General features: G+C 41.7%; 22 protein-coding genes across 22 annotated transcripts in view; 12 read left to right on the forward strand and 10 right to left on the reverse strand.

Moving 5' to 3' along the window:
- Nucleotides 1–748, reverse strand: part of HO133_003963 (uncharacterized protein) — a gene marked incomplete at both ends in the record, with an annotated part of 961 nt that extends 213 nt beyond the window's left edge. Inside the window, 2 exons of the mRNA XM_037294883.1 lie at nucleotides 1–393; nucleotides 491–748. The exon at nucleotides 1–393 is cut by the window's left edge and continues 213 nt beyond it. Of these exons, the coding sequence (XP_037148930.1) occupies nucleotides 1–393; nucleotides 491–748 (651 nt within the window). The remainder of the gene's footprint in view (nucleotides 394–490) is intronic.
- A 2520-nt stretch (nucleotides 749–3268) lies between these two features.
- On the forward strand, nucleotides 3269–4873 carry HO133_003964 (uncharacterized protein; the record flags this gene model as incomplete). Its single annotated transcript, XM_037294884.1, has 2 exons — nucleotides 3269–3605; nucleotides 3660–4873. The coding sequence occupies 2 exons, from the start codon at nucleotides 3269–3271 to the stop codon at nucleotides 4871–4873; spliced, it is 1551 nt and encodes a 516-aa protein (XP_037148931.1).
- A 1938-nt stretch (nucleotides 4874–6811) lies between these two features.
- HO133_003965 (uncharacterized protein) lies at nucleotides 6812–8516 on the forward strand (the record flags this gene model as incomplete). Its single annotated transcript, XM_037294885.1, has 2 exons — nucleotides 6812–7118; nucleotides 7168–8516. 2 exons carry the CDS (start codon nucleotides 6812–6814, stop codon nucleotides 8514–8516), a joined length of 1656 nt encoding a protein of 551 aa, XP_037148932.1.
- A 2106-nt stretch (nucleotides 8517–10622) lies between these two features.
- Nucleotides 10623–12641, forward strand: HO133_003966 (uncharacterized protein; the record flags this gene model as incomplete). The annotated part of the gene is made up of 2 exons (XM_037294886.1): nucleotides 10623–10846; nucleotides 11108–12641. The coding sequence occupies 2 exons, from the start codon at nucleotides 10623–10625 to the stop codon at nucleotides 12639–12641; spliced, it is 1758 nt and encodes a 585-aa protein (XP_037148933.1).
- Nucleotides 12642–32287: 19646 nt separating this feature from the next.
- On the forward strand, nucleotides 32288–33810 carry HO133_003967 (uncharacterized protein; the record flags this gene model as incomplete). The annotated part of the gene is made up of 2 exons (XM_037294887.1): nucleotides 32288–32576; nucleotides 32627–33810. 2 exons carry the CDS (start codon nucleotides 32288–32290, stop codon nucleotides 33808–33810), a joined length of 1473 nt encoding a protein of 490 aa, XP_037148934.1.
- Nucleotides 33811–39084: 5274 nt separating this feature from the next.
- HO133_003968 (uncharacterized protein) lies at nucleotides 39085–40371 on the forward strand (the record flags this gene model as incomplete). The annotated part of the gene is made up of 1 exon (XM_037294888.1): nucleotides 39085–40371. The coding sequence occupies one exon, from the start codon at nucleotides 39085–39087 to the stop codon at nucleotides 40369–40371; it is 1287 nt and encodes a 428-aa protein (XP_037148935.1).
- Nucleotides 40372–43152: 2781 nt separating this feature from the next.
- HO133_003969 (uncharacterized protein) lies at nucleotides 43153–45508 on the forward strand (the record flags this gene model as incomplete). Its single annotated transcript, XM_037294889.1, has 4 exons — nucleotides 43153–43582; nucleotides 43639–45283; nucleotides 45349–45371; nucleotides 45444–45508. 4 exons carry the CDS (start codon nucleotides 43153–43155, stop codon nucleotides 45506–45508), a joined length of 2163 nt encoding a protein of 720 aa, XP_037148936.1.
- Nucleotides 45509–45883: 375 nt separating this feature from the next.
- HO133_003970 (uncharacterized protein) lies at nucleotides 45884–46445 on the reverse strand (the record flags this gene model as incomplete). Its single annotated transcript, XM_037294890.1, has 2 exons — nucleotides 45884–46032; nucleotides 46226–46445. The coding sequence occupies 2 exons, from the start codon at nucleotides 46443–46445 to the stop codon at nucleotides 45884–45886; spliced, it is 369 nt and encodes a 122-aa protein (XP_037148937.1).
- Nucleotides 46446–48294: 1849 nt separating this feature from the next.
- HO133_003971 (uncharacterized protein) lies at nucleotides 48295–48839 on the reverse strand (the record flags this gene model as incomplete). The annotated part of the gene is made up of 2 exons (XM_037294891.1): nucleotides 48295–48395; nucleotides 48455–48839. 2 exons carry the CDS (start codon nucleotides 48837–48839, stop codon nucleotides 48295–48297), a joined length of 486 nt encoding a protein of 161 aa, XP_037148938.1.
- A 10492-nt stretch (nucleotides 48840–59331) lies between these two features.
- On the forward strand, nucleotides 59332–59820 carry HO133_003973 (uncharacterized protein; the record flags this gene model as incomplete). The annotated part of the gene is made up of 2 exons (XM_037294892.1): nucleotides 59332–59446; nucleotides 59561–59820. The coding sequence occupies 2 exons, from the start codon at nucleotides 59332–59334 to the stop codon at nucleotides 59818–59820; spliced, it is 375 nt and encodes a 124-aa protein (XP_037148939.1).
- Nucleotides 59821–60487: 667 nt separating this feature from the next.
- Nucleotides 60488–61447, reverse strand: HO133_003974 (uncharacterized protein; the record flags this gene model as incomplete). The annotated part of the gene is made up of 2 exons (XM_037294893.1): nucleotides 60488–61204; nucleotides 61265–61447. The coding sequence occupies 2 exons, from the start codon at nucleotides 61445–61447 to the stop codon at nucleotides 60488–60490; spliced, it is 900 nt and encodes a 299-aa protein (XP_037148940.1).
- Nucleotides 61448–64037: 2590 nt separating this feature from the next.
- Nucleotides 64038–65470, forward strand: HO133_003975 (uncharacterized protein; the record flags this gene model as incomplete). The annotated part of the gene is made up of 7 exons (XM_037294894.1): nucleotides 64038–64236; nucleotides 64286–64305; nucleotides 64357–64393; nucleotides 64441–64511; nucleotides 64572–64945; nucleotides 65007–65102; nucleotides 65152–65470. The coding sequence occupies 7 exons, from the start codon at nucleotides 64038–64040 to the stop codon at nucleotides 65468–65470; spliced, it is 1116 nt and encodes a 371-aa protein (XP_037148941.1).
- Nucleotides 65471–68939: 3469 nt separating this feature from the next.
- Nucleotides 68940–69671, reverse strand: HO133_003976 (uncharacterized protein; the record flags this gene model as incomplete). The annotated part of the gene is given in 3 exon segments (XM_037294895.1): nucleotides 68940–69115; nucleotides 69221–69228; nucleotides 69241–69671. 3 exon segments carry the CDS (start codon nucleotides 69669–69671, stop codon nucleotides 68940–68942), a joined length of 615 nt encoding a protein of 204 aa, XP_037148942.1.
- Nucleotides 69672–70689: 1018 nt separating this feature from the next.
- HO133_003977 (uncharacterized protein) lies at nucleotides 70690–72404 on the forward strand (the record flags this gene model as incomplete). Its single annotated transcript, XM_037294896.1, has 5 exons — nucleotides 70690–71125; nucleotides 71215–71477; nucleotides 71528–71580; nucleotides 71634–72323; nucleotides 72374–72404. 5 exons carry the CDS (start codon nucleotides 70690–70692, stop codon nucleotides 72402–72404), a joined length of 1473 nt encoding a protein of 490 aa, XP_037148943.1.
- A 629-nt stretch (nucleotides 72405–73033) lies between these two features.
- On the forward strand, nucleotides 73034–73834 carry HO133_003978 (uncharacterized protein; the record flags this gene model as incomplete). The annotated part of the gene is made up of 1 exon (XM_037294897.1): nucleotides 73034–73834. One exon carries the CDS (start codon nucleotides 73034–73036, stop codon nucleotides 73832–73834), a length of 801 nt encoding a protein of 266 aa, XP_037148944.1.
- A 635-nt stretch (nucleotides 73835–74469) lies between these two features.
- HO133_003979 (uncharacterized protein) lies at nucleotides 74470–75294 on the reverse strand (the record flags this gene model as incomplete). Its single annotated transcript, XM_037294898.1, has 2 exons — nucleotides 74470–74778; nucleotides 74845–75294. 2 exons carry the CDS (start codon nucleotides 75292–75294, stop codon nucleotides 74470–74472), a joined length of 759 nt encoding a protein of 252 aa, XP_037148945.1.
- A 4922-nt stretch (nucleotides 75295–80216) lies between these two features.
- On the reverse strand, nucleotides 80217–81682 carry HO133_003980 (uncharacterized protein; the record flags this gene model as incomplete). Its single annotated transcript, XM_037294899.1, has 3 exons — nucleotides 80217–81308; nucleotides 81360–81534; nucleotides 81639–81682. The coding sequence occupies 3 exons, from the start codon at nucleotides 81680–81682 to the stop codon at nucleotides 80217–80219; spliced, it is 1311 nt and encodes a 436-aa protein (XP_037148946.1).
- Nucleotides 81683–98626: 16944 nt separating this feature from the next.
- Nucleotides 98627–103384, reverse strand: HO133_003981 (uncharacterized protein; the record flags this gene model as incomplete). The annotated part of the gene is made up of 1 exon (XM_037294900.1): nucleotides 98627–103384. One exon carries the CDS (start codon nucleotides 103382–103384, stop codon nucleotides 98627–98629), a length of 4758 nt encoding a protein of 1585 aa, XP_037148947.1.
- Nucleotides 103385–104291: 907 nt separating this feature from the next.
- Nucleotides 104292–105668, forward strand: HO133_003982 (uncharacterized protein; the record flags this gene model as incomplete). Its single annotated transcript, XM_037294901.1, has 5 exons — nucleotides 104292–104406; nucleotides 104542–104660; nucleotides 104711–105417; nucleotides 105482–105538; nucleotides 105587–105668. 5 exons carry the CDS (start codon nucleotides 104292–104294, stop codon nucleotides 105666–105668), a joined length of 1080 nt encoding a protein of 359 aa, XP_037148948.1.
- A 1027-nt stretch (nucleotides 105669–106695) lies between these two features.
- On the forward strand, nucleotides 106696–108987 carry HO133_003983 (uncharacterized protein; the record flags this gene model as incomplete). The annotated part of the gene is made up of 4 exons (XM_037294902.1): nucleotides 106696–107146; nucleotides 107200–107284; nucleotides 107344–108217; nucleotides 108526–108987. The coding sequence occupies 4 exons, from the start codon at nucleotides 106696–106698 to the stop codon at nucleotides 108985–108987; spliced, it is 1872 nt and encodes a 623-aa protein (XP_037148949.1).
- Nucleotides 108988–111601: 2614 nt separating this feature from the next.
- HO133_003984 (uncharacterized protein) lies at nucleotides 111602–112089 on the reverse strand (the record flags this gene model as incomplete). Its single annotated transcript, XM_037294903.1, is given in 2 exon segments — nucleotides 111602–111653; nucleotides 111665–112089. 2 exon segments carry the CDS (start codon nucleotides 112087–112089, stop codon nucleotides 111602–111604), a joined length of 477 nt encoding a protein of 158 aa, XP_037148950.1.
- Nucleotides 112090–112273: 184 nt separating this feature from the next.
- HO133_003985 (uncharacterized protein) lies at nucleotides 112274–112852 on the reverse strand (the record flags this gene model as incomplete). The annotated part of the gene is made up of 2 exons (XM_037294904.1): nucleotides 112274–112782; nucleotides 112828–112852. 2 exons carry the CDS (start codon nucleotides 112850–112852, stop codon nucleotides 112274–112276), a joined length of 534 nt encoding a protein of 177 aa, XP_037148951.1.
- Between the last annotated feature and the right edge of the window lie 2149 nt (nucleotides 112853–115001).

Below are 115001 nucleotides of genomic sequence, written 5' to 3' on the forward strand. Positions count from 1 at the left end.
GCCCGCGTCCTGCAGCTTGGCGGCTTTGTCCTCCTGGCGCGTGGTGGCGATGACGGTGCATGGGTGGTCGGTGGCGAGGAGGATGGCCCAGAGGCTCAGGCTGCTGGTGCCGCCGTGCACCAGGAGGGTCGATCCCCGGTTCGGCTCCGCGGCGTCGAAGAGGGAGCCCCATGCCGTCCACATGCTCGTGAAGATGCCGCCGAGGACGTCCCAGGGCAGGGAGGTGGGCGGGATGGGGAAGCGGCGCCGCGAGTGGCAGAGGGTGTACTGGGCGTAGGCGCCGTCGTGGGCTTTGCCGCCGCCGTAGACCCAGCCGGCGACGGGGTCGCCGGGGTGGAAGGGGGTGGAGGCGCCGGCGGTTTCGACGGTGCCGACGGATTTTTCGCCTAGGATCTTGGGGGATGGTGGGTTAGTGAGATGGCTCGGGTAGGGATCGTTTGGAGCCGGGAAGGGGGGGTGGGTTGAAGGTGTGAGGAGCATACTGCTCTACCTTTGGCGGATCCTCATGGTATTCCGATGTGGATATACCGAATTCTGCCGGGGCGGGCGCATCACCGTTACGTCCGCGTAGCTCGGCTCTGTTGAGGCCGGCGGCTCTGACGCGCACGAGGACCCAGTCCCCGGATGGCAGGGTGGGCTTAGGGTAGGCCTGGTCGATGGTGAAGCATGCGGAGGGGGGATGAGCGCCGAGGGATGTGAGGACCGCGGCGGTCATGGTGCCGGAGGGTTTGTTGGACCAGGATGGCATGGTGAGAGTGATTGCTTGATGGTGAGGAGCCTTCTGGAGGGTCGGGCTCGGATACGGCTCACGGGTTTGGGGTTTGCGATATCAACAGTTAGGTATGTTGGTGGGGTGTCCCTCCTATTCTGCGGAAGCTGCGGTCTTCCATTGCGAATGAAGTATTCGAAAAAAACAAGTAGCTCGAACTTAGCAACAGCAGAAAAGTGAGTAAGCTGTTGAAGGTCGGAAGGGTTCCAGTCGAAAGCATATGATGTCATTAGCCGATGATGTTGGGGTTACTCGAACTCACCCAAGAGTATAAAATAACGTCCTATCACGAATCCTTAGATTCCAGGCTTGACGATCAGATGTCGCGTACAAAGGTACTCGGAATATCCAATCGATCATCTTTGCCAGCAAAATAATCTTGCCAGAATGGTTCATGCTTGAGGTTTGCACCTGTGGGCATTGTACCAATTGACTCGAAGCCTCAACAATCTGCCAAATGTAAGCAGAGCTTGACGGAAGCTCATTGGTTCATCCCTAAGGCATCTGCTGCTGCCAGCCTGCCACAAGTACCGACTTTCACTGCGGAATGTCTGTGGCATCTGTTCCAAGGGAAGCCGAATAATCTGCTTTGCGCTTTATTACTTTCCCCCAATTTCCCCCAATTTCCCCTTACCAACGCACGGCTGGGGAACAGAGAGGATCCTGATGTGGACAATAATGGAGAAATGCGAGGCCAAGATCCTGTCAGCCTACACCCGTCGACGGCATCATTACCGAAGGCATCCGCGTTACCAACCCCAACTTTTCACCGGTTCACCGCTGAGACGGCTGAGACGGCTGAGACGGCTGAGACGGTAGTGAGCGTAAAGAGTCATCAGTCGGTTTTGCTTTGTCTTACCAAAGCCTAAAAATCACAGGGCAGTCAGTTTTGGGGGCGAGATCGGCCTCGGAAGGCATAGTTGCCGCCTGTCAATCATAGGTCATAATCGGAAATGTGCCAGGGTTGAGGGGACGGCTATTGCTACCCTCGAGCCACCTGGACCTACCCTTTACAGTCACCCTCCGTCGCCAAACCTATCTGGCTCAGCCACAGATGTTGCAAAAAGATTAACATCGGCAAAGCATGCGAAAGGTCTTGAAATTATTGGCTCCATTCTCCGGGTAGCCTCCTGATACGGAGTACCCAGAGAAAGAGAGTTTCGGCCGTGACCTGTAGGTACTAGGATCGTCATCCTGAAGCAGCGGCATCACAGACGACGTGGTCGATCCTCACGTGGCCTTTCAGGTGCGAATCCACACCACCTCCATTTCGGACCAGTGTTTAACGGGCTTATTCGTCACTCTCTGTCTTTGTTAATAATCCCATCTTCTTGTTCTTACACTTATATAGCCGTACTCTTTCAGTCGAAAATGCTTTGATCGCGATGACTTGATTCAACAAATGCGCTTTAACCTAGACGTACCTGAGAGCATGGGAGAAGAAAAAGAAGGGAAAGGGGGTGCTTAGACGAAGGACATGCCAAGATAGCAAACGGCGTGAAGCTTCAAGTGGGTAGAGCGGGGCAAATGGGGAGCTGCTTAGCTGCTTTGCTCTTACTCTTGACCCATCTACTCATCTTTCGCCTTCATATGCATGACGCAGGCTGCAGATCTCTGGCCAGCATCCGATTGCCATCCCACTAATTCAATATTCATCCGAAGGCTGGCGGGAAATCTACAAATATGTCAGGGATCTCTAGATTAACAGGGATCTCCATCCTGCGCAATCAATCCATCCCTTTCACCCCGGACGTGGTGCATACTTATCAATCGATTATCTGGCACTGGCCACTCACGATACGCCACGCTTAGCGATCCTGCGAATGGTTGGGATCTAGCAACAACTGGTCTCTCCTTTGGAGATTAACAGCGGGCCCTCCCGCCCGCATGTTATTCCTTCTCAGCCTTGCCCTTGCCACATGTATTTCCTGACTTATACGACTCAGTCAGTTGTGGCCATGAAACATCAACTTTTTCAAGAATCAGTCGTCGCTGACAATCTATGAAGCCCGTCGAAGTGAGATTAAAAGCAAGCATATTGAAGCGCATTCAAGCGAGCTGTGACCATTCCGAATCTGAGGCTAGGTTAATGGTACATGCGAAGAATCTTGATCTGCATGCTCCAACGTAAGCAGCCATTTCTCATCCAAACAGTGCTGGGCAAGAAGTAATGATGAGTGAGGTGCGAGCGCACGGAAAATAGGATAGCAAGTAGTAGACGCAGCCAGACACGGCCATGGCCGTCACTGAGGCTTCAGATATTCTCAGCGCCCATCATCAAATAACAAGCACTGGTAGTTGTCCTTTGTTGCGTCTGCTGCAAATACCAGATTCCATTCTCAAAGTATTCCTCGGCTATCTTTTCTTCCAGACATCAATCAGTCCAGTTCCTCTCTCATCTTGCCTTTAAGGCGAGAGCGACAGACACCATCAGCACCCTTTCCGGAGCTCGATCCGGACTCCCCAACACGGTTAGAGACATCCAGCCAAGCCCGCACAATGAATAATTATGCATGCATTAATTCTGATATCGCGGCACAAAGTTGTGCCAAGCAAATCGAGCTCGAATCTAGTGCGGCGGGACCCTCTTATTCGTCATTCAATGCCTCTAGCGTGCAACAGCGGCAGAACGCAGCTTCAACATTGACAGACTTCAACAACAATGAAGTCCTCCTATTGCTCATGTTTGCTCGATCCACTCGCCATATCGAGCCTATTCTGGAGCCGGGTCCCGGAGAGAGGCACCTTTCTCCCTTGCAGGTCCTTGCGCTATCTACCTTGAAAGACTGCCCAGACGGTAGGATCTTGGATTGGCTAGAGCTAGCCCGTCTACACTGTTAGTAGATAAGCTATCATATGTAAAGGTGGAGGAAAAGCTGACAGCCTTTAGTAGGTCATGGTCCAACCTCTCCAACCCTTGAGTCTGGGTCTGGTTCTGACACCCTGCTTCCATCCCTCCGCGCGCAGCCGAAACAGTCTGTAGCCGAGCTCACGTTAGGGACGGAGGCAACTGCGACGGGTCCATCACAACTAATCCCCAAGCTTTGGGGATCGCAGTCTGTTACCGACCACTTTCCCAGACACGACTTCAGCAGGTCTTCCAAGTCGACTAGGTCGAAAAAGACTGACAACCACTACTGGTGCACAGTATGTGAAGAATTGAAGTCTTACAAAGACAGTGGAAGTTGGAAGAAACACGAGAAGGAACACGAGACAATATTCATTTGCGGTCTGGATGATGCCGCAGAAAGTAGCAGGGCAGGCCAATGTCACGCCTCGAACGGGTTCACCTGCAAGAGAAGGGACATCATGGTCAATCATTTGAACAAGTTGCATGGAATAATGGACGCACATCGAGGCCGTGAGCTCGCAGATCAATGGCGACACACCGTGGGGAAGCGAGCATGGTCTTGTGGTTTCTGCATTGCCATATTCTCAACCTTTCAAGATCGTCTCAAGCACATTGATATCAAGCATTTCAGAGAGCATCAAAGCATCCACGAATGGGACTTGAACAAGGTGATCTTGGGCCTTTTGCAACAGCCGAAGATGGAAAACGCCTGGAAGACGAGAACAGCGTTACTGACTCCTTGGGCGCACCCGGAAAACTTTGCTTGGAATAAGGCAGTCGCAAAAGATTTGCGAGCAGAGCTGGAGAGGGGCCCCTCGGATGACCATCATGCAAATACCCTTGCGGACGCAGTCTATTCCGCAAGCGAATCCAATGGAGGATCTTGGTCTCAGAGCGGCACGACCCACGCCATCCCCCATTCGGATGCAATGGAACAGTTGAGTCTCTTGTCATCACCAAACCCCTATCAGGCGACCTCAGCTCTAACGTCCGATTCTGGATTGTACCATCGCCCGAGTTCAGCGACCATGGATTCTACTGCCCATCTCATGCCGAGCGATCCTTCATACGTTGGAGCTCCGACGAGCACTTCTCCCCTCGGCAACACGCTAGAGCCGGCGATGCCATCCTTGAACCACTCTCAAAGTTGGACTTCTGCCTCAGAAACCGAAACCTTCTTCAACGGCTATGAGCCGTCAGGAAGCTACGGTGGTCAAGACGCGCCTTATTTGACACCAGATTGGTACGGTTAATAATGTATGTAACGAAATAATGAGCAGGACACGAACACATGGAGTGAATGTTTCGATCACTGCATTGGAGTTGATGCCAAATTTGCGCGTTTTCAGAATCCTTCTGAACTCTTCTGAACCCCCAGGCTAACATCGGAGCAAGCACTATGTTAGAAGGGGCCGTGCGTGACCGCTGTTTTCTTCAATTATTGGGTACTATACCGAAACCAATTAGTAAGACCAGTCAAGCGGAGTATTTGTCAAAGCTATTTCTCCTAGTCAGCACTGCATTTTACCGTCTTTTCCGGAACGCCATCACAAATCCGAATCTCTCCAATGGCGCCCGTGCCTACCAGGTTCCGAGCTAGGACTCCATCCTGGTCCGCTACCAGATGGGTTGCGTTTGGACAGTAGGCAGCGGTTTATTGACCCTTTTAGTATTCTGTCTGTCATGTTATCCCTGTACGACATCTCCGTTGTGTGCTCCCGTCGAAGACTCCACGAGCATGCTTCTGCTACCCGGTCGCGCGCCCTCCCCAGTCTTTATCTTCCACGTCAGGACTACCCTGGTCTACCTGGACAACAGAGCGCTGGATTGATTTCCTCGCGTTGCCTAAACCGCTCTTCGACTTATCTTCCCAGTACAGCTGTCATCCTAGCCTCCTGTGCCCTCGCTGTGCACTGCGTGAAGTGCCCATACAGATCAGATCAGCTCGGCTCAGCCAAGCTAGATGCAGATTTCTTCCTCGATATGTCCAATTCCCAGGCAATGGCTTCGATTCAGGAGCGTCTGCCCGGATACACAGCTCTCAAGCGCCAAAAGCTGGGCACTGAGGTAGCAAAGCGCACGTGAATTGCTGCCTGGCTCGTACTGGCATCCTCTGCCGTTGCATTTACATACTGAGACTAATTTCGGCGCGGAAAAAATGTTTTTCCGACCCACCACTACCACCAACCCTTCCGAATAGAGTCTGAGTACTGAGACTACATTGCATTCGTGTCTGGAAAGGATGACGCACTGAAGGCCTCGACTACACTCTAGGCCCAAATTTAGGGTGCTTACCCGCCCGAGGGGTTCGCTACCTCACTTAGCTCCCCTGAGCTGTTGGGGCCGAGGAAGACAATCGCGGAAAGCATCAGCTTTCCTCATTTGTCTCTGTTAACGTGAAGCTGCAACAGTAGTTGCGAACGGGCATATAAGCTCTTGTATGTATAGCGGCGATGAAGGCTGAGTTAGAATGGAATTACGTTTCGATTCTACGGATGTGTGACCTTAAGATACCTGGGGTAAGCGAGAGTACTGATGTGCTGGTTCATGCGAGAGAAGGAATGTTGCAGGCATGATGCAGGAAGGCCTGATGCCAGGGTTGAAATGGATGGACCAATCGCTCCGACCGATCTACGAGCCTGCCGACATCGCCATGAATTACTCGTACTATCCAGAAGTGAGTAACCTCGCTTAATAGCGCCGGGAGAGTTGACCAATCAAACTACGATTTTCGCGGTGAACTAAGTAGTTTGATTGGTCAACTCTCCCTCCGCTATTAAGCGAGGCTACTCACTTCTGGATAGTACGAGTATCTTAATCTGAGAAAGGTGTAGTCGCCTTGCCATTCATAATTTCCAACAACAACGATAATCGGCTCAGCATCTGTGGGAGCAAAGCTGTAGAGATCATGCTGACTTGAAACTTTGTACCCCAAAATTCTGTTGCAAGAAGCTATCGTCGCAATGGTATGAGAGCTGGTTGTGTCCTCTACGAAAGAGCGAATTGAAGAAGCACGCTAGTATTCTGGGGTGGCAATACCGTGAATTCCGCTCGGCGGTCCACCACTCTCACAACGTATTCGGGTCGGCCAGGTTGGCCAAGCAGGTCAGTCAGATCAATCAGACGAACAGCGACATATAGTTGTAAATTTCACACCTCTCGCCCTTTGTTCTTTCGTGCTCTTAATAATAATGGGTTTTGACGATTTGCAGAGGCCCGTTTCAGGCTTAGCTCATGCGCTAGACAGACCTTCCCCGTCATTGGCGCAGAATTCCGCAACCACTCGTCTGGAGCCGCAGAAGGCCATCACGATTTTACTCGATCAGCATGACAAAATCATTTTCGCGTACCTCAGACTTGCGCGGTCTCTCAGTCCAAGCCTCCACTATTTTCCTGGCCATGGCTCACTCTCAAGCGACCAAGTCCTGGCTGTCGGGGCACTGAGAGACTATGCCGATGATAAAATCAGGACCTGGTTGGAACAAGCTCGCAAGCTTTGTGAGGACTTACGATATTTGTTGGGTTTCAAAGAGCTGACGCTGACTAGCAAGCGATACTGAACAACGCAATTGCCCGCGGGGCATTATCGGCCAAGAATCTGGCTTCGCATACTCGTACCTCCCCTCCTCGGGGCATTTGCAGGGAACTGCGCACGCTCCCGGCGGTAGCGCATCTGTCCGCGCGCCGCCCAATGGCGTTCAGATTGAAGGCTCCCATCAAATCACCCCGAATACTTCCGACCTTCACCAGCACCAGACGTTTGACAAGACCGATACTTCACGCAAAGCAACAAAGGCAGTCAATCTCTATTGGTGCACTATCTGCGAAGTCCGGCGCCCCTACAAGAATCTCTCGGATTGGAAGAAACACGAGAAGGAGCATGTGGATACATATGTCTGTATGCTTGGGGCCCCATTAGAAAAGACTGAGGGCGGCACCAAATGTATCCTTTGCGGACTATCGAACCCAAGCGAAAAGCATCTTGGCGCGCACAAGATCCAGATATGTGGACAGGGAGTCCCAGGCTCGTTCTCCTGTAAGAGAAGGGCTGACATGGTCGAACATTTGAAGAAATGTCACGACGTTCAGGGGAAGGTTCAAGGTAGAGCCATAGCGGATAAGTGGAAAGAAACCACCAAGAAGCAAGCGTGGTCGTGTGGTTTCTGTGGTTACCTGGTCCACACCTTTGGAGATCGTCTCAAGCATATCGCAACGCATTTCGAGCGCGGTCAAGTACTTGATGAGTGGGACACTACCAAAGTAATAGAAGGCTTGTTGTTACAACCAAGAATGGCGAGTGCCTGGAAAACTCAACTAGATTCCCCACTGGGCTGGGAGTCTTCAAAAATCATCTGGGAAAGGCATGTTGTGAAAGGTTTGCAGCACGATCTCGAGATAGGGCCATCCGATCCAAAGCATGCGGCAGCTCTCGCGAAAGCAGCGTACAACGCGCGCCAGTCCAATTGGCATTTGCTCAACGACTACAAGCCGCTTGGCTTTGCACCGATTGATGGAGCAATAGGATCGAGTGCTATTGTGCCGACAAGCGGCTATAGTTCCATCACGGAAGGAGCATATGAGCCGAGCTCGGAACACGACCAGTTTCAGTTTGTAGCACCCGCCGACACCCTTCATCATGGTGTCTCGGCATTGGGCGGGGTTCCGACGGCCACCTACGACTACGGTACCTTCCAAGCTTCCTCTTCGGACGATGGCAGTAGCTTAATGCAAGATCCTTGGCTATCGGATCCTTTCCAGAAAAGTTCATCTGCAGCAGACCAATACACCGGCCTCAATGTGCATCAAGAGCAAAGCAGCATCACCAGCGGGATGCATATCTGGCCGACACCAGCAGTGTCCAGCGACGACCCAGGTACTGATGATATGTTTGCGTAGAGTACGTGGCAATTAGCGTGTGATACGAGTTGAGGGACTCTATGACTGATGAAGTTCTACATATGGGATGGGAAAGTCTCATCAGTACCTTAGTGTACACATGCAGTGCCAAGACGCGCTAGTGCTAGTGCCTCGGCAAGACCGTAACCCTCCGCCCGTACCTGAAAGAAGACGCTTGAGAAATAGTAAACATGGATCCACACGATTCTCATTGTGAGTGTCAGCCAGCGGGAAACTGCACGAAGCCTTGATTAGTCTGTGATAGGTAGGTCTACTATGAAGGCTCCTCGACGTTTGAATGAGCCACTGTGATATTTCTGGCTTTTGCATCTCGGGAAAGCTACTACTTGTATTCATGATGCCAGCATTGCGTTCCTCAGCCCGGTAGGCCCTGCGTGGGTTTTTGGCTGGGGATTTGATAACGCATCTCCCAATCACGCTGTGCCGAAGAAAATAAAAAGCACCGCGACACCATTATACCAGCGCCATTAGGAATCGAACCTAATTCGAACTAAATACCTCTAACAACACGACCACAACCAACAGACGTCCGCCCCGGACGTTAAGTGAATCAACGAATATTTCGCTTTGCAAATCAATGCATCGCACGGAATTCGAATTGATGGCTGTTCCCAGTTAAAAATTTTAAAATCTGAGGCTAATGGCGTTGCCAGAAAATAAAAAGTACCGTACCACCATTGTACCAGCGCCATTAGGAATCGAACCTAATACGAACTAAATACCTCTAACAACAGCCGAGCGCTCGTCTTCGGCGGCGGAGATATTCCGCGCTGCTAGACTAGGGTACGCTCTGCCACGAGGATGTCATGGTTTTAGCCACACGCTCGGCATGCGAGTGGGGGGTTTTGAAAGCTACCGCAGATAAGGAAGAGATTTCTGCTTGACTTCCCATGGATTTGGTTATTGGAATTTAGAGGACATGCGCATGCTGGGCTAATGCGCTCGCTAGCTATCGCGCACGAATGACACGACTCGGGGGCATGCACAGGTGGGATGATTCCTTGACCAGTCGCCTATTCTTCCCTCAATAACCCCACTCCTTCATTCACAACTCTGTGTCCCGTCGCTTTCCACTTTCCTCCGCCACATCGGGATATCATGTCACCAATATTCACAACAAGCGCTCCATCCACTGGATCAATGTCCACCCATCTACTCTCTTCCCCTTCAGTCTCGACCGTCGGATCTGCAGCGCCATTTCCCACTTTGGATGGCCTGGGTGGAAGGTGCAGCGAGTGCTCGGACCCAGGTGGTTTCCGGTTCCCTGGGTGCGGGAAATTGGGTGCAGCACTGTTCGCGTTCGGGAAGAAGAATCATGTGGACTGTGGAACAGACGTTGATCCATTAAAGTCTATTCACTCTGCTGGGCTCGCTGATCCGTGGTAATGGGTGAGCCCAGCCTCGGGGATAGAACGGGTATCTCCCGTGGCCGCCGGCAAAACCACTGCTAGGCGGCCCAGGAATCCAGGATCCAGGGGTCTGGTGGGGTCGTGCGCCACACCCGTTTAGCAGGCCACATTTACACAACTTAATTCATGCTCCAGGCACCTCGGCTTCAAAATCATCTTAGTCTCGTCACACTGTTGATTATAATAATTTGAGAGAAGGACGATACTGTGATGTGTGACGAAATCGTCTCCTGCGTGCGCCACAAGTGTCATGTAATCTCCGACTCGGCCCATATGTGGGGGGGCAAGCCTCCCCATGGTGCCCCCAATAATTTATTGGCGATGCCCTTCTTTTTGCAGCCTTGTCGTCCCTAATCAGATGAACCTAAAGTAAGATATAATTAAGGACTCCGCTGACCCTTGCTTAGCGCCTGCCAATGATCATCGGCTAACATATGGCTAATCTTTCCCATCTTGAATTTCGCCCGCCCAGAAATCAGGAAAAAAGTTGGGTCAAGACAGTTCCGTTGCGTCTTTCAACTCGTCTCTCATTCAACCAGCTTCAATCCGTCCTAGATGGCGGTTGAGAAGGCGAGTCACTCTTCATTCTTGTGGGACCTCACAGCGAGCAGTGATGCCTCACCCTTTCTACCTGGATAATTATTAGACTTGTACACACATTCGTCCTTCGCTACCGATGTCGTCGACTCAGCATTCCTTCCAGGACTGGAACTATCCATCGAGCTTCCGGGATATTGACTCAAAGAGCTCTGAGCACTTCAAAGAATCCCAATCACAAGAGAAACAAGCCATTGCTGCTTCCGTCGATGAGCTTGACGAGTCAACCTACCGCTCACCACTGCAGCTATCGGCTATCGAGACTCTAAAGTATTTCGAGGATAGCAAGGTCTTGGACTTGCTGTCCGCCATTCGTCTGATACGCCATGTTCATAACCCATGTCTTGAAGGCCTTTCTGGAGAACAACTTGACGCACTTTCACATCTGAAACTTTGTCCTGATAGTCTTGTCTTACTGTGGTTGAGATACTCTCGAGGTCGGGAGCAACCACCATCCTGAAACCCATAGAACTGACTCTGATACACAGTGGTAGGAGCGAGAAGTCAATCTCGGAACCCGCACATCAGCGGTCTTCCCACACCTCAAAGTGCTGTGACACGTAGCTCAAAAAATGCGTTACGGCGACCACTAAGGACGACTACGAGACCATCTTCTGCATTTTCCGGTTATTTACCAGCCTACGGCGGCCAGAACTCTCATATCACGTCGACAAACTCCCTCGGTTCACATCGCTTCGTGAAAAATAACCCACGACAAGTCTTCACTCAAGAAGCTCGTCCATCACGTGTCACAAATCCACAACCTTGGAGGTGCGTAAATATGTTCTGCGATACACACCGGAACCTTCAGGTCTATACCACTTGTGATGGGTGGAAGAGACACATGAAAGAACATGAGACAGACTGGCCTTGCATGCCGTACGGGCCGTTTGAAACTGCAGGAACTGGGCTGATCTGTGCGCTTTGTGGTTCAATGAACCCCAGCGAAAGCCACATGGCTGACCACTCCATTGGTGAATGTGGGGACACATCCGCTAAGCGTCGCGGCGTTTCAAGAAGGGCCAACCTCGAAGGGCATCTGCTGCGATCTCATGGAGTCTCTGACAATCGTACTCGCGGTCTTGCTGATAAATGGAAAAGAACACTCCGTAAGAAACATTATGCATGTGGATTCTGCGTCTGTATCTTCTCTACAATCCTCGAACAGTTGAACCATATCGATATGGATCATTTCAGGAAAGGTCAACTGATAAATGAGTGGAGTGCCACCAATGTGATTCGAGGCCTCTTGCTTTCACCGACGGTAGCCAGCTCATTCCAACATCTACTTATCTCAGACCATTTTGCAAGTGACCGAGATCTTCATTGGGATAGGGATATGATCGAAGACTTACAACGAAGACTGGAGATGGCAGAGGATGCGGCAGAGACCCTTGCGTTTGCTGCATACAGGATGCTTGCATTCAATTTGAGCCGGCAGAACTCCAACGGGCAGTATCCCCAAATGATCCTCTCGGGTCTAAATTTCATCGGCCAAGGCGAGGGGTCAATGGGTTTTTTCGCTGATCCAGCCGAGAGCCTGGAAATGAACAGTAAGCATCAGCTCGTGGAAGTTGCGCAAGGCTCGGAACATCCCTGGTCTTTGGATGGAAACCACATCGCAGCCCTTAGTACTAGCTGTTTGAGGCCGACATATGGGCTGGCATTGGAACGAAGTGATGCACCAGAAGCACAAATTAGCATGGAGTATCAAGGCGCCTACCCTTTAGCGCCGGGAGGGTTCCCAACCGTCAGCGCTAGCAGTGCGACACGGTCGCAACCCGTTTGTTCACAAATCCAGATCCAATCAGCATCCAGCCTTACCGACTTTACCTCCCCGTCGGGATACGACAGCTCTGGCACAAGTACGCACTGGCAAGCCGCTCCATCGATCACACCTAGCCCCTTGCAATCCGCAGGCGCCGCAGATATGCTTGGAGAGCAGTCCAGGACATACCACGGACCTACCCGCAACACCAAGACGGCTGGGACCCTGCCTTCTGATCTCGACGGTCGTGCACAGTCGTCCAGCTGGGAAGGAGGCTTGTTTTTCTTCGACACTTGCGATCCTAGAGATTTGGTCAAGAACTCGAGATAGCGCCTCTTCCAATGCATTTGACATTTTTGGTGGATACAACCTGCAGGATATAGATGGGTGCGGGCCCGGGAGGACGCAAATAGGAAATGGGGCGTGGGACAGGGGGGGGAAACTCATGACTAGTACTGGAATCAAGGGGTTCGGGATACGGTAGGAACGGTACGACAGGTAAACGAAGTGCTTTAGGTGTATACGACTCCGGTTGTGAATTTAGCGAGCGAGCGACTGAGGTTCATTTTTTTCTCTTCCTGTCTGTACAAGTGCTTTTACTACGATATTCGCCGCCGTTTCCCTTACCCTGATGCCTCTTGACGGGGAGACCCTCGACTCTACATATCTCTACCATTACATCAATACCGCAATGTCCTCGGCCACCGCATCACATAAACTCACCCCCGCTCGCGCCTTTCCGATGCGATACAAAATCGGATCGGATGAACGGCTGGCCACCGGATTCCGCCCCGTACCCACTAGTCCTCAATCCCACTGTTGGAAACCGTGGTGACGTGCGATGGGAGAGAAGCGAAGCGACAGTACACGGTTCGAGCGTTTCGTTTTCAAGGTAAGCATAGGGAGGTTAACGGACGAAAGCGTTATTAATTACCATGTTGGACCACACTCGTTTAACCCCTTTCCCCAGTCTGGTCCCACTTCTTTTCCAAAGGCTAAATCGCACATCGCGAACCCGCTCTAACTTCTTCAAGAGTGCTTCGGAGGCAATGTTGACCCTTTCAAAAATGATATCGTAAGACATCCTTGCGATGTTGCGCATTCCTTACCGCTTTTTGCGTTGGTCATAGTCTAGCGGCGAGTGACGTGCGCGGGTCGGCTCTAGGTCTGGAACGTAGAAGCCGGATCGCGCACGTTTCGTCAAGACGAATTGTCACGGTATGGTTTCTTTCCGTACGGAGTGAGGTACTGAGATGGGCGAATTGGATATCTTTGACTCTTCCAGACATCTCGGGCTGTGATCCGTGGGACTGGGGGGGTCGACCCGGTATCCCCAACATCTACGGTTGCGCGAATACCATCCAATCGCTTTCCATCGGCCCGAATACGATCCAGTGGACAAACATCCTCGGGCGCTGTGATGATCGGAATCTGCCCTGTGTTTTCAGACCTGGTGAGTGGAAGCAGGCCAATCGTCACGGGTTCCCTGGGTCTGATGCTAAAAGGAAATCCACTGGGTACCTTCCTGCCAGATTCAATTCCGAGATCTCCGGTCCCTCGGCGAAATACGACTGGATCAGGCCGATCTTGTTCGCGGGGGACGGTATCGGAGAAATGGCCAAACCAAATCATGAGCGAGTGTGTGCGTGGCAAGGGAGAAGGCGGGTTCGTGATTAGAGTTTTGTCCAATCCGACCGACTATGTCAACGATCCCAGATGCCAATTATGGAGATTCTTGTAAGTTTGGAGGAAATCATGCTCCTCTAAAGAAGGCGAGGGGTGGGGGGGAGAGGGAACTGCATTGATGAATACTTTGTGCAGCGTTGAGCACTTCTTACTTCAGCTTGGAAATGGGGCTCAACACGGATTCGCTTGAAGCCTTCAACTGCGGCGATAATGATTGGCGTGTCGGGTCGTGGTTCGGGATAACTTAGAAGCTGCCATTCAGCGTCTGCCCGTCGGTAGCCCCGGCGAGCGCTACTCGAGGCGCGTCTCGGGGTCATGGATGACACTGTTGGCCAGATGGACTGTTCTAAACAAGGACCCACTTTAACCTACATCGACTGCTGGAATGTCGATCCCGCCGCTCTGTCTCCGTTCACGGAGAACACAACGGCCTCTTCCGACGGGACGTTGACGTCGGAGAATTCCTCATCTGCTACGAGGCCGGTGTTGACGATTTTATCGGCAAGCGGCACGGTTGATCAGCGTGTTGACCTGAGCCGATGCCAGGAGGGGGATTTTAGGTGGAAGATTTGTGGGCCGTTGGGATTCACGCACTCGTGAGGAAGGAAAGGGTCGAATCACCTCGGCTGGACTTGGTTGCGTGCAGCGTTCACATTGTGAGAAAGGCGATGGAAGACTAAAGCGATCGCGGCCGAGGGAAGTGGTCGCTAGGCAAACATGTTTGGTCGTCGCTTCGCTATCCGATAACCGCCCGAAGGCAACAAATGCGATTTCTACCACTATTATCAATACTATCACTCCATAACTACTATATAATCTATACTCAATAATCTAGATCTATTCTATAGACTTTATTTAATCCTTTCTATTATAGAATTATTCTATATAATTCCCTTTATAATATAAAGAGACTTTATATATAGCGTATCCCCCTTTAATCTTTAATACTTCTCTATTATTATTACTAATATCTCTACTAAAATATCTCTTCTAAATATTAAAATAATATATAAGATATTATTAAATAGTATTTAAATCTTATTAGTTATAATTATTTTATAATAATTTTAATAGAGTAATAATTAAAGTAGAAGGCGGCCGAAATTAAATATCTTCTTTATCTTTTTTAATTAATTCTATTATTATTAGCTCGAGAAACTTCTAATACTTTTAATAAAATATTTCTATTAATTTATAGAGTTTAAAAATATTTAAAAGATTTCTATTTAAATATTAATAAAGTAGAGATATTTAATTTTAATTATAAATTTATTAAAAAGAATATATAATTATTAAAATATTAAATCGATTAATTTTTTTTATATATTTATTATAGTAATAGAAAAGTTTAAAAATTAAAAATTTCTTCTCTTATATATTCTAATTATTCTCTTTAAAAGTAGATAGAATTATATAATTATTTATATTAGTCTTATTAGAATATTTTCTCTTTTTAGAGATAGAGTTATTAATTTCTCTTATATTATATATAATAATTAGAGCTAAAATAAGATTATTATCTTATTAAATTACTATTAATATATTATTCTAAACTACTATAGCGAAAACTTTATATAAAATATCTCTTATAAAGATTTATTTTATCTTTATAAGTAATTTTAGAAGATTTAATTAATTTAATTAATTTAACTTTATAATTTTATATATCGTAATTTCTCTATTTTTTAGAGCTATAGCTAGCTTAGATTTAATAAAATAATTATTTATAAAGAGAATAGAGTTATAGAATAATATATTAATAATTAATTTAAATATTATAACTAATATATCTCTAAGATTCTTAATTTTTAATCTACTTTTAAGACTTTATATAGAAGAATATTAGATATAATTATAGAGATAGTCTTTATCGCTAATTACGAAAAGCTTATATTTCTTCTTAATTAGTTTATCTAAAGTTATTATAAAATAATATATATATCTTATCTTTTTAATTATATATTTATTAATTATAATATAAAAACTTAGAATATAAAGCTTCTTTTAATTACTTCGTATTTTACTTATAAATAGCTAAAGCTTTTTATATTATATAGATTATTTATATCTATCTATTTTAATAATTCTAGAGTTCTCTTTAATAAGATTTAAGTAATAAATAAATTTTCGAAGAAGAATATAGCGATTTCGAGTTATATTTCTAATAATTAATAAAGTTATTAAAGTAATTCTATTAGTTCTTTAATAATTATAAATAATAGAAAAATAAAAGATTTCTATATAGATTATAATAGCGATAAAGATTTTTAGCTTCGAAATATTAATAAGCTTTTAGATAAAATCTAAAATACTCTATAAAGAGATATATAAATTAATATTTCTATAAAGTATATTCTAAATAATAGTACTTTATATAAGACTAAATATTATATATAAAGTAATTTCTATATCGCTTAAAAGATAATTAATAATTATATAATTTTTAATTTTTATTAGCTAATACTCTAATAATAAAAATATACTTTAAAAAAGAATATTACGCTATTTAAATCTCTTCTTTCTTATATTAATTTAAATATCTCTTTTTTAATATTTTATAATCTAATTTAATTCTTTTTTATTAAGAGTAGGTAGAGTAGTAATTTTAGCTATATTGAACTTGATATGGTGGAGTTATTATGAAGAATAAAAAAAGTCGCGTGGTTAAGACGCGGAGAAAAACCACGCTAATTTGTTGCCTCGGTCTGGGCGGTTATCGGCGGTAGGATCGAGCGCATTGTCTTGAGTTCGGCAGAAGTGCCAAGTTAATGCCTCGGAAGTTCAGAAAAAGATGCCCATGCCAGGCGGCGACGTCTCGACTGACGTAGGCATAGTTCTCTAAAGTCTTCTTTCAAAAACGACGATCAGTGAAACGCACTGCTCCTCTAAGGCAACAGGCTAAACTTCGCATAACAGCTGCGACGGCACGCGCAACGTACCGGGCCGCCGCAACCCGGCTGGTCGCTGATCCAATTTTACATTGCGAAGCCGATCCAGGTCCCGAAAGGTGAACGCTGACGCTCGATCCAAAGGAGATTCTGTCGTCACGTCCTCACAGGCGCGCCGGATCATGCGCCTCACGCTCGGTGGCTTTGATCTCGGATCGCGGGTCAGCAAGGATCGGAAAGGTCTCCGCGATTGTTCTGGCAGTGGTAAGGCGATGGGGCTTCTTTCGACCCTTGGGTCGGGGCGCGTGATGCGCGTCCTGAGGGATCGAGGATGGGTCATGGTTGCGCTTTGGAAGGGGAGAAGCTTTGCGGAAAGCGGGATCAGTCGTTGTGGAGTGGAGAGGCCGGTTTGTTGTATGCCACTTCTACCGCATCGTGTACCTCCGGCAAGAACCTTCGGATGATTAGATGTCATCATTTTTACCTGGAAGATGTGTTCGGCATAAACTTTACCACACATGAGAGTGTGTGGCGTCGTTCGAAAGCGCGCGTAGTTGATATTACAACGCTGGAGATCTACTTTGGTACATGGAAGTACGTGGCGGTGAGGGATTGGAAATGGTATACACTCAATGATCTCATATCAATGTAGAATGATTATTCATTGTTATATTCTATAAAGAAGTATATAGGAAGGATAGAGGTGACTATCTATCTATGATATGAAGCCACACTAAGGCTATTTACCATCATAAGGCGTAATCATAATATCTCTTTAGAACTTAGTAGTATGTGAATATACTGGCCTTCTATTAACTAATTCCAATACTCCCACACAGTTTAAATAATAGACTAGAAATACTATTAGTTCTAATATTTTTATATAGTTCGAATTTAAACTATTCTCTATCCACTCTTCTTAAGTTTAATTTAATTTATGAATATAGTAAACTTATTATTAATAAGGGCCTTAATAAGTCTATTTATAGCTATATTATTTATAAGAACTTATTTAAATATAACTACCCTTATTTCTACTTAATTTCGTATAAAATATTATTAGATATTAATATACTTTATATATAAGTAAAAGCGAGAATCTTTTATTAATACTATAGTTTTCTAATTATCTATTTTAATTAGTATTAGTCTATTAGATAATTTAAAATTAATATCTAATTCGCTTAAAAGTCTAATTAATTATATAGCTTTCTTTACTATCTAGATTTAAGCTATATACTTAATCTTATAAGATAATAATATAATAAACTATTATCGTTTAGACGTTTAATTAATTATCTTATCGTAGAATAAGAATATATAGACTTTAAGAGATTAATGAATCTCTTAATCTAAGACTTAATTAGTATTTATATAATCTTTTAATATATTAATCATCTTATATATAATATTATAAGTTAGTATTTCCTTTAAATAACGAATAACTCATTTAACGATTATAATATATTTCGAATTTAAGTTATAATTATATCGTAAAAAAATTATAATAGTAAAATAGATATTTAGATAAGTCTAAATTATAGAGTATATTATCGATCTTATTATTAATTAATACTTCTAAATAACTTCTAATTTAATCTTATCGACTAGTTTCTCTTATAGTTAAGTATTTACTACTATTAGTATAGAAATAGATATATAATTAGTCATATTAAATCGTGATAGTATTTTTCTTAAATACGTCGTTTACGTAATTTAAACGATTCTCTCCCTTCGATTTCTCTAGATTTCTATACTTAAATAATATAAGTATAGCCCGAGATCGATTATAGCGAATTATTTATAAAGATCTCGTTTAAATTTTAATATTAGTTTTAATCCTTTTAAATTATAAATCTAAATATTATCTATATATACGCTAATAATAAATCGTATTTTCTTATTAATAAAGAGTAAGTAATTAGATTTAATTAATTTAAATTTTTTAAATATAAGAAAGTCTTATAGAGTAAAGTACTATTTTTATAATAATTATTTTAAATTATATAGTGCTCTAAGTAGTAGATATATCTTATTATCTTTCTTCTCATATTCTTTAGATTATTCTATATAGATAATTTTCTTTAATAATATATTAAGAAATATAATAATAATATTTATTTACTTATAGTCTAAATTATAGTATATTATAATTATAAATAATATCTTAAATAATATAAATTTAATAACTAAGATAAAGATTTAATTATAATTAACGTTATAAATTTATTTAAAATCTCGAATTATTTAGCGTATTTTATAGAGAATAAAGCTATTAAATTTCTTCTTTATCTTATAAATCTATCTATTAATAAAGATTAATATATTTTTTATTCTCGAAATAAGCTTCTAAATATTTATTATAATAAAGAAATTTATTTACTTATCTATAGTCTTCTTCTATTATTTAATATAAAGATTAGTTATTATCTAATTATAAATTAATAACTTAAAATCATTAATCTTCGCAGTAATCTAATAATATCTTATATTAATTATTTACTAAATAGTAGTAGCGAGATTAAAGATAAAATCGAAATTATAATAATCTAGATTCTTATAATTTAATATAACTTATTTATAATATAGACGTTTTAATTTAAAAGTTTTATTATACTTAATATAAATAATAGCCCTCTAGGCTCACATTTTAATATTACTTTATTTATTATTTAGAAGAACTTTCTAAAAAGATATAAGAGTTCGTTTTAGTTAAGAATTATATATTATATCGAAATATAAATCTAGATAAATAATAGAATTACCTCGAGATATCTCTTTAATATCATCATTATTAAATTCTTCTAATTTTATATTACTATCTTCTATATCTTCGACTTCTTCGATTTCTTCAATATTTTTATTAAAAAGAATATTTCTAATTTTATCTATATTAATAGAGCCTATATCGATATAAACGACGATCTTAAATATATATTAATATATTATAGAGTTACTCTCTATATTAAATATATCTATTATATTATTATTAATAGCCTCGGCTAACTAATAATTAATATCTAAGATCGTAATAATTATTATTTATAATTCGTTAAAATCGATATAGAAGAATTATTTCACTTATCGAGTAGTTAAATTTTATATCTAAAAGATATTTATACCTTCGTAATTAATTAAATAGCACTTCTTACTATATTTATTAAGCTTCTTATACTTTTTCTTAAATATATATACTTAAATAATATAGTTAATAATCTTTATATAATTAAGATATAATTATTCGTTTATTTATATTTTATATAATATTATATTCTAAAGACGAGTAGTAAGATTTTTATTCTTTTAATATACTTTAATATAAAATAGTTCTAATTATAAATAGCGAGATAACTTTAAATTAAAAAGTATAGCCCTTACTTTATTTATAATAATCCGATTTTATATCTCGCTAAGTTTATTTTATTTAGGCGTATAAGATATAATAGACTTTTATATAATTTCGAAGTTCTTAAAATATTCTTTAAACTTATTATTAATAAATTTAATATTATTATCTAAATAAACTATCTTAATCTTATAATTAAATTTATTTTCTATCTAAATTTTCCAATTATAAAATAACTTAAAGATTTTATTTTTATACTTATATATAAAGTATTAAATTTAGAGAGTCGCTTAGTTAATTAAAAGTATATAGTACTTAATCTCATTAATAAATAATACGTTAAAAGATCCTTCTAAGTCTATATAGATCTTATCGAGTTTTTTAAATATCTCGTATTATACTCTTTTTAAAATCTTTCATATAGATTTAGTCTTAAAATAGACCTTATATATTAATCTAACTCGAGATTTTTAAATTAATATAATACTCTTACTTATATTAATTAATCTCTTAAAATCCGCCTTATTTAGATATTCTATTCGATAGTATTATAGCTCGATAGCTTTTTTATTAAATATTAGACTTATTATTAAGACTCTTATATTCTTCTAAATAAGTATTAAAACCTTAACTATAGACTATAAGATATTAAGAATATAGATATTATTTACCTTCGGAGCGCTATTAATAAGCTTGCTATCTTAGAGAATATAATAGTTATTATTAAGAAAGATAATTTCTAATCCTTTTCGTATAGCCTAATTAATCGAAAATAGTTTATATATAAGATTTGAAATATATAAGACTTTACTAACTTTTACGATATTACTAAATTTATTCGATAATAGCTATTTTATTTCGACTATATCGCGATCTTACGTTTAAATAATAGTTTTATTAATTATTATAATATCTATACAATATAGCTAATAATTAATAAACTTATTCTTATTAAAGAATATATAGTTAGTATAATCTAAGTTTATTATTTATTCGTATATAGTAGTAGATTAATTATTTATATATACTATATAGAAGAGAAAGTAAGTTAAGAATTCGTGTAATAATTCGTTAATTATTTCGTTCTCTAGAGAATTGAATAGAGAGTTAAGAATATTTTTAGCCTTCTAACTTATTTTATTACTTAATTTTAAGTTAGCGTTAAGCTAAGATATTAATTAATTTCCTATATTCTCTTATAATTCTTATAATTTAGCTATTTCGATTAAGAGATAATCGAGAGACTTAATTTCGAGCTCTTTATTTATCACTCCTTTATCTAATTTAAATGTTAAGCTATTAACTAGATAACTTTAATACTCTTCATCTTTTATAATATCTTTACCATCGATTATAATATAGGCTATTACTAAAATATAAGTGTAATTTTAATTTATAAAATCGTTCAGCCTATTAATAATATTAGTTATATTCGCTTTAAACTTAAAGTTCAAATTATTATTACTATTATTATTATTATTTCGAAATCGATTAAATATCTTTTCATTATAAAGAGTCTAGTAGCTATATAATTAATATCTCTTCTTACTCTTATTTAATAATAGTAAGTACTTTAAATACTTAGATATATTATCTAATCCCTTATAGTAGATATTATTTAAATTATTTAATAAGAAATTAAAGTTATAATTATTATTTTTATTATTATTTTCACCTCGGCCTTATTCTAAAGTATTATCCCTATATTCTAAATTATTATTACCTCTAAAGATCTTCTTATTCTTCTATTCCTTATAATATTTCTTTATAATAATAGTCATAGCTTATTTCTTATTATCTCGCTTAAGAAGATAATCTTCTTTATAAAGAAGTGTAATAATTTTATTAAAGTCTAATATATTATTAAGTTATATAATAAGACGATATACAAAGTCCTTATACTTTTTATTTAAATTATTTAATAATAGAATAATAAGAATCTATCTATTAATTAAAGCTCTTATACGCTTAAGATCCTTAGATTTTATATATATATTAATAATATAGATCTTAATCGAGTTATTATTATTAGCTATAATAATATTCTATAATTTCTATAATTTAATAAAGCGAAGAACGAATTTAAAGTCGATATAGTCGATTTGGAGTCTAATTTATCTTATTATAATTACCTCCTCATCTTCTATTACTTTAATTGATTTGTCCTCATATATCGAGTAAATAAGTTTTAATGCTTAGTTATTAAGATTTTTTTAAACCTTTATCTTAATATTATAAATTAAAATCTGCTAGTTAATAAGCTCTAGCACAATAGTTCTTATATAATAGATTCTATTAGCTAGTATATTTATAATAGTAATTTCCTCTAATAAATCGTCTAAAAATAATGCTAAATTTTATTTCACTACGTTTTATAGATCGTAATACTTTAAGATACTCTTTATCTTCTTTAATTAAGGCTAATAGTTTTCTTACTCTTTAAGCTTTAAAAAATTTTAGATCTAAGTTAATATAGCTATATATATATTAAACGCCTATATAGTTATCTTATATAGCTATCTATTAAAGAAAGAATAAAAGAGTAAATAGAAAAATATATAATAAGAATATAGGAATGTTTGTTTAATTCTTATAACACTAAATTATTAAATAGGTAAGTATTTCTAGTTAATAGTGTAGAGACCACGATAGCGAAAATCCGAGCTTATAATCTATTAAAAATAATATATACTTAATAATCTCATATTAATATAAAATAGTTATTTATTATTATATTCTATAAAGAAGTATATAGAAAGAATAAAGATCATTATCTATCTATGATATAAAGCTACGCTAAGGCTATTTACTATCATAAGGCGTAGTCATAATATCTATTTAAAACTTAGTAGTGTATGAATATACTAGCCTCCTATTGACTAATTCCAACATGAGGGGACTCAGAGGACTAGGTGAGAAAAATTTGGTGTTCGGTGGTCGGCCCTGCACACGAATCCTTACCGAATCATATCCCTACACCAAATCACATTAAGAAGTAGGAGATAATTCGATAACTTGCCTTTACTTAAGGTATGATTTAATAAAGATTTATACTTACTATAGTAATTTACTTAAATAATCTACTTATAAATATAACTAGATATCTATTAGAAGTTATTTCTTTAAAACTCTTACGAAATTTTAAATAGAGGTATCTATAGCGTAAAGTATAAATATTCTTAAATATAGCTTTATTAATTTTACTATTAAATCTATATATAAATATATCTATATCTTTTTAATTTTATATTACTATATAACTCTAAAACTCTAATCTAAGATTAAGTTTAATATTAATTTCATTTAGTATTTTAATATAATAGATATCTTCTTACTACGAGTTACGTTTATTTATATATTTATATAAAGTCTATATTAAATATCTAATAATACTTCGCTTTAAGTCGATTCTTTAATATACTCGCTATTATCGAATATCTTTTAATAAAATCTATATTTAAATCGATACTATAATATAAGTATTTTTATAAACTCTATAAGTATACGATAATAATATCTAAGAGAGAATTATCTATAAGAGTATAACGTATAAACTTAATACTACTTAGAAAGAGATAATAAATTATTCTATTTTATTATCGAAGATAACTATAAATTCTTTCTATAGTAATTATTAGAACTAGTATAGGTGTAATACTAGTATAGATGAGATAGAACTAGAATAATAAGGCTACCGAACTATATAGGTGAAAAGGAGATATAATATAGTAGGGGATGCCTCCGCCAAGGCCCGCTAGCCATAGGGCTGAGGGGTGTGTCAAGGGTACGCTCGTAACACTACCCCCCCCCTCTCAATAGCCATGGCCCCCATGGCTGGTAGACCGGAGATGCAGGCCCATTGCTTGCCTTGTATCTCCAAACATCCATAGTCCCTGCAAGCCTTGACTGGAGAGGATTTTGCCGAGGTGTGGCGGTAGCAGTCGAACATCGGATGGTTTCAATTCGTTCAAAAACACCATGTCCGAGGTTTTGCCGGATCGCATGCTGGTCTTGACAATAGCATGCCTACCATGCCCACATTGTCCTTCAGAGATCCTGGAGATGTTGACCATATCTTGCCTGCGTGCCAGCAAGATTCTCCGAGTTCTTCTCCTTACCCAGTCTTCTTGCCATAGTCCTTCTTACCATAGTCCTTCTGCCATAGAATTAAAGAAAATCCAACGTATACATTCACCTCCAACACCTTTTGGCAGCTTGGCCTAAAAGCTTCACTATAGATTTGCCCTATATCTCCTATACTCTTACCATCAAGTCCATCCTCTATTTCATCCTTTACCTCGACTTATAGCCATCTTACTTCGTAGTGCTATCTATTACATCCATCCGCCTTATAAGCCTATCGCTTCGACTGCCGGTACCCCGTAGGCCTACCTATCTTAAGCTATTATAGCGAGTACTTAGTAGCCAATAATCTAACTAACATAGACTACTTCCGTAAACTCATGCACTTGTCGCTTCGTAGGGTCTGGTAGGGATTTAGGTGATAAGAATCGAATGTGTTGATGTTGAATATCATTTGGTAGCAGGCTCACTATGTGGATTATCGACATGCTCAATAAAGAGATCGTACGTTTGCTGCCATTGTAGCAGGCTCACTATGTGTGTTATCGATATACTCAGTAAAGAGATCGAATCGTAGTCGTTTTACTAGGTCTGTTCTCGTCGCCTTATAGCAGACTCACTATAAAGTATTTTAATAAGTTCTTTTCAATTCGCTAATTCTACGAATAATTCAGCGATGCTTTATTCCTTCTATTATTTAGAGATCGTTTCGTTATATCGAAACGAATTACTCGTTTAATAGACTAATCTAAGAATATAATATCTTAAATTTCTATCTTAATCTTAATCGATTATAATATCTTAATCTTAAGTTAATATCTTAATAAAGCCCTTATTAGCGCGTTTATTTATTAATTATTTATTCGCTAATTCGAATAGACGTAAGTATATATTAATTAGTCTATATATATTTCTCTTCGTCGAGTATATAAAGAAGTCTTATTATAATATTAGAATTAGTATAGATATAATATTAATATAGATAAGATAGAATTAGAATAATAAGGCTATCGAACTATATAAGCAAAAAGAAGATATAATATAATAGAGAATACCTCCGTTAAGGCTCGCTAGCTATAGAATTAAGAAATATATTAAGAATATACTCGTTCGTTATAGTAATTTAAAATTCTTTAAGATCGAGTTATTTATATACGTTAAAAAATAAACTAGATAAGAGATCTTAGAAGTCTAGTAGCTAGTTATTTAATTAGTTAATTATTAAATAACGAGTAAAGATCTATAAATTAAATTCATAATTTTTTTTTTAATTAGAGCTATCGAGTAAGTAGATAAGCGATCTTTAATAAGCGAACTTTAATAAGCGATATTTAAATTCCTTACGCTTTAATAATTATAAGACTAAATTTCAAAATTCTTAAAAATTCGAAAAGCACAAATAGCGCTTTAAAATTTTTAAAAAAAATCTCAAAATTTTAATAGAAAACAAAAAAGTAATTCTATATATTAATAATATACACCTATTTTTTTAATAAGAGAGGCGTGGGAAGGCGAGATTTTGATAATTGCGAACGCTAATTTATTTACCCGCGATAAGTTAGTCGATCTAGTTAAAAAGCGTAGAGAATTCGAATTAATAATTAACTATATATATAAATTCAAGATTTTTAAGCTTAATTCTATCTTATTCTTTTATATATATTAATTACTTAATTAATTAAGAGAAGAAAATATTATAGTATATAAATACGAGTAAAGGCCTATGAATTAAATTTATAATTATTTTTTTAATCAGGGCTATCGAGTAAATAGGTGAGCGATCTTTGCTAAGCGATCTTTAATAAGCGATATTTAAATTCCTTACGCTTCAATAACTATAAGACTTAATTTAAAAATTCTTTTTTTTTCTAAAAGCTCATATTTCGTTCTATAATTAAAAATAAAAATCTTAAAATTTTAATAAAAAATAAAAAAGTTATTCTAAAATTAAAAAATATATATCTATTTTTTTATTAAGACTATTCGACTATCGAGCGAACTTTGATAAGCGATATTTAAATTTCTTACGCTTTAAATTTTAATAGAAAATAAAAAAGTTATTCTATATATTAATAAGATATATTTATTTTTTTAATAAGAAAGCTCGAGAGAGCTAGCGAGCTAACTTAGATAGTCTAGTTAAAAGATATAATAATCTTAAATTTATAATTAGCTATATATATAAATTTAAGATTCTTAAACTTAGCTCTATCTTATTCTATTATATATATTAATTAAATAGTAATAAAACTCTTAATATTAAGAATATAGATTTACTCTCTATAATACTACGTTAAATCGTCTTATAGCTTAATTATATCGAGATTACTACTATAATCTAATCTACTATTTTTATATATTTAATTAATATTATATTAATATAATATATAACTATATTAATTATATAAGAGAATAATCTACTATAATAGTTATAGCTAAATTATTACGACTATAATAATTAAGCCTCTATAGAAGAAAGATTAAATAATATATATTTTAAGAGATTAGAATTATTCGATATCTTACTTTAATAGTTATTTCGATATTTAAAAGATTTTACTATAATATTACGACTTAACTCGACATCTCTATTTATTTTTAATATTCGAATAATTATATATATATACTTCTTATTATAAGAATATTATCATTCTTATTTTTTCTATATATTTATTACGAATTAATTCTCTATACTCGATATTCGATAAACGTCGACGCCGAGATCTACAAATCTAAAAAGTTCCTTTCCGCACGATTTTCGCCGGGTCCGTATCATAAGCACGATTTAGTCTATTTAGCAGACTTTGTCTATATTTAACCCTTTCCGCCGATTTAATAACTATTCTAATTCTTTCCACCAGTTCTATTAATTTAGCAACTTTAAAAATTTTTAGTAACTTTAAAAATTTTATATAATATACTCTAATATACTCTAAGTATTATTTTATATATATATAGTATTAATATATATTATTAATAATATACGTATTATTATACGCTATATTAGAGTATTATCTATATAACTAATTTTATTAAATCGTTTAATTCCGTAGTTAAATTTAAATTAGCGTTAATACTCGTTATTATAGAATCTTATCGTTATAACGTTAATTATTAGAACTTTTCTTTTTTCGTATATATTGCTATTAAACTAATAAAACTAGTAAAAAAGATTAAGATAGTTATTAAATCGGCGGAATTTAGACGGATTCTAATTAGATTTACTAAATCGGCAAAATTTAAGCGAATTCTAATCAGATTTACTAATTCGACGGATTTTATAATTTCCGCGATAAACGCGCGATTAGCAATTTCAAATTTTATAGAAACTTTTTAGATTTGCAGATGGAGATAATAAATTTAATCGAGATTCTTCTCTTATATTTAATAGCTATCTTATTTTAATTATTAAATAACTTTACTATTAATAATTTAATATATCTTAAATTACTACTCTATTTACTTTTAATAAGAACGAATTAGATTAAATCTTAAAGTAGTAAAAAAAAGCTACGAAAACTAATAAGAGATAGATATTTCTTAGAAAACGTAATAATCTTCTCTAGCGTATTTTATTACTTTTAGAGTATTAATTAATAGTAATTAAGTATTAGATAGCTATTAGTCATCTTTTAAGTAATCTATTTCTTACTTTATATAGTATATTTAATCTTATATAGACTACTACTATCTAAGAAATACTTTAAGATAATATTAATCTATATACCTCTACTTAAAGTTCTCGCGATTCTTATTAATACTCTATAACGGTGTCGGAGCTTAAAATCTTCGTCGCTATTATAATCAATATGAAAATCTTTTACTTTTCTACTATTTATAATTATTAAAGAATTAATAATATCTATTCTTTAATAATATCTATCGAGTAAGATTAAATCTCTTTCTTCTATCTTTATATTATTAAAGATACTACGAGGTAACTATAATTAATAAGACTTAAAGACTATTCGAACGTACTTTATATATTATAATAATATTCTAAATCGAGGTTTTAGACGAGAGATTAGTGAAAATAGAAATAATACTTTTAAGATACGCGAGAAATATAAAGTATATTAGATCTTCTTATATCGTAAAGAAAATTACGTAAAATAATTTTATAAAAGAAATAATATATTAAACTCTATATAATAGATCTAGACTATATTTATTAAATTATATTAATACGAGTAAAGGTCTATAAATTAAATTCATAATTATTTTTTCGATTAGGACTATCGAGTAAATAGGTAAGCGATCTTTAATGAGCGAACTTTGGTGAGCGGGCTGTCCGGCTATCGAGCGAACTTTAGTAAGCGATATTTAGACTCCTTGCTTCTTAATAACTATAAAATTAAATTTTAAAATTCTTAAAAATTTAAAAAGCGCAAACGACGCTCTATAATTAAAAAAAAAATCTCAAAATTTTAATAGAAAATAAAAAAGTTATTCTATTCGTAAATAACGTATATCTATTTTTAATAAGGGAGACGCGGGAGAGGAAGATTTTGATAATTACGAACGCTAATTTATTTACCCGCGATAATTTAGTCGATTTAATTAAAAAGCGTAGTAACCTCAAATTAATAATTGACTGCATATATAAATTCAAGGTTTTCAAGCTCAGCTCTACCTTATTCTGTTATATATACTGATAGTGGAATAGTAATTGAAATAATGGTGCGGAGTGCGGAGAAAACAATTTGTTGCCTCTCGGCGTTTATCGGATACCTTACTCACTCGGCTTTAGCGCGCCTCTCTCCGCACACATCTACCTGCAGACCACATAGATTAATCAACATCTTTACACCACACCACATATATGAGTCAAACCATAATATTTCCTTAACGCTCCACTCCTAGAGGTTCTATCGAAGTTTCGCTTAAGTTGGACTATTCTTTGATGAGACATGCACTAATTGGCGGTACAACTTGAGCAGAGGTTCAAATCCAGCCAATCAATGAACCTGTCCAAAGATCCCTACTAGCGTGACCCTCCCGGCCACTAGGAAAGGTCAAAGGGATAACTCATTAACCGAAAAGTTCAGCGCCTGGGTTAGGGAGTTTTCTATAGCGATGCGCGATGACCATCAGAATGTATTCGTGACAGTAATGACAGTAATTACCACATTTTGGCCGTTAGCACTGTAATCTCTGTAATCTCCGGATAGAAGTTCCTCCGAGCGTGACTAAGCCATTTGATTGGCTGAAAATGCTTTAAAGTGAGGTCTTGGCGGTCTGCGGGCAGAGATCCTGTAGAGAAACAATTCAAAACCCCTGGAATCTGCAAAAAAAACCCTGAAAAGTAGCCTCAAAATATTAGACGAAAGGTAGTACACTAGTGTAAGCTACTACCTAATCGGGTTAGCTGTCAGGCCTCCTATTCGTGACCGTAATGACCGTCCGCAGACATGTCTGCAGCAGACAAAAGTCTTGGCGGTCGCATCGCTAGTTTTCTACTCGTACATTCGAGAAGTAAGCTACGACGCTAATATTTAGGGTCTTGGCACTCAGCCAAAGCTCTTAGGGGGTTCTCCCGCCACTACTAAGCGAGGTAGCTCACTTCTCGAATGTACGAGTAGTCATGATGATTACGACCCCTGTCACCCCGCTGCAGGGTGCCACGCGGGTAGCAAAAAAGCCCGTATAGAGGTCTACACCGAAAGTCCTGCACCCGCCAAGACTCTTGCGCTTAGACTTCGGATAACGCCCCACCTAAAGGATTACCTAGACAATACGTCTGGAGTTCTTCGGAATCGCATCTAGCTCTAGTTAGGTTTCGGGATTTAATACCCCTATTAAGTCAAAAGAAGTACCTAAAGTCCCATTTATGCGCTGTGAGAAGATATTTCTAGGCTTCCCCTCTATAGGGCCGCTTTTCGAAAGTAGGGTTAGGGCTGCACTAGCGCATGTGCAGGACTTTCGGTGTAGACCTCTGTACACCCTAACTATATGGAGATAAGCGCCTTCCCCCACCGAAATTCTTCTAATTTTCTCCATTAATAGCCAGTCATTTGACCGTTATCGTCTATTACAGCCTGAAGTCTTTCAGGCATACTATCTACACGCTCGTTAATGAATTTCTAAGTTATATACTTCTCCCAGCCATCTATAATATAGTACTTCGTAGTTCGATTATTCTAATATAGAAACTTTTATAGATTCTATTTGAAAGGCTATTAGTAGTTCTTAATTGAGGTAAGATTAGACGAAGAAGTATAGTCTCTATATATATTAATATTCTCTTTAATCTTTAACTTTCTAATAATATAACTCTTAGTATCGATATTATATCTTAAATCTCCATCCTCTTTTAAAATAAATGAATTAACTTTTTTACGCTTAATTTATTAATACTAGAGTATAGCGACTAAATATAGTATAGAGTTAATATAGATTCTTTTTAACATCTTACTATTAATATTATCGAGTATCTCGTAAAATATAAAATCTAATTTAAAGTTGTATTCAACTACAGTCTATATGTAATATCGAAATTTTTCGCTCTCTTTTTTAGAGGATTTCTCGATATATTGTATGCATTTCTAATAGTATCTCTATTCGAGCTTTCGAATAATTCTTAACTTGCTCTATGAACCTCAGCTAAAATGATATTCGTTAGAAAATCGAACGGAGTATTAATCTTTAGACTTAAGATATCTCTTTAACATTATATAAGTATATTCCAGTCTTCGTTTAGCGAGATTTCTATTATATTAATCTTTTTAATACGTAATATATTTATAATAGTCTATTACACCTATCTATCTCTTAATAGTATCGCTAGACACGTCTAGACCTACTTCGAAGCCGAGTTATTCTCATATTAAAGCCTTAGTTTTCACAGTATAATTATTATCTTATATCTCTAAAATTAACTCTATTTCTTATACTTAAACGTCTAATATCAGTAGTAAACAGCCTCGATTTTTCTTAAAGAAAGGATTATGATAATGACGACGTTTATATAAATCTAAATTATCTAAGTACTCGATACTCGTATTTACTAGGATTTATAATCTACTAGAATTTATAATCTTTAAAATCTAATTCTTATAATTTATTATTTTATAACAATATAATTTAAAACTAGAAAAAAAAATTAAAAGAATATAAAATATAATTATTATAATTTTAATTTGTTTATAATTAAGCTTAAATTGATATAGTTATATAGTAATATATTAAGATATAATTATCGAAGTTTATTACGCTATTATATAAATTAATTATTATTACCTCGATTTTAAAAATTCTTAAAAATATCAAAATCGCAATTTATATTCTTTTAGAGTTTTTTTTCGAGTTTTTTATTATAATGTTATAAAATAATAATTTATAAAGATTAAGTTTTAGAGATTGCAAATCCTAGTAGATTGCAAATCCTAGTGAATACGAGTACACCAATCGCGGGCAGTGTTGAATGGGATTTCGGTGTCATTTTCGATTTTTCGGTAGGACTTGTTATTCTGAAAGCGTTCTTGAAAAACGACACCTCTCATGGGAGTGTGCCATTCTTGCTGAGAGGCATGATGACTTGGTGACGACATTGCGCTTGATAATAAGAGAAGAATAGTGGATTTGTGTGTGGATTAGTATGTGGAAGGGCCTCTCTTCTCCTAGCCGTTTCCGGCCTAGGGTGTACGGGCTTTTTTGCTAACCGCGTGGGTGCTAGTACTTGTGAAATAGAGTTTTTAGCTTGATGAAAAAGTTGGCTTAAGCTTAATGTCATGAATGCTAGCCTTCCATTCGCTACTTTATATTCTTTAGAAAACAGGGACCAGGCATTGCATAGGGCTTTACGAGTAGTCCACGCTTCTCATTTACCATAACTAACATACCATCTAAGATGTAGAGCCAGCAGGAGAGGCAATGGCCGTGGCCAGTAATGCTCCGTCTACAAAAGCTTTCGCCCTCCATGTCTTACCTTCTGCATCCGCAGGTGCGCAATGGCCTTCCCCAGCTTACCTCGCATGCAGGAGAGCAGCTTCCAAGTGGCCGATACTCAATTAGTCAGCACTCCAACCACCTCTGCCATTGCTCCTACACAGGAGCAGCACATTGAAGCAATTGAGATTCTAAAAGATGAGGATGATGGGAACATCTTTGCATGGCTCAAGCTTGCTCGATCGCTAGAGCAAAGCCTTCCAAATCGCTCAGATCACGCATGCCTAACACGCGATCAAGTCCGAGCTATCGCAGCCTTGAGGCAATGCGCAAGCATCGACGTTAGCGCTTGGTTATATTCAGCTCGCACCCTGAGTACGTGAAGGAAGCACTACACCATGACCCAAAGCTGACTCTTCCTGTAGGCGGTTTTGAAATTGACGACGTTTCCGTCTCACCTCCTATACACCAATGGCTGCTCAACCAAGGGCATGGAGTCCAACCTATCTCGTCTGATGCAAGCACCCCTGGCCCAATCAACCACCCACCTGATATTGAGGCCAAACAGCAAGCCCTTACGCAGGGCTCCTTGACGCAGCGTTTTCTTACGGCGACTATTCCACCCCCTTCAGCAAAGGCCAAGTACTACTGTACCCTCTGCGACTACGTCAGACCATTCAAGAACCAATCCGACTGGAAGAAACATGAAAGGGAGCATGATACGACCTACTTCTGCATGCTTAAGGGGCCAAGAGAAGCTACACCACAAGGGTCTCAATGTGCGTTCTGCGGGGTTTCAAATCCACATGACGATCACCTCTTAGAGCACAACGCTCAAGCGTGTCTGCCAGGACCGCCGGAATCCTTTTCCTCCAAAAGACGGCATGACATGGTCAACCATTTGAATAAAATACATGGTATTCACCTTAAGTCGCAAGGTGAAGCAATCGCAGTGAAGTTCAAGTACACAGTGGAGAAGCAAGCCTGGTCTTGTGGTTTCTGCATCAGTACCTTCGTCACTTTCAACGACCGTCTGAGCCATATCGCTATCCAGCACTTCGAACGTGGTCAAACTATCGATCAATGGGACGCCACTAAAGTCATTCAAGGTCTTCTTCAACAGTCAAGCATGACCAAAGCTTGGAAGGGCAAAGTGGCATCCTTATCGGCTTGGGAGGTTCCAGACATTATCTGGATGGAAGATGCCATCAAAGAATTACAAAATGATCTTGAAGTAGGTCCAAACGACGAGAAGGGCGCAGTAGATCTGGCGGAAGCAGCCTACATTGCGTGCCGGATGAATTGGGGTATGGAAAACCAACAAGCCATGGCTGTTGCTGAGTCAAATGTTGATAGGACACTCATTGCGACCTCATTCTCACCAAATCAGTTCCAAGCGCCGCTGGCATCTGCACCAGCATTTGGTTCCAACGACCATCAGTCTCTATCAGCAGTCCAGGAATTCAACGAATTTTCTTCTAGTAGGCCGGCAACTCAGGCCACCCCCCTGGGGGACTACGGCTACAGCAGCGCACCCATGGCCCATCTGAACGACAGCAAGAATATAGCCTTGGTCCCCTCTCCGTTCTGTCCTCAGCAAAGCCAGTAAGTCACTGGACATCAGGCCAACGAAAAGAACCGGCATGGAGAGCCTGAAAACGACATAGAAGAAACCTTAGTCTGGTCACGAACCCCAGGATCGATTCACAGCATAAATTCTAGACAGCGTGTTCACATGAAGTGATGTAAGGTCATAAAAAGCGTCAGCAGTTGGAGCGAGAGTTTGGGAGAGTCACGATGCTTCACTAAACCATAGAGTATTTGATTCTTCATGTTATTTATTTCTCAGGGACTTCCTCCACGCGCTTGCATTCAGTACTCTACCGCGCATATTATAAAATGATTTACAAATACGTCTTCTATAGATAGATCCAATGATGGAAAAGCTGCTGGTTCCATAACGAAAAATTCGGCCGCGGTCTTGGCTAATCCTGCACGAATGTGCACGTCAGGTATCGGTCAAGAACCCACCACCTAAGGCTGCGTAGAGCCCCGGGTGATCAGCCCAGACCCCTGGAAACATGGCCTTCAAAACCAATGGGACACGCCTCGCTTCGACCCCTGTGGGCTATCCGAAGAAGGAAAATCGGTAACTCCGACAACGTCTTTCTACGGAGGTCGGCGCGCGCAAAGTCCCGGTTCTGGACGCCAAGACTCCAGTGCCCGAGATCTCGGAATAGAGTAACGGCCCGCGTGAAGGTTCGCATGGACGATGGCGCTTAGATCTGCTTCGAGATCGTGCCTGATCTAATGTAAGCCCAGTTTCGAGGCCTAATGCCTTGGCCTATGTAGAGTTCAACCTAGGCGCTCCCCAGAAATAGGTGGGGTACCTTGGAGTTAGTGGTGGACTGCCCCGCTACCGGGCCGCCTTCCGAAGGGAGGTGGGGTTAGGGTTGCCGCTAGCGCTCTCTAGGACTTTGCGTGCGTACCCGTTGGAATATCGGGGTAGTATTTAACGTGAAAATCACCGCTCTTCAACTTGGCTTCGCAACGAGAGGTTTATCGAAGAAGAATTTGATGATAAGTGTCGAGCTTTCGATTTTCTTTATATTCGCGCCGTATGGAACTTCTTCTCCAAAGCGCTAGTTATTTGAGTATTAAAGTAGGTGATGAAGTCGGTATCGGTTTGGTTGTTCCAGCGCCAAGATCTGCGGGCACGATAACGGTTGTTTGTTACTACACCGATAGTATGTCATATGAATATACTCTCGTTCTTTTGGGGGAAGATATGCGAATAGAGGATAAGTAGCTTTCACGGGATGGATCGCTTTGCCGGGCGGCGGAATGTGGGATTAGGGGATCCTAGAGTCACATATCAAGGACTGCGAACGTGCCCCCAGAGCACGAGAAGTGACTACAAGATCCCGCTATATATACAACACCTATATCCGGTTGCGATACGTAAAACTCAAGTATTAAGCGCACGACACATGACACCAACTATGGCAGAACTCGTGCATGGGGACCCACGACGACGTCAACGGTTATCTTCCGCTTGCCAACCACGCGGCCGAGGATCCGAAACTGGAGGAACGGGACAACATGGAGCAAGAAGGGCAACAGGCTGGTTGTCCAGAGTGGAAACTCTAGACTCAGAGGGCCGTCGATCTTCTACTTCTAGGCGCCCATCGGTCTTCAAAACTATCTCCGCAAGGTGATCGCTTACCCCATACGGAACGCATGTTTGCAATTCTTCTGCGCCGGCCAGCCACGATCGGCAGGCTGGTCATGATGTCTCAAGGGACGCCGTCCGACATGGAGGGCTGTGAAGCGATGAGCGTTGTATCAAGCCCAGGCCGTGGATCTTCGATGTAATGTTGACGTTGAAACAGTGTGAGGAGAATGAAGGTGCGAAAGATTGAGGTGATGGTGTTCTCGAGAGTTGGGATCCAGGAGGGTATGGTCGGAGATGGGTGCTGGATGGGAAGAGTGGTGGTGGTCTTGGTGCTGTTGTCGGGTTTGCTGGAGGGAGGTGGTGCTGGTTCGGGCGAGAGAGTTATTTTGTTGGTTCGTGAACGCTTCGTGCGGGTAAGAAGGGTCGAGTGAGTGTCTTGATGAACGGCGGCGACGTGTTGAGAGCCAGTGGCTGAGTGGTTCCCGCGAATGCTTTCGGGGTCGGATTCGAGGACATGGCGAGCGGGTGGGTGGCGGGCTAATTACTAATTCATACCCTAAAACTATAAATCCTTACCGAACCATACCCCTAATTACTGAATCATACCCTTAGGGATATGATTCGGTAAGTTGCCATTGCTTGGGGTATGATTCGATAATTTATTAAACTTATCATGATAATCTACTTGAATAGTCTACTTGAATAGCCTACTTAAATAGCCTATTTAAATAGTCTACTTATAGATATAACTAGATATCTATATCTATATTATCCATTAAGAGTAAAATTTAGATGTCTATATCTATATAGACTATTGAAGATGAAATTAGAAGTATATGTGAGAGCTATACTCGTAGGCTAGATATAGATAGATTAAGAGACTAAATTTAGCTCACTCGACTTTCGTCTAACGTATCTAAGCTGATAGATTACGCATTAAATGCGATTGAAGAAATCCTTTTAGTTCTATAATCGAATAACCTAGACCGCGGATCCTCTTCTCTTCTTTGCGATTTTACCATAAATAGTAAATTATCAAATCATATTCCAAGTAATGGTAAATTACTAAATCATGCCTTAAACTTTGGTGTAGGGGTATGATTCAGTAATTAGAGGTATTATTCAGTAAGGATTCATAGTTTTGGGGTCTGATTCGGTAATTAGCCCGGTGGGTGGCGTGAGGCGTAACTTACGACAACCAGTATCATAAAAATGACGACTTGGATGTTCATCATGGGTACTAAGTATCAGCGATTGGAGAGATGGAGGCGTTGAAAAGAAAGGGTTTTCCCACGGTGGAGAAAATTGTACTTTGAAGATTGAGGGTTCAAGCTGGATGCTTTCAAAACAAAAAGGAGAAGAACGGAAAGAGCAGAGAACGCATTTACGTTCAGTGACCCTTTGGACGAACAGAGTTTTTTTCGTGTGTCGTTGGCCGTCGCTTTGGCGGTGACGACGTTGGCCGTGGGTACGTGGACTGGTTATGCAACATCGTATAGTACCCTTCTCTGGCTCCCTAAACCTCCTTCCAGCAGGAAATGTTCTCCGAGCTTGCGTTTACATCCTAGTACAAGATAGTCACACAAGCGGAATTTGGAGTCCAAGGGAGACTGGAGCGTTGAAAACCGGTCAGAAAGTGAAATGGAGTTGCTGGGCGAATCGCTGGCCCGGGATCTGGGGTGTTAATCAGCGCGTCTCTAGTCGTTTCTTCATGTCGCGAGGAGGGAGCGTACCCCAGAAAACCCCTCCACACCTTTCTAAATATTTTGGGGGGGAACTAATCCTCGGACGGTAACCCTGAAAATCGAAACGAAACCGGAGACTTTGCAGGTCGGTTATCTTTTCTAAACAGCGTTGTCAGCTAAATACAACTCTTAGAGGTGCATGGAGATGGTCTCGAATGTAAAAGCAGGGTCTGTACGATGTTTGAGGGTTGAAATGTACAATAATTAATGTGGTTGACTGGTGACAGCCTTGGCAGCCCAGAATAACGCCTACAAATCTTGACCGCAACTCGCTACCCCTCGTGGAATTTCTACCAATGGGTTTCGGTAGATAGGTCGTTTACCGCCTCGCTTCTTCCTCCTCTCATCGCTCGCGCAAAAAATCCGCCCTTTTATCTGGCTCAAATACGGTCCGATGCTAATAGGCCGTCGCTCTTTCTCTCATAACGCCAAGGATTCTATGGTCCAGCGGCATTAGATTCCGGCTACTACCTTAGCTTTAGGCATCATGCGAATAAGAAGCAGAGTAACATGCGCTAATGCAAGCATTTGTCTTTCGGTTCTTTGAGGCAGCGGATCATTGCAGAGAACATGGCCCACTCTGCTTGGCTATTCTGCAGGAAAGCGCTCCCGAGTCGCTGGCATTTCCTGACCCGCCTGGAAGACCAGCAGGTATGAACCCCCACAGTCAGATCTAACGCGAGGATCTGCTGCAGGTACTAATATGTTGCATCATCGACCCATTCTGCTGCTGCCCAAAGACGCGATGCATCTGAAAAAAAAGGGAGAGGTCAAGCTGCGAAAGCTGTAGGTTCAGGGCCATGAAGACAGACGAGGTTCCCGAGCCATCTCATCAAATTGAAGTAATACTTGCGCCCAAGCATTCTTTGTTCTGGAGTTCTAGGGCACCGCCTTCTCCGACCACGGAAACTTTGGGAGCGCCCGCGACCGGACCAAAGTTAAGTTAGCGAGGTAAAGCTATGATAAGTTAGCGGTGGATCTGGCAGCCAGGGTTGCTAATGGCTGTTCAACGGTATGACGGAGAGAGGAAAACGTCTGAGACATGAGACGAGTAGTTAGTCTTTTCAATTTCCTTTCGGAATTTTTCATTTCATTCGTTGCCCACTCTTTTCGAATTTATATAACATCTGGTGCTATTCTTTCGCTTTCATCCTTCAATGTCTGGAAAAAAAGGATGGGTACTCCAGCCTCGGAGTTTATGAGGTCCGACGCCCATCTGCAGCCACTAAGCACAGCAACGGTCCAGAACACATCTTCTTCCTCTTTGGTCAATTCTCCACCCACCTTCGTTTTCCCGAAGGATTCATTGATAAGGAATACTTCTTCTCGCGACCCCACTCCAGAACAAGAAAAAGCTCTCGCAACATTGAAAGACCATCACAACAGCGATATCATTGCATGGCATAGGCTTTCTCAATCAACTGAGCCAGGCTTGAGACACCGGGACGGCCCCGGCAGTCTTCCGATCCATGTCATACATGCAATTTCGACTCTGAGAGATTGCTCGCGTGAATGCCTCTTACAGTGGCTCGAGTCATGTACTTATTTGCTTCACAAGTGTCCCAAGAATGTTACGCGACTGACAGCATTGATAGCAAACCAAGCATCTCCACCAAGCCTTGGTCTTCCGGCCTCTAGGTTTGCAGCTGCCGCCTCGTCACGCCAGACCCGACGCCCGTCGCCCAGATCTGACCATACGTCTAGCCACCGGTCGCTTGTCAAACCGGTCAAAGCGATATCTCCGCACCTAAGCAAAATTCCACACAGTGCCTTGGCAGCTGCCCAGAATCACCTGGATCCAGGCCAGACATTTTCAAGAGCGGCTACACATAGCACACTTGCACTGGTCAAGCCAACGGAAACAGACCACACATACTGGTGCACTGTCTGTGACAATCACTCCTTTCAACACAGCGACGGCTGGAAAAAACATGAGAAGGAACACGAGACGAAGTATGTATGCATGCTTAAAGGACTTTTCGAAATCACAGAAGGCGGTTGGAGGTGCGTTTTGTGTGGTGCTCTCAATCAAGACGACAGCCATCACCTGGTACACAACATTGCACCATGTGTCATCGCAGAGGACCGTCCTTCATTCAAGAGAAGGTATGAGATGGTATGGCATCTAAAGGATGTTCACGGTACAACGGATGGAATTTGCGTGGCGGGAAAATGGCGATGCGAATCCTCTAAGAATGCGTGGTCGTGTGGCTTTTGTATCCACCTATTCTCGTCTCTTCAGGATCGTCTCAAACATATCGGCGCCAAACACTTCGAGAACGGACAAAGCATCAATGACTGGGATTTCACCATGGTGATACAAGGCCTTCTTCTCCAGCCCGAGATTCAAGAAGCTTGGCAACGTCTTCTGGAGTCATTTGATCCCTTTCGCCCCTCAGAAACCAAATGGAATAAGCTTGGGTGTGAGTACTTACAGTACAGACTCGAAATGGGTGTCACGGGCAAAGAGACCCCACAATCTCTGGCCAAGGCGGCATATGACAGTGCCGAGTACGACTGGTGTCCCGCCCAACATGATGCCATGGCTTCCGCTACCACCATGAACACCCTACTAGTACCATATCAGCATACCAGTCAAGGCTTTTCGGCTCCATTTGAAGGTCACGCAGTCGCATCAGGTGAAACACCAGTGCAGTACCCACCCTGGTCGTCACCACAATACCAAGCCTCTGAGATCCCTACAAGTGCACCTAATTTGGGGTACCAAAGTTCCTATGGAGCCCATACGTCGAATTTCAACACTGTCCCTGCGCTCGATCACAGTCCAGCATGGAAGCCAATACCTTCGGATACCGATGATAAGGACAGTACGCAGCCGACGACACCGTTCAACGACAACACTTTCTACCCAGCCGACCCGTCAATCTACGGCCCTTGGAATGGCTACAACATCAACCCTAGTCCTGCCTTCAGCGACCAGAAATTGTTCCATCACAAGAGTAACGAGATGTCTGACTGGTCTGCAAATCCTCAACTCCATACTGCACTTGGACCTACTGGTTCTACCCTCAAACGCCCGAGGGACTCTGCATCCTCGCCCGCCGAGGCCGTTGCTCGCGAGAGCTCTTCGACAGATAAGACGAGGAAGAGAGCATATCGAAAAAGATCTGTTGAAGATGGGACGGCATCGCAAGGCTTCGATCTCGAACATGTACACGGACGGATTCACGATGATGAGGGCGCACCGGGTGGAATGCGAGCGAATAGATCTATGCATCATGATGTCTAGAAATAGCCTTGGATGGCGGTGAGCAATGTCCGACACGACCGTTCGAATTACTGTAACGATATACTGACGGTCTTCAACAGTGACCCAATTGGAACGAGTGCGACGTTGCATAGTGATAAGGTTATATAGTAGTACAATAAAGTCTGCCCGCAATCTTTGGGCCTACGCCGCGTAACGGGGTGGGGGAACTCGCCAGATTTTCGGTTCAGGGTGGGTTGGGATTGAAGTTTTCCGGGGAGTATCCCCCGGTATCCCCACCCCCGGATTTACCGGATTTTGAAGATTCCATACCCCGGTAGATACGAGTAGTGTAGGGCTGAGTGAGGTCATTAACAATTTATTTTCTATTTTCTTCACACAATCATGGGTACCGCCAGCCCAGTCAGCATACCACCATTTCACCTATATCCTGCCTCCGTAGTCTTCTACATCGTCTGTTTCCCTCACTTACCACGATGGGTATGCCCAGGCATCCGCGCAGACCTTGGTGTTCTTGACAGTATAACAACGCTCGGCAGCGCCTTCCCCACTGACTAACAAGCATTCAAGTCCGTAAGTTTAGCATTTTTCATCGTCAACGTCCAGCACTCTGTGCCCTCTGGCGAGATCCTTGACAGCAGGCCGTCTCGCCATTGAATGATAATCGACCAGCCGAGGGTTGCGGCTCTAACAACAAATGACCCTCGGCTGAGTAGTGAGTATGCATCTCGGGTTCCGCATCGAAATTTTCACAACTGAGTTGGAATTGCAACAGCAAACAGGTGGCAACTACAAGCAAGCGTGCTATTTCGCTGTCAGTCGGCAGCTACCAAAAACAGTGGGCTGTTTCGTCGCAAGAGAGAATCCTACCGCCACTCTGGGTCCTCATGAGTGGTGAAAGTGGACCACCCCATTATTCCCGAGGATGGTGTGGTGGAGGAAAGTGAGGCGCCGCTACGGACCACTAAGGTATCGACGTTTATAAAATCCTTCCAAACAATCGAGTCAAGGTTCCGGATAAGGTCAGAGAAGTTGGAGTCCAATTAAAGGCAACGCCCAACCATGTCCGCAAAAGTGTTGGTGAACTGGTGTTGCGGTGTGGTGCATCATAAACTGGGCGCTGCGAACAGGGATGGTGCAGCCCACCCAATCAGAAAGGCTTCTAGAAGACCAATAATACGTACAGCTACCTACCATGTCGGCTGATAGCGTTCCCGAAACCACCCCCGGTTCAGCACCAAGTCCATCCCTACACTCTGCGCAGACTGTTCAACCAACGTGGGAAGAATCTGTACCCTGTGAATGTGAAGAGATTTTTCATTCCGGCAAGTCAAGCAAGGATGGAAAAATGTTACCCAACTTGTTCCAAAGGTAAAAGTCTCAACATTTCGTGCCTAGATCTGCCTTATTTTCATCCTAACAGTCCAATATGGCTATTCAAGTATAGAAAAAGTCTAGCCAGAGGGTGGTCATTTTGTATGTTTACTCAACGGCGCATACGTGTTACTGGCCCAAGCGGAGAAATTCCAGGATGTGCTGCTCTGCATTTACTTCTAAGCGGGAATGACGCAAAATCAGGCGGTCTGCTTGAATTTTTTCTATTTTTCTCGACTTTCTCAATGGAGCGAGAGGGGCCAATTTGGATACCAAGTCCTGCGTTCCAAGCCGTTTTAGTGCTGACCGTTAGATTGCGAGGGGCCCTTGTCCAACAGAACTCCATGATTTTCGCGGGGATCGCAATCCTTCATCCCTCGTCCTCTTAGGGCGTGCAAGGATAGCTAGATATTGCCTGCCAGATCCGAACGAGTGAATTTGAATTTCCCGCTGCTCGGCAGCCATCGTTTTGAACCTTGCACGACACGTGGCAGCGGCTCTAGCTCTTCCCTTAAATGAGCGACATGAAGATAGGTTTTCTTTGTGAATCTTTCTTGGCGCAACTTCCCCAAAAAATTGCACTGTGGTGGGCTGGCATTAATCTCCAAGACCGCATGTGACAGAAACGATACTGATGGTAGTTTACAGTCACGGAAGATAGAGTCGAAATCAAGAAACGGAACAAAAGTTAGAAGATTGAATTGGCCGCCTCCATTTATAACTAGACAGGGATTGAAACAAGCGGTGAAGTACTGGTAGAGGAAAAGATCTGTATGTTCGCTAGGGGGTGGGCGACATGTCGAGGTACGTGACACGGCTGTGTGGTATCCCCCAACCCGCAAGTAGTTCCAACAAACTTTGACAGGGCAGCCCGTGCGAAGGTTCGCCCCATCTATTCATGTAGATACCCGAGGTGGCCGCCGCCAACAGGGATTGGCCGCCAAGCTTCCGGTAGACCAGGGACAAGAGCAGGGCTCACCACTCACCACCATTATTGCGACAACCTCCCAACAAATCAACCCTGAGAAATCATGTACACAACATAAACTTCCAGCTGGAGACCGCTTTGGGTTCTTCGTTCTTGAACCGGGATTGTGTGCTTCTTGCAATAGTGTGTCACTCATGCGAGTAACATCAAGAAACCCTATGATCTGGAAGCGCGAAATCTGTCGTATGCTTCACAATATGAAACTCACTAATGACTGTAATTTTCATCCTGCCAAACAATCCTAGTGGCAGCCAAAAGATGATGATCGAAGAAAGCCAATTTTCCTCCGAGAAAGACCATGCTGACATGACCGTCATCAATACTGCGAACATATATTCATCACTATGTCTCTTTTACTCTCCTCTAGCACTGCGTTACATCCTGGAGGTGCTTCACAAAGTCTGTCACTCGTTCGAACTAGTGATCATTGAGTATCGGACATGGAGAATTATGCTTCCGTCACCCCAATTTCGCCCCCACGATCCTTCCAAGAACACGATGCCTCATTAGGCAGCTCGTTAGCCAGCCCCGCTCACCCTTATCAACATTCTCTGCAATCTCGCCGAGAGCACCAGGACACGATCAAGCAGCGACCTGCATCGGCGACCACATGTGGGGATGAAGTTGGCAATGAACAAAACTCGTCGGATTTCCCTTCGCCTGCTCAGCAAGCTGCTCTTTCAACCCTTCAAGACTATGACAACCAAACCATCTTTGCCTGGCTCACAGGGTTTCGTTCCTTCAAACCGGGCGGCGACAATTGGTTCCAGCCTGCTTGCCTCTCGCCCCAGCAACTAAAAGCAATTTCCGCGTTGGAGGATTATACCGATAACCTCATTTCAGTATGGCTCGATACTGTTCGCTGCAGCGGTCAGTATTCATCCCACTGTCAGAAATAAAGCCAATCCTCTAATGCCATGGCGTAGGAAGTTTCCATGCGCTTCACAATTACTATGATAGCAGCTACCTCGCTGTCCAGAGAGCCGCCCTAACATCGACGCGCAATACATGGCGAGGATCGTCAAATACTTCCAGATCCTCATCCAGCTCTTTCGGCCCCTCCGTGTCTCCTTACGACAGTTGCACCAGTCCTAGTACACAACGCAGTTCGTGGAGTAGAGGAACTTTCCTTGATCTCTCTCGAGAGCCTTCGATCGACGAGACCACTGCCTCACTGCCTTTCGCTGGCGCACATACCCATTGGTGCTTTGTCTGCGAAAATCCTCGGGGTGTTACTACCTGCGATGGATGGAAGAGACATATGAAAGAGCATGAGACGAGATACCCATGCATGCCACAGGGGCGTGAGAGATATACAGCACACGGTCCAGAGTGTGTGCTATGCGGGGTTTTGAACCCAGACGAAAGACACTACGACTCGCACAAGATACTACCGTGCTGCTCAAACCAGACCTTGGTAACCCGAAGTTACACCAGGAAGTCTCATCTCATCAGCCACCTCAAGACTCACGACGTTGCAGATGGCTCCGCTTTAGCCGAGGGATGGCGGGACACACTGGACAAGAAATATTTCTCGTGTGGATTCTGCATCACTTGCTTCCACTCACATACGGATCAATTGAACCATATTGACAGTGCTCACTATAAGAAACACCAACATATCCGCGAGTGGGACTCCGATAAGGTCATCCGGGGTCTACTGCTCCAACCCGGGGTCCAAGAGTCATGGCGAAACATACTGGCAGTACATTCCCAATACATTGGTTCAGGCTTTCGCTGGAGTCCCGCCACGGCCAAGAGTCTACAACTCAGATTAGAGAAACGCGAAGAGACGGCCAACAATCTCGCATTAGCCGCTTTCAACGAGAGTACCTACGACTGGATACAAAACACCCAGCTTGATTCCATGCCTGTTGCGGGCTTCTCCAATCAGGATCTGAGCATCCATCATAACCTGCCGATCATTCAGCCTCAAGCTACCTTAGCACAGATGCACGTTACTCCGAACCAAAGCTCAGTCTACAATGGTGGGATGATGAACACCGCATTCCAAGCCCAGAATCCCGCATGGGGTTCGATCGCAACCAGCCATTTCAGTCCAGGCGCGGTAAACGCCAACCCTACAGCATATCGGAATAACTCGTCGCGAGAATTGATGATGACAGATCGGGCCCAGCGCGACATGGAGCTTGGACTTCCTTCATGTAGCAGCAATGCCTGGGCGCCACCACAATTGCCTTCTCATGTGCCCTGTGATGGCTCAACCTCTGCTCATTCGGATGCGTGCGATGGCCAAACGGCGGTCTCAAGCAGCCTGACGGCTGATGGGAACTGGCATGCTTATTCATCCCCCAAGCCGCTCGTGGGCCAATCTGGACACCAACAGAATACCAGTGCGGGCAGGACACGCACTATCGCTGCGACCCAACCCACGTCTTCAGGTTTCAATTGCCCGGCATCGCCATTGACCCCAGCCATCAGCTTCCCTCGTCGCAATGACTCATCTTCACTACTTGCCACACCGACAAAGCAGCCTTCACGCACCAAGCTCAAGGATCATTACGACATTGACACTGAGGCCGACATGGATATTAACCTCGATCACATACAGTATTTTATGCGTGAAGAGGGGCATACTCGGAGTGAGAAAAGGCGCCGTTGATGCGGCCGACCAGGAAGCGAATGCATGTGGTGAGAGGTAATCAGTGCACCCGTCAAGGCTGTGGGGTCGCATTGCCACGCATGAATACTAACTCCTTCTACGTTACAGGTGGGCCCTTCAATAATTCCCGTTCATATGTCCTGGTCAGGAAGAGGAACCTGAGGCGCCGTTGATCCCAGAGACCACATGACCGCCATCGCTGAGCGAGGCCGAACGAAGCAGCTAGGCCACTGACATCTGGCGCTATTTCCTACGACATCTCCTCAATACTGTTATATAATAAGTTCCCGTCCCTGGTGGACCTTCTCACTTTACTTAGTTCTTACAGAGCGACAAAAGTCTTTCATGTCTTGCTTGCTTCTAGCCCTATTGTATGAGCACTGCATCTTCCGCTTCTATCATTCATGTTCTAAAATGACAGGACCGCATGGTCTGAGGGCAGGTCCCAATACTAGAATATTCAAACCCGACGTGTCACGCATCCTGACCTTTTCACAACCTCCTTCATCTTGACCCGTGTTCAAAGGTCTCCGCCACCCTCGTCATCCTCATGCTTCCGTGTCAACCCCCGCATCCCTCCGATGCCCTTCCGTCGCGTCAGGGTCCGCATCTCCATCATGAGGCAGATATCCAAGGGCCACGTCGTCATCCGAGGCCGCTGCGTCTGCGTGCCGATGTTGTGAATCCATGTTCTCATCTACCGATCACGCTTGTTAGCCAAGCGTCTGAAGCAAGGGGCAAAGGGCAAAGGGCAAAGGGCAAAGGGCAAAGGGCAAAGGGCAAAGGGCAAAGGGCAAAGGGCAAAGGGCAAAGGGCAAAGGGCAAAGGGCAAAGGGCAAAGGGCAAAGGGCAAAGGGCAAAGAGCAAAGGGCAAAGAGCAAAGAGCATACCAGGTCTTACGGCATGAGCAGGTTCCCTCTGCCAAAGCCAGAACATCATCCATAGTGCAAGGATTCCGAGAACCGAAGCAACACAGCCGAAAACTACCGTGCCGATACCGCTGGGGCCCCATTGCGAGCCTTGCTGGAAGTTGAGGGAGGTAATGGTTGATGAAGAAGCGTTGGATGTGGGCGGTGGCTCTGGGGTCTGGGTCGTGTTGTCGGGCAGCATTCTGTTGATGACGTGCAACATCGTCGTCTCTTGTGGGACAGTGCTTGCAGCAAGATTTGCGAGGGGTGGGTGGTCCTTCAAGAAGTGTGCTTGGACGAAGATATGCAGAGCTTGGCGAAGAGAGAAGCTTCTGTGGTTGCGGAAGAGAATGGATGGCAGACCAAAAGGCAGGTCAAGCTGGGCGAGATGGATTTTCAGATGTCGGAGAAAGAAGGGGACTGGGAACAACTATATAAGCGTGGCAGAGCAGACGAGAAGGAGCTGCTGCAGCCATGATCGAGGGGCAACTGGATTTACGACTGGACGGTCATCCAGCGCGACCCTCACATCTGAATAAAAGGCATTTGAGTACGGTGCCACGGGCTCAGGTTCGCATATTCCAAAAACGGGGTGCTGATTGGTCGTCAGCAAGATCAGCCTGGTGGGTCTCAAGAGAAGCATGTCGTGCAGGGGGCATGCATTAGTCGATGTCGATTTCTTGCCTCAACGTCTATAGACTAAGCCTCTTCGAGGACTCTTAATTTCGCTTGACGGCCTGTATTGGAGGCTGGGGGGCGCTAGTGCGCTTTTTCTCCGTGGCGCGCTTTGACCCGCAGGATGATACGGCGCGTCCAACCAGTCTTTTAGTTACGGAACCCGGGTGCCAGTTCCTTTGCTAGGGCTAGACCCAAACATCCTTCCACCTTGAGGAGCGGGTGTGCGCGCGACTTGGCAGAACAAACCCTCAAGCTTTCAATGTACCCAAAAGCTCTGAGCCAGGGGGTATCCTGGTCCAGCGCCATCACGGAAAGGATCTAGGTAAAGATGAGAATGTGGGTAACGGATCGTCTCCGGGCGGAAGCCGTCTTGCGCACCCCACGAGGTGGCAGCTAACGATTGCTGATGCTACCATACTCATGACGCATACCACAAGCAGACGAGGGTACGATTGCCCGCAATGCTCTGGGTTTTGGCTCTGCATATGTTGGACTTGGACGGCGCATCCAAAGCTTCGAATCCTCGCAAGTGTCATCAACAGACGGTTTCCAGCGGACGTCCTAGTACCTAGGTACCGCCAAGGATCCAGATCACTGCGTACCTACTCTGCCGCCCCACCCTCTGCTGCCGGTACGCTAATGCACGTTGAGGTGACTTAAGACTAATGCTGGCCCCACCCCTCGGATGCTCGCTTAGGAGCGATCTTAGTGGTGGGACCACGTTTATTTCTTCCTCCTGCAACCAACACATGCAATTGTCTGAATTGTCTCAGTTCTCTCATCATGATCCTGATAGTAACCATGGCACGTCGTAAGCCATGATCAGCTTAAGGAAGCGGTGAGGCTCTGACTGGCCGTCTCAATGGCAGTGCTCATAGCTGCGTCATAGCACTTTGCGCGCCCGGGTTGTCCGCTCTGCAAAACACCCACGGTTTTCTTTCGCAATGTATCTTGCAACATCAATTTGATCGCGCTTTTGAAGCGTGGTCAGATACCGTGTCACAGTCTTTTCCGCGCACATGAGTGACCGTGATCGGACACCTTGTTGATGTCCAAATGCAAATCTGAATGCAGAGTCTGCGATTCGATCAAAGATTACGAGTTACTTTCGAATCTGAGGAAGGGTTTAATTCTTACTTCCGGAAGAAGTTTGGCTGGCATTTTTATGCAGCGCATTATGACGTATATCACGAACGATGGTGGTGCTGGAAGCTAATTGGGCTACATATTCACTATCACCTTCATTTTCCCGGTTTGGGTGTGTCTTCTTCCTTCGACGAAGGATTTCTGCATCTATTTTTGATACTCAAAAGATGCCACTATCCTCTTCTTTCCCGCTCGTCCATAAATGTCTCCGGGACCCTTTGATGTCTTTATGTTGCGGCGACTTCGCTGTCGGTGCCGGTGTCCCGCGCGAGGTCTTCGAGTGGCAGGTCGCTATCATCGGGTGCTACGCCAATGCCGGTTTCAACGTCTGTGACGAGAAGACAATCAGCGAAGCACTGGAGTTCAAGCCCAGCATAGAATACATACCATATCTTGTCAAATATCCAGGGCCCCGTCGGCCAAGCCAAAGCGTCAGATACAAAGCGAGGACTCCGAGGATCGAAGCGATGCAACCAAACACAATAGTACTAATGTCTCCAGCGCTCCATTGAGGCGGACCTAGTGTGGGAAATGCTGGTTGTGAGGGTATGGTATGATTGGTAGCGACTGACTTGGTAGCTGCTGATAGATGACTCGGAGCTAGGCTGACTGATGGTGCCGCAGTGCTGGCTGTCTGAATATAGGAAGAGGAGGATAGGGAAGCTGAAGTCGAGGTGGTGAGATTTGCTTGAGAGGAAGGAGGAAAGGGTAGGGCGAGACCCAATCCGACGAGACAGAAGAGTAAGAACATGGTGTGCTGTTTGTAGGTCATATTGATATCGATGCGGTTCGAAACACCTCTCTTTTGATCGTATCTGATTTAGGGTGTGAAAAGAGTGAGATGAGGAGCACGAAGAGTGGGACTATCGGGCCACTTTAATACTGGCATTGCGGTAGCCTGATCACGCGCTCCGAGCGATTTACTTGGCTGACGATGGTCTGCTACATCAAAAAACAAGGCAAGTGATGGCCGCATTGGGCCCAGATGCATGGGACCGTCATGCCGGGCGGACACTTCTGGTGAGTAGGTGGCATTTCCGGAGTTTCCCCCGTATCTACGAGTAATCCCTGTGGCTGAATTGCCGGCCAATCTTCGCTTAACAAGATTCTCAACCGGACGGCTGTGGCTGATTAGCCGGACGGTTGTGGCTGTCAGACAGTTGTGGCTGTCCGACAGTTGTGGCTGTCCGACAGTGTGGCCGTGCTTACAGATAAAACCCCCTCGAGCGTTCGGTGGACTTACTTATTGTGGATGGTGTGAACTTAGAAAACGAACTAATACAAAAGATGTTAGTCTATGAGCACAGCGGAGATCCATGGCCGATTGCACTTGATAAGGTAGCTACATATTTCAAGCAACAAGTCCGGTCCCTATTTGCCCCTCCGTTGTGCCTCTATCATTCGTGCCCTACCGCATTGCGACCGAAAATTGGGTTTCTAATCATACACCACCTGAGAAATAATCCATCTGCTGCCAACTTCACCATATTGAGGGTTGCATGACGCTTCCGTGTTATCTGTGAAGTCGACAATCTATGGGCCTCGCTCAAGGACGACGTGCTCGAGATATGGATCGCTGTCGAACGTGGCCCCAAACTCACGGCATTCGTCTATCGGCAATATGGTTAGTAAGTTCGTCACGTTTCCCGTCGAAGTACATACCGTTTCCAACCACACGCAAAGCGCGTCGACGACCTAGCCAAAAAGTCGCCCAAAGGGTAAGCACTCCAAGGACTGAAGCAATGCAGCCGAAGACGAGAGTGCTGATGTCGCCGGGGCTCCATTGAGACTTGGTCGGGAATGGAAAAGGAGTTGCTGTGGAGAAAGAAGTGTTGCGTCGGGCTAGTGCTCCGTGTAGCTGTGTTGTGTTTTGGGCCAGCATCCCGTTGACGATGGGGAACATCATGGCGCTTGCTGCTGCCGTACTCTCTCTGTAAACACGGCAGGATATGGGTTTGGATTCTGCGCGGGATGGAAAGTTGGCCGAGAGACCAAGCTTGTTGTGACTGTAAAGAAGGCTGGAACGGACGAACCGATGGTTTCGATTAAGGAAGATATTTGAGATGGTATATATACTCAATGGTATCCGAAAACTAGTTGCGATACCTCTACTCGGACGGCAACTGGACCTATGACTGGACGGTGTCCGACCAGGTAAGCCTCAATCTCGCTCACGTATGCTCTCATGGACTCGAAAAATTAGTTTTATCCCGGTACTTGCCAGCTTGTAAGGATCACCATCGCATCCGCCAGATACAGCAGCAGAAGCCCGAGTTATTCTTTCATGTGAACCGCGCATACTAGTACGGGCATAAGGCTGCAGTGCCGAGGCTGCACTGCAGTTTGAAGTTCACCCAAACACCCTAGAGTGCTTAGTAGATGGATCTGCGCTAATGCACTGCCAGCGGCCGCAGGGAAGAAAACCGATTGAAAACTAGTTTTCACTCTCGAGCGTTCTCAAGCACCACAGATGGATACGAAGAAAGTCGGGTAAAAACTAATTTTTGCTCTCCAGCGTTCTCAAGCACCCCAGATGAATTTACGCTAATGCATGGTTGGCGTCCGCAGGGAAGGATACCGGCTTAGAACTAGTTTTTGGTCTCCAGCGTTCTCAAGCACCCCAGATGAATTTACGCTAATGCATGGTTGGCGTCCGCAGGGAAGGATACCGGCTTAGAACTAGTTTTTGGTCTCCAGCGTTCTCAAGCACCATCGCAGTGATCTGCAAGCCCTGATCAGGCCAACTCACGATCACCCTTTAAGATCCTCGGAGAGCTTCTCCATCTTCTTCTCTGCTTCATGAGATTACAGCGGGCCTGATATTCTGTGCGACGCGATTCCTTCCAATTGTCGCATATCTTCAACGATTCTCCCGAGTGCAGTCGAGATGCCTTGCCGCATCCCTTCTCACACCCATGACTGGCCGCGATCAGGCACCTTATCCATCTCCAAATGTGAATCTAAGTGTGGTTTCTGCACGTCGACCAAGGACTACAAACCGGCTTCGGCTTTGAGAAAGGTGATTTGTCCCTGCACCACAAAAAGCTGAAGGAAGTCTTGCTGAACTTCTGATGCAGCATGTCTTGACCCACATCAAGAACGATAAAATGTCATTGACCTTGGAAAAGAGCATCGGAGGGAGGCCAAGGCTGTGGGTGTTTCGTCTGAGTGGGAGATGTGCAAAACTGCTTATTTCATTCCAGTCAGACAACGCCTCTTGATTCTATAATTCGCGATCAGCCTGAGCCACCGCCATCTGGCTCTGAACTTCCGGTGTAAGCTCGAAGATGATTTTTGGAGAGATTGAAAAACTAAGTTTGGAAATCAGGGCTGCCAACCCGGTACTTGGGAATTCAGACGCTGGAGGAGAAACCATCAAAACCCAAAATGATGTTCTTCTCTCTTTGGAGGAGCTTCTCACTCTAGAGAAAAACCCCAAATACCTTTGCCGGCTGAATCTTGTCCCGGCCGCCGTGGAGGTTGCTAGAGCGGCGTTTTTCTTTAGTAAAATTTGTGGACTGAAGGTATCCCGTCATGGAGAATAGTGGTCGCTTTGTCCATGAGCTTACATTACCGACAGGAAAAAATGGCCCAAGAAGGTCTTGACTGCCTGAGGATATGTCTGATGGAGTGCTGTGAGGACGACAAGTGGCATACCGCATTGGTTTGCAATCATGACAGCCACTGGGATCCTGCCCCGTCCCATAGCCATGAACGATATTATGTCTTTCATAAGGCCTTGGAAGATACTGCATGGAGGATGGCTCAGCCATTGAAACCTGCGACGCTCCTGGACGTTTTCTATGCGACGACGATCTTATCCATTATCGGACGTGTTCTGTACATCTCACCAATCACTCGAGGAAAACTTAGGACCACAGCAACAAGTAGATATGATACGACAACATTCGCCCTCACTTATCAACCAATCATGGATGCTCTTGAGAAATCGGACAAGACCTATCGCGAACTCTGTGATGATGTTCATCGGCTAGAATTATCTCTAGATATGGAAGATCCATATTCGGATTTCATCTACGCTGCAGGTCAATTGGTCATATATAATTTTTACCCAATTGCGCAAGAGCTTGAGGCGTTCCTCAACCGAGTCGAGCCCTTTTAAGGGTCATCTCGGCGCATGCCGAAATGTACTGCGAAGTGCGCGTCTCATAGCTTTCGAGATCCCAACACGAGTCACTGCGACTTCCATAAAGCGCTCCTACGTGCCGATAACTCATTGCACGTGCGAAGTTATACGAAGAAATCTCACTTGATCATTCATCTTGTTAAAACAATCAGGGTGGATGAGTTATGTCGTTCCTGAATTCCCTGGAATTTGTATATATTGGTAGATTAAGTGTTTCGAGATGGCAGGGATGACGGGAGGCCAAGATTCAGGACCCATCACATTTCTCGCGATGCTGGATTTTCCCATTATGGAAAAGATAACACCAACAAAAACCATTTCCCTTGCGATTCCTGCGTTTCTCATTATCACTCGCTCATCGAGCAGTTGAATTGAGTCAAGAATGCTCACTACAGGCTGTTTCAGCATGTTCGCAATTGGCAACTCAACGCGATTCGAGGCTTACTGCTATAACCTGGAGTGGACGAGTCGTGACAACGTATACCGGCTGATTCTTCTGGCTTGATGAACTCTCTGTTTGTCTGAGACTCGTCTGTGATCAGGAGCATACAGGTTAGACTTAAAATGAGCAACGAGCCAGCAGACGCTCCCGCCTAAGCAGCTTTCAGTGACAGCAGATATGATTGGAGCCATTGCTGGGAAGCTGAGACCGCCCATGCCACCGGAGTATCGCGCCATGGTATAGACACCCCTCAGCAAAGCCCAGTGACTCAGACTACTGCGCCGATACATTTCGATTCGAGCGGAATTTCGACCGCTGATCATGGCATGATGCCTTCTTCGGCTTCGCACATGGAACAGTCTGGACGCCCCTGGGCTGTCCCAAATCATTCCATGTCTCACAGGAATTCCTCACTACCTCGGGGCGATTATGGAGTGTCCGAAAGGCCTGTAACAACGGGAATGCAAGACTCTTGTGGGAATACTACTCGGAGGTTCACGAGGAATGGCGGCAACGATCGACTCAGACCACAACCAAACCTTATACTTCCTGGACATCCTCCAACCCTCTCGAGTCGAACTCGGCAACCCCAAATGGCGCGATGGGGGCAATTCACGGCAGGCTACTCCCATCTTGAGCCTCACGAATGCATCCCCTCTTGTATCAAGCCAATCTAAGTACAAGAACTAGCACAATGACAATAAGGCGAAGGGCGATGCTATGTTTGCGACCCAAAATAGTTCTCCATTTTCACGTCACAAGGTATAATCATTGATACAAATGCATGCTTCTTTCGAGTCTAACTGTGACATCAATACTAAAGTCGATATGAATCTGGGTCTAGATATCTCTTAGCGTCTCATGAGGGGTGAGGAGCGTATGCGAAATGAAAATAGTTGTAAATGATGTTTCATGCTGTGAAGCAGATATATCTGGTTGGAGGTGAGCAACAAGGTCTTCGATCTTTGGACTCGCATCACCTTTCAACCCATACTGACCGTTTTTGCGCGTAGGGAGGCCCTTATCACTTCGCTCGTGTATATGACTATCACGAAAAGTGTGTTTAGACGCCGTGGACTGCAGTACGCCACATAGCATTGATGGCTCATTTACACGACCCGCATCTGATACTCTATCTCACCGCACGTTTCTATAATCGCTCTCGGCGAAAGCTTGTCCCAGGAGGATCTTAGCACTCCAATTTACATCCTGCACGACCGTCACCCAGATAGAATACCTTGAAGGCTATAACTTACATTCACAAGGCCTCAGTACAGCAGAAGGCCTTCGGCTTTTAGCGTACTACGTCCTCAACTTCCGATTCTTGTATCATGGTTTGGTGTCGACTGCATCGTCTTCGGGCTGGCCCTCTACGTAAGAACAGAGGTTGAAAACAAAATGCGCGACATGATTACCATCATAGCGTCAACTTGAAGCTGATGAGCCAGCAGTGAGCTTCTAGATGGCGCAACTACTATATCCACAGCTCCCAAACAAAACATGGGGGTCTCAACCTCGACATATCCGAGTCGAAAGAGCCAGAAGGCCACGAAAAGTACGACGGTAAGATTGCCGTGCATCGACGTCAAAGGTCTGGACCATGCCCATTTTCCTGCAAGGAATCGTCGAAGAGGACACACAAGAAGCGCTTTTCGGCATCATGTCTGCGGTCGCGCCCGAGAAGAGGAAGCCATCCAAAACCTTAGCCAAAGGGAGATCGGGAATGCAAATAAAGCTTTTGTGACTAAGATCATGTGTGCTTAAGACGATGAAGCTTTATCCGGGAGACCAACCTACTAGAGAAGGAGCTCTTGCAGGAAGAGTGATTTACGGAGCATGCTAAGAAGCCTGTGAGATGGTGTTCGAAGTAAACGTGGCAGCAGATGCAGCAATAGCATAAGCAAGCTACGGGTTTCTGAACTTGGCTCAGCGATCTCTTCGCCGACGATGGGGGACAATTTGAAACCTCGTGGATTAGGTCGACCGTCATATCTGCATATTGGTGTACCACCAGCGCAAACAGTTAGTTTGCTTTTGCATAAACACCGCTATGTTCAGATAGGAGCTCTGCTGACGTTCACTGTCCTGGACGGCCACTCAATGGTCAGAGCTGGGAATGATCTTCTCCATACCCCGCGAGGGATCAAACTGCGTAAGGGGGACGTAGAGAATGGTATTTTCAAGGGAGACTATGGCTACTGATGAAGCCCGAAATAGATATATCACGAAATTGGCTTTCAAAGCGCCGGAAGAGATGGTAGATGATGTGAGAACCCAGGTGACTTATTTACCCGACCGCCTCTTTGAGCCACACTACGCCTACAAGAAGGCCCTTCTGGCGCCCAATATCTGTGCTCTAAGCCTTTTGTGTTACTACTGTACTGTTTCTTCACTCAGAAATTCGATCATCAGAGTCAACCCTTTCGGCCAAGTTCCCCTGCGACTCCAACATCCATGCTCTAGAGACCTTCCCACCCAGTGTGTGTGGGCTAGATATACGACGTGAAGCCTGTGGCAAAAGGACGCTAGTGTGACCAACCATAGCCCATTGCCACTTAACACACCGTCAACATGCCCCCGTAATCCCAACTGAGAGACATTTGGGATTTGAGGTGGAAGTTTTTCCCCGGGCGCACTTGGATGCCAGATCTCGAAGGATAAACGAATGATGGAAACCAGTGAGCGGCGTCAGGCGGCAGGGAAGTCGCCGTGCGCCCGGTTTCCCAGGTGAGTGTAGGCCTCCTTGCTTAATTGGCTTTATCACCTCCACTCACGCGGAGGAGGAGGAACAAAGTATTCGATCTACGTCCCTACAAAGCGAGAATACCCGGCTTTTCTATCTGCTTATTGCTCCGAACTGAGATGAAGAAGGAAGTGCTTGCGTCTGTACTCGAGTGTGTGACTGTGCACCGTCTTACATGATGAGCTTTCTTCTATGTACCCACACGGAGGAAGAATAAAGCATCCTACCTATGTCCCTGCAAGGCGAACATACCCCTATTCCTTCTTGATTATTGAACGTAGTCCCTTGTTCCGCTCCGAGCTATGACAAAGAAGGAAGTACTCCCGTCACTGCTAAGAAATGTTGATATCGAAATACTCTTTCCAAGCAATCCATCTCTGCGGTTATATGTTATCTGGATCGATCGTGTCTTGTCTATATTGGCAACTTATGTACATCTTCCTCTCTCAGTGTTAGCAAAGCTAATTGTGTAATCCTTTGGCCTGCTGTATACCAGTTGAGGTTTCACCCTCTCTCATAATACCCTGGGACGATTCTGGCAAAATTCACGAATCTGTACGCCGCGTATCACGGATGGCATGGAGATATTCATGTGGATATGCAGAGATGTTTTATAGAAATGGTAGGCCAATCTTCGTAATGAGAATGAAAGTCACGACTTGATGAAAATCATCCAGAGACTTTCGTTCGCTACGGTCCCGGCAAAGTCCTGATCATTCCAAATCATGGTCTGCAAGGTAAGCTTGTCTTTTGTTTCCGGGAAAACCCGCGTCTGATTGGAAACTCCACTGGTAGATATATGTGGCTTGAAAGGCCCAGCAGTCTGCAGTAAAAGTTCAGCTTCTACGCCGATGGTACCCGAAGAGGGAGTCTGGACTACTACAACTGCTGTTCACCACGAATGCATCCATCATAAGCGAAGACCCGTGTCGAGTAAGGTGTCCAATGATGCCCTCCGGGCGTTCGGATCTCGTGGGACTCGGTATTTGGACAGATTTTGCAGGACTGTTGGGAGGAAATAGATGCAAATGGCTGGTCAACCCCCAAAAATATGACTGTTGAATGCCAGAACCTTCGGTTTCAGTCAATGATTCTGAGCTCAGTGCCCATAGGTAGAAATCTTATGATCGACACATCATGAGCGACTTTGCACCTGGCCAAAAACTGCCGTTATGACCAATCCAGAGCTGCATCTTATACTCGACGCTCTAGGAAACTACGCTTGGCGAGTGGGCATCTGCAAGGAATGCCCATCGTTGACTAGGCTTCATTCCGAAGGTATCCTGGGCTATGTAGGAAGGAACACCCAATCGGGGAAATGGGCGCAATGGGCTGCAAACTACACCTCAGCAATTTTGGATGACCCAGGTAAGAATGAAGGGGGCTGTTTCTCTCTTTTTCAAGATTTGATCAGTCCAATCACCCGAAATGCCTTCCAAGGGGCCAAGCTTCCTGCGAAGACTTCTAGTCAAATCTAGCATTTTTAGCCCCATCGAAAGACCAAGAAACTATACACCCGCGTACGATCTTTTCAACGTCTGACTGCTCGGCAACGACCGCAAATGCCACGTTTTTCTATCTTGTGCAAGACCGTGAGGCTTACCATAAAGTTGCCGACGAAATCAGGACTTTTTTCGCAGCTGCTGATGAGATAAGTGCGGGCCTGGCAACCTCAAGCTGTTCCTACCTCCATGCGCGTATCACAGAAACTTTGCATCTATCCCCAGCGACCGTGGGCGCCCCATGGCGTGATTTGCAACGAGAAGGATCCTCTATCAATGGCTAGCTTATCCCGGTAAACCGCGAGGTCGGCACGTATTTCTTTCCCTCTCTTCGTTACAAGCTCACCTAACAGGGGCCGTGCTGGCATCATTCTTCTACTAGCTGTATCTTTGCTATCCACCACCATCCGCGTTACTGTTCAGATTTGCACCGCTTCCTTTCAGAGCGCTGGCTCCCCAATCCTCACTCCACCCAATGCAGGGCAACTTTCCAAGCCAGAGCCTGCCATGAACCCCTTTGGCATCGGCAGCAGAAATTGCCCCGGGCGGTCCATATCACTAAGTCGTTGCCAGATTCGTCCAATCAACTGGAGGCCGCTGCCTTTCATTTCGATACCGTCTCGCACCTCAACATCATTTTCCCGCTGCCCTCCTCGACGCTCTTGTCTGCTATTTATCTCTCCTTCATCCTCCATCTGGTGCCTTCTACGAGCCCCTGCTTCCACCATCCATCGTCTTGGCAGGAGACAGCGCAGGCGCAAATCTCGCCCTCGCCCTCACACAAATCCTCTTGTTTGCGCGCTCCTCGACCCTAATATTTCACGGCACAGAAGTTTTGCTCCCTCTACCCGCCGGCATCGCCATATTAAGTGCGGGTCTAGATGTGACTCTCGGTTTCCCTTCCTGGCAATCCAACGCCCTCTTCGACATCTTTTCTGATACCTGGTCCTTCCTCGCGCCAGGCTACCCCACATGCAAAATCTGGCCTTCTGACCCACCTCGTGGCCATGCCTACTGTGGGATTAGCACGATGCTTCACCCGCTCGTTGCGCCAGCCTTAGCACGTAACTGGGAAGGCGCGCTGCCAATGTGGTTCGCCGACTTGGCGAAACCGGCTGCGGAAAGGGCTGCCCGCCAGGGTGGACAGGTGTGGTATGAAGAGTATGAGCAGATGCCTCATGTTTTTCCGGACATGTCTGCTACGTGGCCGTGGGCGAAGACCGAGGAATGGCCGCAGTCGGTGAGATGTATGCAACGGTGGGTGAATGCATGTAGTGTTTGGGGAGGGTGGATCGATCGGGACGGGTGCGGTGGTGGTTGTAACTGGAGGTGGAGAGCGGAAATTGGATGTGAAGAGAGATTAACCGGATTTGGGGCTGAGGAGCTCACTTCAATGGTTAGGGAGAAGCAAGAGGTGAGAGGTGTGGAAGCTTTTTACTGGGCGGGAAATGGCGAGATCGTGGCTTTAGAGCTTGTTCATACCGTACCCAAGCTCTTGAATGTGTCTGAGCGTAGTCTAAGCCTAGCATGGTATGCACCACAGTCTACCTAGTCCCATTCAAACAAAAAGTTGTGTATCTTTAGCCTTAAGAACTTGGTGGTTTCAGCTGACACCGATCTCCCTGTTCGGTGAAGAAAGTCAGATGTGTCCATGATCATAAATGAGGGGTATGTTATTCACTGGCGAAAAGTTATGAGATGCCTCATGGACTTACTATTCGAAGATGCCAGTACATCTGAAGTGCGAGCTTCGCTGTCTCAAGGGAGGTCACTTTATGCACCTTTATTCATTCGTGGTTGCTTACTTTGCCGCTACTAAACGAAGTAAACGCCGCTAGACTTCATACATATTCAGCAAGTTAGTTCAGGTTACGACCGGCTAGCGTAGCTGATGGATGCTCAGAGCCTTTTGGTTCATTTAATGCCCGCTGTTGCATGTTCTCGGCCTTTATCTTCTTGCCCTAATCAGCACGATAGCGCCTCAACCATTGAGTGTTAAGTATAGGTATATGTTCGAGGCCTTCTGCTTTCTCCTTCATCTTCTTGGTTCCATTATCTTACCTTGATCTTGAAACGGTGCGAAAATGGGTCCCCAAAGAGGGCCGACGCCATCATTTCATAACGTGATACTTTGGGCATGTTCTTCGACAACACCAAGGCGGAGTCACGTGCCAGCCAACAAATCTAGACGCGTCGATCAGCCGCGCTCCCGAATCCTGATGTGATCCCTGCAAGCCAGATCGCGTGGCAGATGATACGTCATTTTCACGCTAGTTGTCCCCACGCGTCATGGTCACGATCTCTCTTCTTTCTTATCAACAACAACACTCTCCCTCATCACTCAACATTTCGTGCGACTCGCCAGATTATCTACCGTCAAGTCAAAACATCAGTACTTTACCATCATCTTCAACAGTAACAACCGCAACCATGACGGAGTGGACCAAGAAGAAGTACAATGAAGCCTACACCGAATACATGCCATGGATAGAAGATAAGGTCCTTGGCTACTGGGGTGAGAACAAGACTAGCTACACCGCCAAAGGTAGGATGACCTTCTCTTCATCTCTCTTCTCCTCTTCCCTCCTCACCCCCTCTTTCCCTCCTCTTTCCCTCCTTCCCCTCACCTCATACCCCGCTAACCCCTCTTCTCCAACAGACAAACTCAACACCGACGTCACCGGTGACAAGAACGTCCAAGCCATCCAAGGCGGCATCGCCGAAGGTGTCGGCGGCCAATTCTCAAGCGGTGGTCTGTTGGGTGGGGTCGGAGACATGACGAGCAAAGAGGGGGTCAACCGCGCCGAGAGGGGGGACCCGGGACTGGACCCGAAAGAGTTGGAGAAGTTGAATGCGCAGAAGAAGCAGAAGGGGTGGACGGAGACGCTATCGATGGGGTATATGGGGGGCAGCAAGTAGGGCGGTGGTTGCGGGGCGATAGAGGTAGATGGACAGGTTGTTGGGGTAATTTGGATGAGATTGATCACTCTTGCTTACGAGCTTGTGCGCGTTGGGCTTTTATGACGACTGGTCGTTGTGGTGGACTAATGTTGGAATGCTTGTACGTCTGTTTGATTTCGGGGTCATGAACAGGCATGCTCAGAGTTATAGACATACTGTTGATGCTCTACCTGTTGAAGCATGAAGAGACATTCTGAGCGGCCATTTTCCTGTTGTTTCATTTGTGACTATTAGTTCTATTTGCATGGTTTGGAATTGTCAAATTCTAGTCAGGATGTCCACACTCCCTTCCCAAAACCATATCCGGTACCGCAACATCGCGTCCAAAAGCTTTCGAAAGGTGACGAATTGCCAGTATGATACGCTCATGGCGATCCACATTTCAGACCAGATGTGGCAAATGGCCGCTCTAATATGGCAAATCCACGGCTATAGATCGTGATCACATGTCATCCAAAGCTCAGCAAAGATAGAATTTGACAAGCGTCCATGAGCTCTCCCTGCCCAATTATGCCCATCTCGTTTCCAATCGAGCGGGAAGACCATCTGACAAGAGTCACACACCTCCAAAGCGCCATTTTTCTGGTTGAGGGAAGGCCCAAGAGAGCACTTCACTTTTGAACCGTCATTTGCGCCACCAGGCTATGGCGAAAAAAAGTCCGACAGCTACCAATACGGCCACGAAAAGTTTCCGCAAAATCGACATTGGATCGTAAGAGCTGTCCGATCGAGGGGAGGGGCGGTGCGTAGGTAAGATCGCGCGGGTCTCATGCCTCCGCGCTTCACGCCTTTGGGCAAGGTATCTGTCCACTTCTGCTGCTGCACCCTCGCGCGAGCGAGCCACGGCTTGCAGAGTCGAGGTCGCCGTCGGTGCTCGGACCAAGTATCTCGCCGGCTCTGAAATTCTGCGCGGTGGCACGGTTGGTCGGTTGATGGAGCCGTATTGGGCGAGGCTGTTTGCTTTCATGGACTCTAGAAGATCCCACCCTGGTGAGTAGGTGGTGGATGGATGGAGGGGGCTTTGGGGCGCAACGGATGTTCCGCGTCCCAACGGGGCCTCTGAACCAATGTAATCGAGCAGTTTTGCAAATGAGTCTGGCCTGAGTCTGAACCGTTCACCCGTCCTTTGCTCTCGGTAGTGGCGCTGCAGCAGCGCCCATTCGATCTGACGGGGGGACTCGGTGTTGACATAGCTCATTTTACGAAGTTCGATATCTTGGTCAAGAAAAAGCAGGATGCCGTTGTCAGGGTGGACAGGAGATGGGTGTATTGGAAGGTGAGAGGCACGAATACGCGGTATCGAAGAGTGTTCATTAAGACTCTTGCCACCGAAAGAGGTGAGCTATCACAGTTAGTATGCACCGAGAACATAGTGCTTCCAATTGAATCATTGGAGACTTACAATGAGCACAACAGCCTTTCTTTCGCGCTGGTCGGTGGCCAGAATCACAACAGGATGGTCAGAGCAGCCATCGGGGATTTCAGAACCCGAAAGCGAAAAGGGCTCGTCATCTCGCCGTTTTGGTAAATAGGAGAGTTGGCCAGGGATAAAGACTTCTGCTTCAACGTTAATTGCAGTAGGCATTGGCAAGGCTTCGGGCTCTCGACAACAGTTGGCGCAGAGTTAAATGGGATTGAAGTAAAGAGCAGCATTTGTTATATAAGTAAATGAGATATATTCGCTCGTTGAGAGTATGACTTGGCTATTTGAAAAACATGTTTTGGCATCCGAGCGCCCTGCCCCACCTGTGGCCGAGGCATCCTGCAGCAACCAATCATCGAGTGCACTCATGACGTCGCAGAGTGGCTTGTAAAAAGAAGCGCTCGCAGTACATCAGGGTTTGGAAGAAGACGTGGAGAAATCATCACCAAGACATTCAATGAAGAAGCTTTACGCTATGTTTCCCAAGCGGCGCTTTGCACCTAGCTTTGTATTACTGTCTTCTTGTCTAAAGTACCTCATTAGGGGTTTCGATACCTAATAACTCGACATTGATAGGTCTAATCTTGTAGCTGATTGGGGGGGCTTGGTACTAGTACCTTGCATTTACTCTGTTTCGTACAGAGCACATGTTGGCCAATGAAACTTACACTTAGAATCTCACGCTATCACACATGCGTCGTTGATTAATCTTTCTCCTTTCCTCAAAACCGTGACAATATCCGGGCCAGTAATTTAGAATTTCTTTTCTTCCAACGTCTAGAACCTTTATATGAATCTTCATACTCTACAGAATAGAGCTATCGTATACGTGTTGATGCACTGATAAATGAATTAAGAGGTAGCTATGAAAAATGGGTTCGGCATTTTCTAAAATTCGAAATTGCGGGGTGAACCCCCCTGTCAGTATGGGTATGAGGCCCTTTGTATCTTTGCGCCCGGGCCGTTTTCCGAGCCTTTTCTGTCACGCGCTTGGCAGCACGCGCATTGGCGCAATCTTGCATCTCCATAATTTTGATAGAGTTGAGACCATACAAGGTACCTCTGATGGGCCAAGCCTCCTTCCAAGCCTCCGTGATGAGCAGCCAATCTGCCAGGCGGAGTTATGGCCGTAGAAATGTGAAGGATTTTGGGCTGACCCACCAGTCCCAAGACACTGTGAGACGTGGTCCCAACCTCAAAAGAAGCTTGTGTTCGATGTCATAATTGGAGAAAGGTATGGTGTACAAGTCAGTTGCATCGGTCTTGCGCTTAAGGCCAAGACTCGTGACCTTCGCTGCATGGCAAGAATCTGCAGCCAGCCATTGGCTGCTAGGCTCCGAATCACTGCCACACGAAAAGAGGAGTTTCTTGGCGCTTGGGCCTGCTTTTCGTAGCGGTGGCGGCCTACCCTGCTAGCCAGGTAAGCCTTATCAATGAAATGAACACCAAAGATCTATTCGTTAAGAAAGCGATGCTATCCCTTTCCTTGTGCTCGGGAGGGCCACGCTAGTAGGAGGGGATTAATGTAGTTCCGGCCGTCTTGGCATCAAAACTGTAGTTACAAATCGAGCCCGCAAACTAGGAAAGCAGCTATCTATACCCATTAGACCCACTTTATATATATAATATTAGATCAAATTCGGGTCACCTAATTAGACTATATCGCTTAGATCTTAGATTACTATATACCGGGATTGTAGTTAGAGAGCTTTATTTCATGGCTGCGTCACCCAAATTTCTTATTCAAAACCCGAAACCGAAGTTCTGCCGCTTTTTTATAAAGCGACAATTATGTATAGCTTCAACATATCTTCATTTAACAACTACATATTCAATCGTAGAGTGCTATAGTCATATCGCACAAATCGCAATATTCTTTAGAGTGAAATACACTACTTAATAATGAAATCTAAGTCTGACGTCTAGATTAGCCAATTGATAACCCTGTCTAGCTGTTTCCGAGAGCGTGACCCTCCCAAGCACGAAGAAAGGGTAAAGGCAGCCTTTCTTGAACGGCGCAGAAAAATACCAACGCAAGCATTTCGCGGACCGTTGAAGCGGGCCGGTGAACTTCGTTCCTCGCCCACCCTCTCCAACGTCTCGTCTTATTCCGTCTGACTTGCATCAAGGCGCAATGATATATCGCTCAGCCTTACCCCCGCAGCCGAGTCGAAATAGCTGAAGTCCTTTCTCAAATAGCAGTTATACTGCCGGGCGCGTCGCTTGCGATATCGATTAGCTGAAGGGAGTACATCTCCCCACTCACGGGAGTGAGTGAATATTGGCATATACTTGAGTTACCACCTCAATACCCGAAAAAGCACTCTCTCATAGGTCGCTTACATTTCAGCCTCGCAATCGATTCTAGCTCTTTACCTAAAGCTCATTTTTCCACGGTAGAGAAGGAGGATAGCTAGAGGATTCTTCAAAGGAAAAGCCCCTGACAGCGAGCGCGAGTCTATCGAAACTGACGTGAGCCGGGCTCAATCGCCCGATGCGTTCCTCTAGGTAATCCAGTCCTCCACCCTCCCGCTCGTTTCGGGCGCAGTTCTCATGCGTGAAATCTTCAGCCTGGTCCTATCATGCATGTGCCCCACCATCTCCGCAAAAATGCAGGAAAGACGAGCTGCACTGTCTCATTTTCCCAGTTTGCAAACAAATCTCCTTAGATATTCCTCTCCTCGCAATTCGCTTTGGTGTCCTGGAATTACCTTCCTCCTGCTTTCAAACCAAGTGAACATTCAAAAGATTCATGCCAGACGAAATGAATTATCCCGACTGGCCGGCCCTTGCTCCGCCTCCCGGTGTACTTTCAAACTTCAATGATCCGAAGACTTTGTCGACCAGTCTCCTAACCGACAACGCTATCTTTCTCTCCTTGATGCTCATAGTCGTCGGAATTCGACTTTATTCTCGGGCTTTCCTGTCGCACGCCGTAGGATGGGATGACTGTAAGTGCCGAATGAAGACCTTGTGCAGTACTGGGCTTACGGTCTTGAGATATGTGTCTTCTGGCCGCGGTGAGTCTCTTTGAGAGGTACTATGACACATATTCTGACAGGTCCCATTAGCTTTGCTCAGCCGCGCATAGTTTCATGACTCTCTGGAGTGAATACTTCCGCTCTGAATATAAGACGCCGCTGACACACAGAAAGTCATTCAATATGGATTTGGGAGGCATCTGTGGGACATTCGCGCAATCACTCTGCTTCCGTCTCATCTGAAAGTAAGAGACTCGCAAATGGTACGCTCAGCTTGGGGCTGCCCGCCGCTAACACAGAATCAGCAAATGGGCTCCATGGGCATCATCGGATCCGCCTCAACATTGAGCATTAAAATATCGATCTTCTTATTCTATCTCCGCCTTTTCCGTGTGAATCAACGGTTCAGGTACTGGGTCCATTCCGGCATGCTCTTCTGCATCTTATATACGGCAACTTATTGGGCATTCCAAACCGCCAGCATAATTGAATGCAACACGCCACAGAGTCTGGACATCGCAATCTGTGCCAACAGTGACATTACTACCGTTATAGTTACCGTGATCAATGTCGTGGCCGATTTTTATGTTCTCGCTTTGCCTATTGGAATAGTCGGACGACTTAATGTTAAACGTACCAAGAAACTTGGCCTTATAGCCGTCTTTCTGTGCGGTCTTATGTATCCACCCCTGCTCATACTATTAGACCATTGGGGTCTTTGGCTAACCTCCTTCGAATAGCGCAAGTCTTGCAAACGTCGCAAAACTAATTTATGCGACTTTGCATCTCCATGACCAAGATTCCCTCTGGTCCGCTGCATTAACGACTGAATTCGCGTGAGTCACCCTTCCTGACTGTTCCATCCAAGGGTACTGACCCCACAAGTATCGTCGAGATGAACCTTGGCATCATCGCGGCCTCTATGCCAGCACTGCCGCAATTCTTTGCTAAAGCCCGGATTTTCCATGCCTCCACTTATAGCTTTTTGCATCGCTTACTCAACAGACGTGACCCGTCATCCCTCTCCTGGTTCGGTCAGTCATCAAAAAGCCTGGCTTCGGGGTACCCAGAAAGGCAGCGTGGTCCTGCTGTTCGAGGTGAGAGCGAGACTGAAGTACAGAGCTTGCCCGATATACGAGCATACACGAGGATCGACGTGAGTCATGATGACATCGACCTCGGCGGAGGACTTGCGCAGACCTAGAATTCGGACGCTACGCGGGGGGGTTGAAACTTGCTGTGTGGTGTAAAAGAACAGGGTCTTAAATATTCGTGGCGATCCCTGAGAAAGTTGTGTCAATGGAGCTCGGGTTGGTTGACACCTTGAGCACTTGGATATCCCAGGTGCTGTTCAATAGAGTTGCCTGAAGCAGATACCGTGGACAAAATTCCATCTCGGAGATGTTTCTCTATGATCACCTCGCGAGCTTCCCGTGTCATTGTGCCACATTCTTTAGTGGGGTCTGCTGTATGGCGCCGTCTTTCTAGCGGACGAGGCTCGGGGTGTCGTTACGCAAACACACTGGATACTCTTTGACCAATAGAACAGGACTAGCAAGATTAGCTAGCAGTCACGCGACTCCATCTGACGTGCCCACTACATCGTCATGCTTATCCATCGTTCGCCATCTTTTTCCTACGGGCTTCGATGTTCTCAACTCCATAGCCATGCAGGGGCGGCAACAGCCAGTAAATTCCAGAGATATTCCCCAACTCATGCCTATCTCCCGCCACAATCTTCGCGCGAGAGTCACCTTTACGGCTTGAGCTTGGACTTGCAATAACATGAAGATGGCTCGCTACACAATTACTAGTGGCATCCGTCGTGGAAAGGGCTGGAAGATCAATTTGAGATAGTAATAGAACCCTGCTTGATAGTTGACCACCTACGCTGCTCCGGGTGCTTGAAAGCCGTGTTGAGGGTATCGGCGCTTTTTGCTTCCTGGATACAGGTAGCTAGTACTATGAGGGGAATGGCTATGGTGATGGGAGACGCAGGAGCCGATATCAGGCAGTGGGCTGAGGGACTGGAAGGAGATGTTTGGGATTGGGTTGGAGAGGTGAGAGACTGTTGCTGCCGTGAAGGGGCAAGCGGTTTCTTCAAGGCTGAATTTTGAGGTTTGTGTTTCCGGAAAAACGGTGTAGATGGGATAAATCATGTAAGCTGGTGTCCGTTCGGGAGCTCCAGAGGTGATTTGAACCTCACGTAGCCCGGAGTCATGTTCAGACGACTGGACGACAAAATTGTCCTCCACTGAGAGCCAGTTTCCAGAGGAAATGTGAACCGGTCTCGCTTCCGGAGACGCAGAAAGCTTCTCCAACGCCTCAGCATCGCACAAATCCCAATCATACCCTCCAACTGCATCCACACCGCCTTCAGCTCCAGAACCGGGTTATGCGGCTGCCGCTGTCTTGCCAAACTCATTCTGATCTGCTCAAAGATGCCCGCATCCGCGGCATTCTAACCAGGCTCCACGACGGCCAGAGTTGCAGGGCGACCGTCAAAAGATGCAAACAATGGACCGCGTCCTTCGGACTTCCATTCAGGGGTGTCTATGACAATGATGAAGCCGCCAAGGTGTAGCTCGCGGCCGTGGCTCTCGGGTATCAACGCAACCGTGGGGAATTGGTCAACGAGGAGGCTGCGCTGTTGGCGGTGTTGGAGTTCCAGCTTCTGGTGCGCTATGCATGCATGTGGGGAGGGAAGAGGAGCGTAGATAGCGAAAGTAGCTTCGTAATCTGCAACTCCAACTCGCCTAGGAAAGTGGCTATGCCGATGAGATTGTCCTTGAGATTGGTGGTGGTGGAGTAGACCTGCCTGGAGAATTGCGGTAACTGAGCACTGTCATCTCCTTTCCATATGCTTTGAAAGGGGCGACCTTGATGGTCATGGGAATTGTCGAGTGCCATTCCCGCTTTGGGCGCGGCCGTGTTTCATCTCGGTCATAGACCCGTGCAACTTGTTGAGTGCCTGGCATTTTCTACCAGACACAATTGTGTAACCTTTGGGTTAGAGCTGGGAATTGAAACCAGTTACGTTTCAATCACGTAAATCATCTAGTCCAAATTACTATACTGGATCCTGTCTTGTGATTCATCATGTTGTGACTTTCAAGTTTGACACCCTCAGTAAGGACGCCTCAACGATTGATAAGCTGAATCCTAAAGCTATTATGTCGCGCGCATTCTTAATGCTGGTAAAGTTTGTATCTAATGGAAAGGAGTGACGGTGTCCTAGAACCTCAAAGACATCATATAGGGTTTCCATTCCGCGCTGTCTTTCGGGCTTTCTTCTGCGCACATCTCTCGCTTCGCGCTGCGATATTGACCTGGTGTTCGTCGCATCTGAGGTCTACCCTCTCATGCGTATGGTAACGGACCTGCTCCAGACGGTTTGTCGGGTACCAGTAAGGCCACATGGTGTCCCAGGATACCCAGCGTCATCAGTAACAGACCGCGATAAGCAAATGGTGGAACACACTGCGAAACGGAGAAGGAAAAGCAAGATCGATCGACCAATCCCAAGATACACTCAAAGTCCGACCTAGGTCGAAGAGAAGCCGACGTGGTCTGTCATACAACATCGAAGATGAACAGGGGCAATTAAGTTGCTTTTGTGCGGCATGTATCTTTTTCTCAACCTGGAGGTAAACTAGGATATCGTATCCTCCGCTCGCTTGAATCTGCAGCCACTTGTCGTGAACCGTTCTGGCATCCTATTGAGTCTGGGTAATTGCGAAGACCTCCTCCAGGAGTGCTATTCCTGGAGAGAGCCCATCGATAGATTCCCTGGTGATGGTCCGAATAAGCGTCAGCTGTGCCCCACAAGGTCGCATGGAGATCCACTCCATGGCGTAGTAGTGTTCGAAGAAAGGGTTCCCGTTCTGGCGGATTTGCAAATGAGCACAAACCTACAGCTAGGGCATGGCATGAATCTATCTTGTTGTTTTTATAGTACGCTGCGTACTGCGACTACATGTACTTCGCACCTTCCAGCGATCCTTCGTGGTAAACAAACACGGGGCAGAAAGCCGAGTCGTCATCATCTGCAAACTGTAGCAGCATTCTGAAGGTGTAAATCTTTCGCTTCGTAGTTCCTGCGCTGTCACACCTCGATGTGTGGGACCCCACTACTCGTAAGAGTTTGCTATTGGCCGACATAGCGAGTTGAGCTTTGGATGGGAATGGCTACTTACATATTGGGACATAAGATGGTGGGCTCAGATTCTCGGCCTTATTGAAGCAGCCAAGAGCACAAATCGGGCCTGTGCACCCCGCGGCGACCTATGTAGGAGTAGCTCCCATTTGACCCGGTAGTATGAAGCATGTTATAGTCTGACATGAAAGAGGGTGAATTCATATTGATCTACTGGGAACGGCGATAGTTGTCCATCGGTGAATGCGGTTTGTAGTCTTTGAATGTCGCCGTTTCTACACATGTCCTCTGCTTGTAATAGAACTGGCGATAAAGAGCTCATCACAGGATATGTTCTTAGTGACCTTGAGACTCGGCCGAAAGAATCTGGCACCCGTAGCTCCAAAGCGTCTTTCAGGAAAGATGGTCCGATAGAAGAGATACTATCCTCATATACAGGGGTTCTCCGACGATCTTAAGAATTGCCAGTGGTTTTTGACTTAGCTTCAACATTGATATTGCCCAAAATACCTTGGTATCATACTTCACTCTTTTTGTGTTTGAATGTGAAAGGACTAGCTCCTTTGAATTCCACCAAAGGCGGATGTGATTCCTCTGTGATAGTACAGTCTTCCTTCCTGCTCGAACGGTAGACTGTAGATTCCTTGTTTTGAACCAAAACATCAAAGTGGGACTTGATGTCCTGCTCCAACTCTGTGACTGGCAACTAGGCTGTGCAAGCAGCAGAATCCTTTGTGAGACTGGCACAAGTGGTTTGGATTTTATGTACACTCATGACTTTTAGTAATCTTCACCTACGTAGGCTTCTGGATACTTACTCAAGATTGTTTGAATTGATCATGGGAGCGGTCAGCAGATTCCTTGTGGACTCTCTGAGCTGAATCTGGAATTTCCGAATCTGATCCTTCTCCGTAAAAAGCTTCATGGCCGCCAATCTCCTTTGCATGAGGCTTTGGTAGTTCAAGGAGATTGTGAACACGTCCACTGACTTTGCAAGCACCCCAAATCTGCTTTCGCAGACTTTCATTGCGCTGCTGATGCGCTGCGAATTGGGTAAAGGTGCACAAGAAGTCTGTTGATGAACGAAGTCCTGGACTTCTGCCATGTTTTGCTGTACTCTACCTGGTCGAGAGTCAGCAATCTCAAGTAATTCGCTTCGTGCATCGTGAAGGCTGCGTAGGAACTTGCTGATATCGTAGGCAGTTGCTATGAGCTGAACCACTGCAGAAGCGCCAGATATGGCATCCATAGCACTATCGTGAAAGTACTTAGACTACAAGTAGTAGTCTTGTCTGTCTTTGGAAGGGAGATCGATGTTCGAGAGACCGTGGAGGGGATAACGCTGCGCTGAGGCATTTGATCTTGACATTACCAGCAGAGCGGCTCTTTTGCCGGTACGACATTCTGGACTTAACAACAAGCAGATGAGCGATAGACAATTGCATCCTGATTCGGCAAACCAGTGTCGTGGGATCTACCCATGCAGCGGCATCCACTCATCATTGCAAACGAGTCCGAACTTGCAGAAACACTGGCTCGTTCAGGAGAAGTGACCGTAATCCGTACTGTGGGCATCTTCAAGGGCAGAAAGCACACAGCCTGCCAGGCCACGTTACCGAAAGCATAACGGATCACGCCAGCGCGAGAGCCTGGTACGTCATGGAACGGCAGACTTGATGCACATGATTCATTCAGAAGGGGTGGAACTCAAGGCTGAAAGTAATTGACGATGCTCTCCTGACTAACGAAGAACGGAGTGGTACTCCGTATAAGCTCGAAAGAAACCAGAAATTCGGTTTGCCTTTTCAAGACAACTCGTCCACCAATATGAGGATGCCGAGGGAGGGCAACCGAAGATCCAAATCAGAACACTGGAGTCTAAGCTCATGTATCATCGGATCCATCCCGACGAGATGCTCGTGAATTGATTTGGTCAGGCGAAGTGTGGTTCTGCCCAAGTAAATCCTGCTCTGACAACAGGATGGACCGAGCCAAGCGCCAATGTACCCAGTCAGATCTATTCCCTGGCTGCACTTTCCTTTCAGCACTTCCTGCGAGTCATTAGTTGCTGCAAAGCATCTAGGTTCCAGCTCAGCTCATGACATCCCAAAAATATGCGCAAATGCAAGGTCACAGGTGAGATGATAGGGCTGCTAGCGCCGATCTTCGGACAGACTTGGCGCCCAGTCTCGTACAATTGGTGTCCGCCTTTTACTACTCCTCGACGCTTTGACTTTCGAAGCAAATCACTTGGGCTCGACATCCAGATGGGAGACAGCGGGGGAGGCACCGAGGTCACATACGATTCGCTGGAGCATGTCCTGAGGAATGATACCAAGGTCAAAGTCGCCGGCGTCGACATCGATGGCGTCCTCCGCGGCAAGCTCATGTCCAAGAAGAAGTTCCTGGGAATCGCAAAGGATGGCTTCGGCTTCTGCTCTGTCATTTTCGGCTGGGACATGCACGATCAGACGTACTTCAAGGAATTGAAGATCAGCAATGCCGAAAATGGGTACCACGACATCATTGCCGTGCCGGACTTGAGCAGCTTCAGGAGAATACCTTGGGAGGATGATGTGCCCTTCTTCCTCGTCAGCTTCCTCGATCCGGACCATCGAGGTCCAGTCAGTGCCTGTCCGAGAGGTCTGCTCAAAACCGCGGTCGAGAAGTTGGAAAAGCAAGGCCTGGGGGCGATGGCTGGAGGTGAGAGATCTGGACCCATTACGGATATCATTGTGCACAGGAAGTCCTGACTTTGTGCTGCCGGACTCCGCTGACCTGGCACCCAATAGCTGAGTACGAGTTCTTCCAATTCAGAGCGCCTGTCAACAACGCGATAGATCCCAAAGAACGCAACTCGTCCTCTACCGCAAAGTTCCTCCAGGAGAACTCGCACAACGCGCTTCCACCTCTCACAGAAGGCATGTTTGGCTACAGCCTGACGAGGCCAGTCCATAATCAAGAGTACTACTATGGCATCTACGACGCTTGCGAGAAATTCGGGTGCGGGATTGAAGGCTGGCATACAGAAAGTGGTCCTGGAGTCTTTGAAGCAGTATGGAAGCCTTCTATTCAACATAGACCCCGAGCTCATGATTATACCAGGCCCTTGAATTTGGGGAGGTCAAGCAGATGGCGGATAAAGCTGGGCTGTTCAAGTCGGTGATGCCCGGAGGCCCTCCACATTCCCGCACTGCTAAGGACCATTCAGATACGTCGTCAAATCCTTGGGCAGTAAATTTGGCATCACCCCCTGCTTCATGGCCAAACCCCGAGAAGGCCTTCCTGGCAATTCTGGCCATATGCACCTGTCGATCGTTGACAAATCAGGCAAGAACATGTTCTATCGCGGGTCGAAGGATCCCCACCCTCCATATCAGGACCTTGAATACCTCTCTGATATGGGACGTCACTTCCTAGCTGGTCTATTAGATGGGTTACCAGATGTCATGCCTATTGTTGCGCCCACCATCAACTCTTACAAGCGACTCGTCGAGAACTTCTGGGCCCCTGTGACCGTATCATGGGGACTGGAGCATCGAGCTGCTTCAATACGACTGATAGCGCCACCCACCGCAAGTGCAAAGGCTACGAGGTTCGAAGTACGTGTTGCCGGCGCGGACGCCAATCCCTTCCTCGTGCTGGCAGCCATTCTCGCCCTCGGTTGGCGCGGCGTGGAGAAGAAGCTGGAGATCAAAGTGCCGCCTCTGGGCAAGGGGCAGAATGTCGGAGGTGCATCAGATCAAGGGGTGCGCCTTGCAAAAGGATTGAAGGAGGCTACGGTGCAGATGATGAGGCAGGAGAGTGTGGCCAGGGAAGTCTTTGGGGATGAGTTTGTGGAGCACTTTGGAGGCACGAGAGAACATGAGATCAGGCTATGGGACGAAGCCGTCACTGATTGGTAAGTGTAGCATGCGAGAGGCTTGCACAAGTGCTGACAAAACAACGCAGGGAATTCAAAAGATACGTTGAGACGGTTTGAAGACGAGGTGTGAAGCCTGAGTCGTTTTGATCACATCCCTGACTCTCTATTGGCTTCTGATTTTCTTGGGAGTCCTGGAATTCATGTTTGGGTAGTTCAAGGCTCCGATGATACCCTGACAGGCGTCCAGGCGACCAATTGATAAGTAGGTACTTTGTGCGAAAAAGATCGGACGGTGCGCGACATGAAGCTTGATGCAAGGTCCACTTAATGATCAGATGTGCTTTTGTGCTTGGTTTTCAATTGAGCTCTCTGCAGCAGTCGGATCAATGATGTCGGAGACATAACTCGTACATTCCGCCGCCAACCGATTCGTCATCATTACCCAAGACCTTAGTCAGAAAAAAAAAGACAAAATACCGCCTTTCGGAAGTGGACTATGCCTTTTTATTTTTACCCCTCCATTTCAAACTCCGGTCTTTTGGTGGGGCATTGACTTTTCTCCAACAACAACAATTCCATTACGACTTAAAATCTCTCACTCCTACAACTACTCTTCCTAACCTCTCAAACATCAAGTTTGCAACCTCCCATTTCCCTCTCTCTCTCCCTCGCTCCCAAGGATTCAAACTCCAGCCTTAAACCTCGCGACCTCATCAAAGCAAGTCAATTGATTGACAACCGCCATCATGCCCATCGAACCCCCCAAATCCGACTCCCTCAAGGAGCTCTTCAGCCTCAAAGGCAAAGTCGTCGTCGTCACCGGCGCCTCGGGCCCCACCGGCATCGGCACCGAAGCCGCGCGCGGGTGCGCCGAAATGGGCGCCGACGTCGCCATCACCTACTCCTCCCGGGCCGAAGGCGGGATCAAGAACGCCAAGGAGCTCGAGGAGAAGTACGGCGCCAAGGCCAAAGCCTACAAGTGCAACGTGGGCTCCTACGCCGACGTGGAGAAGCTGATCAGCACCGTCATCGCCGACTTCGGCCGCATCGACGTCTTCATCGCCAACGCGGGCCGGACGGCCGACGCCGGCATCCTCGACTCGAGCGTCGAGGCGTGGAACGAGGTCATCGCGACGGACCTGACGGGCACCTTCAACTGCGCCCGCGCCGTCGGGCTGCACTTCCGCGAGCGCAAGACGGGCTCCCTCGTCATCACCGCCAGCATGTCCGGCCACATCGCCAACTACCCGCAGGAGCAGACGTCCTACAACGTCGCCAAGGCCGGCTGCATCCACCTGACCAAGTCGCTGGCGAACGAGTGGCGCGACTTCGCCCGCGTCAACTGCATCTCCCCGGGCTACATCGACACGGGCCTCTCCGACTTTGTCGACCAGAAGGTGCAGCAGATGTGGCATGACATGATCCCGCTCGGCCGCGACGCCAAGGCCAAGGAGCTCAAGGGCGCCTATGTCTATTTGGCGAGCGACGCCAGTTCGTACACGACGGGGGCTGATATCGTCATTGATGGCGGGTACACTACGAGGTAGAGGGTGGCGGTGCTGCTGCTGCTGATGCTCATTGCTTGGCATGACTTGATCTGCATCCGGACTGGATGGTGGGTTGAGGAGGATCAAGATGGCAAATTGCACGTGGACAGATAGAAAATGAAAATCCGATCTACGCCCATTGTCCTCTCCCCATGCTGTGCAACTGCTACTCCTCCCCGTGTACAAGGGTCACCTCTAGCTTGCGGATTCTCAAGTTAGAGAGCCAGAAACCTTGCTCTCATGGTCCAAAAGTATATGCTCAGCCCGTGATGCACGTTGACCATCGTAATTTCCCAATCATTACCAACGACACACATCAGTTGATGATTCCATTGAAAGGGGACCTAATACATCAGTATTTGGTAGAAAAATAGCAGTATATGTTTGAAACATCAGGTCAATGTCAAAGCTTACTAGACAAGCATTGAGTCATCAAATGAGTGAATTAATCTCCTCATGTATGTACATAGCTAGTTCGAATGGTTTGCAGATGCCTGTCCCTGCCCTCCATCACATTTTCAGAGCCTAGCTTTTCCCGTCGTAAATCCATCACTGTACCAAAGTCAGTCCGACTCTCCGGTATACCCGCCACACCCGTAGAACGGACTCAACACACTCACGAACCTTCCACATACTCACAGATGCTGGTGGTAAAAGTCGAGCAACACTTGATAACCACGCTCATATTCCTTCTTGACCTTTTCATCCTCGAGGTCGCCTCGAGCGGCCATCCATCCGTGGATCTGGTCGCTGAAGGTCTCAATGTGGTTCTCCACGCTCAACGTCTTCCCAAACTCCTTGACTGCATTCGCGTCCTCGTCGCCGGATGCGAGCATGCAGAGGGGAACTTTGATGCCCTTGGCGTCGGCCGGGTCGACCATTGCGGGGTGAACTTCGGCGACGGCGGAGAAGGAGGTGCCGGGTTGAGCGGTCAGGGAGACGATCTGTCGCACAGGATCAGTCATCCACGTTCAAAGTCCAAGGACAAGAACACCGCGGAAGAATCTCACCTTCCCGCCCCAGCACATGCCCAAACTGCCCCACTTCTTGATCCCCGTCGCCTGCTTCTCAATCTCCCGCAGCAACCCCGGCACCTTCTTCGCCGTTTCTGGCGGGCTCGCGGGGCCCGCGAAGAAATCTCCAACCTTCTTCTTCTTCTCGTCCGTGTCGGGCGGGAAGTCGCTGTGCGGGAGGGGTTTGCCGAGGAAGAAGTCGGGCATGAAGACTTGGTATTGGTGGCCGGAGTCGGCGTGGGCGAGGATGTCGGCGCCTTGGATGGCTTGGGGGGAGAAGCCGAAGATGTCGTAGATGATGAAGATGGCGGAGGAGGCGTTGGAGGGGCCGGTGGCGTAGCACTGCATGCCGTTGAGGTCGATGTATTTGCCCTTCTCCTTGTAGCCCTTGGAGACGGCGGGAGGGACATTGCAGCAGGCCTTGCTGTGTCCTTGTTGTGCTTCCATGGTGGATTTGTATCTGTGCGGTACTGTAATTGCTCTGAGTGTGAACGGGGGTTTCAATGAGATTAACGGTCGAAGAAGGGTGGGGAAAGACTTGTATATCATGGATTTGTGGAATCTGAAGTCATTTTTACAATCATTGGCGGGGTTTCCAAACGTCATCGAAAAACAACGGAAATAACCATCTCAATTGCCGAAGCTAGAGTACTCGTAGCGTCGATCTTAGGGCTAGGTCTATACGAGCCACTCGGGGCCATCTTTCCGCCGTCTTGATGTCCAAACTTCATCATTCTCTACTTTACCAACCTTGCCCCAAGATCGTGGCCTATGATAACATATTGAAGTAAAGAATGGTAAAGAGCCCTTGTCATTCTACCATTTCTGACAGCTTTTCCTCAAATCCATCGCAGGTGTTACATGACATTTTTGGAGCTTTCTTTTTGGTGAATAGCCTTCCTAGACGGCGTTGTTCGGTGTCTGGTATGTTTGTTAACGTCTTTTAACATCTCATAATGATCTGTTGCCTCAAGAATGCATCAATTCGGGTTGTTTGTCCCCAATATGACGTTCAGCATCTCCGACCCAGAGAGACTTCATCTCCACTCCACTGGTGCGAGGCCACTATGGAGTCCAACCTACGCTTCAAAGTGGCTCTGGGTTCCTGCGTGGCTTGCTTGTTGGATTCAGAAATTGGCGACAAGCACAGCTGTCACCCCAGAAATCAGTTCAAAGAGTATGAAGATCTGGAGTCTCTATTTACTCGATGTCATCATCGGCCGAAGATATTCTGAGCTTGATCGATGGTAATGACGCCCTTATACTGATCCTGCTGCAATAACAACCAGCTGAAAGTACACGACGGGCGAACTATATCTAAAGGGGAACTGACAAATCTACGGTTATGTCAGCGTGTCTAGTTCCTTCATATTCTATGCATGCGTTCCTTCTACATCCTTCCATGCATATTCCATCATTGTTCCTTTCATGTAGCTAGCCATAGATAGCAATACTTTATTCTTCATCAGCTATATAATAGCTGATAACCTCACCACTAAATCTATACGCTTTCTATTATTACCACTACTATGCTACGCTGAGAGGTTATAAATCTCTAATTAATGCTGGTGATATATTAACATTCCAATTATATTAAAAAAATTTAAAAAAAAATATACGTCCTTCTAGCCATAATAGGTAAATTAGAATAATAAGACGATAAAGGCTAATAGCCTATCACACTTATATTAGAGAAGTTATAGAAATTATATAATCTACGAATCTAGAAGATAAATTAAATAAAGCCTAAATAATTATAATTTAAGAAGATCTTTAAATTCGCTATACTCTTATCGATAGTTAATATCTCTATACTTAAGAGAGTATTTAATTAAGATTACTAATATTAAATAATATATAATTACTATTAGATAATTAAAATATACTTAATTCTTACTAAAATATTAACTTAGTTATAAGGGAACGAAGAGTATAATAAATAAGAGTTCGCTAATTTATAAATTGAAGGTAATATTCGTATATCTCTTAAGTTAGATAATTATATCTATATCGTAGATATTTATAATATATATAATATAATTAAAGTACTCGAAGATATATATAAATTTAAAGAATATATCTTTCATAAAGTATTATAAAGAATTATTAGCTATATAAGCTTAGCTAACTATAAAGAAATTACTAAGTATATTAAGATAATTAAAAAGATTAAAATAAAACTCGCTAAGTTAGATTATTAATATACGTGAAAGATTATAATATTCTTCCTTTATAAACTTCTCTTCTCTTATAAATTATTTATAAAAATCGTCTTAAATAGTCGAGGTAAAGATGTTAAGAAAAGACTATTAAAATCGAATTTCGACTATATTATTAAATAACTTCTTAATAGAGAACGTCGTTAAAAATTAACTAGTATTAATAACTTTAATAGCAAAGTTATATTTACAAATAATAAGAATAAGAGAAACTGTCACGGAAAGCGTGCCTTATCGCTAACCGTAGCGCCAAAAGCGCCAAAAGAGCGCGGACCCCTACCTAAACAGCAAGAATCCCCTAAAGCACACTAAATCCGTAACAATTACACACTTCGAAAAATGGCGCATATCCCCATGCGCTGGCCTACACGCATATCGTATTTAGGAACTTCCTAGATGTGACCCCGTAAGCTACTTACGGCCTGATGCGAGGGAAGGCACGAGGAAAGGCACGAGGATTATGAGTCTCTACCAAATCCTCACCGAACCCCAATGCTAAGTAATCTATTCAGACTGTCTAGGTTACACCCGGAATCGAACCGATATTACTATTATTTATTACGGGAAAGCGTGTCTTATCGCAAACCGTTACACCAAAGCGTTAAAAGAGCGTGGACCCCTGTCTGAACAGCAAGAATCCTCTAAAGCATACTAAATCCGTAACAGAAACGACGGTAAAGATCGTAATAATAATAATAATAATAATTATAATATTATTCTTAAGTCTAAATATAACGACTATAATTTACGTTATAATAGAATCTACTAACTATTTAATCTCGATTAGACCTCCGCTAAGTAAGTTAAAAAGAATAAGAATTATATTAAGAAATTTAAGAAGAAGAAGAAAACTAGTAAGCTTACTACCTTTATCGAATCTATTAAAAAACTAAAAATAGTAAAGGCGGCTTATATGAAGGCTATTACGATATTATATAATAACGACTAATATTTTAATAATATAGTCTTATTTCATATAATATATTCCGAAGCCTATTTCGTTAAGAAATTAATATTTCTCGAAAATCTTATCTTAGTTGAGACTGCTAACGAAAGAATATTAAAGGCTACTACTGTGGATAATACTTTACTAAAAACTCTTATCGAGAATAACGACGATGAGAATAAAGAATATATACTTATACTTATAAACGTCTACTATATCGAAGATCTATCTATAAATCTACTCTTTCTAGATACGTTTTAATATAATAATCTTACTTATATCGAAAAGGGGGATTATCTAAGAATCTATAACGATAATAATATTATTATTTTTAAGAAAAAATTAATAAATATACTTTATAAGCTAAGATTTATATTATTTAAATCTATAATAGCTAAAGAGATTACTATAATCGCGATTATTAAGAAAACTAATTATCGTAAGATAATAGTTATTAAATAATATTAAGTATTAAATTATCTAAATTTTAATAATATTATTAGATTATTAGCTATAATAGAGGAAATGAAAATTATAGGTAATATTAAAAGATAATTTTATAAGTTATATATCTACGGAAAATAGAAGAAGACTTTAGATTATAAATTAATAATTAAGATAGAAAATACTTTTAATAGTATTTATATAGATCTCTTTAGTAATGAATTAATATTATCTCGCTTTAAAGGAGATTACTACTATTACTTTATAAAGATTAATTAAAAGACTTATTTTCGATAGATAGACTTCTTAAAAACTAAGAACTAGATATTTAAGTTACTATAGAACTTTATTATTATAATTAAGACGCAGTTTCATATTATCTTTAAGTATATTTATTCTAATAACGATAGTAAGTATAATAACGAAAAAATTTAAGACTAGTTAGCCTCTTAAGATATACGATAAGAGTTAACTATATTCGATTTATCTGAATAGAATAGCATTGATAAGCGTATTAATGGTATTCTTATTTAGAAGGTATATACCCAGTTGATAGCTGTAGATCTATTACCAGGCCTATGAGCTGAGGTAATTAGAATAGCTGTTCTAAATATAAATTACTTACTTACGGCCCTATTAAGAAAGATAGCTATGACACGCACAACGGTGATGATGTAGAATGCATGGCTGCTTCTGATGCTGCTCAGGATATGATATGGATATGATACATCCTACTAGAGCTAGGACAACAGCTGGACGGACCGTCTACAATACAGTATAACAACAAGGGAGCCATCGATCTGGCAAAGAACCCTGTAGACCACAAGAGATCACGCCATATCGACATCAGCTACCATTTTATACGCGAATTAATAATTAATTAAACGCTAAGATATAAATATATATCTACGAAGGATATAAAGATTGATGGCCTTATCAAAGTATTAATTATTATAAAATTTAATAACTTTATCGAGATAATAGGGTTAATGAATAAAGATTTAGGCTAATAAACTAGAATAATATATAATTCGGCCTTAGAATAGAGGTATTTGGATGTTATTAGATAGGGGGAGTGTTAGCGTGTTTAGTTCCTTCATGTTCTATATATATATTCCTTCTACATCCTTCCATATATATTTCATTATTATTCCTTTCATATAGCTAGCTATAGATAGTAGTGCTTTATTCTCCATCAGCTACATAATGGCTGATGGCCCCACCACTGAATCTACACGCTTTCTATCACCACTGCTGTGCTACGCTGAGAGGTTATGCAGCACTCTAAGGAAAAGCTTGCCGCCCCGCCGAACAATGTGCCTGCGATAGATGCATCACATCGCAATGGACTTAAACAAATTCATTGATGCGAGTTGCTGACAAGACATTCGTTTCGGTGCTGCTGCATACTAACCGACCGAACAATACCACCAAACCACATTACGCGCCTGAGAGGGCCACGCTCGATCCAATCTCACCGTTCTCGAGGTCGAGATCGAGACACTAAAAATGTCGTTCAATAGTGAACTGCTCTTCTGTTCCTGAAAGTCAAGACTGGACTGAAATCAAGATGGCTCAGGATGTTGAAAAGGGGAGCCCCGAACAAAAAGCATCATTTCACAAACTCTGCTTCACAATTCCGAAACGTTGCCTCCTGAACAGTAACATAAATTTTGCAGCTTCCGCCGCTTTGAAGGCCTCTCATCACCGTACTGCCAAGCCTCAAGGGGCCAGTTGCCCAAATGCCAAAACATACATTTCTAGTCTTTCGTCTTGTGGTGAGGCAGCTGGGGACGATGGGGATGGTGATGGGGTTGAGGATATTGATGATGATGGTGGTGTTCGGCAGGAGGTAGAGGCGTAGTCTCCGGGGGTGCGGGCGGAGGCTGTGGCGGTGAAGGCGTAGGCTCTGGTGGAGGTGGAGGTGGAGGTGGAGGTGTGGGTGTGGGTGTGGGTATGGGTGAGGGTGAGGGTGAGGGTGCGGGTATTGGTACATAATGCGGTGGTTCAGGGGGCGGGCCCTGGGGTGGGGCCGGCGGGTTCGCGTTCGAAGCCCGTTCTCGTTCCACATCTTCCATATCTTGGAGCCTATCAATTTCCTCTCCCATGCGACGCACGTCCGACCGGAATTTCTCTCGATCCACCCCCTTTGGAAGCTTCCCCTTTCTGAGTTCTCTAGTCGGCGTTCCTCGATAGTCGACAAGATCACCGTTGTGATCGAAGTTCCAATCCGTCAACGGCTGGTTTTGAAGACCTACAGCTGCCGCCTCGGCGTCCTTGAAGTATCGAAGTCGCTGGCTCCAAACATCCTCGCCGTATTTGGTGACATAGACTATTTTGGCGTCAAGCGGCAACGTTCGATATCTCCCGGGGACCAGGCGGACAAGGTCCAAATGGTCAAATCGACCTTGCAGATGTAACGCTTTTGGAAGTGGTGGTAATTCGTTAGCAAGTCTGATCGATTCTTCGGTCGCTGGAGGAGGCGGGTCGGGTCCTGGTGGCGGATCCGGTGCGGCAGGCGTGTTTGGACCGGATGGTGGGTTTGGATCTGAAGGCGGATTTGGTTTCGACGGAGGATTTTGTCCCGGTGGCGGATTTGGATCTGACGGTGGTATTGGATCTGATGGTGGGATTGGATCTGACGGTGGGTTTGGATCTGACGGCGGGTTTGGGTCTGATGGCGGGTTTGGATCTGATGGCGAATTTGGTTGTGACGGAGGATTTTGTCCCGGTGGCGGATTTGGATCCGACGGTGCCTCAGGTCCTGAGGGCGGATCTGATCCGGGAGGCGATCCTGGCCAATCTATACAAAACGGAATCCCAGTACAAGGATGTGGTAGGGAAGGAATGCCCTGTGACTGGTTAGCAGACTTCTCTTTTCAAAACATAGCAGTCGATCCTACCTCACTACTCCAGATACTCTCCCCACTCTCTTCAACGGCGCGGATGCTGTTCACCTGCTCTGTGGTCAGTATGCCAGGTTTTCTACCCTGTTCCATCAAAATCCTCCTCTCGACGAACAAATCCCAAGCTCTTTGCTGCCTCGAAAGCTTATCCAAAAATTCGACCCGTTGGGCCCTTTTAAGAGAACGCGCTATGCTGGCAGCACTCTCGCCAGGTTTCGTCTTCGCCAGCTCTCCAAGAAACTGCCTCAGTGCCACTCCAATTCCTGCTCCGCCTACCACTGAAGGAGCGATGATCTCAGCGAGTTTGGCAATATGATCATTGGCTGGCGGCGCGCCAGGTGCAAATGTAGCTATGCTAGGCTTGGTCGCCGAAGGTAAGTGGCCCTTGGATTTGGCTATGCTAGGCTTGGTCGCCGAAGGTAAGTGGCCCTTGGATTTGGCTATGCTAGGCTCAGTCGCCGAAGGTACGGGGTCCTTGGACTTGGCTATGCTGGACTCGGTCGCGGAGGATGTAGGGTTTTTGCGTCTGTTCGAGGACGAAGCTATGCTAGACTCAGTCACCGAGGATGAGGGGCCCTTGGAGGTCGACGACGCTGCCGTGGATGAGGAGTCCTTGGAGGTCGACGACGTTGCCGTGGATGAGGAGTACTTGGAGGTCGACGACGTTGCCGTGGATGAGGAGTTCCTGGAGGTCAACGATGCTGCCGTGGAATTGGCAAAGACAAACCGGGTCATAGTTGTAGTTGTCGAAACGATAGCGGTAGCATTGGCAGGCCCAGGCGATGATAATACCCAGGGTGACGTGATGAACTTCGAGGCTGTTATTGCACCTGAAGTCGCGTTCAAAGCTAGGCTGGTGGTGGTGTCGAGCGAGGTGGCTGTTGGAGAGGCAGAGACTGATGCGTTGGTAGGTCCACTAGTTGAAGAGACCAGGGTAACGGCAGTACTAGCAACTTGGACGGAGACTGTCGAAGCAGAAGCTACCATCCAGGGGTTCAGCGATATACAAACATTAAGGATGAGGGTCCCAAAGCGGGAGCCATTCATGAGTACCATCATGGCAGGTCTCCGGAGCGCTTGTGATATCAGTTACTGCGATCTTGGGCGCTGATGAGACTGCGATAGAGCATTTCAGAAGCCTGCAGCTTTTGCTACCAGGTAGGAAGAAAAAGATGGTGAAAGGTGCTTAATGAGATGAAGAGGATTGGAACTCTGAACAAGGAAAATGATCTGGAACAAACCGCAACAAAGTGCCCCACACAGGTCATTCCAGGAAATCGTCGTGTTCCGATAAGCTGAATGTCCAGAGAAAATACCCAGCCGCAACACATAAGAGGAGATATCAACAATCTGCAACATACTTGCAATGAATGGTCCAATCACGAGGCAGTCCCAAGACATGATGTTCTAAAAATGGATAGTCAGGAAGGAGTTCTGAGGACTGTGAGGATTACATTGAGCCAATATGAGCAACCTAAATGATCCTTATCGAAGCTTTCCCACAGATCGTCCTATCGACCGGCTCACTCCAGGCCTCTGACGGATTGCCATAGGAACCTCAGCGACCGTGCGCAGATGTGGATCTCGCATTGAGATGAAATGCGCAGGGTAAGACTCCACTCATTTGATGATTCCTGCGCCATCAAGTACCGCTGGCCTTCTTATCGGACCTCGATTGTAAAAGGACAGACTGTAGTATTATAATGCGAGGACCTTTTCAGAATAGCGAATGCCTGATCTCCACGGGATGAAACAAGCTTGGAAACAATGACTGCGCAGTGACAAGGCACAGACGGTAAAAAGAAATTTCGCAATGCTGTCCAACAACATTAATTTTTCAAGAATGGAAAGTAGCTTGAAGTAAAGATTGATTGCAGTTATAGACGTGTACATTTTGCGTGTAGATGAAAAGGCGCTCGATTTGAGGTGATTATAATCATCGTTTTGGACGATATTGTCACTTGCTATTTGTCATGTCTTAACTTCCAAGAGATTATAAAGATTTTCAAGATACGGTATGATCTTAGTAACGCTGATGGAAGCTACAGGCTCAGGCTGACTTGACCATGTCGGCTCTTGTTAGTTGAAGACGACGCCCCGTATTGCAAGGTCAGTGACGTAAAGATGAGTTGCAGCCCGCAGGGCAGATATATATATGATTCTAGAATGCAGCCGGTGTCACTCCCAACTTTTCCAGCACCAGGTAACAGTCGATTGGCCGAAAGTATATCAAGGTAAGAAAGTATAAGTGTGAAAGTTCATACCCATCTGTTGTACTAGGTGGGAAGTTCCGATGCGCGTCCCAGATTTAATCCACAAGATATCGAACTACATTAAGGTTTAATTGGCTATGATGTGTCCGTCAAGTATTATCTTACGTGACTTCATAATTCTAGTTAGAACTTTTCTTACTCTATATATTCTCTTTCTTACTTAAAGATGTTATATTTATATTTATAATTTTTCTATCTTATATCTAAATAAACTTATATAAGATATATTTCTTATAATATTATTAAATCTTAAGATATAATTAATTTTTATATTCGCTATTAAATATATTTTATTTATTTATTTATTAAATTTTAAAATAATATTAATAAAAAGAAATATATTAATATATATAATAAAATAATATAGAGCTAATCTTAAAAATTTAAGAATATATATATATATAGTTTATTATAGATATAAGATTACGAGTAAAGATCTATAAATTAAATTTATTTTTATTTTTCTAATTAGAACTATCGAGTAAATAGGTGAGCGATCTTTAATAAGCGAACTTTAATAAGCGATATTTGAATTCCTTACGCTTTAATAATTATAAGATTAAATTTAAAAATTATTTTTTATTCGAAAGCTTATATTTTATTCTATAATTTAAAATAAAAATTTTAAATTTTAATAGAAAATAAAAAAGTTATTCTATATATTAATAACGTATATCTATTTTTTTAATAATTACGAACTCTAATTTATTTACCCGCGATATCTAATTAAAAAGCGTAGATCTATTAAATTTATAATTAACTATATATATAAATTTAAGATTTTCTAGCTTAGTTCTATCTTATTCTTTTATATATATTAATTATATCTTTTAAATTAAAGTATCTAAATTAGCTCGCTAGCTCTTTTAAGTCTTTTTATTAGAAGATATATATATATATATTATTTAAAATTGAAAAAGCTTTTTTAATATAAGATAGTAAGGTCTCTTTTAATAGAACTACGTAATAGCTATATAATTATAAGATCTAGATATATAATTAATAGAATAAATAGATTAGTTACTAGATAAATTAATAATTAAAGAAAAAAGAAGAAAAAAGAAGATTTATAAGTATTTAAGACTTTATTAAATATATTAGATACTCGTCTTAATTGCGTAATTTATAATCTAATAAATAATATAAGCGAGTCTATTAATTCGCTTTAAGTACTTTTATTTTTATAATTATATTCTCTCTTAGAAGATTTAATCTTTAAATCTTATTATTATTATATTTTATAATTAAATACTTATAGATTTATTAATCTCTTATATATTATTTATTATTAGCTTAGATATAACTTAAATTAATATATACTATAATAGCGTATTTAAACTTCTTACTTTAAGATCTTCTTAAATATATTAATATATTTATATACTAAATCGCGATAATATCGCTATATATATTATTATTTTAATTAATAGAATATAGATATATTACTATTCTATTATAATATACTATTATTACTATTATTATATACTATTATTATTATTATTATTTTAATAATCGTAATAATTCTATTATTATAATTATAAAAATCGCGTTAATAAGTATAAAAGCCTTACTTTTAATTTAACTTTTATTCTTCTTAGTAATAATATTAATATTAATACTATTATAAATAAGTATCTAATTCTTCTTTATATTTATTATTTTATTTTTATTTATTTTTATTATAATATCGTAATAGCGAGCTATATATTATTATAATAGTATAATATATATATTAATTAAGATAATAGTTAAATAAGATTATAATTATTTAGATTAACTTTATATATAATAAATATCTCGAAAAATACTTTATAATATTTTATAAATAGTATAAGAAATATATTAATATATTAATAATAATATTAAATCTTCGCTTTTATAGCTCTATAAATTATTAAATATTTATAGTTATTATTATTTCTACGCTTTTCGCTATAGTTAATAGATATTTATATCTATTTTAAAGATATACTTAATTAAAAAGACTATTAGCTTCTCTTATCGCTATTTTTATCTTTTTTTATAAATAAAAGAAATATTAGATAATTAAGAGATTACGCTAATATATATTAAACGCTCTTTTACTTTTATTATATATATACTCTTATATATAATTCTTATATAATTTATATTATATTTTTTATTAATTTACGCTAGCGTAAATATAAATAATACTTTTATAAAGATTATATATATAATATTACGAGCGTATTCTTAATATATTACTTAGTCCTTAGCCCTATAGCTAGCGAGCCTTAGCGAAGACATTCTCTATTATATTATATCTTCTTTCTATATATATAGTTCGATAGTCTTATTATTCTCGTTCTATCTTATCTATACTAGTATCGTATCTATACTAATTCTAATATTATAATAAGACTTCTTCGTATATTCTTCGGCGAAGAGAATTAATAGATTTTTTTACTTTCTACTTAGAGTAAGCGACCGAGCCTAATAAAGAAAACGCTAGATATTTCTATCATATAGAAACCCTCATATATACTATTCGAAAGAACCTATATTAGATAATCTATATTCTATCTTTTAAGCGAAGTAACACTACTAAAAAGAGTTATACTCGAAGTATTTATAGTCTTTACGACGATTTAATTAATTAAGAAACGAGTATTATAAACTCTTATAAAGAAATATAAGAGTTATAGTCAAACTCTAACACTTAATACGAAGATCTATTATCTTTCTTAATTCGTATACGCCTTTATAATATCGAAGTTCTAGAGATTTCTCTATTCTACTCGATAGAGATAATATTTAATATTTATAGTGATACTCGATGGGGAAATCTAGTCAAAATCGCTATTCTTATATCTATCTTCTTCGCTTCGTTTTTACCTATATTTAATATATTATAAGTTTCTTAAATTCTTACTTAAATCTATCTATATTAATATCAAAATACGTTTCTTTATATCGCCGATTATCTATATATTATAGCTAGCCTTATCTTATATATAACGATTTATATAGAAGATATTTATCTTTAAATTCGTTATAACTCTATATATTATATATATAATACTCTCTATCTACTAAGAATCTTTATTAGTAATTTTATATTAATTAAGAGAAGATATTAGAATAATAATAGAAGATATAGGGCTAAAACTCGCCTAAGATCTCTATTCCGCCTCCGTTTTTATTATTACTTACTTTATAAGATTTCGAGATACTTAGAGTAAATTAATATCGATTAATCTTATTATAATTAGTTAGATAGCTACTTAGATAGTTACTTAGCCTAAGACTATTAAATTTATCTATCTTTATAAGCACTAATTTAATATCATTTAATAATTAGAAAATAAGAATTCGAGATAAGCTTATCTATAATAATAATTATTTCTCTATTAATACTTTTAAAATTATATATATTATAGCGAGACTTAAAGAGAAAGCTAGTTAGTATATATCTATTAGATAACGATATCGCTTATACTCTATAGTCGATAATCTTCTAAATTATTTAAATAACGTATATAAGATACTCTTATTCATTCTTAAGAGAATCTATTAATATGCTTACGATAAAATAAACTAAAGAAGTCAATTATTTCTTAAATTCTACGGTAATCTTATTAAATATATTAAATATGATTTTAAGAATAATAGTCTCAGCCTTTTTAGAAATGAAAGTCTAATAAACGATATATAAAAGAAATTAAAACTTCGTTTATATAACTTAATTAATCTATTAATAAGAAATTAAACTATATCTAAATTAAAGGAATATATTATAAAAATATAGCTTTAATATTAATAATCTATTAAGGAATTCGCCGAGAAGAAAGTTAAAAGATTTATAAAGTAATATATAAAAGTAAAGGTCGAGGCTAATATAAAGAAGAGATATTTAATTATAACTCGCCTTATTTTTAATATATAGAATTTAAGTCTTACGGAGATAGAGGATCTTATAGATAAGAATTAGACTTATATATAAAAGCATAATAAATACTTCGAACTCGATATAGATTTCGATAAAGTATACGAGCTTAGTTATTAGAGCTTTCTATAAACTTAAAACTAATATATAACCCGACAATAACCTCATTTTTCATATTCATAAAATCGATTCCTTAGATCTATATTACTTAATAATATCTTATATTAGATCTATTAAGCGAGCTTCCCTTATTATTATACGTCTTAAGATCTTTTAAAGTTATTATATATTATCTATAGACTTCACTACCGCCGTTAATAGCTTTAATTAATATCGGCTATATAATATTTCATAGGGAAACTTATATTAGAATCATTTAATAATGATTTAGAGTTTTAGCGCCTACGACTCGATTTAATTTAAGAGATATTAATTAATTAAATTATTTTATTTTATTAATTTCTTCTCTATTATATCAAGTAGCCATTATATAGTAAATTCTTTTTCGATTATTATTTATTTAATTCTTTATAAATCTTTATTAAATTAGAAGTTTCTTAACGCTATAATATAGTGCTATTGACGACGCGCTAGCGAAATCTTTAGAATGTGATATTACTATCGTCGTCGCTATTGAAAAAAGATACTAATATAGTTTAGTATACTAATATTAAAAGTTCTTTATTTTTATAGATTTTTAGCGAGTATAAAATATATGTATACGATGAAATTATTTAATTCTTTTAAAGGTCTATAATAGATAGGCTAGACGAGAGAAGAATTTAGAGAATCTTACTACTATATCTTCGAGATCTTAATTATCTCTAGCCGAGATCTATCGAGACTATAGATATTTGAAGATATAATGTAAGTAATAGATCTATATCTTCGGTTTATTAGCTATAAAGGTTATAGCTATTAAGAGAAAGGGGGTAGTATTACGAGCGTATTCTTAATATACTATTTAGCCCTTAGCCCTATAGCTAGCGAGTCTTAGCGAAGGTATTCCCTACTATATTATACCTTCTTTCTATATACATAGTTCGATAGTCTTATTATTCTTATTCTATCTCACTTATACTAATATCGCATCTATGCTAGTTCTAATATATAAAGTAAACTCGATATCTTTTTATTATTAGACTATTATCTTTACTATAATTTACTTTAATAAGAATATTTATATTACTCTTTAAATATAAAATAATATAAATTCTAACTAGTATATATTAGAATATATAGTTAATATATATAGCGATTTATCGCGTTAAGAAAATTTAATATAACGCTATTATCTTTACTCTTTCTTTAATTATTTCTCTACTACTCTCGCTATTAGATCTTTTTATTATCTAATAAATCTTTTAAATAAAAAATTACTTTTTAATATAAAAGAATAGATAAATTAATATTAGATAGTAATAATTATATATATAACTCTAATAATTACTTTTCTTATAATACGCGATATTTTAACGCTTTAAAATATATTTATAAATATTTTAGCTATTTTCGCTAGGCCTTTTAATTATAATTTATTTATCTATTTAAATTCTCTATTATTACTACTTTCTTAGTTTATCTTACTTTTTAATTTCTCTTAATAATTATATCTTTAACTTTATCTTAGATATTAATTTATATAATTTCTTTACTTATTTAAAGTTCTTAATTACGCCTTTAATATTTTTAAGATACTTTATTAATTTTTACGAAGTTTTATAAGGTGAAGAGTCTTTCTAGTTAATAAGATATTTAGTCTTATTTTTATAAACTCTTTTATCTAGTATCTTATTAATCTTTTATTCTTCTTTTTTATTAATTAAAACTATTTATAACTTTAAATTATTATTATATAAATATTATAATTCTAATAGCGATATATAAAATATAGAATAAATTTTTTTATATTTAATAAAAAGATCTAGCTTATAAATCTATATATATATTTTCTTTAATATTTTAAAAGACTTAAGCTATCTATAATTAAGCTTCTTCTTTAATTATAAGATATATATATTTAAGCTTTATAATAGTACTTTATTCTCTTTTTTAAAGATTATAATCTTATAATTACTATTATAATACTTTACTTACTACTTCGATATTTACTCTTATAATTCTTTTAAATATAATCTTATTTCTTATAATTATTCTACTCGCTCTATAGTAAGTAATACTTTTTCTCTTAAGATTTTACTCTTAAAAATATTTTCTAAGTTTACTATATATCTTATTAATAATTCTTATAAAGTCTTATTAATATTTATATATATATTATTATTATATATAAATATAGCTATTAATAAGATTTTAGATTAATTATTTTATTTATAATTATAATATATTTATAGATAATATTTTAATATCTAATTTTATTTTTTAATCTAATTATCGATCTAAGAATAAAATATAATATTAAGTTTACGCTTTATATCTAGATATTAATATAATATTATTTAAAACTTATTTATAAATAGAGAGTCTCGATTCGAAATTAAATTATATATTATATTATATAATAATATAAACTTTTATTATAAGATATTAATAAGATTATTAGTCTTTAAATTCTTTATAATCGCTATATATATTATATACTTAATTAATTTATTTATTAAGACTAAAATAATATTATAAATTTTAATAATATATAAATTTCTTATAAATAATAAATTTATATTATCTAATAGAATTAATATTAACTCGCTATACGACTTATAATAATAAATTTATATTCTTTAATAATCGAGATAAGTATAAATATACTCTACTATATCGCTTATTATATCTATTTAATAATATTTAAATTTAATATTCTTTTTAATACGCTTATAAGTAAAATATCTAATATTAAAATTATTATAATTTATATAAAAAATCTCTTTTTTTATAATAGAATTATTAGAAATATAAATTACGAGGCTATAACGTAGTAATTTATTCTTATTAACTCTCTATTTTAAAAGCTTATTCTATTTAATAGCGTATTTTTAATATTACTTCTTATTTATAATAAAAGTATTCTTATATTATAATTTAAATAGTTATATTATTATTAATTTTTATAACTCTAAATAAAATCTCTTTAATTTTAAAATTTAATAAATTAGAAGTTAAGATAATATTATAATATTTAGAATATATATTTATTTATTAAATACTCTCTTATTTAAATTAATAACTTAGATATCTATAATAATAATATTATTTAATTATTTTATTAATATTATAAATTTAACTATAATAGATATATTTTTATATTTTTATAAATTAAATTAATATTTCTAATTATAAAGCTTATTTTATAAAATAAAAAGAAAATTATTATTATTATTCTCGCTATTATTCGATTTAATAATATTAAATTTTCTTAATAATATATTTATAAAGTTAAATTTTCTCTTATAATATTTAATTATAAAGTTAAATATAGCTAATTTTTTAATTTAACGAATTTACTTTATATTAAACTCTTTTATTATTATAAAATAATATAAATTATTATAATCTAAAATTATATAAATAAGATACTTACTATTTTATAAGTAATAAGTAAAGACCTATAAATTAAATTTATAAAGTTGAATTTTTCTAAGTTAGATCGAATTTTAGCCCTAGCTCTAAGTTAAATTAAACTCTAATCGCTTACTATACGTTTTTGATCTATATATAGATATATATATATAAAGAGAGGCGCGCTAAGGCTTAATTAGAAAGGTATATCGAGTATAGAGAATTAATCTATAATAATTATCTATAAAAAATAGAGAAAGACTATATTCTTATAATAAGAAGTATCGAAATATCGAAAAGAAATGAAGATAATATATTAATTAGTAATGTGAATTCCATATTATCTTCTACCGCAGTAAAATCTTTCGAATAATAAAATAGCTATTAGAGTAAGATATCGAATAATTTTAATTCGTCTAAATATATATTATTCGATATTTCTTCTATAGAGACTTAATTAACTATAATCGTCGCAGTAGATTCTTCTCTTATAACGTTATTATAGTAATGTATTATATTAATATAATAAGAATAATAAACTAAGTTATAGTAGTATTCTTCGCTTACTAAGTAATAATTTAATATAAAATCATAGAGAGTATATAACGTGAGATCTTAGAGAGCTAAGTCGTATTCTTAACGATAATAATCTTATTACCGCTTGATTTCTCCGTAGTATTCTCCGTAGTATTCTCCGCAGTATTCTCCGCATTTATCTATTATAGTTTCTTCTCTTACGATATTTCTTCTATAGAGACTTAATTAACTATAATCGTCGTAATAGATTCTTCTCTTATAACGTTATTATAGTAATATATTATATTAATATAATAGAAATAATAGACTAAGTTATAATAGTATTCTTCGCTTACTAAGTAATAATTTAATATAAAATCGTAGAGAGTATATAACGTAGAATCTTAGAGAGTTAAGTTATATTCTTAATACTAAGAATTTTATTACCGCTTAATTTCTTTATAGTATTCTCCGCATTTATTTACTATATTAACTTCTCTTATATTAACTAAGTAAATTAGTATAAGATTATAGAAAGTAGATCTATTATATTATTATTGCTGATAATTATCTTCGTAATATTCTTCGTAGTATTCTCCGTATTCGTCTATTATAGATTCTTCTCTTATTTAATTAAGTACGAGAGTATCGAGAATAAATATATTTATATTAATGAAATTAATAGAATTAGTAAAATTAATAGAATTAATAAAATAGTAAAAGAAGAATAATTATATAAATAGATAGAAGGATTATTATTTAATCTTAAACGCGTTTAATATAACTATAATATTTAAATATTAATTTAATTTATTTATCGCTAGCTTAAAAAAAGTATATAGAGGAGAATATATTTATTTAAGCTCTTTTTAAGAGTTTTTTAACGCGTTTATAAGTAGTAGTAGATAGCTATTAAACTCGCTTACGACCTCGATTATTAGTAATAATAAATTTATTAAGAGATAATCTAAAGATATTAATAGAGGCTTTAAGAGGTAAATAAAAAAGATATATATATTTAAATTAAACGCGTTTAATATAATTATAATATTTAAATATTAATTTAATTTATCTATCGCTAGCTTAAGAGAAGTATATAAAAAAGAATATATTTATTCGAGCTCTTTTTAAAAATCTTTTAATATATTTATAAGTAGTAGTAAATAGCTATTAAGCTCTCTTATAGTCTCGATTACTAATAATAGCGAATTCGCTAAGAGATAATCTAAGAACATTAATAAGAAGTTTAAAAAACGAGTAAAAGAAATATATATCTTAGATACTTAGTAATATTTAGGCGAGGGATATCGAGAATATATTTATAATTAATGAATTGATAGAATTATAGAAGAAATATAATTATATAAATAGATAAAAGGATTATTATTCGATTTTAGACGCGTCTAATGTAACTATTATAACTATTATATTTAAATATTTATTTAATTTACTAATAATAGACTAATTTTTATAATTTTTATAGCGTTAGAAAGCGTAAAGCGAGCTTTATAATTTAAGGAATTATAAAGTAACTATATATATCGCAAGCTGAGTACTTTAAAGTATAAAACTTCTATATATAAATTTTTAATAAGAGAGCTTAAAAGGATTATCGGGCTAACTTAGTCGGTCTAATTAAAGAGCGTAGCGAACTCGAATTTATAATTAACTATATATATAAATTCAAGATTTTTAAGCTTAGCTCTATCTTATTCTTTTATATATATATTAATATTTTTAATTTTTAAAGCTTAATATAATTATATAAAACTTTTTATTATATATATTTTAATAAAACTTAATATCTTTAAATTTATAGCTAAAAAAAGTAATAAGATATTATTATCTATTCTCGCTTAATTAGCTAAATATATTATCTATATTTATATTAAAAATATTAATCTTTATAATAAATAATACTTTCTAATTATAATATTTTAGTATAAATATAATAATAAATACTTACTTAAGTATTTTAAAAGTCTTATACGCTTTTTTATTAAATATAAAAAATAATTTAATCTTATTTTTCTTTATTTTTTAAATTAGATTTATTAAAAACGTAATTATCTATAAAAAGCCTTATATGAATTATTAATAAAAGCTTATAAATCTTAGAAAGATTAAGATATCTTTAATAAACTCTAATTCTAGCTATTTAGTAATAATCTTAATATATAATAACTTTATTTAGATATCGCGCTAATTTATTAAAAATTCTAAAAAGATAATCTTATTATAATTAAAAGTATATTTCGATAATTTTATATAAAGTTAATACTTTAATAATACGCGTAGTATTTTATATATATATTCTTAATATAATTCTTTTATTTCGAAATAGATTAATATATAATTTAGATATATTATATAGAAGATATTAATATATAATTTAAATACTTTATTTATATAAATTTAAAAGATTATAAAAATATTTATAAAATTAAAAGATATTATTTAATACTTAAACTAATTATAGCGAGTTCGAAAGATAATTTTTTATTTATCTTTCTTTTATATTTATATTCTATAATATATATTATAAATATTAATCTTAATAAAGTACTTTATATATATAAATCTCTTTAAAATCTCTAAAAGTAGCGATAACGAGTAATTATTCTTAATTATTATTTTATTAAATTTTCGATAGTTAATATATAATTATAACGAGTTATTAGATTTTTTAATAAATAGTATTAGCGAGATAATTTAACTAATTAAAAATTAAATTTATTTTCTCTTAAACGTAATATTTAGATAATTTCTAATTATTATAAATTCGTTATATAATATATTATAAATCGAATTATTTCTAGATAGCTTTCTAGATAGTAGATTAATAGAATACTCGATTTAATTATATATATTAAGATTATTAGATAGCTCTTTAAAAAGATTTTTAATAAATTCTTAAATTATTTAAATACGCTAAAGTCGTTTAATTATATAATATTATATCGTATAGCTTTATTATAATTATTCTTATTATTTTTAAATAGAATCTAATATAAGAGTATAATAAATATTTATTTTAGATTATATATAATTATTATATTAATTAATAACGTAAATTACTTTATATTTATTATTATAATATCTATTTATATTTTATTACTTATAAAAAAATCGCGATAGATTTAAAATTATTTGCGTTAATAAATATTTAAATTAATATTATAAATTTAAGAGAAACTAAGAATAAGATTATATTCTTATATATCTATAATATATATCTTTAAAATTTACTCTTACTTTCTTTTTTAATTATTTATAAGATTAAAAATTAGATTATACTTCTTATATAAGAATATTTAATAATTATTAATAATATATATTATTATTAGCGCGTATTTAGATTTAGAAATCTATATCTCTTTAATAAAAGATTATAATATAAAGATTTTCTCGCTATTAATATCTATTAGAGTAATTATCTTATACTTTTTATTTAATATAATAATTTCGCCTCTTAATAATAGAGAGTAAGATTATTATTTAATTAATAGCGTATTTAATATTATAGCGATAAGTATTAAACTTTATCTTTTCTCTTACTTAATTTATAATTATATATTTTATTACTTATAATATAGTTTAAATATTTAAATAAATTCTTATAATATTTTATTTACTTATAATTATAATATTATATTTTAATAAGAGATATTTTAGACTTAATATAAGAGTTACTATCTTTAAATTTAATTCGCTTAAGCTTTTAATTTTACGATATTAATAAAAATAAACTCTTCTTTTAATCTTATTAACTTTTTATATATTATCTTTTAGACTTAATATACTATTAATTATTATTTCTCTAATTATTTATCTTATTATTAAAGCGAGTCTTATCTAGAGTAAAGAGCTCTTTTATTTTTTATATTTTTTATTCTATATTTTAATATTATTATAATAATATAATATAGATAATAAATTAAATAGCCTTCTTTATAGCTTTTAGAGAAATTTTCTTTATTACTTTATTTTATAGATCTTTTATATATTTTAAATCGATTATATAGCGATCTCGCTATAATTAGAATATAATAAGATAATTATTAAAATTATCTATTAATTATATATTTTTTATAATTATTTTAATTAATTAGTATTTTATATTATAAGATTTAATAACTAGATTATAAACTTAATTTAAATATTATCTCTTATATTTCTTTTAAATAAATTCTCTAATATCGTATAGTATTATATCTCTAATATTTCTTTAAATTTATTTTTTAATATCTATTAAGAGAGTAGAAGTTTAGCGAGTCTTTTCTTTATTTATATAAAAATCGATATAAAATATTAAGACGATAAAATCGTTATAATCTTAAAAAAATATAATTATCGAGCTATAGTTATTAAGATATTATATATTAGATATTTTAATAATATTTATCTTCTTATAACTCGAATTATAATAGTAATTATTACTTTACTTATAATAATATTTTTATATATTCTATATTTTAATTAATTTAAATTTTTTAATAATTAATTACTTTTTAATATTAAGCTTTAGAAATTAATAGTATTAAATTTAAATTAAGTTTATAAGATAAGAGTTTTTATTTATAGATAGAGGATTATTAGATATAACGCTTTAACGATTATTATTTCTATTAATAGTATTATTAGAATTCTTATTAATATTAATATTAATATTATAATCGCTTAATTATATAGTAAATATATTTTAATAAAAGTTATTTATTAAATTAGAAATATTATTAATTAATTATAATAAGATATTTCTACTTTATAAGTTAATAGAATTAATTTATAAGTTATTTATTATAGTTAAATTAAATAATTTTATATAAATAAAATTATTAGAATTATAAGATAGTAAGATCTTTTTTAATAAAACTACGTAATAGCTATATAATTATAAAATCTAGATATATAGTTAATAGAATAAATAAATTAATTATTAGATAAATTAATAATTAAAGAAAAAAGAAGAAAAAAGAAGATTTATAAGTATTTAAGACTTTATTAAATATATTAAATACTCGCTTTAGCTATATAGCTTATAGTTTAATAAGCGACGTAAGCGAGTTAATTAATTCGCTTCGAGTACTTTTACTCTTATATTTAATCTCTATTAAAATCTTTTATTAATTTTTTTTAATTATAGAGTATATAATTATTCTCGAATTTTAGATAGCTTTAATTAAGAAAATATAGATAAATATTTATTAAATTTAAAATTTAAAATTTATTTTTATTAAAATCTTCTAAATTTTTTCTAAAATTATAAAGTATAATTTATACTTCTTAATAGAGTATAAATATAGAAATATAATTTATTAAGTATTTATAATTTCTTAATAAGATATTTTAAAATTAGATTAAATTATAAAGTATAATATACGTTTCTTATTAATCTAAGAATTATAGAATTTAATTCTTTAAATCTTTAAAGATAAGAATTTTAAGTATTATTTATTAAAATCTTATTTATTCTAGTAGAATTAATTTTAATATAATTTAAATAGTTAATTAGAGAGAGAAATTTAATAGAATATAGAATTATATCGCTCTATTCTCGATTTAGATTTATTAATCTCTCTTAATTAAGTAATATAAATAATAATAAAATCGTAAAATATTAAAAGATTAGAAAATTAAAATTAAAATCGATAATAATAAATTTTACTGGCCGGAGCCCGGAATTCGGAAAGATATGGGTTTTTTGAACTTAGAATTTTTCAACTTTTACTTCTTTTCTTTGAAAATTTATATCTTTATAATCTATTTATAGAATATTAAAATTCTTAAAGCCTTATAACGAGGGTAGTCTCTTTTATACTAGACGATTTTAAAATACGGTAATTTATATATAAAATAGCGAGTGGGATTAAAAATATCCTATATCTTTTAGAATAATATCTCTAAAATTACTTAAATCTCATATTAAATATTATAGCTTTCCGGCCTCTAATAATATTTATTAAATTTAACTTTTTATTAATTATATATAAATTAACTTAAAAATAAGTTCTTTAATTCGATTTACTTAAAAATAACTTTTAATATAAATTCTTTTTTTTAAATTAAAATTTATAACTTTTCTTATATTATAGAGTATAATTTACGCTTTTTAATAGCGTAAAAATAATATAATCTAATCTTATAATTTTAAATAAATCTTAAGTAAAGTATTTTACTCTTAAAAAGTTAAATTTAATCTCGAAACTACTTTTTATAAACTTAATTTATAAATATATAAACTTATTAAAAATAATAATATTAAAAATAAGAAATAAATTAAATATAAAAATAGATAGATCGAACTTTCACTCGCGAAATTTATTTAAATAAATATTAAATTAAGTTAATACGCTAAAGTTTAATAGAATAATTAAACTTATAAAAAGTATTTCTATAAAATAAATATTTAATTACGCTAAGTAGTATTCTATGTGATTAAATAATTGAAATATTATCTATCTAGCTTATAAAGAATGTTATAAAAAAACGTTGCTAAATCTCTCTACAAGTAATAGCGTTCAAATCCCGCTCAAAACGATCAGTCCTAGATATTCGGCTGATCGAGTCACGCAATGCGGAATAGCAGAATACGCATGACTTGTGCTAGACCAGCAGCAGTATCAGTCTGGTACACTGCGCCTCCCACCAGTTGACTTGTCATATCACGCCGCTTGACGATATCGCTCATGCCGCCATCGGCACTCCTACTTCGATTTTATTCGGCCCTCGATCGATATCTGACCCGAAAATCGAGGTTCTTAATTCCAGGATACCAGTCCGGTGCAGGGGAGGACGGGGTATAAGAGGTTGAGGGAAATTGTTTGGGATAAGGGAGGGAAGAGGAAGGAGGGTTAGAGGGATGGGGTTTTGGGAATGGGGTTCCTTGTACGTCATGAGATGTGAAATAGGATGTGTTTACTTGGTGTTGGCAAGATATTTGTTCATTGGTCAAGTGATATGTGGGGAATCATCAAATATAACCATCAGCCATATCATACATTTCGTTGCGACCCATTCCCCAGAGCGACTCGAATGCTTCTGTCCCACCTTTAGTAGGAAATAGGTTCGGATCTTCCTCTCCCCAGCGTAGACTTCATGGAGGGCCTGGGAATAATCGTGTCACCCTTCCAGCCAATCTTTTCTTCAAAGTCTAGACCTCCAGCGAATATGATTACCTCGGTCCGGTAGGCGACGATGATACTGCCCTTAGACGAAACGTGTATAATCAGTGAGCTCGCGCTGTTCTGGTACCGGAAGGGTATGAAGAAGTGGCGGGTGTAGTGGTTCTCTTCCCCCGGGCTGGTGAACTTTAATGAGCAGATCCAGCCTTGGTGGGTGAGGAAGATGAGAGATTCTTCGTATACGCCAATGACGAATTTGATGTCTTTGGCGAGTTGATCGTAGGTGGCGTTGGCCGGCAACTTTTTGGAAATCGCCTCTCGTGTGCTCTCTTCCTTGATATCTGGCTTTTGAGTGTCTCTGGAAACGGCATGCATTTCGTGCATGTTCCAGACTCGCAGGATGGGAGGTACGAGTCCAGGTCGAGAACCTGCAAGCAAAATGCATAGATGCGAAGCGTTGGCTGAGGAGGTGACTGCTACTACTGGTGTAGTGCCCGCTTCTGCAAGACATAAGTCCATCGAGGGTCCTAGATGACTTGCTTCGAAGAGGTCCCAATTATACAGGGTGGCTGTGCCATTGGAGAAGTAAACCAATGGCATTAACAGCTTGGATGTTTGTATCCAACGCCAATGAGCTCGATCGTTTGATCTTGGGATCTCACCAAGAGTGTTGGCTGTCTCAAGTTCCCATATCTCGTCTTTGTGCGACATACTCACCAAGATTTTCGTGTCATCTGCGCTGGCCAGAATCTGCTCTACCACGTCGATAGCTTTCCTATCCATCATGAATTCAAATTCCGTCACTCGCGGACCTCGTAGGATTTCTAGTCTGCGAGTGACGATCCTACCAGATCTGTCGACACTGACAAGGATTTCCCCAGAACGACTGAGATGCAGGAACATGACAGCAATATTCTTTGCATGACTGGCCAATTCTTGTACCAGATAGCCCGTCAGAGCGGAGTACGCAGCAACCGAGCCATCTTCGCGACCACAGATGATGACGTCAAAGCCGTAAGGAGCAGCCATCGCGGTGATTGCTCTATCGTCGTCATATGTCTTCGCATTGACAGTAGGAGGTGCAGCAATTGATGCATCATCACTAGGTCCTATGCTTGATTCGTCATTCATCTCAGCCCAACGTACAAGAACTGGCGGTTCCCAGATGTTGCAGTGATCACCTCTTACATCGAAGAATCGAAGACCATCGTTGCTGAAAGCAAAATTTCTGATCCCTAACTCATAGGAGTTGATGTTGTACAGTACCTTGAGAGTCTCAAAGTCGTACAGAGTGATCTTGCCATTGCCATCACCACTGACCAAAATGGTGCCGTCTCTACTACCTTGCATTACTGCAGTGTCTGCGTTGACACTGGCGCGTCTCCGTTGGGTCCAGGGATCGAACGCCACAATCTCTCCGTCGTCGTATGCTGCGGCTACGAGCTGAACTTCTGCTTTCGGGTTGAAGATGAGAGCAAAACAGAGAGGTCCTGGATATACATTGGTGTCTTTATTATACTGACCGACGTATGAACAATCTTCGAGGTCCCAGAGAACAATTGGTCGTTGTCGATATACAACTGCAAGGAGATTGAGGCCTGGCGAGAAGGTTGCATGTGTGGGAGCTCTGGCATGCCAATGTTCTCTTCCGGTCGACTCATCAATGTCGGAGAACTGGAAGCTGTTGACCAGCTCTCCAGTAGCCGAGTTCCAAAACAACAGCGAATTGGATCTTGTTGCACCCATGAGGAGACTGTTGTCTTCGTTGAAACACATGGTCAACAGAGGATCGTTGAGCTTGACTTCCCATGTCAGAACCATTGTTGTACAATTCCATAAGCTAATTTTCTTCCGGCTTGCTGTTGCCAAATATTGATCTGTGGTCGAGAATGCAACAAAGCGAACTTGATCTCGATGGTTGAATACATGCTTTTCTTGCATTGTAGAAGTGTCATAAATATGGGCGGTCCCATCAGAGAAGCCGACTGCAAACGCGATGTCCTCACAAGTGACCGAGAGTGCCTGTTGTCCAGGGTTGACAATGCATGACAGTCGATCGTCCCACTCGTCCTCAGACAGTCCCAAGACCCGCATCGGCCTTGGATAATCCGCGAAGGATCGGTATATAATGGAAGTAGACGGACATACTGGCGGAAGCAGAAAATGGATTGCTCCTGGATTCGTCATCAATGGCTTGCCAAAAGAGGCTACAAGGCGGCTAAGATCCACAGCCCATGCTGTGACATCTTGTATTGCCTGCCCAATCGGTGCTTGATACTTTGCGCGTCGGTCCAAATAAGCCTTCAAATTTTTGGCAGCTTGTACAATTGGTGTCAGGTCATTGGTGGTCGCAACGATCTCAATCCAGGTCAAGGAGTTCAAGGAGAGGAAGGCTTGGATATCGCCGAGGATCTTCGCATCGTCGGAGTGTGACTTAGCAATGTGATCGGAGAAGTGTTGCACTGCGTATTCTGCAAAAGCCGAACGCTTGACCGTGCGGGAACTGCTGGTGCCACGACGATACCTTGCCACCTTGAGCTCTGACCCGCGGAGATAGTCCAAACAGACTCGGCCGATGTTCAGATGATCACGAGACCGAATGATAGAAAAGTCGTTGGTAAGTAGGCCGTGAGTGTGATCACGGGTGAGAAATGATCGCACAGTCTGGTGAGCCAGTTGAGCTTTGTTGTCACCATCAACATATACAAGGTTTCCCGTGACTGACCCGAGAGTCAATTCTAGGCGAGGTAAAGTGACGTTGATATCAAGCCTCAAGGCTTCTTTGAGCTCGTCGATCGTCAGAGGTCGACTTGAGCAAACAGTCCATTTCAATATGGCTTTTGCTATTTCCCGGTTCCGGGGATTGTTCAACAGTGCCTCAAGGATGCGGGAATACAGCCCATCCATGCCATTTGGGACTGAGTCCAAGACTTCATATGCTTGTTGGACGTTAAGTGTGTCCGCCAACTCTTGTAAAACGAGATATGTCCACAGAAAATTGCCATTTGACCGATTCAAGATTCGGGTAAGCAGCCGATCTCTCTCAATCTCGTCTTCTGCAGGCAAGAACTGTGCATTGGCTTGAAGATACAAATGAATGTCCTCAAGCGACTCCCTGATGGAGATTGTCTCGGCGATTCGATCCAGTTTTTCTTGGGTGAAAAGTCTGTCAATAGCCAATACGGGCCGGCTGGTGATGAAGATTCGTAGGGGATGCTGTCTCTCTACCTTTGACAGTAAGGGAAACAAAGCATGATAATTCGAGCACTCATCGAGAGCATCGAGGATCCAATAGCACGGTTGCCGCCATCCAAGCCGTAATATGCGTGCTGCGAAAATGTTTCTCCAGACAGAGCCTTCGTCTGCTTTGTCCACAAAATGGCCCTGCTCTGCCATGGCCAGTAATTCTTGTCGCACATCTAGATTCACCCGTGCCATCTGCCAGGCAAGGGAGCGCAAAAGGACGGCGATGGACGATTTGGTGCTGTCTCCATGTTTGAAGAAGAAGAACGCACAGTCGCCGTTGGTCTCTTCGATAAACTTTATCACATGACCTGCGATTGTAGATTTGCCAGTCGCTGGTTCTCCATCAAGCCAGAAGAATCGTGGCGAAGTTGGCAGTCCTACCCACTTTTGGAAAGATTCTTTGTCTGTGAGCCACTTGCAAGAGCCCTCCGTCTGTCTTTGGTTCACTCTTGCGAGCTCAGATTCAGGGCGTTCTGCGACTCCAAGATATTGAGACAAGATCTGCATTTGTGAAAGGTGCTCAGTCCGTCTGGTTAACAGCCACGTTTTCTCAATCGACTCGATACTTGCCACGAAGGCATTTCGCAAGCTGCAGTAGTTACTGTCTAGGCGAGTGTCAAACTTACAGACGTGGCGATGGTCTGCATTTAACAATTGTACCCGTTCTCCTGGCAGTCCTATCACCGCGGACTCCCTGTCGACGATCAATCCCATGCTGGTGCTAACAGTTTCGAAAAACGACCATAGTTGCACTCCTTGATAGGCGTTGCGAAATTCGTCGTTGATGAGCTGTGTACTCATCGATCCAGGCGCCAGGTCTCCAACATATGCTTTGTTGCTGGTGACGCTGAGGAGCTTGTGTAGAAGCTGGGCACTGTCCGCACCTCTATGTGGTGTCGCGAGAAAGAACATACTGTGGAATCTACCCACGAGCTTTTGGCAATGAGGATCTTGTCGCGCGAGTAATAGTGTTTTCTTGATAATAATTCCTCCCATGGAATGTCCCACTAGGACAATCGCAGTGTTCTCGTCATGCCCAGATAGATCTGGTGAATTCAAGATCTCCCCTAGAAGCGCCTGCCCAAAGTCGTGCACCGTCAAATTGCTACCTTTCCTCTCCCCCCAATCTGAGTTGTATCCAAAGGAATGTATCCGGACATTCTTGAACCTCGGCTCCAAAGGTAGCCATTGTTGTGGCCAATAGTGGTTTATATCCTCTGTCTTACTCCATGTTTTGCGAGATCCGCCGCGCAGACCGTGTACGAAGATGAAATCGATGAGGGGCTCGGAGGGCGCATATAGCAGGTTCAGACCCAGAGGGCCGCGTACCTCATCAACGTGCTCCGATTGCCGACGACCAAGGCTCAGGCCAGAGAAGGGTCTATCAAGAAACAACGTGGCCGTTGTAGATTTACGCCGCAAGGGGTCCGTGAGAGGCATTGATCTGTCGTTGCCGCTGTTGAGTGGCACTTTGCTCAAAGGTCATCGAAGTACATTCGAGGTATTGCCGTGCTCTTTGGTAGTGGCCCCTCTCAGCCTTATCCGTTGAAGTATTTTGAACGCCGACGAGTTGTGGAGGGATAGAGTACAGAGAGCACTAGATGACAGGACGGAAGATATCCCCACTACATGTACTTTGCGACCCAGCACTATATCGGCAAGTCTCGAAAGTTCAATTCCGCACTATTTGCTTCGGGTGAGCTAACCATACACAGGGTGTGTCGGTACCGGGAGTATGGTAGGTGGTGCCCATCTGTGCATGTTCTTTGCTATCGGACCAAGACCCACCTATCAGCAATTACTATTACTATCGAGTCAGAATTTAATACCCGGTGGGGTGAGAATCACGACCTTCGACACAGCTTCATAACGAGAGCTCTATCGAAGAAGATATCAATGAAAAATATAGATTTGGTAGGGTCATCTGAAATTTCACCATGTGTTATTTCTGCTCAAAAGTGCTGTGTATCAAAATATCGACTGGTGAAGTGAAATTGATTTGCTTGCTTCAGCGCCAAGATTTGCGGGCACCCCACCGGGGAACCAAATACGATCCCGATAGTAACCCGTGCGATCCGCCCGGATCCGCAGAATGAGCAACTCTAGCTCCGCTTTCAGCACGATCAGCACGATTCATCATACGACCTGCAGGCTCAGCGCCGCTCATCCAATTACCAACAGTTGGACCGTGCCGCTCGGTCTCACAGCACATGTTTACTATCCTTATCATATCAAGAAAAGGCCTGGGGCGCTTATCGAGATAACATAAAACCCCAAGGATACCCTCGCCCAGTGAATCATTCGCGATGCCGGTTACAACCAGAAGTCCTTTTGTCCGCCAGCGAAAATGTCTGACGATGGGCCCGCGCTCAAGGAGTGGCCACCAGTCGAACTTATAGCAGGTCTTTCCTTAGAGACGACTGCGGAACCAGAAAGCGAGCTTGATGAGAAGGTTCATTCCGGTACGGTTTCCCCAAGGTTGAGGATCACGCTTTGTTCCATTGTTCATCTTGCACGGTTGCTAAGAGTCTTCGGCCGGGCCATTCGTTCTCATCCTTCATCGGGAAGCTTTCTACTAATACTGGGTCATCATTTAGAGCTTCTGCCCGGAACAGAAGTCCTCGAAATAACACCTTCTGGAGCAAGTGCTTGGGTGCAGACCGTCCGTATTCGAACCCGTCAAAAGGATGGAACAACGAAAGACTACTTCAAAAAGGTACAGCGCATGTTCTACAACTGAGACACCTAGTTTAAAGTTGTTTCCAGAGCCAAAGCGGCAGCGTGGGTCGAAGAATGATGCTTGGTACATTTGCGTCTGAGAAAGCGTTCTATGAGTATGCACCACACAATATCCCTAAACCCATAGCATGGGGCAATTACAAGTCCAACGAGGACATGTGGTTCTACCTCGCCGAATACCATGACATGGTCGACGAAGTCCCAGACCCTCAACAATTTGTCTCCATAATAGTCAAGATCCATCAGGAGAGCGTGGGGAAATCACCAACTGGCAAGTTTGGATTTGATGTACCAACTCACCTGGCCAACATTCCTAGTGACAATGGTTGGGAAGATACGTGGGAGAAATTCTTCACCAAGGCAATGAAAAGAATGCTAGAGCTGGAAGAGCTGTCTCATGGCAAGGATGACGAAGAATTCGAAGAGCTTAAAGAGAAGTTGCTTACCAAAGTCATACCAAGGCTCTTGAGGCCACTTGAGTCTGGGGGACGCAAAGTGACACCGTGCCTAGTTCACTCGGATCTGTGGCCTGGAAATTGTATGCCCGATGCGGATACGGATGAAATCATGATCTTCGACTCATGCGCCTACTGGGGCCATAACGAATCAGACCTTGGAAGCTGGAGAGCACCCAGATACCGAATGGGAAAACCATTCCTGAGGGAGTATCAGAGACGTATGGGCATGTCATACCCGGAAGAAGACTGGGATGACAGGAACGCATTATACGCAATGTAAGCACGAGGTCGAAGCTCATGGTCTTTCAGAATCGGATCGGCTGACAACCGTCGCACACAGGCGTTATGATATTCTGGTCTCTGCCTTGTTCCCGAATTCCGATAAGTTCCGCAACCTGTGAGTAGCTGCCTTGACCTCTTGAAGGACGCTACTGACGTGGGCTAGTGCGAGGGACGAGATGAAGCGCATGTCAGAGAAGTACTCAAATGGTTTTGATGACTTCGAGGAGGTGATTTCCCAGAACTGAAGGCCACTCACATTAGGGAGGTTTAACAACAGTTTTCATAACATTTTACATAATCTAAAGAGGTAATAATTTAATAGTCTAACAACATATGATAATAGATAGCGTCGTCGATCGCCATCTTATGAAAACACTTTAAATAATATAAAAAGTGTTTTCATAAACTTTATTACCTCTTTAAGCCGTAGTATAATAATCGCGTTTCACGAAATATCGATAAGATTTCGAAACCCTATATACAATTAGGGCTTTAGGGCTTTAGGGCTCCAAGGCTTTAGGGCTCTAGGGCTTTAGGGCTCCAAGGCTCCAGAGCTTTAGGGCCTTAGGGCTTCTTATATTATACGAGTACTATAGCTATCGTATCTTAATATCTTATTATATTATTTTTTAAATATATAAGTAGCCTTAGTTAAGCGTATTCCAAAAATTTAAAAATTATAATAATCCGATCTATATTCGCGATGATATTAATTATTTAACAACAGGGACCCGGGTCGGGGCTTCGGGGTACTGTTAGGGGTCCGGGTACAATTAGGGGTCCGGGTACAGTTAGGGCTTCGGGTATTGTTAGGGCTTCGGGTACTGTTAAGGCTTTGGGTACTGTTAGGGCTATTGATGGTGAGTATTTTGCTTCGCCCGAGGTATTGCCTTATCAAGTTAGCGGCCTAGGGGTAGGGCTACTCCCGCATTGAAAACATTATGAAAAATGTTATGAAAAATGTTGCTAAAATCTGAGCAGAGCCAAGCGTAAGTAGACTTAGTAGTATAGGCTTTTTAGTATTTACGGTTCCGAGTAGACGTGCGTGCTTAATAATGGAAGTGGAATAGGTAGCAGTGAGTGTAGTCCGTATACCATTGTGAGATACCTTAGGCTTGCTGTAAACCTCGCGTCATCCACTTGCCGATCAATATCCGTATGGTGATTCATTGATGGTCAAGCAGGAAGCTGGTCATTCAAAAGATCGAACCCTACCGCCATTCTAAAACGTGGAAACTGCCCCTTGACCGATGTCGAGTTGTATACTGCACAATGGATGATGAAGTCAAGGCACCGCTTGAGCCGCCAGTTGAGGAATCCCTTGGTGCCTCTGCCGGTGCTGAAGAAGGTGGGCGAGTTTTACAGGATGACAGTCGGCCGTATTCCTGCTTGAGCCAACGACAAAAGACATGCATCTCTTCCATAGCCTCATTCTCGGCAATGTTCTCAGGGCTCTCGTCATTCATTTACTACCCATCGATCACCGCAATATCACGCTCTTTGCACGTTTCTGTTGAACTCGTCAACCTTACCATTACCTCCTATCAAGTCGTCTCTGGCATTGCACCATCGATCCTGGGCGACCTAGCAGATCAGAGTGGACGTCGTCCTGTGTGCCTCATCGCGTTCACCCTCTACTTCTCAGCCAATGTGGGTCTCGCACTTCAAGATAGCTACACAGCCCTGGTCGTGTTGAGATGTCTCCAAAGCGCTGGTGCATCGAGTAAGTCCCTGCGGTCTTTGATCCTGAAGGGCTAGACTAAATTCTATGTCCAGGCACTATCGCCATTGCATATGGTTTTATCGCGGACATCGCTCCACCCGCGGAGCGAGGCTCATACATCGGCATTCTTCAGGGTTTGTGAGTACACCCAATGGTTACGATCATGCTCGAGCTGCGGTGCTGATATTCCATGCCAGCACTAACTCTGCACCAAGCCTGGGTCCCATCCTCGGTGGTGTCTTGACCGAGACTCTTTCATGGCATTGGATATTCTGGCTTCTGGCAATCATGTCCGGAACCAATCTCCTTGTCCTGATTCTCATCATGCCCGAGACGTCCAGAAGGATGGTCAACGATGGAAGCATTCGCCCGCCCCGTCTTATCAACAGACCAATCTTTCCGAACCTGGAATCCTCTGCTTCCCGTTGCAGTGATGCTGAAGTGGCCCCAAAGCGAGCGATTCGATTTCCAAACCCATTAACCTGTCTGATCACCCTCTGGCAAAGAGCGTCATTCCTCGTGATCCTGGTTGGGGGAATCCAATACACTGTATACGGATGTCTCGCCGCCTCCTTTTCGACACTGATGATTCCACTGTACTCCCTGAACTACTTGACGGGCGGTCTCATCTACCTTCCATGCGGAATTGGTGGAGTACTCGCAGCCTACACTACCGGCAAGCTACTCGACAGAGATTACATCCGCACAGCGAAACGCTACAAGCTGCCTGTTGACAAGTCTACCAACGATCTCTCCAACTTCCCTATCGAACAAGCAAGACTTCTATCAGTCTTTCCACTGCTCGCCATCAGTACCACCGCAACTGTTGGATTCGGATGGGCGCTCAACAAGCACACTTCTATCGCTGTCCCACTGACCCTGACGTTCTTCAGCGGCGCTTCACAAGTGGCCATCTTCACGGTATGTGGCACGCTCCTGACAGATCTGAATCCGAACCAGAGTGCCACTGTCCAGGCAGGTTACAACTTGATCCGATGCGCACTGAGTGCCGGCGGTATAGCTGGTCTGCAAGCTCTGATCGATGCGATTGGAGTCGGCTGGTGCTTTACAGTCTACGCTGTCCTTGGGGCACTTTGTATACCAATCTTCGTGTTGTTAAGAAGTCACGGTATGCGATGGCGGACCGGATCTCGTGGTCCGCACGGCTGTGCAGCAAGAACGAAAGAAAGTTCGCACGATCGTCGAATTCGAGGCACGATTTCAGGGAAACAAGGCGCGTAGATTCATTCAACCGAGGTTAGATACTTGCATAGACGGACGAACGACCCTTGATGGGACCTTTTGATCGCCTTGCTTCTTCTATAAATCGTGAGCCATGGAGTGAGGGCAATAGCAACGCCTCTGATCTAATTGTTAAGGTAATCTTCATCATCATCGACGTCCTGACTGCCGATGCAGCCAATCCCATAACTGGCGTTGCCGTCGCACTCATCGTGGGCACAACCAACATTACCGGCGCCGTAGCCAACTTTGCCAACGGATTCACCACCACGCCGCCCAGTGACACATACCTTGAGTACGCGGGCGAATACGGCGATTTTGATACGAGTTGGACCGCGTATATGCAAACCGCTATCTTGAATCTATGGAGGCTTTCGGATGGTTCGATATTCGGTGCCACAGCAGTCAACAATGGTCCCAAGGGAAGACCCTGGCCAAACCGTTATCGCCAGAAGCCTACAACACATCTTCCAACCAGCATCAGCCTTGCGCCACTTTTAAACAGTGAAAACACATCAGAGATCTCCGATTCCAACATCGGCGACACCTCCCTTAACACATCGCTCTATACCTCCGCCTCCCGCTTATCAAGCCTCTGAATCAAGATCAAGTTTGATCGAAATCCACCCTCACGGATCCAAGACCTCCACATGAGTTATGCCCTATTAGGAAAGATCCACGCTCACACTCAGACCACCAAGCCTACGGCGTCATCTGTTATTCCTAGCCTGATCACAACGGGACGGGCAAGAGTGGGAACGAGAAAACTTGGCAACACCCCACGCTACGGTCAATTCAGTTTTCTCTAGTCAAGGCAAGCAAGGAAGATGGATCCTTTGGGACGTAAGGTAAGCGACGAGTGTGTTTTCTGGGGAGGCCTTGTCCCAGCCATGCGGACATGGCGTTTTAAAGAGAGGACGGTTATGCTACGAGTGTGCCAGCAGCAGTCGCTTATGCGGGACTCGCCCTTTTCAGCACTCCCGTGCATCTACTTGCTGCCACCACTGCAGATTAACCTCCTTAGCAATAACATACTAACTAACCATAACCATAAGTACCCCAGTACAGTCTCAACACAGTCAGTTACCGCGATCAAAAGTCGACTGTTCGAAACTCTGTGTTAAAGCAATGGCTATTGTGAAGGGGAACAAGCTTCGATAATCTTCTGTACGACGTAAAAGTATTTAGCTTTTTAAAAGTTACTAGCAATGGAGACATGATCGACTTGAAGAGCAATGTACTTCTCGAAGAAAATTCATGAATAACATATCCCAAATTACAAAGCGTCATCAGGCATAGAAGGAGGACCGCGAAACTGAAATCGAAAAAGGGAAGATTATCGAGGAAGATGATTCCGATCAGCAAGGGCCTGCGCTGGTCGAGAGTCAGACAGGTCCCATGAGCAAGAAGAAGGGCCCATTAAATTTCGTCAAGAACGCGGGATCACTAGGGGTTCCCCCTTCGTAGAGGGAATAGAAAGACAGGACACCAGTCGGAGGTATAACCAATAAGAAAGGTTCCCTGAACGCCTGCGCGAAGGAGGAAGATTCGGAATTCAGATACAAAGACCCTTACGAGGAGCAGCCTTTATCAGCTTCGACAGCACCCCATCTAAAGACAACCTTCTTCAAAGTTTCTCTGAGCTCAGAAGTCGCTGAGATATCTAAAGCTTCTTGGGTCTTCGCGTCGTGGTGTGTCGCGTCAGACTGTGGGGCTGAGGAACTGGTCGGTTAGAGTAAGCCGAGCATTCAATGGAGGGGAGTGAAGTGATTTTAATGGCTTTTATCGATTTGTGCGATTCTGACATCGTTGAATGTTTGCACGAAGATTTTATGTATTGGAGGAGACCGCTATGGAGGAATATGCCAAGACGGTCACTGATTTTCGAGAGTGCCGTATGCGGATAGGCAGGAATAGGTACGAGATTGGTGGATATTGAATCAGGATTTGGCATCGGTAACCCTAACCCTTTTCCGTGGAGGTAATCCCCACAGCTAGAGAAGCCGAGATTGAGAAGAGATTGCGAATGTACTTCAAGGGCCTTCGGAGCCTAAAACTGCTTAAGCCACCTCGCTTTTTTCTAAGAGGCTTGGGTAGGGTTTTCCCTTCAATTGTCAGTTGATAGATCACCAGGGCAGAACGCTACGACAGGTTCGAAGGGATAGAAGCACACAAGGTCTTGTTTCTCTGCTCTCTGGCGATAAATGACCAGGATTAGACGACTGAGAATGAGGCCAATACTTGTGATTCGTGCAAAAGCAGGTTTCAACATACCCAAAGGGGTTCCTCAGAGAGCGTGAGAATCCAGGCACCACATATTTGAAAGTTTCCACCATAGAGTGCCGCCAGATACTAATCATTGGGTAAGAAAATGTAACTGATCCAGCAGGCATGTTCGGGTACAGAGTGTCTGGCATGCAAAGATTTCTTCCTCATGTTTTTTCTGAACGATCATGATTTTTGTGTAGTGTAGGCACCCAGGGGCAGGGAGAATTTGTAAATTTTTCGCAAAGACTAGGCTCCTGACGGTTCGTCCAAGACTCTGAATATAGTATCTTCTACAACTATCGTACGCAGCGAAGGAGGGAATTCAACTGGCAATCGGAACGTTAAAGGCTGGTATTGAGCGTTCTCTCGCGGTATTAGAAAATCATCCTTTGACGTAACTTTTAGAGTCTCCAAGGACCATATCTCATCGCGGCCTTCAGTTTATAGGCGAGGCTTTGTGCGTGTCCCGGGGTCGCCCAGAATCGATGCATGGACTGTGAGTGCGGGGGAGGTAACACCCTTAACATACCAACCTCACTGCTGTCCAAAGATGCCTGCGAGGCTATCAAAACCCAATCCACATCATTGTCGGAGTTCAGAGTCGTAAACGTTGCAAGATTCTCACCAAGGAATTCACACTGTGACCCAGCCTGGATTCTCGGACCCCCAATCTCATTCGGCTGGCTGATTAGAACTCTACGCCATCTTTGGTAAAGATTGCCGACCTGAAGGGAGAATCGGTCCAAGCCATCAGCGAGTTACGAAGCTTCTCTTGCTGACGATAAAAGCAACCTGCCGTGAAATAGAGTCACAATCGAGACTAATGTGGTCAACTTGTGCTTTTGGCGGAACAAAAATAGTGCCTCTATCCAGGTCGTCACCAAGGGGTTATTGTGTATGAAGATGTTGGTGGCAGTGAAGGCAGAATGTAGCAGCCTGCCACTGTCACTCTGTTGAAGCGACATAAAACTTCTCTTTGTATGCCACGGCCACTACTCTGAAACGTACTTGAGCAGAGGCAGCTGAGTTTCAACCACATCATTTGGAACTTCGTACGTCATACACGATAGGCAAAACCCTGTCATGGATGCTTCCGAATAAGAGATTTCAATGAGGAATGGTTTAAGCGCGCCGTGAGGCCCTTCCTCTCGCTGCGTGAGGTACTCGAGAACAGAGACATGAATAGAGTCCACGGTCCTGTCTTTACGTACTTCCACTAAATAACCACACATTTGCGATAGAACGCTTTCGAAATTTTGAATGGAGTCAAATGAGGTCGCTGGGCGATCCTGTTGCACGGCCAGTACTGTTCTTAGAGCCTCAGCTGACAGTGGCCGCTTAGCAACAGCAAGCCATTGAAAGATGCGGGTGACCTTGGCCTGCTGCTTTTCAGACATTCGCTTGTGCATGTCTTTCAGAATCCTGACGTACATTGCGTCTAAACTTTCAAATGATTAAGCTGATAGATCGGGTCCAGACGTTCATTCGGAGTCAAATACGCGGATGAGCGATAATTGCTCAAGGGGACTGCCCATAAAAACATGGAATCTGTGCGCGAAGACAGTTGAGCAACAACGTCATCCAGACCAAGATCGCCTGCAATAGCTGTTCGTTCGATCAGCTTACCCATCCGCATCGCATTCGGAGGTAGATCTCAATGTCTCCAGAATTCTTCTGGTTCTGCAGGGTAACACGGTGAAATCTTTGATGGTCGATAAACCCGGAAATATCCATAATCGGCCTTGTGAGGATAAGAATCTTACACGACGATTTGAGGGGGACATCATTGAACTTTAGAAAAAGATCTTCAACATCCGAACACTCGTCGAGTCTATCGAAAACACCGAATGAGGGTCCCTGACATTTTAGGAAGAGGCGAATAATGTCTAGAATGTCTTGTTCAAGGGCTTTGTTCTGGCCTTTCCCATTGTCATGTAGAAGCGATGCTATATCGATGAAGTCAGGGTCGGATCGCCGGGCTTGAAGCATCTGGGCAATCACAGCCCGGAAAGCAGCGCCTCCCACGTGAGAGTCACTTTGGAGGTTAGTGAAGTTGAAGTAGGCTACCAAACCAGCACCAGCGCTCCAGAAGGAAGGCTCTACAGCGACCAAATTTTGGAGGTCCTCTATGGTTTAGCTATAAAGGATCGTTTTCTCGTAGCCTGGCTTACCTCCACGATGACCCATTAAGACCATTTTGCCTTATACAATAGGATGGTGGCGTACCTGAAATTATTAGAAGTCGTGGTCAGGCAGTCTCCGCGCTTCCTTGTTCTGAAATGGCTCGAGCCCAGGATTTGTATTTACTCTGTCCAATAAACCAGGTACCACTCTCATCTAGTCGCCGCCGCTCTGCTTCATCGTGTGCTTTTGCCCAATGGGAAGCTGCAATCCAGTGCTTCAGATCTCTGAACTTATTACCTAGATAATTTGGATTAATTGAAAACGCGAAATATCGAGATACTTACTCAGTGTATCTCACTGCTTCGCTTTCCTTTCATCATCCGTTTCTTGGCGATGTAATGAGTCCTTCTTTAACTCTCGATCAATGTTTGCATGTTGCGATAAAGGATCCTCATTGTACACAAATTCAAGCTCATGTTCGAACAACAACTTATTCTCTTTAAGCCAGCCAAGTGTGTTAGAGACTCTTGTATCAAATGGTGTCCAGAAAAGACCTTGAGTCATGCGGGCTTTGTAACATATTCCTAGAGTGAGACTTCAGTAGGACATGGGTAGACTAGAATCTCCGACAGAATAACGGATCTTGGTGTTTTCTAGGTTACGAGCACCATCACAGAATTCGAGGACGTCGGTATAGACGTAGGCTAGAGACTTCGACAGACGCTGCAGTATCTCCCGCCGTTTCGCTGCCTCATCTGCGCTATTTGCGATTGCAAATGCGTGACGTTGAAGAATGACCATGTGCTTTACATACAGAGGAAGCCGTGCTGTGATCTGTCACAGCATGTCCGCAAGCTTTTTCAAAAAGGAACCATAGTTTTGACTCAGCTTTCTCAATATCGAAAGGATAAGAAGGAGACATCCGCAAGAACACTTACTGAGGAGAACAGTCGAAATGCACTTGAGACGATCGCAGCCCATTCAGAATGGCTCGAGACCCGAATATCGACAGTCTGGAAAGTATGGCTCTATCGCTACTCAATTTGACTACATGCAGCCAGATGTCGCGACTTTTTGCCTTTGCTATGCTGTTTGATATATACCTGCAAGTTTCGGATCATCTCGCAGGGTCATCAAAGAGATGAACTGCGTTCTTCTGGTCCTCGGAGAGGCCAGGGCGGAAGTCGGCAGCAGGCACCACGAAAACATTGTTAGGCGTCGATAGACTATTACGAAATAGTGAATGCAAAATCGAAGGCAGTGGCGAAAAGGGCACTTACTCTACGGATTACAATGTCATTCTCGCGAGGATCTGCTCCTTTCTTTTGAACTAAGTGAATAACTTCATTGAGGATGTCCGGTATGCGGTTCGCTTTAGGCCTCGTTGCGGCAGACCCTGCAGCTGCCAATCACTTGCGAGCAGTAGCTTGCCAAGTTTTGCGGACACATAAGCACACTCTCAGTGGTCCGCCGCCTGCAGCCCTATACGATGTGCGTGTGGTCAGTAAACATAATCTAAAGGATCGCTCACCAATCAGCCCGACCCTTTTTGAACACGAGTGCACCAGAGAAGCTGCATGATATCCATTACCGCTTACGTGTACTGTAATCTAGGTACCTTGTATGCCGTGGCAATATCCTATATCAACGGGTGCAGCGTCCCATCCGATGTCGTAATTAGGTCTGAGCTTTGCTCGTTATGGAGGGTTTAAAATATCGTAAAACGCGAGACGATGTATTACTACTTGTTAAAATTGGCAGGAAACCTCTCGACTTAAAGGAGAGCCTTTCTTTAGCCAAAGTATCACCATCTCCAGATCTCCTTCGTTGCTGCGTCTTTTCTGATAACTCATTTACATGTCTCCCTAAATGGTTCTGGTTGGTCGCGTTCGGTGAAGATTGTGCGGAATTGAACGTTGACCCTAAAGGTTTTGTAGAGCAGATTCCTTTTGCTGACTGTCCAATTCCAAGTCTAGAGTAGCTGTCAGCGGTACCTACGGCGGTCAGTTATTTCAGGAAGTGGTGCCCGTATCACGGCTTCTTGAACCCTGTAGGTCAATGCTGGTGGACGACTCTAATATAAGCTGTCTGTCTTACCAGCGGGACTAACAAATTGTATGTATATAAGGCGAAGTATGCTTTTCATCAAATATCTTTTCTTGTGCTTCTGTTAAGTTATTTCACGACCATAGATATTCAACGAGGTCGTATCATAGCTATC

This window comes from Letharia lupina (assembly GCF_014066315.1).
Source record: "Letharia lupina isolate WasteWater1 chromosome Unknown contig_19, whole genome shotgun sequence".
In the NCBI taxonomy this organism is placed as follows: Eukaryota; Fungi; Ascomycota; class Lecanoromycetes; order Lecanorales; family Parmeliaceae; genus Letharia; species Letharia lupina.